Source organism: Pagrus major, chromosome 17, assembly GCF_040436345.1.
Source record: "Pagrus major chromosome 17, Pma_NU_1.0".
In the NCBI taxonomy this organism is placed as follows: domain Eukaryota; kingdom Metazoa; phylum Chordata; class Actinopteri; order Spariformes; family Sparidae; genus Pagrus; species Pagrus major.
Genome location: NC_133231.1, coordinates 12,229,784 through 12,373,962, shown reverse-complemented (window position 1 = coordinate 12,373,962; position 144,179 = coordinate 12,229,784). Strand labels below are relative to the sequence as shown.

Genomic DNA, 144,179 nt, shown 5'->3' with positions numbered 1-144,179 from the left:
ACAAACAGCCTTCTGATGTAGCTGTTCTTATTTTCCAGGTGTGTGAAGACTGAGTGGAGGGCAGTGGATATGGCATCCTCTGTAGCATGCAACCACTAATTTGCAGAATGACTAACTGGTTATGAAAAGTTTTTGGAAAAAGGTTTTGTTTGTTTGTTTGTTGTGTGTTGTTTGCGTTGGCATACTGAACTGAAATCAAATATAGTCTAATGGTAGTTATGGCATCTGAAAAGAAGAAGGGGTCATATTGAGTGCAGCTTTAGTCATCTCTTTATTCATGTAAAACCTCCTATATAGACACATCACAAATGCCCATAGCTTTATTGTACCAGCAGAGGCTGATTCCACAATAATTTGACATAGAGCTTAGTGGTTTATATATTTAGAAAAAGCATTTGTGTTTTAGTTCTGCCCCATCTCATCTTGAGTTGCATCCCATTTTTTTTTTTCCAGAGTAGTGAAACTGTCACATGCAGATGTGTACAGTAGAAGGCATGTTAAAATTCCGAAGAGAAGATGCAGAGGCTTGCTTTTTCTAGCTTTCTCAAAGATATCTGCTTCTCTATTGATTTCTTCCACCCTGGGCCAAGTTAATGCCTTGGCTGTGAAATTAGTAATGCGCATCGTCACGCGTCCCTCACAATCATCAGGAGATTGGGATACGTGCTGGCTGTACCTCGAAGCGTAACGCATTTGCATGAACCCTCATGTGAGTTTAATAAAACGGCAAACTGTAAGATGAACTACTCTGGAAAAGTGCGTCGTGCAATTTGGAGCTTGCCTTCGTAAAAACTGTGATGCACAAAGCCTTGTAACCTAGACCATGTTATGTGGGGGAGGTTTTGTTATGAGATAGTTCTTTGGGATTGCTATGTATGTCTCTGCTGTCGTTCTCTATGCCCACACTTGCTATGAAAAGCTTCAATAATGTGCAGGTTATAAGTCCTTTTGTTGCAGTTTCACGGCACGAAAAAAACAACCATTATGAACAACAAAGTGCCGACTTGGCAGGCTCACAGAAATTAGCCTCTCAGAGATGCGATTATGTCTGTGCAATCTTCACTGGTCCTTAAACCAATACTGAATGACTCAACCTCATTAGGTGTGTGGATGTGTTTGAGATTTTCATGATGAGGCTTTATTGCAATGAGAAAATAATTGGCATTTCAGTTATGATCGGCCTGGAGGCTTACAGTGGGGAGATGGCTTCCAGTCTGATTTACACTTCAAGAAAAGTACATAGACAGAAGAAAAACAAAACACAGCATGTTTCTGTCTTTGATCTGGCTAACTGAAAAGGCTCTGAGAGGGCACAGACGGACAAGAAAGACATTTCATTACATAGGTTTAATCTAAATGAAGTTAAAGCTTAATACAAACTTTAGGAACATGCTTTGTGTATGGAAACGATGAATACAACAACTAAATATATATGCAGTATGTCCAAATATCGGTATATTGGACTAGTTGAGAAATGAGTACATTGCATTTGCACACACATGCATAGATGTACTGTAAGTGCTCAAATTCTCCATCCAGATTTAAAGACAATGTAACACAAATTAATTAAACTTTAAAATTCTAACATTCAAAATGTTGAGAATTCTGGAAATTATAAATCCATATCTTTATTGATGCCAGCGTCCCTTTCAAGTGAAGTTGCCTGTTCCTTCAATCACTGCCATGTGAACAAACTCAAACAGATGCTTTTGTTATTCACAGAGCGTCATTGTTTAATGATTCCTTTTCCCTTAGATCAAATTAGGCCAAGCGCTAATTGATTGTAATGGAAATGAGTTGACCACTATTGTCATAAGCTGCCATTGCCTCGTGGCCCCAATCCCGCTCTCTTTACACTGATGGCTAATTGTTGGTCTGATTGCTTGGCCTTTCAGTGCTGTGGTTTCCATGCTAATAAGCTAATTATTGAACAACAATGTAGTCTCAAATAATTCAATTACTGTAGACACTAATGAACACAGAGTCCAATAACAAGCGCTTGATATTTCAATTCTACTTGCGTCTGTATTTGACAGTTAGGGTCTGTGATCACTGCTCAGTTTGCTGTAGACGTTGCATGGCAAATGGTGAGGTTAAAAAAAGAGCTTGGCTTATGTCACTGAACTGTATTGTATGTACAGGTTGTCACGCTAGCCCCACTTCTTGTTTTATAACTCCATAAGGTTCGAGTACTGTAAGCTGTCCTATCAAAATAAAAGCTAAAAATGGTTCTGAGATTGATCTAAGTACAGTTCTCACATATCGATATGTACATATGCACACTGAAAATTAGATGTTTGCTGTAATCATTCCTCCTCTCCATACTGACTCAAGAAATCACTACTTAAAGTGAATTTTATTTGAGATGGGGACAGAATCCCACAGCTTACTTTATGTGTGAAAATGCATTTGAAGTAGAGCTCAAGATAGTGTGGAATTAGAAGTCTGACTTCAAAATCAAGTGGGTATCTTCCAGAGTTGAACTCTTTTAAGTATGAAATTAACTTCATCAGACAGTGTTTCCATGCTGAGCCACAGCAGAGGGACACAAAGAGGGAATTTGTGCTAAAATGAAGATCTCTCTTTTATTTGTCTAACTAACCTCATAGTTTTAAAAGGGGATCTCTTTGTAGCCGCCATGGATTGGAGAAACAATTACGGAGAACACAATACTTGTAGTACTTTTGGTATAAGTTTACATAATGACATGCAATTATTGTTTTGGGCCAGACTTGAAAAAAAAATGTGAAGCATTATTTTTTAAGTTTTATAATGTGCTCACAGCTTGTAGAAAGACAAGCCTGAGAAACACAGCTCCCTTCATTGTTTAAGTGCACAGCTTTTGTTTTAAGTCTGAATGCCTGTTTAGGTTTACAAATCATCTTTCCCGTATAAACAGTTTTGCCTAAGATGCCCAGTTGGAAGGGAAAAATGTTTACTCAAAGACAGCAAATATGACGAAAATGGCTACAGACTATAACATTTGCGTCTTAGGAGGTTGTATAGTGTGGGACAAACACATACTCAGTATTGGCCATTGATGTGTTAGATCTTACTGACGTACTTTAGATATTTGGTATCGCTGATCTTCATAGAGGCTACACTCTGAAACCGCACACGTCCAGCCCATAATAAGGTAGAAAGGGTCAGACCAGAGTTTAATAGGGATGGAGATTCGGGCCCCATCAAAAAGGAAGCCATCCTCTGATTCCACAAAGCGGAACACTGCGAAGTGAACAAAAAAGTGGATTGGGGATATAGGAATGCAATATAAAAGCTCCTGTTAAAATTAAATAAATTTAGTTCCAATTTTCTGGCACAGAGGGATTTGGTGTCGCAGAAGTTCATTTCATTGGCCTTTTGACATGACTAAATCAAATGCTGAGGGATTCATTTTACTATTATTTGATGGGCCGACAGGATTCACAAGGCTGGGGGCTCCTGGTGAAGGCCAGCCAAAGCTTTATCCCTTTTTTAATGTCTGCAAGTCGATACTAGAGAGAGGGAGAGAAAAAGAAGAGAAAAGAGGAAGGAAGAGAAAAAAGTTTGAAACCAGAGAGCGAAAAAGAACCTCTGCAAAAAAAAAAAAAAAAAAAAGAAATAAGCCAGACCAAAGAACAAGACCAATAGCATGGCATATTTATAATGAAAGCAAAGGAAAGGGAGCAAGAGAGAATCTTCTGCCTCAGATGACGCCCCACCTCGCTGCTGGAAGCCAAATGAACATTCTGATTTTTTTAACCATAAAATGGACGATTCTGAAGCTTTACTCTGACACAGGGAGAATTAAGCTGGTTTGACTGGGCTTAGGCTGAGTTATCACATCCCCCAGCCGGACACTACACACACAGGCTGAGCCCAGCAGAGAGGACAGAGGAAGAGGACTTGAAAGCAGGTGCGGGATTCCTATGGCATAATGCTGAGTTGAAAAAGACTAGCTGTCTGTACTTTAGGCTTTATTGGTCTCCATCATACAAAGCACAGCCAGAGGCGGTGTATCAGAGGTGGGAGCTGGTGGGGGGGGTTGGTAGCGGTACTTACTGTAAGATAGTCTAGAAGTTCTCAGTTGGAATCCATGATCCTGCCTAAACTACAGGCACTTTTTAGTTCAGTCTCGTTACACCTGTGCTATCAAATGTCACCTCTGAGATGTTTCCTCTGTGGTATATTAGAAATTTACTTTGCTGTTTTTTTCCTAATAGCACTACTCAAGACTATTAACTGCTACAGTAACAGTAATTTAAAGCTGTCACATGTAGGAGTGGGTTATTGTTTATTAACTTTAACTATAGCCCCTCATGAAACATTAACTGAGGCTGACAAATCCATTTCCCATCCATTAATTGCTCTATTAGTGGCTCTTTTGGGTCTCACAGCTGAGGTCCCTGGTTTTAGCCAGAGGCCAAACAATATCTCTGTGCTGCAACACCTTCATTTCATACAAAGTTCATTCATTTTTGACTGTTAGTGTTGTGAAAGGTTCCTCAAAAAACAATGCTGAAAGCATGCAGCCACACACACACGCGCGCGTAACAAACACCCAAACTCACATTCATGCACAAACACATGCTCCAGCGGTGGACAGAGGAGGTCAGCGTGTCGGTGATGGCTTGGTTAACAGCTCTGTAAATCATTAGTATCTCTTTTTGATAGCCGCTCAAGGTTATTTTACCTCAGGCCACAATTTGAGCTCTGTATATGAAAAGCTCCAGTGACACACACACACAAACACACACACGTTGTGGCTTGTGAGACACAAGCCATAAACATAATCCATTTAAGTACAACCCTCTCGTCTTTTTTTTTGCTTTTATCTCCGCAGTGCCGAGGCTTGATCCGAGATGAAATTTTCTAAACCTGCAACACCCACATCTCCACGCTCCGCGCTTCATAAATCAAGCCCTCTATCATTCTCACCGGCCCGACACGTTTTTCCTTGGAAATGAAGACATAGTAGAATCAATTAGCTTTGATGGACCTGACGCTGCTGTGGTCTTTCATGTGCGGTGCAGTTTAGATTCTGTTATTGCTGTGAGAGCAAAAAGGAAAGTTTTATTATCACTGGAGTGTTCCATAATGTAGTATTTGAGGAGGCCCAGTACTCCTATGAAGGCCTGCTTCATTGCAGTCAATGTCTTCAAACATCAACTTTACACACGTCAAAAAATAGCCTCGTGAAATGTATGAGAATAGAGTGCACTTTAAATTCCTATTTGGACCAATTTACCTTTTCCCCTTCTTCTCCCTCTGATACTCACATGATTGTGTTTATGTGCGTGGAAAAAAGCACCTTCAGCCAAAAAGAAGTAGATTTGTGTCCTGTGGGAGGGAACGCCACTGTACACTTTTCCCTTTTGCCTGCTGATTCACAGAAATGGAAAGATCAAATTGACCATGGAAATGTACAAGACCACATCCGCATCTTCTATTGTAACTGTGTTTTTTGTTGAAAGCTGCAGAGATTAGGGTTGGTAAATCAGGTGTCATGGACAATCAAAAACATCCCTAAAGGGTTCAAATGTGCCAATGTAGACATCATCTCCTCTGCAGATGTGTGCATGCTCAACAACTGATGTGTACGTATTCGCTGCACTGACGTCTCTGTGGTTTCACTGCGCTGTGGTAAGTATCTACAAGCAACGTTCTTGAAGTTGGACTTCAGATGAATAAAGATATATTTAGATCTGTTTTTCACGTGTCATTGTTTCCAACATGTAGTGTACCACAGAAGGGCACTAAGTAGAGCGCATACCTCTGCCAAGGCCGTGTAATTCAATCAAGCCTAATCCAATATCAAACTGCATCACTCCACATTTTAAACCACCCATAACTGCTTAACCATGATTTAAGCTCACCAGATCCAGGATTTACATAAAATTGCACCTACTCATACATACCAGCCACCTAAGTATACCAGATTTCTTTCATCCAGATTAATTAGAAAATGCCCTATCCCTATGTTACATGCTCCCCCTCTGCTGGCCAGGACGCGCCACTGTGGCTGATGCCAGACCTCCTGTCTTCCCAGGTGAAAGCGGTCTGGCTGATCCGATAAGAGGGGGTAGGGCACTAGGCTCTGTCACTTTCCCTTCATTCCACCTTCTGACCAGAATCAGTCAGCCTGGAGGCTGGCTGTGGTATTATGTTTTGTTTTATGTTCATCTGATGGGTGTGGCAGTCTTGTTTTCGTGGCTTTGTTTCAGTTAGGTTTAGTTGCTTCTTTGTGTTAGGGTAGAGGTTTAGTCCCCAGCTCCAATGGCCCTGGTGGGTTGGTCTGGGAGGCTGCTCTTCTTTTGTTTATTTTGGCCGGCCAGTCAGTTTGTTTGTTTTTTTGTTTACTTTGGGTTTTTTCCTCTGTTTGATTGTGATTCATTTAATAAATGTAGCCTCTTTCTACCTGCAGCTTGACTTGATTATTTATGTTAGACCTCTTTGTGTTCTTTCAGTAGAGGCTCATGACATCCTATGGAAAGAAAGTGAGAGAAATCTGTTTTTACAGCCACAAGAAAACAAGCGATTAGCTCTTGTGACCATACCTGAGTTTAAAAAGGGACATGATTTTTATTTTCCTAATATTACCAAATTCAACCAGTACTGTGGGAGTCTGGAGGCCAAAAAGAACAAACGACTGGGTGCCCAATGCAGTGGTCCCAGAACTTCCCTGCCTAAACTAAGAAAACCACATAAACCAAACCAATAAGCAAAGCAGCGAAAACAAGATCGTCAGAACTCAATCCTCAAAAGAAGGGGGGGGGGGGGGGGGGGTCTCAGACAGCCTTCTCCTTTAACCTGCTTTAAACATGGGACAGGGTTTAATCCATGGGCGTAGGTTTCTATATAGATGGTCGTGACATGTCACAACCAATGTTCGAGGATTGCAAAATAGTCACTACCAATATTTGTCTGCTGCTGAGCCAGTAGTAACGTTAGTGAGTGGTAGTAGTGAGCATCTTCCAAACTGTGTCCGCTACTTGAAATGGATGAGAGGAAGAAACAGCTGAGAAACAGCGATTAAAAAGTTGAAGTCTCTGGAGGTGGAGGCTGCTAAATGTGCGAAGTTGACGGAGCTTTTTGGTGCCGGGACCAGTGACACCGACCCGCCAGCAGCCACAGGTGCTGCTGCGCCGGGAGACGAGGGAGGAGGACCTGACGATGATGAGCGAGTGGAGGCAGACAGGGTCAGTAACGTCAGCCTGGGGCTGGCTCGGCTAAATGTTTGAGACATGTCCAAAACAAAGTAAAAAAACGTTTTTACATTGAATGTGATGCGACCTCACTAACTGCATACTGATGAACGCAGCTGCCGCTAATGCTAACGTAGCTGCCGCTAATGCTAACGTAGCTCCTCAGGGACTGAAGTTGTTATTTTCTAACTTTGACAATCTAACATGTGGCAGCACATCAGCCCAGAGTTAAAGGGCTGTGACTGTTGATAGTTGTGGTTGATTTTGTTCAAATACGCCGAATTGTGATATTATGGGTTATTATTGTTCAGATGATTTAGCTAAGCTAGCTAACAGATGCTAACGTCAGCGGTCTCTTGTTGCCATAGCAACAGTAAACATTCACGTGGCCTGATGAGCTGTAAACAGAGATACAAAACACAAGTAAACCTATAGCAAATAATAAATTTAATTTGCAATATTTACCATTGAATTTATTGTAATCTTTCAATTCATTTATTGTTTACTGAGGTGATAACTATCTAATAGGTATAATTTGTGTGTAAATGTGTTACTTTTACTGTAGTTTTCAAATGGCTGTGTATAGTGTTAGTGTATAGTCTTGAGCATTTTCAGGTCACAAAGATCTGGCTTTTTTGCATTGGGAAACACTAGTAAAGTGTCCTAATGAAAACACGACAAAGCCATTTGACTACCTTGTTCATAAATGATGGTGTCAGGACTTTTTTTTATGACACACACACTTTCATTGATAGGAATACTTGGTTTTGAGGAATGACCTCTATTTTGAGCATGTGACATGCTTTTGCAGGTTATCAACAAGGTTTTGCAGTTTGTACTAATTGTTTTGAGAAATGCACCAACTGTTGTGCAAATGTAAGTAATGATGTGAGAAAAACTCCACCCCGTCTCTGGTTTTGGGTTCTTCCCGTTAGTCTCGTCCCACCCCTGGTCATAACATAACTTCTGTTGTGATTTGACACTATAATGAACAAAGATTGATTGGTTGATTGCTATAGCTGTCAGTTTTAGTCCTTGAGTTCATAGCTACGTGCTTTATTTGTTAACTGCTATCAAGGAATATGACTCTCCTTTGTAGTATGTGTGAGAAAGGACGCCACGAGATTTGTGGACTTCTTCGTGGTGTCCGCTGATAATATAGTGGGCTGGTCTGGACAGAAAATGCCAGAGCTGAATTTTTGTCCCAGTCCACCCCTGGTAATGTCACTACCAAAGCTGAGACCAAACCTACGCCCTTGGTTTAATCACCGGATTAGGAGCACCTGAGAGAGGAGAGACAACACAGAAGATAACAATCTGGACCAAGACCCATCCTCCATTCAAGTTTTGTGGAGATACATACATTGAGTAGTTTTTGAATAATCCTGCTGACAAACCAAACAACCAACCAACAAATGGGCACAGGTGAAAACATAACCCCCTTGGTGGGGGTAATGAGAAACTGATTATTAGTTTGTCAGTGTCAGCTGTTTTCAAACCTTTGACCTATCCTTCTTATAATTCTTGCAACATGTGAAAAGACACTTAACTTTGCTGACAGCACCTGTTACTCTACCAAGCCATCTACATTGTTTAAAACTAGTCGACTTTCCAAACACAATATGTACAAATGTAAATTTAGACAAATACATTTTGTTATAAAATGAAGTTAAAAAAAACAAGCCTATGCCACACAAAATGAACAGCTCTGCCTCATGTATTAAGTGACGATAGCTGCTTTTTAAGTAAGTGTCGTTTCTCACCACTCACAAGAGTCGAGGGATAAATGGTAATTCTGCAGAATATTAATTTAGTGTGAGTAAAAAAGATAATGTGAGTTGTTTCACCTAATGATTCCAGTGTTACCATATTAGCATGTTTGCTTATTAGAAATGAAGCCATCTTTTCAATATTCTCACCCGGTCTCCCCTAAATTATCTGATGATCTACGTGCCAGCTTCAACGCCATAGTCACATAATTCATACACAAACCAGGAATTATGATTCTGAGTGTATGTCTCTCTAATATCATGCACTAGGGAAATTATGAATTTTTATTACAACCACAGTCATATATTTGATTAGGTCATAAACATTACCTCTTTGTGCGTCTAGGTCTAAAAATGATTAACTTCCATAGGAGGGGAATTAATCATACTATTAAAAACAGTAATAAATATTACAGAAGGAACAGCAACTATGACATGAAGTGTGGTGTATAAACTGTTACGAATCGTTTTTTGTTGTTTTTCAGTTGTCGTCTAGATCTAAATGTCAGTCTGACGATATTTGTCAGAGAAATATTTCACAGTTATACCAGAAAAGGTCAACTCATAAGCACTTTAACACACTTGAACACTCTTAGAAAAGTCTGAATTTGCCCAAAACAGTAAAAACATTATAGAATAAACAATGAGGCTCAAAGACTTCCGTTTTGAAGCAGATAAAAAATATCAACCGGCTCAGGACTGTGACAAATCCCAACAAGCAATCCATGTAAATACCACTATGTATTCTCACCACATACCACAGTCACTCTTTTTCATACTCAACCTAAACACGCAGAATGAGTAATACTCTTCCACGTGAGAGAGTCCAGAATATAAATTAAATATTTCCACCGACTCACACCATAGAGATCTATTCAATATCCCATTACCTCTGATTCAAAGAGGCCAGATAATACCTCAATATGCAGGGGTGGCCTATATTTAAAGATAGTCATCCATGTGAGTCCTGCCTATACTTGACAAGCCCCAGAGAGCAAGAGATATGTAAGAAAATGGAAGGTGGTGGTCTGACAGAGAGAAAAAGTGTGTGAAAGGGAAGGAATAGTGCAATAGCACATAGAGAAAGCAAAAAAAGCAAAACAGAATGAGGGAAAGACAGAAAAAAACAAATATTAGAAGGAGAGATCAATAGATAAGCAGCAGACGGGGAATAAAAGAGAAGGAGGAAGAGAGAGAGGGCACCACACACATGACAGATATACTTGGATGAAGAGCTTCCAGCTAAATCCATCATGATGAAACTCTCCTTTGCACCGGGAGGCCTCCACTTCTTTCAGGTCTACGGGCTTTGATGGCTATCATTTTAAAGGTCTAAACATCTTACTCTCAAAATGTGTGTAAAAAATGGGAATGGGATTTTCCCAGGTTTTGATGTTTGGGATGAGATTGGTAAAGTTTATAAATTGAAGAACCTGGCCGCGTTTGTGGGGTGCAGGAAATTGTCAGAATTGATCACATTTACGATAAATGCTCAATTTTAATGTTACATCTCCAGATTTTGCCTGAATGTATCTTTTTGGAAAGATTATAAATGGTTTTCATGCTTGCTTGCTTCAAAATTCCCCCTGAGTCTTGATGAAAATCACTCAAGTTTTATTTTAAACATGAATCTCTAAAGCAATGGCCACATAGGTCCCAGTTTTACAAATAATAATGATATATGGTGTTTAAATTGTCTCAAAAAAACAAAAACATGCTTCCCGCTTGCAGCTGCTCAACACTGAGTCATTCTGCAGGTTGACTTTCAAGACTGTTGGAGGTGTGGATAGAATAGACAATCAATAGACCTCCTTCGATTGGTCACTTTCAACACCCACGGACTCAAACTTTTGCATGGGGATGTTAGCTTTTATAACATCACATAGGGTATTTAGCTGGCTGTAACAGGGCAAGTGTTGAGCAGCTGCACGCGCGTAGGGATGGTCAAGCTCTCACTTGTCACAGCTCTGTGCTCGTGGGACCGCATTTGTACCAGCGAGCAGTAATTCTCCCTTGGGACGCTCGTGGATGCTCTTTTGTGCACTCACACCGTGTGCACCTGCCTGGTTTTTATTTGTGTGGGTTTTGAGACTAATCAAGCACCAAAATGGTGACGATACTGCACAAATGTAGCCCTGTTTCAGAGAAAGGACAGAACTAAAAGTAAAACAAGATCTTTAGTCTAAAAATGTCCCATCATTTAGTTGGTTTTGCAACCTTTTAGACAATAGAGGATAACATGACGTTGGCTATCAAATGCAGTAACATTACCCAAATAGAAACACAGGTTTATAGAGAAGCTATCAAAAGACAAATGAAATTTAAAGTTGTAAAACTGCAAGTGATCTAAAATTCTGGGAGGCTCAAGAATAAGATTGCTGGTTAAATGTTGTTGTTTAATTAATTTAAAAAAATGGGAATTAACTTTGTCATGAATTTTTATCTTATTTTTATATATTAAATGTATGTGTTTAATTATGTCCCTGCTTGTTTTCAGTGGGCATCAGGACACTGTCAAGATCAAGTTCAAACCGTCTCATTTGCTTTGAGGGAGACATGTTCTGCACCTGACTTTGACCTCTGACCCTTTAGGAGAGGAAATGTCCTGCAGGGATCGATAAAGCAATGTATTAGATGCATGCATGAGTGCATGTGCAATTATGTGTTGTGTGTTTGTGTGTGTGTGTGTTGGATATGGATGTGAGTATCACACTGAGAGAAAGAGCATTGTGTGACTCAATACAAGGCTGGAAATTCTGTTATTTGTGGGGTTATTTTGGGTTCTCACATCATCCGCACATAAATATGTATATATTTATCTGATATGCAGTACGCACGCACGCACACGCATGTGCGCACGCACACACACACACACACACACACACATCTGTTATGTTGCTGCTGAGGCCAAATGCCATTATTCTAATTCAAGACTCAAGCAGTTCTGGACCACAAGAGGCAGTTGTTGGATAGCCATACCCTTCAAGCCGGTGACACACAGTCACTCACACACACACACACACACACACACATGTGCACACATGCATGTGAACCCCCATCTCATCCCATCTCATCACGTTGCCCCCCAAAACACCCTGAGACAAAATTTATTCATTCATTTATTCATTCATCCAATCATTTTGGCCTCTTCACTTTTTGAGAGGAGGTGAATAGGCCCATTGTGCTGCAACCTGTGTACCTCTACCCCTCAAGCACTCTGGCCAATTTTTGCTCCCATGCTGTCCCCTTAAGAGGAGAGGGCTGAAATGAAAAGCCTTGTCCTTCTTTCTCCCTCCCGCTCTCCTTCCCCCTCACCATCATCCTCCCATCCTCCTCTCCTCTCCAAAAACAACCCATAATGGGGGACTGGAGGCTGTCTATCTATTTTTCTGCCAAAAGAGGGGAGAGAGAGTAAGCGAGAGAGAGAAAAGTGAGAGAGGGAGACCAACAGTGAGCTCATCATCCTTGATTAGGCCTGTCACCACCAGGTAGGAGGCAGCAATTAGCCTTGGCCAGGCCTTTTCCACTGAGACACACACATGCACACATGCCCACACGTGCTCCCTCGCACACACATGCATAATTACACAGGCACAACAGACACTCACACGGACACACAACGCGTACACTGGGGAGATCGACTGAATGAGCGCGGCATCTGTTAGAGAGTGATTTGGCTGCTGAAGTGAAAGGAAGGATGGATGAATGTGTGGCAAGGAGGAGGAGAGGAGCGGTGGCACACTGGCATGGAGGGATGGAGAACAGGAAGGGAAGTCATGGTGAAGGACGGGAGAGGAGAAAGAGGGAGGGAGGGAGGAAAAGTTTTTTTTTAAAAAAAGATAGGAGAGAGGGGACAGGTGTGAGGAGTGGAGAAAAGTAAGGATGCATGGGTGTGTGAAAACAAGTAGAGGAATGGGTAGGAAGGAGTAGTGGAAGTAAGTAAAGAGGTTAAAGACAGGAGCATCGCTGCTTGGATTGATAGTTTGTGTTGGGACAAAAGAGGAAAGGACGGAGCAAGGCAAAAGGAAAATGAGGAATGAGGAGGTGGAGAAAGAGGGGGAGTGGGGCAGTAGTGCTAGGGGAAGGAGAAAGGAGTGACGGAGGGAGAGGAGAGGAGAGGAGATGAGAGGAGAGGAGGGGAGGACAGATGGAGTGAGGGAAGGGAAAGGAAGGCAGGCATGGAGAGAGGGGAAGGAAGAGTGGGGTGCTGAGATGGACGGGGGGAGAGGAGATTGGCTGTTTGGTTTTGATAGCATGTGCCAAATCGATTGTGGCTGACTAATCCAGTTAGTTATGGCAGAGGCATGCAGAAGAGGCGCTTATGGGGGTGTTAGGTTATAGTGTAGGGGTGTGTGAGTGTGTGAATGTGCTGTCTGAAATGTCTGGTGTACGTTTCCTGCCCTGTGTGTGTCTGCATGTGTGTTTGTGTGAAGCATGTCCAAAGCTGACATGAGGCAAAGCCACTGCCATGCTGTGAGACTTCGCTCTTGGAGGAAAAAAAAAAAAAAGACAACACAACACACACTAGTCAATATTCACTCAGACATGCACAGGATAAGCACTCAAACGTTAAGATAAATTAAATTGCTTTTGCTAGAAATTAAAGGGATGATTATGACAACAGCAAGATAGACTAACTTTAATATGCTGTCGAGATTCTTCTGGCTAAATATCGTATTAATTAGATTCTTTTTAAGTACAAATTTTGAAGCGCACACAGATGAGGACAGATGGAGTCTGCTGGCAAGTAGAAGCAGTTACAAAGGCTTTTCTTCAGCTGAGAGTGGAGCTGTGCATACTTTCAGTTTCTCCACTAACCATTTTCACAGTCCACATCCAAGAAATATGGCACGGGATAAAAATTCCCTTTGTCATATCCCATTTAAAGACATTGTCAGAAATTATTGCTACGGCCACATCTATAACAGCAGCAGCACTATAGGGTGCTTAGCATGCCCCGGCCCTTTAGCCTGCTCTTTACAATGAGCCACTTATGTAGAAAAGGAATGCTGGCATGTTAAATCACTTCATCTATAATTGCCTGCATTTACTTCTCCTTAGAGGGCCAAACATAAGAAATCCTCCCAGGCCCAATAAATGTTGCTGCTGCTGACCGTATTTCTGATTAGGGGCTGGGGGGCGGAGGAAAGGGTTTGACGCTCATTTTTCACAAACAATTTTTCCATTTTTCTTCACAGGCAGACAGTTGGCATTAGATTAGGGCAGGCCTAACAGAGGCAGGGCCGCTAGCAAATTGTGCGTCTTGAAGGGCAAATGCCCCTCTGAATTTATCAACTTATGGCTCCAGTGAGCTGCGAGGGATGGTGATGACCTTAAGATACCCTCCTAAGGATGCCTTTTACCGTCACTCCATGCTACACGCTGAGGCTCTTTACAGGGCCATAGGCTACTAGTCTGAATGAGCACAGCGGTCTGTTTGAAGTTTCCTTTTTTAATAAATCTGTAAGTAAATTGGCTATACATAGCTGTGGTTTTGTTTTTATGTGTTTTTCGCATGAGTGTACATAGCAGTATGCACCATTTTTCCAGTATACATAATGCTTTTACCACCACACAGCACTTGTACAGGACCATCTGGGTTTCATTGTTACCACTGCACTATGATACTGAAGTTCCACTAACTTCAGTCAGTGTGTGAGTTAGATTTTTTACATTCATTTAGGTCCAGAGCTAATATTATGCCTCTTTATTATTATACCAGAGTCTAACTATGGAGGTATAAATATAAATATCGATGATAAAAATGTTTTTGACCGGTTTTGAGTTTTATTTGAAATATTAACAATTTTGGCAAAAACAGATCCACAGAGGATGCCATATCCACTGCCCTCCACTCAGTCTTCATGCACCTGGAGAATGAGAACAGCTACATCAGAATGATGTTTGTTCACTTCAGCTCAGTATTCAATACAATCACACCCATTAAGCTGATTGGAGAACTTAAGACTGGGTGTTTGACTTCCTCACAAGCAGATTCTGGTCAGCTTTTACAGAGGAGCAATAGAAATCATCCTGACTGGAAACATCCCAAACTGGCATGGTTCGTGCACAGCCCATGACAGGAAGACTCAGCAGCAGGTGGTTAGAACTGCCCAGAATATCATTGGTACCCATCTACCAGGCATCAGTGATACTGGTGAAGTGAGATGTCTGCACAGAACCCAGATGATACATAAAGACAACAACCACCCCAGCCACAGTCTGTTCACCCTGCTGCCATCTGGAAAAAGATACAGAAGTCTCCGCTGCCATACCACTAGACTACAGAGCAGCTTCATTCCAAAGGTTGTGAGACTCCTGAACTCATCCTCCACACTCCATGCTATGAAATAGAATAAAACAAAAACCTTGTAACATTGTATTTTGGAAACAAGCATAATACAGTTTGAAAACAGTCACAGATTGCATTATAATAAGTATTTATGCTCTTTTAAGGCCTACTTATGAAACCTGATGAAGTTGGGATACAGACAAGATGACAGAGACGAGTGTGTCTGCCCACAGCATGCACACAGTCATGTGTAAGGGTAAGTGTGTGCACTTGTGTGCAAAGCAAGTGTGTTTTCCCCAAATTCCATCACTCACCTCCTGTGACAACTTCATACAAAGAACTGTTGTTCCATCAGGGTCGTAGCTCAACTCGAAGGACAGATACAGTGGAAACACACATTTCAAAGCTGTTCCAACATACAGTATACTGGATTGTACTGTAAGGACTTAGTGTACGGTTGAATGAAATGCAGTTGAATGACTACATTGTGCCTTAGAAACCATCCAGTAAATTACACATCTGACATGTGGCCATGAAAGGACAGACACACACTTGAGCACAGACGGGGGATCGTTAAAGTAAGCAGGGAAAACGTTTCCTGTAATTCTGTGCAGCTTTAGTACAGGTTGAGGTAAATGCACCTGATTGCTGAACATATTGCAACTGACACACTCTGCTGCAAGGGAAACACTCTAGGACTGTCTATCCTGTTTATCTCATTACGGTCAGTGGTAGCCAATTATCTGACACTTACGAAATAAGTTGTTCCTCTGTATTAATAGCAGAAATCTAGGCTTTGATCATGTCATTTTAACTTACTACCTCCTTGGCACATTTAAGGCACATTTTCCTCACATGACCACAACATCACAGTCCATATATTAATGCAACAAGAACACCATGACTGCTAATGGTGTTATGGGGATAATACATGGATTACCATGGACATATTACAGGGGTATGATTTAATACTCTTATAGAGTCATTTATTCTTACTGTAATTATCATGCAATCTAGATAATCAAAATGCCCGTTAGTAGTTTAGAGTGTAAGGTCACCCTTACTAATGCCTACTTAATGAAAAATGAGGTGTTTCAATATATGCTAATGTCATAAACAGCAGCAGCCAGCCACCAGTGGGAGGCACTGACCATGACCTGCTTCATCATATGATCTTTACTGTCATATTTAACCGGTAGAGAGAGGCTGCAGAGTGAAGGCTGACTAACTTGTTGTTTCCACAGGCAGACTTACATCTGACTAAAGTTATGGAGGTCATCAGGCTGACGATGTGAGTAATATTCTGTAGAGTCTGAATGTAAGACAGGAATAAAATGTTTACAAACAATGTAAAGAGATGAGCAGGGAGAAAGTAATGTGATAAAGAAACAGATTTAGAGCTCATATGGTGAACCTCAATATGACATTCACCACTTAATTTTGATAGCATAGCACTGATAATAACTGAAGATACTAGATCATTATTGAGGAGACTGACCTAGGCTCTGTATTTGTATTTATTCTGACTGTCCCCTGGTTCGGTTTCTGAAGGAGGACTGACGTAAATCATGAAGAAGAAGGACCTTAATCAAAGCAGGAAATAGACTGATTCAACAAACTGTAGTAACTGTGAACTTTTCCTTCACTATAAAAAAAAAACATCTCTCATAATGGTTCAACATTGCAACTTTTTTTTAAAGTGTCAAATCATCATTTCTCAACAAACTAAAGTTACTTTTTAAAGTTGCTTTTCAGAACAGAGTGGGTGTGATTGACATGACGTCTTCCGAACTTGACTTGAGATTTTTAAGATCTCTTTGATAAACAGCACACATTAAATAGCAGGTGTTCTGATTAACATGCAAGAGTCATTAGGTATCCAATTACAATCTGATGTTCAATAATTTACTCTTAGCATCTGATCATTTGTTTCAATTGTCAGATATAGCCTGAGATTTGGAGAAACTAGAAAAATCATTTTGTGTAAGTTGAGGAGAAATATTCATTACTAATTAGCCATTATTTTACTTAATAGGCTGATGCCATGTTTCACAACTCAGGCGCCAATTATCTAGCACCAGCATTTACACTTGAAAATTATTCTCCCCTTTAAATGTTGACATTTTAAAATATCCATAAAAGAATCAACTTCAGCACCCATGCAAACAAATCATAAAGCACCCTGAAGTCTCTCTTTAAAGGTGTGTTCACTTTGATCCATGAGATCTTTTGTTGCCCATGGCAGGTTGCATTATTTTAGCATTTGATGAATGGTGATCTGTCACACATTTGAAAGAGCGAAATGCAGTCATGCATGGTGGGACTCTCACTTTATGTAGGACGAACAGACTAACGGCATTTCCCTCGAACCCTTTCTGAGCCTAATCAATTGAATCCTGGCTCTCAATATAGTTTGAATGATGCCTTTTGAATTAAAAAAGCTTTATTCAAGTCAGAGCCATCAATCAAAAGGTTCGGACATATTCAAGTCTGAGGATATTTTGGTGTTATGACTATATCGCATTGAATCAACTGAATGTGTGGTTGACTGTGTGTGTGCATGTTTTGCAGAGATTCCACTGTATCAGTGTTTTGGGCTCATATTATTAGTTTTCCTTCACATTAAGGGCACAGCATCACCCTTCCCCTCAGTGGAGAATTAATTAATATGGTTGGAAAAATGTCATGATTATTAGTATGCGTTATTATATTATTTTATGATTCATTTATTAAATATTAGAAGAGAGATGAAGATAGCATGTGGTAAAGGTCCACAGCTGAATTAAAACCATGGAGGCTGTGGTTTTTAATGGTAAAGTATGTGACAGAGCCTCATACATCCTCAGCACCAAGGCAACCTGTATAATCTCTTACGTGCGCTCTGGGTCTGCCCTGGAGATTCCTGAAATACCTCCACCGTGCCTCCACCAGAGGCAGACTGATTGCTTAATCAAATGTCTCAGCTTGTCTCTTTAAGTGAGAAGAGGCCTTGAGCCAACTCTGAACTCCTCACCCTAAACCTACAAGGTAAGAACAGCCACTTTGCATTTTGACCACTTACATCTATGGTCTGCTTGTTTCAAATTTTGGTCCCAATCTTTGTGACACAGTTAAGGGTCAGATCATGAAGCACCTCTATTTCAGGCTCCTTTCTCACCAGGTAGCTCCAGTACAATGATAACATGACTGCAATTGCTGTGTTGTTGATCTCACTCTCCTTCTATCAATTAGGAAAAGTCTCATACTAAAGGCATGCTCAACCCAGAATGGATAATACACATTTTCCCTACAAAAGCCTATGATATAAGACCTTGAATAGATTATGCTGACCCTAATGAGCCTCCCTTTCATGAGTACATACCTGAACACTGCCCCTGTGCTCACTTGAGATCATAAATGAAGACAGATAGGTTGCAGAACAATAGCACCTGCAAAAAGCAGGTATGCAATACCTTTTTTTTGTTGACTTTATTTAACCTGGGGAGTACCACAGAGCAGACAAATCCAACACATCATTTTACATAAATGACTAAAAAGATTGCCAATAAGTATGAAATACCATTCCCAAGGCTGTTGCAGCGTACCAGTGTTAAACATAATGAACCTTCATCGAATCGCAGTTTGGGTAGGTTTAGGCAACAATGTTCAAGGAAACTATTGCTTGGGTGACAATGAGTACATTACTTACATAACTTAATTGATGTGCATACAGTCGGTATGTATACATATGTAACATAACTTTATGTACATGACAAAGGTTTACTCACTATTGTCTTTTGGTTATGAACAGAAGTTTCCTGGGTGAAAGTCATGCATTTGTGTGACCTATGTGCCCACCCCATCCTCCTCCCTATGTGGACTTTGTCACTATATATATACTGTCACCTGACTTCCTCCTTTGCTGCCATAATAATTACTACAGCCACCAGAGGTCGCCGACTAACAAGAAACATAAATATGGGTCGTAATAAGCTGCTTTTATGGTCAACCTATGTGGTCGTTTTATGATGAGGACGGGCTGGAAGACTCTGTATTTATGCTACCGCTAAGACAGTCAGCATTAATAAAAACACATAGGGAAATTGCATTTCAGAAAGAGAAATTTTCCTGTTTTTCTAAATTCCATATAAACATTTTGGTCCTGAGATGACAAAGAGTATTTGCCAGCACTTTTCTGCTTGATAAAGATACGTAAAGATAGATAGGTAGTGTAGAGCGGTCCAAGAATTGCCTTATGTAAAGGTGTACCAATGTAAGAGAATACTGGTGGCCAGAGAGGACCATCCTAGTCAGACTTTTACATTTTGTAATAAACCTTCAGGAAGCATTGTAAGCTGTATCCTTTATATTAAGACACTGTGCAAAGGTATTCATATCACTATACCAACCAAGCCAAATTATTATAGTTTTGAAACCCACTTTATAAAAATCACTTACAGCTGCCTAACCAATGGAAGAGCCCAGCACCCACTGAGAATTAGCTTCACCTGACTTAGTTTTTTTTTACCATTGCATCAACAGCAATGTGAACTCTGAATGCTAATTGTAGAATTACTGTTTAGAGTCCAGAGGTGGACTGTTTACTAGGACCCCACAACACGCATTAGCATTGAGATGACCTTCTCACATTGGACAAACTCCAGCACTAGGAGCTCAGCTGGGGCCTCGTGAGTATCCTCACCACCTGCTCATTGCCACTCACTGTGAACAATTCCAGAAAAAGGAGCAGGTCAAACCTTTATCCAAAAATTCAGAGGTGAAGTCCACTACAGAACACATGTAGTTTGTAACATAGATAACATGCGAGAGTCATTCAGCATTTTATTTGTTCATTCTACATGTAAGTAAAATTATAAGCTGCCAATCACAGTCTAAGTACAGATCAGACGTTTGTGTAATGTGTAATAATGACAAATGGCTGGTCCAATTTTGTCCCTAAATGTATTAAATCACATCAAAGCTACCGAGATGTAATAAAGAAAAAATACGATCTTTTAAAAATCAATGCAATTACTGTTATAAACAAAATCAAACTATTGCAATGGACCTCTGGGAACTGAGTGAGCCAAACATATGAGTTCCAACTACATGATTGCCTTTGCTTTTGCTGTTCAAGCTGTTATGGCCACATTAAATTATGAACTCTCTTTCATAACCTCAGGTATTGCAGGGCTTAGCAAAGCCGCGGCTGATTCAATTCACTACAGATAAAAACCTCGGACAGAAACCTGTAATCAATGGATAATTTCCAGCGTACATGTCCTGTGGACTTCTGTGGTGTCGAACACAATCAAAAGTGTCAAAACCTGTAAAACTTGCACTTGTGTGTGCGTGGAGGCGCGTGTGTGCATGGAGGGTGTGTGCGTGTGCACTTTATCTTTATCGCTCGCTGCTCTTTGAACAACAAATGGAACCAACCACTGTGGTGTAAATCCAATTTTCGACACCCAGTAGGTGTCATTGTGCACCTCATGTCAATATCTGTATTTTGCACGTTCAATTCACATCATTTTAATTAAAGCATCACTTTCACTTACACTTATCACAGTTAATATCAGAAATCGGAGTGTTTTAACGGTGCTAGATATTGTCATCTGTCTTAAAAAATTTTATAAGCTCATTTGACTGTTGCCCGCATGTTTCTTCCCATTAGCAACGCAATCCTATATTAAAACAGTGCTACAAATGCTATTTACAGCTGCAGAGCACTTATATCTTCCTGGTTGACAGACTTCTGTTTCATCTTCTATGTATCATTAACATTGTGAGTTTTCTTTGATTTATTATGTTTAAACCTTTGTGAAAATAGTATTCAAAGTCTATTTTTTAGCATATACCAACTATACACATTTAAAACATATGTTACATCAATCAGAGTAAACAATTTCCAGCAGTGTAATCACCAGTCAACACTAGACATAGGGAAATATGGCTAGTTCCAGTGTCTTAACCACTCTACTCTCTTAAGACATGAGAATAAGAGAAATGATTAAATTTCTTCCCTTTTTTTTTTTTTTTTTGCTTGCTAATGGCATTACATCTCTTTGTTATGCCTCGCTGGTGCAGACAGCAGTCCCTCAGTAATTAAGTACAAATGCTAGAGAGAGAAAGAGAGCGAGAGAGGGAGAGGAAGAGAAAGAGGCAGGCTCAGCTGGTTCCCTGAACATAAAAACAGGTCTAATTAACAGCGTTGACTTCACACATGAGATTGACTCAAAGGGGAGTGAATAGCAGGCAATTACTCATACAGCCGAATATCATTTATAGACAATTCATTTGGAAACTTGTGCCAGTTTATTCCTTTTAGTACCAAGCAGATTCCTGACAAAGCAAAGTTTGAATTTCTTGTATTTTAGAAAATGTATCAGGTGTTATAATATTTATTATTGTTGGTGATATTCCTTCTGAAAACATGTCACGATCAGAGCGACTAGCTCTCAAATTGTGTTCGGTTCAGAGCGAGGGTTGTGTAAAATGTGTAAAATTTAAACAAGATCTTTTATGAATGGTCATTTAGAAAGGTAAATACAACATAATTCACTTTCATATCAGTCCCTCATACAACCAAGTGCCTACTGTTGTGAGGACAAAGGAATACATCCATTTCACCTAAAATGTAGGCCAATCACGGCCCCTTATTTTGGCTTTGTATGGAGGTGTTCCAATTCCACAATGGGGAAGTTACCTTGTGTGCGGATAGTGCTTTGTCATCAGGTTTGTCTAACAAGAGATGGAAAAAAAAAAGAAAAAAAAACCCTCCACCGTCCTTCTCCCTTCTTCTTTTCTTTTCACAGTGAGGCGTGATAAATGGCTAGTCAGCGTCCCACCAGAGAATAATATAACTCGCGCCTTTACTGTCTGTCCATGCCTCCTGTCTCTACTTCTGCCAGGATTTTCCATTTTTCTTTCCTATTTTTTTTTTTTTTGCTCTCGCAGACACTCCCCACCTACACACACACACACACACACGCATACACACACCTCCCACCCATCTTAACCCTATCTCTCTCTTCTGTCTGGAACACTCTCCTCTCTCTCTCTCTCTCTCTCACTCTCTCTCTCTCTCTCTCTTTCTCCCTCCCTATCTCCATCATTTCCCCTCACCCCTCCTCTCTCGCCCCCCCACAGAATAGAGAGAGAAGCCAACATTATTCTAGCAGAGGAGCAGGTGAGGGTTAAAAGGCGACCGCGGCCTAGTCTTCCAGGAATTAAAGGGAAAGAGCTCGGGGAAGCAGGGGATAAAGACGGGGCCTGTTTAAAATTCTGACACCTCTCCGCTATAAAGTAGGATTTCTGAGCCACTTGGGGCACAGGGAGGAGGAAAAGAGACTTAAGCAGATGCAGAGGGTAAATGCAAGGCTTTGTTATTTCTGACAAGCCCACAGAATGGAAATGTCATTAACTGACTGTAAATATTCAAACTCCATCTCTCTCGCTTTCACTCTCTGATGGAGGTTTTTACAATGTTGTTTTGTCTTTAGGCACATGCATAGATAATCCACGTTGCGCAGAGAGGAAGAAATTCTCTGAGACTTATATCAATAATTCAGGCATATAGGTAGAAAAAAGAAAGAAAGGCGTAGGTTAAGTCTCCCCACGTAGAATTATTCATTTCCGTGCATTTTGTAAGTGTGGGCCCTTTTTCGAATTATGAAACTTTGAAATGGGAACAATGTCTTGCATAGTATAAAAGCTGCCGTTTATGAAAATGGTCGGTTTTGAGTGTGTAGGCAGCTGTATTACATTATGCTGAAGCTGCTTCATAAGAATTTCATTGAATTTCTGTAGCACACTTTAACTTGACAAAAGTTAAACTTTTTTTCCCCCCAAGTTTATAGTGTGTCCTTTGACTGTATATATTTCATTGTATACTTGCAGATTCTGCAGCACACACAAGTAGATTTAAAGCCTTAGCTGCCGTGTAAGGATTTATTTACATTTGGGGACCTTAAAGTCTTTTATAGAAATGTATTCATGCTTGTTTAGTCTTGCATATCCCTATAATATACAGGGTAATTTGATAGAAAAGAAAGGGAAGGGTGATTAAAAAGGAAAAGGACAGACAATCTCATAATGAGTAAAAGAAGTAAGACTCACAAGTCCAAAACCAAGAGACAAGAGATTTAGAGTAGGTACTGTACACACACAAACTAGGCACAAAACACAACCCAAGCAGATGACAACATTTTCAGCCAACATCTTCAAGGACAAATGGAATAGCGCTGGCAGCCACAGAGCACCTTAGGGCAGCCAGCAGAATCACTCTCTAGCACCAACAACATATATTTGTCATTTAGCCCTTGGCAATTCAGTCCCCTTGAGACATTTGGAATGCCTCATCAAATGATGCCGATGTTCCCTTTCGCTGGTTTTGTGTTGTGTGCCCAAAAGCTGCAAGGCACATTCATCTTTGGAATAACCCAATCCTTTTCTTTCCTTCCCCCCCTTGTGGGTACGTTGAGAGGCCTGCTGATGTGGGTTATTTGTCCCCTCATGCTGAACACATAGAGTTAGTGTATTTGGGTTGATGCTGTTGCAGAGTATTCCATACTATTGCAGCAGAGTGTAAGAAGACTTGAAACCAAGAAGAGAAGCTGGGTTTTCTGTGTTGCTTGCTAATGTTTTTAGGTGTGCTCCTGGCATTTCGGTCAGTCACTTTGGTCCAGACTGAAGATCTTAAAGTAAAATGATAGACTGCCAATAGATTTTTATACAGACATTCATGGTGCCCAGAGAATGAATGCTAATGACTTTGGCAAGCCCCTGACTTTTTCACAATAACTGGTCCAGAGATTTCACTCATCCAGTGAAATACCTCAACATATATAAGATGAATTCGCAGAAATTCATGGTTCCCAGATCCTAATTACTCTGATTGTGCTGTGACTTTTGAGGTTGATATTTGTGGAATTGAGTGAAATGTCCTAACATCAACTTGGTAGATGGCTTTGAAATGTGTTACACACATTCCTGTTCCCCTGAGGATGAAGTGACTTTGGTTATTGCCCCAATGTGCTTCAACTCTTAACTGGTCAACACATGTTTTTGGATGTATCAATGAAATAGTGGAAAGCAACATTGTCATCAACACGCCCAGTCGATAGCTGTGAATTCTCCAGACAATGGCCTGCTCCATTCACATGTTGGCTTAATTGGACTTTGTAGGCGGTAGCTGGCAGGGTAAAGTCCAGTTCAGCAGCTCCTCGGATCGCGCAATGTCACGTATATAATGCCAAGTATATAAGGCAGGTAGCTAATAGGTTGAAAAGGAGATCCACCTGTTATTAATGTTCTAGATATGCACAATAAACAATTGCATCAATAAACAGAGTACAAATCTTTTTGAGGCTGACCCAGGATCATGGTTATACCCTCCTTAATATAAATTGTTTAAAAATGAGATAAACAAGGGTTAAAACAATTATCTATCTATAGCAGAAGACACACAATTGTAATGGAATAGGCACACTCATTATCCATCCATTTAAAGTCACAGATATCCATTCTACACACTGCAGTTCTGTGCAGGCAGCTCGTTATGAAGAATGGAAAAGGTACTGAACATCAATAGCATGCATGACTTCTTTTATGAGCCTTGCACACAGTTAAATTGGTGACATTTGGCCTTTAATGGGCTGGCTGAAAACTCATATCCCTTCTAACTACTGAATGAGGACTTCTAATGAACACCCAACCAGCTAAGAGAGTTAGTGGCCGGTACTCACTGAGCTGAGAAACCAGGGAAGGCAATTATCAAGGTTCCCAAACATTGCTGATAGAGGATTGCTGCCCAGAGCAATGTTTTTAACCTTGGTTTCAGAACCCCGGTTTTGCTGCAGCAGCCTCGCAGCAGTTTTCATTATTAAACAAATGCTACTAGACCCTTTTCAGGGACATGCTGTCCCAAATGTGATATTCAAAAGCAGCTGTAAATCGGAAGTAAAAATGAACCACACACTCACAAAAAAGAGTGAAATTCCAATTGAGGCTTGTCAAAAGTTGACATGCAAGCAGTTTCGAGTCCTTAATCGCAGCATAAGCAACCAAACCTCCAGATCAGCTCGTTCATGATGATCTGAAAGGCCACACGGCACCAACTCACTGACCTCGCCAGCTGTAAACTAGCTGAGGGGGGAACATATACCACATGTTTTATACTTCAGCATCACTTTTCATGCCTTGATTTTTAGCACGGGACTGTGCTATTGATCTACGAGTGAGGTGATTGGACGTTGCGATTAATGACCTCAGATGAAAGAAGTATTCCTCTGAGGTCCATTCCCTGAAATGCCACTAGATTACCTTCCACCTTCCACCAGAGCTTTATCATCAGTGTCAGTGATACAGGGGCAGGAGGACAGAACAAATGACGGCCCCTGAGTCACAAGAGAGCCGTGTAAGCGTGGAGGTAAGGTAATTTTTGTAAAGAGCGGAGTCTCCATCTCTCTCATACTGTCATTTATTCATTCCCTCATTCTCCCTCTTCCTCTCCTCCCTGTCCCGCATCCTAACTCCCTCTCTTTACTCACCCCTCCCTTCGCTCCAGCTCAAGTCCTCAATTATTTTCAGACTGCCAGGCAAGGCACTGTGGGGGCACAGGGGACCATTTGGACTTAGTACATTAAAGAATTCATGATTTGAAACCACCACAGCCCACCCTGACGACTCTATGATATGACTTTTCAGTGCCTGAAGCTCCTTCCTTCCTTCCCCTTTTTCCACCAGACTGGCTTTCATTCCCCCTGACGACTGACATTGATCTATCCTTGAGTCTTTTAGCTCCAGGACTCCCATACCTTAAACTTCTGACTCCTGACCATTAAAAGAAACAGAGCAGCCGATATTTATGAATCTGTCCGTAATGATTTCCTTGTCTGTTTCTCGTGTCGCCATCTGTAAATTGGCCTGTTGGTATCAGGGACATGTAGCGACAGACATGACAGCAGACAGCTGAAAAAGAGATGAAATGTCTCAGTGAAACACATGGGATCAATCTATATAGAAAGTGGGGGAGTTGTTAAGGAGAAAAAGGGACAAGGACACATTATCACATAGTGTGTGTTGGACTTTAAATAGAGTCTAGTGTATTCACAAAAGATCACAAAATGTTGGCCATTAGTTGTATAAAAAGAGATAAATATTGGCTAAAATAACAGTAAATGTGTTCTGCGATTGGCATTTTGCCAGAAAGTCCATTTAGAAAAAAATAGGATGTGTATGTTTTTCTTTATTGTTTTATTTTCTTCTTTGTTTTTATACTCATTGGACTCATTGGACTTGGATTATCTGTTTACTGATTATACTGTTTTTATAGCACAGGATCAAATCAGTCTCAAACAGCAGCAACAGATCATCAATCCACATGTTCTAAGATGATAAGGAAAAACATTTTTTTTTTAAAATGGAAAATTGAAAAACAATGAATAAAATGGACAAAGGGACTATGGGGAGAAAATAGTTACTAGCCCTGATATGATGAATCCAATTCAAACCAGTCATCATCTTAGCAAAAACTAAAAAATATTAAGAACCTACATTACTGATATGTGTTTATTAGGTTACAATTAATTACTGACCCGGCAGATAAAGACACCTTTGAATGTGACAGATTTCCTTTGACAGAAGTATCATCACTGAACTGTAAGTGCAACAGAACGTGCCGAGACTCCACATCCGCGCCTGCACCTGTTTGCTCCTCACAGGAAAAGGATGACATCACCAGTTTCACACATCACAACAACAGAGTTCGTTTCAGTGGGAGAACGAAGGCACTGCAGACATCTACTGTTACTGCTCTACTCGATGTGGCCTCATTCATAAAATTTCCATCAGTCGCACGTGCAAAAAGAAGAAAACAGCAACAACCAAATCTAAAAAATGATGTCAATTATGTCAGGTCTACAAGCCGCTCATGCTTGTGCACTTAAGTGAGCAAAACATAAAATTACAGGTGCACCCTGCTGTGTGTGTTTTTAGCTTTCCAAATAACATTTTCAGTTGGTGACTCAGTGCTCACGAAGTTAAATGAAAGTCTGCAAAAAAAAAATGAAAAGGTAAACATTTTCCTTTCGTTCTCAGATGCAACATCACCATCTCAACTCCAGCAGTCATTTATAAATTGTTTGGACATTTCAAAATGTTTGCATGATCAGAGTGCCAACACTATATAAATGCCAGAATGGTAAAAAGCTTTTAGACAGTCAGTCATTCAACCTCTACCTTTTCATTCAAGCCCCTCTGCACATCTAATCTTGAATGTTTTTTTGTGAAGCATTCTGCTTTTTCTGCAATTACAGTGACAGGCATGGTGTTTGCAATATGATAGGAACATACTGCCATCTCCTGGCCAGCATGGGTACTGTCACTATGACAGGACTTGGATAGAAATTGTCTTGCTGTCTGAGACATGTGGTTGCAGACTTATAACGTTGCTCACTCCCTGGAGTCTTTCCTCAGCTCTTCTGTAGCCCGACCTGTGTTGTTTTTCTATTTGCATGTGTTTGTTTTTTTTGTTTGTTTGTTTGTTTGTTTTTCTTCTTGAACAGCATAGAGAAACTGAGAGTGAGATATTAACAATACTCACTGCCCTTACATGTATTTCCAGAAGCAGGGACATTCTTCCATTCCTTGGCTACAAGACCCGACACCAAACAAGCACTCCTCACTGTGGGCGGCATGCTACTCTCAGTGTGAGTTCCCTAATGGCCATAATGGAGGACAAGACCATTTATTATTACTGGGGGGTGAGGTATGTATACGGCTACAATTAAGGAGAAAAACACCCTGGTGCTTGTAAAGGGCAGTAATGTGACTCTGGGAGTGATGGATGCTGGGGGAATGAGTCTCGCACGCCAGTGGGAGTATCTTATTATCTGAGGCAGGTGGGGGATCCGTCATTGAGGTAAATTAGAGAAGGGCTGATAGGGAAAGGAAGAAATGGAGGAGAAGGGGAGAAGAAAGACAGGTATCATGAAATTGGAGAGAAGGAAGGGGAGAGGCGCCAAAAAGGAAGTAAGAGATGTTAAGACAAGTGAAGACAAGACTGGTCAGTTGCATAGTAACAGCAGGTAAGACAGGTGGAGCTACATTTTAGCACATTTATCTGTTATTAAAGATAATTGCAAATCAAGTTAAAGAATGAGTTTCACCACAATGTGTCCTTAATTGCAATACTTTCTGTTTTCCATCAACTACTCCACTGGGGATTACATCATTGATGAAATAACTGTAGATCATTTCAAATTAGCAACAATGACTTCCCGTTGTTGCCATGGAAGTTGCCATGTTTATATGTGTGCATGTGACAGCAGGTGGAAGTGTTTCTTATGCATTTGCATAAAGTCTGTCAGTGTATATTTGTGTCACAGCGCAGCTATCCAACAGAATTATTAAATTACCAGTCATTATTGTTTCTCTGCGTGTGTGCACAGGTGTGTGTGCGTGTGTGTGTAAATATGTATATTTTTGTTGATGTAATCATGTTTGTATGCCTGCATGTTTTTCTCTGCAACCATCCAGTTACATTATGGTGTCTTTGCAAGATCTGCAGTCATTAATGTGTGCCCGGAAACACATTCATGTATGCACGTACAGAACATGCCTGTATACCCTTTTTTAATAAGTAGCTATCTATTTGAATTACTGTATCTAGCTGCATCCACAATCACTGTTTTGCCCTCGGGACTCAGTCAGACAGACAATATGGGTGGTCAGTAGCAAGCAAATCTCAATTACAGTGACAGGTGACAGTGAACTGAATAAATTATCATTATGCCCTCAGAGTACAGCCAAATCTATTACTGGCTGTATGTGTGTCTATGTATATGTTTGTGTGGGTGCATGTACACGTAAGTCCCCTTTTGGGATGAACAACCATATGCATGAATTCATTCTGTGGGGCAGCAAATGCCAATGAGCTGCCTAATAGCACCATTAGGCTCTGACAAATGAAAATACTAACTTACTCCAAAATGGAGATTCATAGGTTTCAGTGCAGTTGGTTTCTTAACCATCACTCCTGGGTCAATCTTATGATTATGTATGGCTGTGACATTTTGAACTGCCATTGATTCAAATGGAACATTCATGTCCATGGATCACAGTTATTCAGTTTGTACAAGAGGTGAAATTGTGGAATGTGATGTGGGTGGATTTCATTATCATCGGTGATTGGTAATGTCCAGCTCTAATACGGAAAAAGGCTGCTAAAATCAGGCAATCAGGGAAGGTTAACTTTACGCTGACTTCGGCTGTCAAATACCAATATTTTATTAAGCTATGATGGACGTGATCTAATTGAGCTTAAGTCTGACTGACTCACAGGCTAAACATTGTAAAAATGGGCACATTGTTACACAGACACAGTGGAAGTCGGTGCCCTTTGTATCCAAATAAATGTGAGAGACTGCCCCATGTTGTAGTACAGAATCGCTAATTTCTAATGGATTTGCCAGTGATTACTGATTAAATACCGCAAACAAATGATCGAGAGTTTTATCAAAATGTTTTATTTTTAACAAGGAATAATATGTGGTACAATGTCACATGATATAAGATTCAGTGTAAAATCAATGTCGAGCTTTTTAACTTAACATAGAGAAGTTGCATCACATTCACAATGTCAGTTAGGTAGGAACAATGTTCTCCTAAACCTTACCAAGGAGTTTTATTGCCTTAACCTTACCAAATAGTTTTCTGATGAAGGTCCGGTACGTGCTTCATGTTGTTATGGGAGAAGCTGATAATCGCCCTATTCAGTCGTTTAGGTATGGGGATGCATTGGGATAAATGCATGATTTGGATTACAGTATTATTAACATTGTAAAATGTGTATTAATGTGCTTATTTCATTGCAAACTGTCACATTTTTAAAAGCTGTATATTTGTGATTCATTGAAATACAACATGTACACAAAATAAACCATATTGCACCGCTCCATCCACCTGAGAAAAGCAATTGGTATTTTACACATGAAGCTAGGGGACTAAGGAATATCCCATTTAAACCGTGCTGATATGCTGTGTAGACACCATGCAACGTTTTTCCATCTCATCCTTATCTGGATAATCCAAAATTCCAAAAATGGGAATAAAATGTCACGGTCCCCTATCTCATGTACATACCCGTGACATTTCTTGAGCATGGGGTATAAACTTTGTTTATCCCTGTATCTGTGTGTGTTGTGCATGTGTTAGGCATATGCATTTGTGTCTTTGCATGTGTGTAATCGTGTTTGTTGACTGCATATGCGGGCCTATATTTTAGTGAGTGCGCTGTGTGCAGGTGGACTTTGTAAATTCACTTTTTGGTAGGTGTCCTTGATTTGCAGTGTCAGTGGTGTGCATTGAGAGACAGACCAGTTTAGTGCACAAATAGATAATCCCCGGCCTCATGGTGGATGCAATATGATAAGAAATTTATTGTCATGCGAATGTGCTTTCATTGATATCATCGTCTGCCAAACGCAGGGAGGAGGAGGAGGAGGAGGAGTGCGAGGGGAAAATTGGGAGGGAAGTAGAACGGCACTGAGAAACACAGAGAACGACAGACACTAAGACAATTAGTCATAAAATGAGACGGAATGAGCACGGACGAGAATAAAAACCCATTCAGTTGTACAGAAAGACGGGACGACAAAGACAGTCAGACAGCAGGAGCAGGAGATAGAAAGAGGCAGATGGGGGACATTAAGTCAAAGTTAAGTAACCATCGTCTGCTTCTTTATCTCACCCAGATATGCTAATCCAGTGAGCCTCTGCTGATATGAGTTTAACAGCCTGGCTGGTGTGCATGTGTGTGTGTGCGAGCTTGAGAGTGAGAAAAGACCCAGTTGTCCTTTTTCATCATGCTTCCAGTTACACCAGCACTGCTTAGCCAGTACCGGATGACACAGTTATAATCTCATTGCAATGGAAAGTGAGTATAAATTACCTCTAAGGCACTCAGCAAAATGTGTGTGCGCACGTGTGTGTGTGTGTGTTAAGGCAATGACTAAACATGAGTACGGTGCATCTGTTGGGATGGAACATGTGTGTGTGTTTGTGTGTTTGTGTGTTTGTGTGTGTGTGTGTGTGTGTGTGTTTGTGCGTGTGCAGGAAGTTAAAAAAGAGTAGAAGTGCGTTCAAGTCATAGAGGATTAATTTGTGCATGCACACATGCAAATGTGGGGCAGAGGGATGAGAGTATCAGTGCTAACGGGTTTAGGTAATCAGATGTAAAGTGACGATTGGTAAAAATACATATTTAGACCTAGCGGGCGAGGTCATTTATGCTGAAGTATATTTTTATGTCATCATGGCAAAAAGGTGTTGTTTAAACAACACTAACACATTTGGATTAGCTTGTTCCACCATGAAACATTTACCCTTTTGCATGACACAATGGTAGAGACATTTTTTCAAGTATTTTTCATTAAGATGAAATGTACTAATTTTCTTATTTCTAGTTTTGTGAATGTGAGAGTGAGACATATCAATATTGCTCAATGTCTTAAAAGTGATTTTCTCATAACACATTTTTACCTGGCTGGATAAAGTGTGAATACATTGTTTTTGGCTCTTTGCAATCCATGTCCAAGAATGATAAATACAGATTGTTTGTTGAAATGACACATTTCCACCTTAACGTGGCAACCGACCAATCCAGTGTTTCCAAGTGGTGTTATTGTTGGTGCTGCTGTTGCAAAGACAACTGGATCGTTTCCGTTCCTCTCAGAGTCACAAATAACAACGATCCAGGAAAAGCATGAGTTAATTGAATCATTTACATAGCCTGTAATAATAATGGATCACCGGTTAACATTGAATTACATTGTGCAATCAATATTTACTTTATATTGATACATTGGAGCAGAAAAGTTGTCTATTGCCAGTTTAAATTCTTGAGAGTTGCTTAGATATTAGAGGAAAACTCATGGAAGGGTTCATCCTATTTGGAGAACGAATGATGTAAGGGTTATGTGTAGTCTGTTAGATTATGATGTGCCTTGTTTCAAAAGTTGACTGTTTGACAGTTAAGGTGGTGCAAAATTGGATTCATCCTCTGGGGAGCATGATGATGCTAAGTTAATTACAAGACAAACTGCCTTTTAGAGGAGCATTTCTAATAAACAAGGGCAGAATCCTCACAGCTCATCTTCCACAGGTCTCTGACGCCATGTCTCATCTGAGGGAAGCAGATGTCCCAACATCTCTCTCAAGGGTTGGCGCAGGAATCTGCATCATAATCTCCACTGGGATTGAATATAGTCCTCAGGGGAAGGGTGGGGGGCGTCCTGGTGTCTACCATTGGTGATGGTGTTATCATCCTGCTTCCCCTGAGGTTTGGCAGTAACCCACAGAGCCACAGAGTTACACTCCGTTCGACTACTTACAATTATTACTTAATTACAACAATTAATCCATAATTATCTTGTGTGTTTGCTTGCATTTACTCACCCAGTTTAGCTTCCTTCTTATCTCTTTCTGGTCTTCTTCTCTTTCGGACATCTTTTCAGACAACTTGGAAATCAGATAAATGTATTTAAGCAACATCTCTACTGTAATGCCTGTGTTTGCCCATTTTAGGGCCATTGTCAGGATGTCTAACATGTCACAAAAAAATGTTTTATAACAATCAGATGTTTTATGTCGAATATTAACCACAATCTTTGCTAAAATTGCCTGACAGGGTTTCTTACATGTCAGAACCCACAGAAACTGTGATTCCGTATCACACTGCTGGGAGTCTATCTTCCCGTTCTTGTGGCCAATCAATTGGACATGCAGTTTGCTATCTCTGAGACTTGACCTAGTAACACATTTAGATTATCATCTAACAAGTATTTTGTACATGTAAGGACATGTGAGCACTGCGTGTTAGCATGTGTGCAGCGTGACCGATCGGCTGCCACCAAATTTGCACGTCTAATTCAAAAATAAACCTTGTTTTGTTTTGAGTGACGTGTTCGTGGGCATGCCACGCTTAGGTGTGTCCAATCGTTGCACTGCTCCTAACGACTGCAGGAATATAAAACAGTATACTCCCATGTACATGCCCGCGTGCTGTGAAATCCATGGTGCAGCTGCAAGCACAGACATGCACCGAGAGCCATGCATGTTCACTGACATGCGCATGCTATCACACACCAGAGGTTTCAGAACCCTTTTGCTGGTAAAATGACTATTTCAGGCCCCAATGGCTAAAGTGAATAAGGCTCCATTAACTCTCTCTCTCTCTCTCTTTTTCTCTACAATTCTCTCCATTTTTCTCTCTCCTTCTCTGTTTATTTCCTTTCTTCACTCTTTCCTTCTTCCTCTCTCCCTCTTTTCTTCCTCACCACCGCCTTCTATCCATCTAACTCTGCTTCTCAGCCCTCTCTCTCTCTAATATCTCCCCTGCAGCCATTTTCGGGACTCTACAGGGAGGGAAGCAATCTTAGATTTATTCTACCTCCAATTTCCAATTTGAGAGACCCCCGCTGCTGGAGGCGAATCTTCAGAGGGCCTGATGTGAGTCGTCCGGTTAAATTAAAGTCTGTAAAAAATGGCAAAATATTCCCCGTGTTTATAGAGCAACAAGACCAGAAGACTAGCCATGTTCTGTAACACGGAGCAGTGTGCATCACTTATCATCATGGACGCTAGGGTCTCGACTCAGGGCCCATTACTGTTATGACACGAGAGGTAACATGACTCAAATAGGCTAAACCCAGGGTGAGACACAAATGGGCCCAGAGCTAAAAAGCCATGAAAAACCCTGAAACAGAATGGCTCTCATGTGACAAGTAAATGCCTTAAATAGAGATGTTAGGCTAGACTATAAGATTTAGAGTCTGCTCTCTGTATATGCAACGTTATATGCTTGTTAAATGCCTTTTGTGTCGCATTATTTGTTGCACAATGTGTCTGGGACGTACACTGTATATCTTCAGACAAGACATTCAACAGTTGCGGTGGGTATCACTCACAATGCAGTGAAAGCTCTCTCGGTCACCACGTTACTGCTAATCTGACCCCCTGCAAAATAAAACCCCATCTATTCCCAAAATGCCCTTTGATAGTCCATTACCACTGAAAAGAATACAGTCTGCCTTGTAGTCTCCATATGTCCATTCTCAAATCCTCGCACAAAAGAGCCACGCACACAATATTTCTTTTCTGCTCTTGATCTCACAGAAACACTGTCTCCCTCTCTCAAAAAACACACTCACTCCCTACCGCTCCCTGCCGTACACACACTGTACTCATTGCATTCACGCTCACACAGCGCACAGTCCTCTATTCCCAGTATAAAGCCCGGAGACAGGTGTTGGATTAGCTTTCTGGAAGAAAAGAGCTCAGCTCCTTTGATAGGAGTTGAGCTGGCCTGGAGAGCAGGGAGGCAGGTGCACCACGAGAAGAGAGGAGGGGAGGGAGGCGTGTGTGTGTGCGTGCGCACGCGTGTGTGTGTGTCAGAGGATGCAGCCCAGTCATCCCATCTATTGAGAGGAAAAGAGGGGGCTTTTGGCAGAGCTGGATTCTGTAATTGGAGAGCTTGGCGCGGCCAGAAGTGAAGCGTGGTTGGCTGTTGCCACGTGGTGACAGTTGCTTGCCAGCCGGCCTGTCTGCACACATGCACACACACACACACACACACACATTCATGCACACAGACACACACAAACACACACTCAGGCAGACGTCTGAACTTTTGACTAACAAATGTTGGTCAATGGAAGGCTTTCCTAATTCTCCTCCTACCAATTGCTACTTCTACATTAATCTAATGTGATTCTCACCCTCGTCTCTAAAATTGAAAACAGTCTTTTCCTTGTGAAATCTGAAAACCGAGGGGGATTTTTCAGTCCGGATAAGACAGTAAATACTTACATTGCCGACTCGCATACTATCCAAACACACACAAGCTGCCAGCCTGTAACCACGGTAACTGAGAGAGCAAAGGAGGCCTCTTCCAGATGCTTTTGTTCTTAAGGACATCCCTTGGAGACTGTCTGCCATATCACCATGGGACTGTCTCTCTCTCTCTCTCCCTCTCTCACTCACACACAGAGAGAGACCAAGAGAGCGAGAGACATGCACCTCTAATCCCCCAATTTGAGGCTTTTTCATTTAAATGACCAATTACAGACACACAGGGAGAAAGAGAGGGAAAGGGAACCAAAGCAGAGGGGGTTGAGGAGGAGAGTAAACTGAACGGCAGATGGAAGGGCAGAATACAAAAAGAGCAGTGGATGGGAGAGGTACTGAAGTGTGTGTCATGCTCAAATCCAGCTGGACCCGGCCTCGCCCCGCAGACTGTGAGGCAGGTGCAAGGTGGCGTGTACAGTGGCAGGATCACTAGAGCTCTTCTACAGAAACTTTATACAGTGTCTCTGTTAGGAAATACCACTGAAGTAGTGGCTTTTTTTTTTTTTTCCTGGCATTCGGTTTACATGATGAGAGTGAAAACAAGCGCGGGTGTGCCACACTTACTGCACTGCCCTGACTCCACAATTTTGGGACGCTGTGTAAACTGTAAATAAAAACAAAATGCAAATATTAGCAAATTCTGTTTGACCTATGTTCGATTGAATACAGTACAAAGACAAGCTTTTTCATGTTTAAACTGATACTGATATATGAATAGTTTTTTTGTAAATCATACACTTCATTCTGCATTTTGCATTCTGTCTGAAGAGTTTATGTTGCTTCCATCTGGCAGCAGGTACATTTTGTCATTTGACCCTGCTGCCATTGGCCTGATGAATTACTTAATATGAATTTTTTATTTTGTAATTATTGTCGTATTTTTTTTTTTCTTCTTCTTTTTTGGGGGCTTATTGCTGCCTGATTGTCATGTGGTTACTGCTGGCTGTACAACAAATTGCCCCTTGGTGATAATAAAGACACCTTGAACCATTTGATGTCTCCAGAATACTGGGACAAGGACATGTTTACTTCTGTTAAATCACTTTTCCTTTTACCAACATTCACAAAGTGTTGAAGTACTGACTGCAGTAAAGTAAAATTCTTCCCCATTCATGTAAGTCATGAACTAAAAATTGTATGTCCTCTGAAAATGCCACTGTCTTATAATTTCTGCTGTTGATATATGAAGAGATGGACGGAACCCCACATTTCCCATGCAACTAATAAACGAAACCCCCTCCAAACCCAACCATCTATAATCTTAATCTAAAGACAACTATTCTTCAGAAGAGCTGGATATCAGCCTCACCTGTCGAAAAAAGTCTTATTCTGTTGTAGTTTGCCTTGTACTTCTTTTCTATAAAGCACTAACTGGTCTCGGGCATAAATACATGTCTGATTTACTTGTACGTTACGAAGCATCCGGACCCCTCAAGTCATCTGGGACTCAGCATTCACAGCTTTTAGTTTTAATGCTCACCACCTGTGGAACGAGCTTCCTGAACACCTGAGGTCTGCTAAAACTGTTAACTATTTATTGGCTAATTTTGCTTTTTGTTTTTATTGTCTGGTATATGCAATTTTAACATTTCCTTAATGCCTTTTTAATGAATTTATTTGTCTCAGCGAAGCACTGTAATTGCCTCGAGTCTAAATGACACTGTACAAATAAACTTGCCTTGCCTGACTTTTTTGGCAGTACTCACCAAAATGGCTTGAAAAACACAAAAGGTGTGTGTGTTTGTGCGTGTGTGTGAGAGAGAGAATATGAGAGAGAGAATAAGAGAGAGAGAGTGTGTGTCTGTGGGGTGTGATCCAGCATGATTAATTGCTGTTAAGTGTGTCTCTCATAAGTGATGTTGTGCCTGGAGAGCAAAGCAGAGACGATTACAGCTCAGACTCATACATCAACCCCCATAGACCGGTGACTGATGACCACTCAGTGTAAATGTTTGAAATGGTACAATTAAAATATGAGGGGGAGCTGAGGATCGCTGTAGGAACACCAGGCTATCGGTGCAGTGAGGCCTGCAGGTAAAGAGTTGATACAAAGCTTGGACAAATCACTTGCCATTATTTATGAATGGCGTATGATTAGAATTAATATCTGCACACTGACACATATTTCAAATAGAAACATTTTCTGTCTCCTGGACTTTTCTAGAATTATATGATAAAGGAGACTAACAACGAGGTAGAATTGTTTAATTTATATAAACACTTTCTCCCTCTACCCTATAACAGCATTAATGTATGATTTCTTTCCTTATATGTTTTCTTAACCTAATTACTTAATCATGCCTTCCATTATGACTCTTATTTTCTTTAAAAAAAATCACATTAATATAAAATTGGTCCCGGGCAATTGCGTAACAAAACCGATGCAAGTTTAATTTGCATCGGAAGGCAAAGTGGCTAATGTGGTTATTCTTTCATTACAAAGAAAAATATATCTAAAAATTACATTTTGCCCATATAGCTCTACCCCTACTGTAGAATATTTGATGATTGATCCACTTAGAAATCCCCAACTGTGGCCTTACCATCCTAACCTGATTCTCTGTATCCCCCCTGAAGCTTCTCAGATTGTTCATAAATGATTACAGGAAACATAAGCGATGTGTTCTCATAACTAGATTTGTCGAAGGCCGAGTAAAACAGATAGCCTTTGGCCACAGTTTTAATGTGTATGGATATCAGTGGTAATGGGGGGAGCGTATGTTAGGATTACAATAAAATTAGCATAACAGTTGTGTTTTTCTTTTGTAACTTAAAAGAAAACCGAGCCCTTGTTTGCTTTAAAGGACTCTGAATTATTGGCACATTAGAGCACTGGTCCCAGATTTTCTAAGTATCACTGTTAAGAGTTTAATAATTGGGCCATGCTCTCTGGTGTGATGCTTCCAGTATTCTAATACAAGGCACATGACAAAGAAAAAAGACTATTACTGTAGTTTTATAGTCAATTACTGGCTGCAGTAAATTCATAGTGGTATTCTGTAATTATTATACAGCAACTGTAAACTGTGGAAATACAGTATTCTCATGTAAAATGACATTGTGATACTGTAATAAGCATTTGTAGTTATTGTAAATATACACATTTACAGTTATATTATAGCAATATACTGTGTTTTATGTTAACCCAACCATATTGTTTCTTAGCATGTGGACCACTTGTAAGCCTGTTAGCCAGTTGTTAGTATGTTAGCATGATAGCTTTTTAGCTTATTAGTATGTTAGCCTGTTGTTAGCATGCATACCTTGTTGGACCACTTGTAGGTCTGTTAGCCTGTTATTAGCGTGTTCACCTGTTGTTAGCATGTTAGCAGAGTGTACCTTGTTGGACAACTTGTAGGCCTGTAAGCCTTTTGTTAGCATTTTAGCCTGTAAGCATGTGAAAACTACAATATTTTATTGCTCAATTGTTGTGTGGGGCTTTACTTTAACTACAGTGTTTCTGTAATGCACCATTTTTACTTTTTTTTACACTCGCCTCTGCATTCACAGTAGCTGACTGTAATATTCCAAATAATTACCCATCATGCATTGCAAAAGCATGATTACAGTAGCTTACTTTGATAACCTGGTGTTTGTTAACAGTGTATAGAAGAATTTAAAACAATTAATTCCACCTAAGGCAACCTATTATGTCAGTTTTCCCCATTGCACAGAGGTTTTAATCAGTTTTTTCCTCGTATGTGTCACCATTCTTTGAGAATGCATAAATGCTGCCACAGTTAAATGTCTGTGTAGCTCCAACTCTGACAGCTTTGTCCCACTGAGAAAGATCGCTTCCATCAGAGCAGCACTTTTTTGCCCCCTCCAGTCAATGGTTTATGAAATACAACATGGCCCAAGTGGAAAGTCCGAGCTTCCAGCTCTGGTATGGCAGAATGACAGAGAAATCAATAAGATGAAGAATGGACAATAACACCAAGGCTAAGGTTCCTGAGATGGATAGATCAGGTGTCCCTCCCTATCATCTATCATAAAATATATAGTGAGGTGGGTGGGGGCAAATACAAGACAAGTAAAAGCATGTGTACTTGAATAGGAGTATAAAAAAATATTTATTTATTTACTTATTTATGTAGTTGGCCTTTTTAAGAAATTACAAAATAAACCTTTTGTTGATATGGAAGTGCAGATTTAGGTTCAGATAAACAGTTTGAGTATTTTATAACAATAAACTACCATTGCCTCCATGTCTTTCGATTTCATTTTAATGCAAAAGGTGAGAAATTATGTAATTATATCAAAAGTTATTATTAGTTACTGTCTGAGCTGATTTCGTGTCAAACACTCCTCGCACGGAATGTCTGAGTTGAAGTACGAAATCAACATACACCCACCTCTTTTGCAGAGCATTCATCTGGGGTTGATGCAGGACTCATGATGCCCAGTAGATGTCAGCCTTGTTAGCAGGAAGTCATTATTGAATTTATAGTGTGTACATGAATTAAAAGTTCTGTGTTGAGCTGCTTTAATGATCAATCAGTTAATCAAATTAACATCACTACTATCATAATATCATGTCTATTGGATCCATTATTAGAAAACATGTAATCATGATAAGATAGGATTTTTTTTCTTCTTCCTCTCTGTTGTTGAGAGCGAATCAGAGATATGATGAGATATGTCTGTCTGTTTTGGTTTAAAGGTAATCCGATGTAATGGGGTGAAGTCATAGGTCAAGATGAGCTTGAGAGACAAAAAAAATAATCTCACACTTAAAGGAAACATGCCCCCTACTTAATCCTAAAGGTAGCCAACAGAAGACAATAAAAGCAGATTTATGACTAAAAGCTTAGCGATACCTTGCAGTGATGAAACAACATTTTCTGTAACCGATACATGTGGAAACCAAGGTTACTGAGCAAGACTTCTTGTAAGTAATTATTTCAGTGACATAAAGCTGTACTTTTTATCAAGGTGGATGGAGATTACACTGTGAGTCAATGAAATAAGAAGAAGCCATCCTATTTTCTCTCAACTGTGGAGAAAAGGTCTTGATTAGGTCTTGATATTGATTCAAATGATTATTGCCTCTGTAATCAGCTCTTGTCATACCACTGTACATAAGGCATGTCTGATGTCGTGATGTAGTTGTAATGTAGGTCACAACATCCTGCCAGGTAGCACTGCCCTACATGCCACTTACTGCAAGCCCTCTTGTTTCAGTCTAAGTGATCTAACAAACGGACAAATATGACCCACATTACAGACACTTTCAGAGGTACATTTGTCCTTTTTTCATGTCACCAGTTAAAAGTTTGTTGCTTTCTTACATTATCATCATCGACCTGATTAGAGGGGATAGTGGACATGTAATAGCTTTGTTCAAGTCATATCTGCTTTGCTGCTTTACTGTTTCTGGTACAGGTTCATAACCCTTTCTGTATGATTAAGGTGAATGTACTGCAACGCATTAATTGTGTTGCATGTGAGGGTAGCATCTCTGCGAGCCCCACACATGCTCCCATGGCAGAGATATACACACTGTGTAAGTGTAGCATATACCATTAGTATAAATGCTCCATTGTTTCTTTGCTCCATGACTAATAATCTCTCCCAATCCCCCCCCCACCCCCACCCCACCTCCCCATCTCTCTCTTTCCCCCTAATGAGCTGTGGTCTGTTATCAGTCATTACGGGAAGCCTGATTATCCAACTGGCATTCTGCACACGCTCACAGAGAACTTCCTGAAGGTGACCTTTTCACGTCGCCATAGAAACCACCCCTCTCTCTGCTCTGAGATGCTCAGCTTGTACACAGAGCAAGAGAGAGAGAGAGAGAGAGAGAGAGGGAGAGGGAGAGGGATGACAGAACATTTTATTCCAAACAAAAATGCATTTGTACAAGAGAGCACACGCACAAGATGATGTGGCAGCGCAGATTATTTTTGTTAACCAATGATAAATAGATATGAACTTACCTATTATTAAAAAGCTTTCCTTACTGCGTCTAATTTAGCTTTAAAATAGGACTGTAAAGGTGTATTATGTCCTCTGGACTGAAGGCAGACACAAACACACATATGACCATATATTTTTCAAAATACTTTGGAGTGTATTTTATCTTAAAAACACAAATAGCTGTAAAAGGTAAGTTGCAAAAACCTCGGAGAAACAGTTTTTTCCACTTTATGTGTAGTGCACTACTTTGTGTGATTGAAAACAATTTCTATTGTTGCTTACAGGTAGTGACTGCGGTGAGAGGTATTCTGGTATGTCTAAAAATAGACCACTTAAGAAACAACAACACACAAGACCTTTGAAAGATGGTAAAGGCTCGTGTGTATTTTTATTTAGCACCAGTACAAAATGAGAGGTAAAAAGTTTACTTTTAAGAAGGATGTGATCTTATCACCCACAGTATGAGCCATCAGCCACTTATTCTAAATCATGAAAAGCCAAATGATACCATATTTTATACAGAATACAGTAAAATATACACTTACATTAAATTACATTTTCTATATCAACCTTACATCTAAAAAATAATGGCGTATTGAGCAACCATGACATCAAATTCTTATACCTACCTTTAATATACATAACACATCTGTAACACTTTATATTAAGGTCCTCATAATAAGCATTAGTTAATAGACAATAAGGCCTTTGTAAGTCCTTACAAGATACTTATTAACATTAATAAGACTGTATTAGAGTTATTAATAGTATCATACACATGTTTATTTTTCAATAATAAGGCATAAGCACTTATAAGAAATGTGTTAACAGTATATAGACTGTTTTAACAAAACCTGAGTTTCTAAGCTAACTTCCTAGCTAAGCTTTATTTTATGTTGCTTTAGTAAGATTATTATGAACTTGATTATGCATGTATTATCAGTTAATTTTGCTTATTATTTCACTTATTAACATCTGACTATTCTTTTTACAGTTACCGGATCCAAATGGAGAAAAAATGCCTTATTAAGAAACTCATGGCATTTTATTATAAGGTTCTTAAGTAGTAGCATATAGACGTCTGATCATCCAACAATAACCACATTTATTATGCTATTATTAACAATGATTTTATTCATGTTAATAGGCATCTTATAAGGATATGAGGGCCTTTTTACCTCATATCCTAAAATAAAGCATTACCAAAACATCTAATACGTTGTTATTTATAGATTTCCCATTTAATCAGAAATGTAATGTAAACAAAGATTGCTAAAAAGATGCCTCTCCTCATACAAGCCCACTGAAATGCTACTTTGAAGCATGGAGCAAAATGGCCTCTCCTTCGACACATAACAGCTTCTCTTCAACTCACAAATATCCCCAAGATCATTGTCATGGCGACAGCTGCTCCCTACCTTCTCATTTCCCTTTACTGCCTCTAGTTCAGCTGATGTTTTGTGCATACTAACCTCTCCTCATCCGCCTGCTAACAGAGACATGTCATTCACCTTCTGCCAGACAGCTGTCAGTCCTCACCTATTTGCCTCAGCTCATCATCTGGCCCAGTCACCTGTCCAACCGTTCTTAATCAGCCTCAGTGTAGCTGCCAGTCTTTCTCAGTTTTTGCCAATTTGTTGCCTCAGTGATCCTGCTTTTATCCTGTACTGTGTTAGCTCTCTCAGTGTTGTTTGCCTGAGATGACTGCCCTTTCACCGCTGGCTTTATCAAACACATTCTGCCTCCTGAGTCTATATTTTGTGAATCAAAACTGCAGAGTTATAAATATTTCTTCTCTCTGAACAGCCATTGAAAATTAATGAATGTTGAGTGATGTTGCATAAGTGCAAGTAGGAGTCAGTCTAGCTGTCACACAGTCAAAACCTCAGAGAGGGAATAATCAGAGTAGTAATTAATCCCAGCTATATTTGTGTGACTCAAATTAAACTCCAAAGCCAGACACAAAGGAAGCCAACATTTTATTGAGGATATCAAACACTTTGTAACACTCATCTCCTTCTAGTGGATTCCAGTGTGGCATCCCTTTGGCCAACCTGACTAGCATTATGGCTAATGCTAATGGCCTGGTTACTGTCCAAAGCAGAAAACATCCATTCGGCCCAGAAAGCCTGATCTCAGTGCTATGAAAAGGCAGAGTAAAACACTTGGTTGTATTAATAAGTAAAGAGGTTTGGTTACTGATCTAATGGAGGAAGCTGGTTTTGAACCATCTCAAGTCCCTCTGGCAAGAGGAAACATACCCATGCGTGAACAGACTTTCACACAACACCGGAGCACTCTTCATCAAGTGAGCGCCTGTGCCTTCACTATTGTTTTACCTCAGTTTCCACTGTATCACTCTTCCTCTCTGCCTTTGCTGTGCTTTATCTATTGCAGTGTAGAGTTTCAACAGATAGTCCAGTTATTCCACCGTTACCTGGGGATGGAGACCTGGAAAAACAATGCCTCTTCCTGTTTCTGTTTAAGGAATCTAAGAAGAAGGAAGAATCATTACGTCGCCAAATCCTGCTTCGGCGAAAGACTGTGGTGTCAGCTCTATTGGAGTCTATGGGAGATGGATGAAGAAACACACTAAAACCCAATATATCTACGTCATATAGCTTCTGATGAAGAAATGCCTTCAGAAAATATAAAAACACACTTCAGAGAGTTAAAAGAATTACAAATATTTTTATTGACACGTTCGTTCCTCGATTTAGTTTTGGAAAGGATTGCAGTCCCATCAGTGATATTTTGTCATTAACCTACTCTCTGAAGTGTGTTCTTTTATTTTCCTGGAGGTATTTCTTCATTAGAAATCACAGGAAATAGATATGTTGGGTTTTAGTGTGATTCTCCATGCTTCTCCCACAGACTTCAATGGACTGACACCACAGTCTGGCACCAAAGTAGGATTCAGTGACTTAGTGGCCCTTCCTTCCTTGGCAGACTTGCTTCCTTTGTGCCGTTCAAAATCAAGGTTTATAGGGAACCAATCTATACATACAATAGATGGTCGCAAAGCCATCACACTGTGCAATCTGTGTTTTTACTTCAGAATGATGAATAGAGGTAAAAAGTTGTCTATTGCCTGATTTTAATCTGAAATGATACTGAGGCTGACACTTCACCATTTGTCTCAAGCAACCTAACTCACTGTACAGAATGTACAAACTCACAGAGGTAATCAATTCTGCCACCACAACTCTATTAGTCTCTATTAATTTATCAACGGTTGGCTTCAACGTTCTCAAGAAATAGACATGAGAACATGTGGTGGCAGGCTTCGGAGGAAACGCTCATCATCTAATTTCATTACAGTCAGCCCACATGGATGATGATACCAGGTCGGCTTGACCTGTAAAAAAAAAAAAAGTTTCTCTCGCTCACTCACTTGTTTTCTGGCTCTGAATGAATAAGACATGAAAACGAGGTTGACGTAGTGTGTGTCGTGATGCAGCTCGTCTCTTGGGGTCATCATACCTTTTTCAAGAGGGGCGCTGAGATGGTGACTAACACTTCCTTCAACAGTGTACGTCATTGACAGGGCTAAAAATAGACTGCCCGGGAATGTGACTGGAATCCTGTATACAGTGTGTGAGTGAGTGAGTGAGTGAGCGTGTGTGTGTGTTGCATTATTGTGTACCTGTGGATTTGGGAGCACGACTTGAACGCCTTTTCTTTACCTCACTTTGTTTCTCCTCTGACTTTGTTCAGTGTAGGTCTTGATCTATCTATCTATCTAACCATCTATCTATCTATCTATCTATCTATCTATCTAACTAACCATCTATCTATCTAAATATCTATCTATCTATCTATCTATCTATCTATCTATCTATCTATCTATCTATCTATCTATCTATCTATCTATCTATGTCTGTCTGTATGCATTAATTCATTCATCTAGTCATGACTGTTGAGTCTTGAATGGATGTCTTTCTGTTCAGCTATACAGTACCCTCCTGCCTGGTTATTTATATTCGCCATTGAATCATATTTTGTCACGGATGTGACGCATGCGCAGTAGACAGCGTGAGAATCTGAATCATCGACGGAGAGAGAGAGAGAGAGTGAGAGAGAGAGAGAGAGAGAGAGAGAGAGAGAGAGAGAGAGAGAGAGAGGTGACTGTAGAGTGATGGGACCCGGCTGAAGGAACAGCAGCAGAGTGATCACTCTCCGAGCTGCTAATGACAGGTAAATGGCGATTTTAATTATTTTAAATCATGTTTGTGGAGTTGTAGAAGCTCAGATGGATTAGATAACATATCGGGAAATCATATTTCCCTGCATGGATGCCTTCAACAGTGTCAGATCCTTGCGCACGGCATCCTCTTGCACATCTGGACGGAAGCGTTCATCTGGCGGAAAATGTGGAAAACAAATGTTGTTTGTAAACTTTGTGTTGACACCTTTTCCCCAAGTCGCTGGTGTCTATGTTCATTTTCTAAGCGTTTCGGGCGTCGGTGTCATAATTAAATGGGATTAAACTTCTTGTACCTGAAGATGTCATTTTTTTGAAGATGACATTTTGCATCTTCAAACACATGAGACGTCAAAGGAGCTGATTTAGTCCAAATACTCTGATGCAAAGTCAAGCCTTTTCTTGAGTTGAACTGGAAAAAAAGCGTGCTGTGTGTCTATTTGCGTCTCATGGGGGGTTGGGAAGAGGACGAATGGATGAGGTCTGTTTTCAGACAGGCGTCACATATTACGTCTGTGTGTTTTCCTGCTGGGCTGAGAGCTGGATGGTAATAATGGCGCTCAGCACCACGGCCAGCTCCCGGTTCAGCGGTTCACAGAGCATGTTGCAGGCAGGGTTTCTACACCGTCTGTCCATTTACATCTGCATTTTGATGGCTGTCTTGACAGATTGTGATTTTATTTAATTTGAGATTGTTTTAGTTGGATTTCCTTGCGTGTTGTGTGTTTGGAAAACATGACAAAATACAGGAGGATACACCTAGATAAGAAATGAAAATGACCTTATACTGTGAGAGTCATCTGCGAGCTGTCAGCTCATCTGAATGTTCCTTCCTTTTTATATTCCAAGAGCCTGATATGACATCACATGCACTTGGGAAAACAGCCGTTATATTTGTTGGTATATTAACACAACGACATGTCACTAAACACAATCTTTTAAGACAATGTTTTCTGTAATGTTGTGTTCAGTGAAATGTTGTTGTGTTTTGGCATATTTTACCATTTTCACAGTTTGTTTTGGAAGTATTGCTGTAAATTAGCCACAGTTTATGTGTTACATTGCAGCCATCTTCATCAGTCAATTAAATGACCTCATCTTTGTGTCAGATTTGCCCATTTACTGTGTGTTGCTTGTATGTCTGTTTCTGTACGCTTAAATATTGTTTTTGAACCACAGAAGGTCAAGGGCATAACAGTGATATTTGACATTGTGATAAGAAATGATGTTGCCCAGGTAGAGCATGTTTAAATAAAAGAGAATAGGTCCGAGAAGGCTTCCCTGAGGTACACCGCATTCCGCTTCACACAAGTCAGACACAATTTCACAAATACTAACGAAAAATTCCCTTTCTGACAAGTATGAGCGAAACCAGACCGTCCATTTCTCACGCTAATGAATTAAAATATGATCAATCGTATCAATGCAGCAGTCAAGTCTAAGAAAAACAGAACAGCCACATTGTTTGAATCTTGAATGTTTCACACTCAAGTTTGGGGTTTGAATGGAATAAATGAGGCCTCAATTGAGTTCATATCTTGTAAAGTAATAACAATATTCATCAATCTTTCATATTTCCATGTTTTGCATTTCTCTTATTTGGCTGAATGATACACGACTTTCTTAAATTATATGCAGATATGGGTACAGAAAGGCTTCACAGTATCTGGGTAGAGCCAGATGTTCATGAGAGTCATCAGCAGGTACAAATTAAGCAGTAATATGATGAACATGAGGTACCAGGGAACAGTGTGCCTCATGTTAATGTAGCAATTCACTCATCACACTCACATTATCATATCTGACTGAAAGCCTGACATTTCACGTGCACAGCGTGAGTTCATGTTTGGTGATTAATGGACACGAGACAATCTCCAATCTCCTCTACACCTTTCTGAACATCTATCATCTGCGGCTAACAAAGATTGTTAGGACAGAAGTGTCTTGTCAAAATTACCCCCATAAAATGTTGTGCAACAAATCAGAAAAATTGATTTTACCTTTGTGCCGGTTGAGATCTGATAAGTCAGATGAGTAAGTTGACCCTAAATCAAGTGTCGAGGACATTGTAAAGACATTAGAGGCCATAAGGTGATTTGAGACTTTGAGCTACACTAAAAAAAACTGACTCGACTTGACAATGGAATCATACAATACATGTAAATGTGTATGTCAGCTGTCAGTGACAAGCAGAAATAAGAAAGACAATTGAGCTGTACGTATTGGATTCAAGGCTTCAAAAGTGACTCCTTTGTCCACAGCTTTAACACACAAGAGATGTGCAATGACATTTATGGCCAGAGGTTAACGATGCTCTTTCCTGTTTAAGCCCTTCGGATTTTCTCCCACATGACACTAAAAACTTTAATGCAACATCATACATCAGTAATTGCACTATCATGTTTATTCTAACTAATACTCATAGGCATACAATTGCGGAGCTAGTTCCCTGAGCACAAATTTATTCCCTACATTATTAATAAGACAACAACATTTTTGGGATATCATTTGATTTTCTTTTTCCTCAGACGTATGTAATCATTGCTTCTTTATTTTACATTACATCACCAACTTCATCTAGTTGATTTACACACCTATCTTGATGAGCCCATTAAGCCACTGGTTTTGTTTCAAGATTTAATTTGGTGCGTCAGTTACAGTTAAGAGCAGTTTCTACATCAATTTGTCAAGCACAGGATACTGCTTTAGGATCGAAACATATTAAGAAGAAGACTGTGTTACTTGGATGTGCGTCTTCACTTTTTTACTTCTTTTTGCATACACATCAAACACTGCCAACACTGGGATCAGTGTTTTATTCCCGCTGCTGTTCCCCAGTCTATTACTGTTGTGCTGCAACAGAAACAGCAGCTGAGATTTAGCGCTAGCTGGCAAAAACTTGAAACATAGTTATATGTGTTTGTGTAGAGGCACTGAGCTGTGAAATGCCTCTGGAGCTCAAATGGATACTGAGGGAATTGTGCGAGTAAAATAACATTTGCGAGAGTTGATGTTTTATTGGATTTTTCTTCTTTTTTTTTTTATCAGGATGCGAGAGTTACTTTTGTAGCAACAAAACAAAGAAAATGGTATCCAGTGTAATGTGTATACAGATGAACAAAATAGTGAGTTACTGTACATACATGTGAGTTTAGGCAAATGACTTCCTTCCTTTTATATTCAAAGAACCTGATATGACGTCACATGCACTGGGAGTATATTTGGAAAATAGTTGTTATATTCGTTGGTACAGTATGTGGCCCTGAAGGTCAAAACACAACAGCATTTTACAAAACAAAACAAGATTTCGCAAAACACAACAATTCACAAAAGACGGCAGCAGTTTAAGACAATGTTTTCTATAATGCTGTTTTGTGACAAGTTTTGTTTTATGAAATGTTGTTGTGTTTTCAGTAATGTTGGCGTGTTTTGTGAAATGTTGTTGTGTTTTCAGTAATGTTGGCGTGTTTTGTGAAATGTTGTGGTTTGACCTTCAGGGCCACCGTAGAATGGCAAATATGATACATTATCTGTATTGTAGGACAAAAAGCATGGTATACTTTATACAATCTGTCCTTAACTTACATCTTGTATGACACTTTGCAAACTGCAACAGCTCTGACGCACAGCATAAAATATGGGTTTTGATGTTACGATCTTTGAGCAATGCGCTATATGAAAAGAAACAAAGGTTAACTCCGTGCATGTCAGCACTGTCTTTATTCGGCCGACACAATATTAAATCTAACGTGGAGGGCCGATGTAATATTTTATGGCTTATTTCATCACAGCAGACAAGGAGAGACGCATCATTAATCTCAATGTTCTGAGGCAGCCATGCCTCCAGTACAACGTTACATAACCTTCTGGCACTGTGTGTGAGGGCACATGCTCGTGTGTATGAATATATAAATGTACTGCACAAGTGTGTGTACATGTTCATGCATGGATTGTGCACAAATCCTGTGGGTGGATTCTTCAAGCAAGTGTGCAGCCGAGCAGTCATGCATGCGTGTGTGTGTGTGTGTGTGTCTGTGTGTGTGTGTGTGTGCTCTCAAACAGGTAGACAGATGTGAAGGATGACGTCTTGCTCAGAGATCTGTGGGTCGGAGTATGCTGAGCAAGCTCAAGCCAGCGGGAACTGCCAGCAGTATGGAGTCCGCTCCTACCTACACCAGGTACACACACACACACACACGTATATACACACACAAAAGAGGGAGATGAGTGTGGAGCATCCCTGCACAAATATGCGTTCACAAACCCCTCATCTCGACAGTCTCTTATCACTTGCATGTTTCGGTTTGAAACTTTGGCTTTTAGATCTCGATCTCTTGTGGTTTTCCATATTTGGAATGTCTCTCTGATCTCTCATCCAGTTTTACGAGGAGTGCACGGCTTCTATCTGGGAACGCGATGAAGATTTTCAGATTCAGAGATCGCCTAGCAGGTGGAGCTCTTTACTCTGGAAGGTGAGGTCAAACAAAACCATGTCTCCCCTGCTGTTATTTGGATAGTCATGTTGTTTTGTAAGCAATGATCTTCAATTACAAAAAAAAAGACTTGAGTTTTGGTCTAACAGGCTCTTTTTTCCCCACAACTTGTTTTGTTCCTGCCAGGTCTGTCTCGCGTTCGGCACCCTGATCATGTTTGCAGGCCTCATTGTTGTTTTGGTGGGTTATGCCACTCCAGCCAGGATCGAAGCATTTGGCGAGGATGATCTCCTTTTTGTTGACAGGTAGAGGGACCATACTGGGATGGAGTTTTTATATTGTTATACAGCTATTTGGTATGTTAAGCTTGCACCAAAAATTGTATACTACAGATTAAAAGTTTTAAAAGTTTATACCTTGGAGCATCTGATTAAAAGTCATAAAACAAAGTAAAAAAAAAAAAAAAAGAAGAAAAGTTTTCCTCCTGGTGACCTTTTGGCCCCAAACTTTGGTGCTACAATGCTAATGAATGCTTTTAACAAATGTTCTTTTTTCTCGAACAGCCACGCCGTCAGTTTCAACCGCGCACTGGATGTGTGTAAGCTGACCGGTGCCGTGCTGTTCTGTGTGGGAGGCACCTCCATGGCTGTAGGTCTCCTGCTGTCTGCCTTTGCCAAAAGCTACTCCAAAGAAGAATTGTATCTGCAGCAGAAGTTTAAGGAGAGGTTGGCAGATCTGCATGCAACAGTTGGTAAGTTTTCACTTTCTTATAATTAGGGTTGTGTCGATGCCAATGCCAGTATCGTAAAAGGGCCTCCAGCATTGCCTAAAATGCTGGAATTGGTATCGGCGAGTGCACTGATCAGATTAACACATTATTTATTTATGAGGAACGGGGCCCTGCTGCTTCCCAGTAGCGTCCTGTACACCTGTATGCAACTTAACCTTTACTGCCAGAGTAGCCGATATCCATAAAGAGCAATTGGCATCCATGGCATCCATACAGGGTCAGTAGCATCATTAATTGCTGTTTCACTCCAAGATGGAGCACAGGCCATCAATTGTAAAGCAAGGCAGTTTTGACGTGACATGACATCAATGTTGTTATGTCCCTGGCCTTCAATTTTCTCTGTAAGATGGTAAATGCTACTCTGACTTTTCCAATTTTGGTTTGGACATCTTAATCACTACCTCTGCTAGTGCTTACAGTACTTGTAGTATAGAGCTGTTAAGTAAACATAATATCTAAACATACAATATTTTATTGAAACACTGGTATCGGATCAGTACATTTTCTGGTATCAGAATCGCAGGAAGGATAATTGTTATTTGTCATTTCTACCTTATACACATTATGGAGTGAAAATGAAAAAGGCCAGACAGTAAGGAAAGTAAGTGTAACTGGTTGTGACGAGCATTGTGTTTTGATGAAGAGCCACAGACCAGGGTATCTTTAAATGGGATCTCCGTTTATTGTGACACAACAGGTGAATAACAAAATCGTTCAGTCAGTTATGATCACAAACTTGAGCTCCTCTCCCATAGAGTACAATAGCAAAAGGGAAGGTGAGAGACATTATATACAGTATATTGTGGACCCATGAAAGTGAACATAGCGGTACAGAGACTGTGTCTCAAATGTTCCACATACTGACTCTGGGGGCCTAACATGTCTTATCTTAAAACTATGTTAAAAGATTTTGTAATTTGTATTGTTTTGTCACAGGTACCCCCATAATGAGAGCGCCGACCCCTGGAGAGGGAAAAGTTCCAGTCACACTTTCCAAAGTCCAGAACATCCAGCCAACGACCACAAAGTCAGAGACCTGACAGAAGTCCATATGAAGGCGTAAAGTGATGAAGCGTGTGTGATGATTGATTGGTGTGCAGACTGTGCGTGAGTGTCGATCCATGTGTGCATTTTCTCTTCTGAAAGGTCAGCTTACATGACTGATAGTATTGGTTCTTAATCTTTGTTTGCTGTTTGACATTAAAGCTGGATCTTAAGGTTATATAGGCGCTAGGAGTTAATATAGCTGAGCAAAGTTTAAGTCTGCTGTTTGAACACCAGTGGAGCCCTACCCAGAAACTGAACCAGAAAACAAATCAATAATTCACAGCCGCTGAACAACAACATCGTAGTTTCTCTGTTGAGAGGGTTCGCAATTTGTAAAAGGGAGAACGGTGCTCATGCTGGAGGGTGTAGAGCAGCAGATGCAGTGTTTGAAGTCCATGATGATTGACCTCCACCCCAGAAATGATCAAAAGAAGTACAGAACACAACAACCATTATCTTTGCCTTGTGTCTCAAAGGACTTCATGGGATGAGTGTGTCTATGTGCGGAGTACATTGTGTGTACAGTGTGTACATGCATGTGCAACAGTGAGAGCTGTCAATCTAAACTGCACAATATGGCTACACAAGCTTTACTTTATCAATACTTCTTTTATGTACTGTTTACATGCAACAACAGGCCAAGAGCAGTCTCAACTGATACTTGGCTTGGAGTTGAAACATCATCAGAACAGATTAGAGGGAAAAACAGATTAGAAACACACCTTAAGGGGAGATTTCTCACTGACATTTTCTCCTGCCTCATTAGGCCTCTGACCTTGTCTCCTTCAGTGAATCTTCAGACAGGATTGACAGACGACACCAGACAGACTGACGAATGTCTACATGTCTACAGACTGTCAGTTTAAAAAAATCATAACCAAACAGATTTCTGTCTCATCACCTTTTTGTTGTTTTGTTTTCTTTCACACTCCATTACCCCTTTGACTGCCCCTCTCTCTGTCTGTGACGAATGCCAGCATTCCGGCACACGCCTCACCATCCGAGCGTGAAGATTTTTGCAACGTTTCGAATCAAAATGTTGTCGGTTCAGAGTCATTAGCTGGTAAAAATAGGTGCAGGTGCTGCGTGTTAATATGAAGAGGCGCCTCAGGAAAGACAAACAACGTGACAGGAGTGTTACATAACGGGGCGATGAAGCGGGCACACTCTGCTCTTTGCGATGAGCTCCATCGTTTTCAGTCTGTCTGGATCCACAGATGCTTTAGATACAATAACTGCCTTCCTGTGCTAACACATGAAACTTGAAACTAGATTATTTTGATGTAAGCTGAACAGTATACAGTAGCCTACAGTACTTTTTTTTTTTTTAACTGGTTGCATATTCAATTGCATACTACCGTATATGTGAAGAAGAAGTTACATCAAGAAGGTTTTTATTTTGTTTTACTTATTCTCTAAAAGCTTGGCACTCACACTCTGTAACTAACTTACAAGCACAACAAGCTGTTAACAGACACGGCGGTCATTTTCCTCTATAATTTCACTCTCTGGGTGGGAAGCATAAATGCTGGATTCCAGATTGCAAGTCATATAAATTTAGGGAGTCAGTCATTGATCAGCAACTAAAAAGATGATGGATGGGGAAAATCTGGAGGGACATCGTGCCATATTTCAAGGTAAAAAAACAAACATATTTCATGACCCATTAGCTAACGTTAGCATTCAACCACTCCCTAGCTGACATTACCGTTCGATCACATCGATTTTGTTTCTTCCAGGTTTAAAGAAACGCATCCAAGATGTGTGTTGATATTTTAGAATGGATTTCCCATTTCCCACTCATATTGCATAAAACTATCACAACGGTTAAGTCAGCTAGGAAGTAGTTGGATGCTAACGTTAGCTGTTGTCTAATGGAAGCTAGATTGATCATCAAATATGTTGTTTTACCTTGAAATGTGGCCCGATGTCCCTCTGGGTTGTTACTATCCAGTGCTGATCAATGACAAGGTGGTGATCGATTACAATCTGCCAGATTACCTCCATGTATTTGACTTGCAATTCACCACCCTGAGCCTGATGTCAGAGGATGTTGGCCGCCATGTGAATATGGTTGATGGTCATGTTTTGCTGCTTTTTAAAACTTTTCTTCTGTATGTGTTATAAATATATTTTGAAATATCGCCAACTTAAATAGTTGTTTGCTGTTGTTTGTTTATCTTTTGAAATAACTGCATACAAATACAACATGAACTGCATAGATACAGCTTTTTTTACTGTACTTGGTTAGAACAATGTTATAGTGGTAGTCACAGTCCAAGTGCCGCCAAGCTACATGCCTCCTACAGTGCATCAATGCTGCAAGTCCTTCCGAAAAATCCCAGATACTTTCTCCATGAAATTATGAATTTGCTGACTGCCTACTGTGTTTTCATGTAAGTTGACCTTTGAATATTAACCTCCACTTTTCTGTCTTTCTACTTTTACGTTGAACAATTCTGTGATGCCATTTTAACACATGCGGTCGCAGACACAAACAGGTAGCTTTAACGATGAAGAACAATATATTAACGTTTATGACATTTTCAAGGAACTTACTCCACCACTGTTAAGCTGCAAACCTACAGTATCGAGAAGAAGCTGTTAAACAGGCCCTCTAGTGTGGTCAGAGCGTTATCAAGTGATCAATAAATGTGCTGACTTGTAGTTCCACGCTGTGAATTGTGAGTTTATTTTTATCCTTATGTTGACCAAAGTTGAGTTCTGCATTACAATTCCAAATCCACAGTTGATTTTGTTTTTTCTGCTTTTAATCTGACCATCACAAAAGCTGGCCTCCCAGTTTTAAATGTCTCCTGATGTAACAGTGGATTCTCCCAGTAAATGTACCTATTGGAGGTCGGATTGGATAAAGAACAAATATATATATATATATCAATGTCTATATACATGTCTATTTTTCAAAGAACACAATAAAACTGAAATATCTGCAGCTCAAAATGTCTGAAGGTTGTATTTATCCTTTTAATCAAAACATGACAACACATCACTAACATGTTCATTACAAATGAACAGAAAAATGATCTCCTCATCACCACTTACATTCATCGTAAATTGTTAGGATACCTTCATGTCTGATAATACTCTATACCTAACAACACTGAGAATAGTATTTGGTTAATATTTCTCAGATTTATGTCAGCTACTTTTATTCTTGTAAGTCTGTACCGTTAATTTAAACTGGTTTTCTTTGTAAAAGCACTTAATGGTACCAAACATCTGGCACATTTTATTAGGGATGCACAGTGTGACATTTTCTAACAGATACTGATAACTGATAATTACCTCCTTCTTTTGGCCGACGCTGATAAGATAATTTCACATTTTAAGGTGCAGCAGTTTGACATGATGAGCGCGACGTCAGCGTGCTGCGATTGTTTAACTGCATCCAAATGTCCAGACTTCACCACTCTTGCAGACTTGTGGTGGGTTCATGGGGAGAGTGATAGCTGTCACAAGAGGCCTCAAGCAGACTCTCTGCAGACTTCCAGAGACAACGATTGGGGTGCAAACACTCACCGTACTTCACTTCCAACTGCCGACTGACAAAACAAAACAAACTTAATATGAATGTGTAAGAAATTGCTTTATCTAAACATTATTTCTATCATGTATTGGCCAGAAATAATATTCTCCCACATAACAGTACAGTAATGGAAGTATAGGTGTTAGAGGTAATCAAATGCATTTTATTATTGTAGTCTTTAAACCTATCAGTGGCTTGTATTAGTCTCGCTCCCCTGCAGAGTTGAGATAAAAACATGTACGACTGAAGTCAGAGAGGGCTCAGTCTGCCTCCAGAGGGTGGGCATTTGGATTCAGCAAATCCACTTTTTTCTTTTTCTTCTTCTTCTCATTCTCCTTCTTGTTCTCTGTTTTTATTGGCAGATCGTAAAACCAACATTAAAAGTTCCTACCTAATGTATCTGAGTCTGAAGTGCTGCAACTGTTCAGTCAGTGAAAGCCATTTTGCTATGTATCTTCATTTGTAGATATCAGCTATAATTTCATCATCACAACAATACATTATAATACAAATTATGGGGCTGATCATATTTTTGGCCGATACTGTATATCGTGCATCCCTACTTTTTTATCTTCCTTTAAATTTTCAAGTACCTGAGAGACAACTTTAGTTCAGTAGACTGAACATGATTAAGCAAAGTTCTTCTCTGTTTTTATGGAGAAAAACAGAGAAAAAAGGGTAATTAAAGGATTTTGTTAATAAAAGACTCCAAACCGTCAATGGTTCCAACCCACTGAGCCTTTATTACACTGTGTTGAAGCTCTTACTGTAATCAATCAGGAGAGTCATTTAGGTAGGGGAAGCGCAGAAGGGTGTCTGTGCTATTCAGAGCCTTATTAACACACACACACACACACACACACACACAAAAAGAGGCCTACGGAGGAGATAAGACAGAATTGATGGTAACTCCAGAAATAGCACCTTGAGGATCATCACCTCGACCAGCCAGGCCGTATGACTCACCCACACCCCCAGCCCTCGCCTCCCCCGCCTTCCTCCTCTGTGTCTCTTGCTCTTTGCTCTCTCCTTCTGCCTCACCCTCTCTCTCACCCATGTTCTGCTTCTCCTGCGAGATGGTGACTCACAAACACATTGACTGCATGAATCCCAATTTGAACAGCTGCAGGGATGAGAGGGGCGGTGAGGCCATCACAGATGCTGAATTAGATCACAGTTCACACTATAGTTTCCTGCCGGTCGGAGGCGGTTTGTAGTGGATTTATGCAACATCGTTTCATGGGAGACAGAGAGGCACAATGACTGATTAGATTAAAAATAGAGGAGAGGAAGTGTTTGCTACATCACGTTCTAAATCTTATCTGTCGGTCTACCATGACTGAAGCTGTTTAGGACTCAAGACTGTTACTCGATAACCTTTGCATCTTTGTTCCTTAAATAATTGTAAGTGTTCATAATTTATGGTTAATGCACATTATTGTTATATTACACTGAGTAGTGCCAAGTTTTATTGTGAAACTACCTGATGAAAATGTCCACAGGTTGGTATAGAAGAAGGCAGATGCATAAAAAGACTGGCTGATGAGAATACTGGTCAGAAGACAGATGGAAATGTGGTGCTGCTTACAGTGTGGTCCTGCCAGTAATCTTTCTTCTTAACTCCTCTAAGAATCCTTTGGCCTAGCAACATGGCCACCATTGTTTGTGCCAGATATGGAGCTAACTAAGTCTACCTGTTGCAAAGTGCTTACTCCTTTTTAGTCAATATTAGAAACTACAGTATCTATCTATACAAACCAAAAGTGAATTTACATTTACTCAAGTACTTATCTACAGATCTGGGGTACTAACTAATGCTACCTCATAAGTCATACCTTGCAATTTTCCCCACAGGGATCAATAAAGTTTTTCTGATTCTGATTCTGATGAGTTAGAACTTTAAAATGTTGCTTATAACATAACATAACTAGAAATGCACTAAGTAGACAGCATACCTCTGCCAAGGCCCAATGGTCCCCTTGTACTAACTCATAAATACCAGCCACTTTTCATTAAGATCCAAAACTTATTTCTTGAGAAAATAAGAAAAATGCAGTGTTTATTCGCAATGTTAAAGAAAGAGAGAATAAATGATTGGAGCTGTCTATTTATCCAGATCCACACCAAAAGTTAATAGGGTCCATTCTGGACTGGGACTCATCCACCATCAAAGTTTTGTGGAAATCCATTCAGTCATTTTCTTGTAATCCTGATGGCAAACCCACCAACTAACCAACAGCTGGACACAAGTGAAAACATAACCTCCTTGGCAGAGGTAACAAGTAATTTGAATCATACTTTATATTTAGGTAAAATGATGAATGCAAGGCTTGTAATGGAGTATTTTTACTTTATGATATCGCTACTTTTACTGAAATGGTCCAATGACTTCCTCCGCAACAGTAGTATGTAGGCCTACAGAAATGACAGGTTACAAATTTTACTGTCAATGCTAAATTATTTTCTTGTTTCACGACAACTGTCTCACACTTGACCAAAATAAAAGCAAAAGTACACAATCAGAATTATCAAGCTGTAGTGAAAGTACAAGCTTTTGAAATAAAAAGAAAGTTACCACCAGAGAGTCATTATAAAGACTCCTGTAGCAGCAGTGACTGAAGTGAACATATATATCCATTAATTTCACATAGACTGTCAGATTTGACAATCACTGTCTTTATTAAAGTCCATACTGACCCAGCTGCCGCAAAAAGTTTTATCACACTTTTATTTTTATTTTTTGACAGGTTAGATCAGAATCATCATATAATGAAGTGTGCTTAACTGTGATATTATCTTTTTTTTTATTATTCTGGTAGAAGACAGATATGAATAAACAAATAATGATAAAAACATACAGTAGTGACAACATAAAGGATTACGATTGAGAACAGCTGAACAGAAAGAAACTTTCAAACTAAACTCATTACCATTAACTTAGCTGAACATTCAGACACGTACGGTACGCTCACAATATTACACATAGCTTATACTTGAAAAAGTTCATTGGTATCACTTGCTTTGGAAAATAAACAAAAAAACAATACATACAAAAGCCATCTTTAAAAACAAGCAGCTAGGACAATCATACCTTAAAAATAAAAATAAAAATAACCATCTATTTTTCTTAAACATTTAATATATTGTTCTCGCTATTTCTCAGCTTCCCTGCTTCGCTCACCACAGGGCTCACATACTGGAACAATGAAGCAGCTCTGGAGGTAACAGTGTGTTTAAATGAAGAATAATATGAGACTATATTGTTAGCTTTTATATGTTTTAGCTGTTTTAAACATGATACTTATGAATAAATGTTTGATAAATAGCTCTCAAATGCATACCTGAATGTTTGACAGTGTTCCTGTACCTGACATCATTTAAATTGCTTACCATTTTGAATAACTTTGACATTTCCTCTTTTTCTCCTAATCCTTCTCTTTCCTGCTTTTATCTCCGTTGTCTGTATCAGCATCCTCCCCTCTCTCTCCGTTCTCTGCGGCGTCTTTGCGACCGGCTGAGTTTTTCTCCGCCAGGTCGAGCTCTGCTTCACTTTCCACTTCATCATCTCCTCCGCTGACCTCTCCATTCACCTCTCTCTCCTCCTCTTCTCCTGACTCTTTGGTAGCTCCCTCTTTTGTTTTGTTCACTTCTTCTTCCTGGTTACGGTTGCCACTGCTACTTCTGCCTCTATCGCTCTCTTTTGTCTCGTTATCTGACTGAGTCTTCCCCGGTTCATCGCTGTTTTCGCTCTCTTTCTGTTCCTCCCCCGTGTCTACATCATTAACTTGCTCTGCGCTGCTTTTCTCCTCCTTTCCACTGTCTTTATCTTGCTTCTCTTCTTCTTTCATATCTTTGCCTCGCTCACCCTTCTCATCCTCAGAAGATGTATGGCTTCCATCCTCTTTCTCTTTACCGTCCTGGGTCTTATCATTGTTGCTACTGCTGGACCCCTGCTCCTCACCCTTAACCTCCTCCTTGCTCTCATCCGTGACCTCTTCCTTCACTTTTTCTTCTACCACCTCCTCCTTCTCCTCAGATCCTGCCGTTGCCTCGCCCTGTTTTTCATCATTTGTCTGGTCGTTTTCCTTTTTCTCTTCCCCTCCCTCTTTTTCCCCATTTATCTTTTCCTCCTCTCCTTCCTTGCTAGCGGAAGTGTCTTCTTCTGTGGTGTTTGCAGCAGCGGCCTCCTCCTCTCCTGCCTTTTTGCCATTTTCCTCTGCGGCTTTTGTGTCGTCATCTGCAGGTTTCTGTGATGCAATAAAAACAAATTGACAGATCTAAATATTTCCGGTGCGGTACAGTGTAATTGGATTGTTTACACACTTTCCTGAAAGAGAGTGACAGCGCTATTGAGTCAGGGGCACCTACAAATCAAATGGAGCCAAAGCATTTTTCTTTCAAGACCCTTTTTATAGGATGTCAATCAATATGCAACAAGTAGCAGAGAAACAACATGCATTTGTGCTCTGTAATGTAACCTGCTGTATCAAGCAACGGGTATTCTTTAATATGTAATTACTGGGTAATTAAATTATAGGTATTGCATAATTATATAGTTAGAAAATATAAATCAAAGTCAGTCTTCTCATGACACATGGTCGAAAATTATTTGTATTCTGTATCTCAACCATCCCACAAACATGCAACTACCAAGACTCTCAATGCTGACGAAACACAGATACCACGTGATTCCAACGGTGCTACGCTATCAGCTCACAAACCTTGTTAGAAGCTGGAACCGTTGACTGTCAGAATTCATACACGGAGATAAACAAAACAATCATTTTGGACCCGACAAACATTTTAAATGTATTAAATCGCAATCATGATAATGTTTGAAAGGAAAAGAGATACTTTTATTCTGCACCTTTCTACAAGCTCTGTAGATGTATTATTTAAACAATTATTTGTCTACATAAAAATGTTATCAATATGACCTTTGAAGCATTAACGAGTAAAAGTCAGTTGATATTGATGTTTTAGCTTGTTAACATACAGAGAAATCAGACTCGGCCAGTCACTGTTAAGACATGTCATGATGACATATTCTCCAGGTACTATGAGGACAACAACAACAGGCTACAAAGAGCCGAGCCCCATGATATTATGTCAGGAACTGTGCCTGCTGTGTGTCCTAATGAGAAGCCACATCAAACAGAATGTTCATCGACGTCTCCTCACAAAGATGTTATTGTTTGTCCCTGTAACAGACTGTCATGCACACTGTACGTTTACCTCTTCGGCCGGCTGGTCTTTGGGGGTTTTGTCCTCAGTGGTTCCATCGTCAGCCTTTGATTCCAGGTCATCTGGAAACAGAGAAAAACAGAGGTACTTTGAAATGAGCGTAGCAAATATGTGAATGTCAGAGAAGCGTGGGCTGGTTTTACAGAAAAGGCAGCCGGCCCTTTAAAGTCAAGAAAGTGATTTAAAGCATGTGTGATGTTATGACATATACCCATGTGTTTCATCCTGATGTGTGATATTGTGTCCTGAATGGGCTTGTTAGGGGCAGCGTAACATGAAGGTGAGTGATGGGTGTCATCCTGGTGTAAATGCTACATTTATTCCATCTAGCACAGACTTCTCGAGCCCAAATTAGACAAAAAAAGAGACAAAAGTCAGAGAGGTGACAAAATGATAGGAATTACGTGGAAGACATGCAAAGAAAGTAACTCTACATGTTATCACTGTGTACGACTTCAACACAAAACAATCTCAACTACGTGCTGGTAAATACAGGTTCATTTAGAGCCACTCTTGTTATGTAAAATCCTCACGCCATCACTTTGTTTTTCATTCTCTAATTTAATTTTACAGCTTCATTTTTTTTGCCTTTATGTGCTGACTACTTTTCATACCCTGAATCCCTCAGTCAGAGCCCATTACATCATTTCAGAAATCCATAAAGCCTCTCCTATAAATAAGGGAGCTTTTATTTATCCTCCAGTAAGTGACTTGTTGAAATTATACGTCTTTTATACCACAGCTGGTGTTTTCAGGCTTCAACAAACACGGCACAAGAGTGACACCTGGTGACTAAAAGGGGAAAAACACCCCAGGACTGTATCAGGCAAGTAAACAACTTCCCCAGACAATGGACGTGTGCTACGGAGAGACCAGGGAACATTTCACAAGGAACAAATTCAAGGTCGGGAGAAGATTCAGAATACAAATGCCACATTAGACCACCATCATCTTCATCATTACTATCACCACAGCAGTAATCATTTTAATAACCCCACAGGTGTATGAAGGTGGATGTTGTTCTTACCTTAACCATTGTTTTTATGTAATACATACAACATGTAATCCAGTTCCATCAGAGAGATTCCCTCAGGTCTTCACTGCTCATTTTCGTCCCTGACACTGGTTTTCTATGAGGAGGCACTTGGCACTGACTTGAAGAAATGGACCCTGAATGTTCTGCTTGATTTGGAGAAATTGCTGATTTTTTATCTGCTGGAGCATTTTTTTAAACTAAACTAAACTAAACCGCAAGCTGCAGTCAAGATTATTCTACCCAAGAACTGTTGGAGTGTAAGAAAGTACATTTACTTTATCGCTGTACCTAAGTACAACAATGAGGAACTTGTACTTTATTTAAGTATTTCCATTTCTGCTACAGTTCTTCTGTTCCACTTCATTTTAGAAGCAAATAAAGTACATTTTACTCCATCACAGCTATTTGATAACTTCAGTTACTTCTGATTGATAACAACAATACAAAATATAATCAACAAATACAAAATACAAATACATTAGCAATTAATGGATTAAAATTAGCCCCACCTTTACTTGCTTCAACATTAAAGTGATAAATAAGAATACAATAAACCAACACACAAATATAATATATATGACTCTGAAATGAGCCATTCTACATAATTATTACTTATTATCTTATTTTGTGTACTTAAGTATATTTTCTAGTACTTTTGTTCTACAAGTAACTTTAAAATTGTTATGAAACAGTCTCAATGTAATTCCGATGCCTCTATACCTAGAATAACTATATAGGTTTGATTCCAACTTAATCAGGTCGGAAAAGTCATGGTGGTACAGCACTTAAACAATGTTACAGTTATTAATCTTACATAACCTCATCACTGTGAATCCTGCAAACAGCTGCGTTCTTCAACTTGCTTCCAAAACAAATGCACGCGGTAGCCACATGAAGAGCTTTACAATCTTTTCTCTCGTGTTCTTATACGGCTTTTGTTCACAGGAGCCACCAGAATCAACACACAAGTATTTTTACACTGTGTCATTGCTACTTTTACTTAGGCAAAAGTGCTGAGCACTCCTTCCACCACTGTACCCAAGACACAGTGTGTAATACAGACAAAATAACAATAAGAATAATATTAATAGTATGCAAGGCTGCCAGAATATATCCTGCAGAGTTCGCCAGAGGAAACACCTGTCATCATTTACAGCCTAAACAACTGTGATACTCGCGGTCATCACATGAAGACATCACACCACGACTCAATACTCAGCATCACACTCATTTCCACTGAAGCAATCAGCTCAGCGAGGCAGGTTTGTTGGAGTGCAAAATTAATATGAGTTTTTTTCGTTCTTTTTTTTTAAGTTTCCATGTGAACATGTGCATCAAAGGCCTCGGAGTAATTAACCCAAAACATCATAAGAGGAATACAACTATACGCTCTGATAAACAACATAATTACACACTTGTTTTGAAACACTGGATGAGACTGAAATTTCCAATCAGAAATAAGCGGCAAAAGAGTGGTGGGTAGAAAAAAAAAAAAAAACAGAACAGTGTAATTAATGTCTTTAATATTAGTTTCCCTTTCTACACATACCAGTTAAAGAAGAAAAATGACTTGGGTAGAGATTAGAAGAGTTTATGGAGACATTTAATGCATTTCAAATGCAAAACTGATTGAAGTTTAGCTATGGTGGGAGATGAAACGTTATGGTAATAATAACGGACCTCTTTAAGAATATTTTATGGAAATCGCCTGCATTCATTAACAGCGAGGGCCGAACGATCGAGCGTAAGCAGTGAGCGCTGGATGAGCCGCTGCGACTCCAAACATCTTAACGTGATTTAAGGATGAGGCACAGGCTCATGAAAATGCTAAATCAAATTAAACACAATATTTAGAATCTCCCCTTCTTCATTAAATCCAGTAGATTTGTGTTCTGGCATTGCAAGTGGCTAGACAGTTTTGTGTATGTGTGTGTAAAAGTGTCTGTCTGCTTTTTTTCTATCATAATCGGGCACAAACACACACACATATTTCCCTTTCACTTCTACTATTGGCACACAAGCGCAGACAGAGCACACCCACATCTCAGGAGTAATGCTACATGTCATCCATCAGTGTGAGGTAAAACAAGGATGCAAGTGTAAGTGAGCATAATTACTCACATAAATGGCTCTCGCTGCCATTCTTATGAAAGGTAAAGTTATAAATGACTGTTGTTCCGGAGAAAAGTAATAAAACACAACTGAAGATGAAGTGATCGCAGGGATAAACCACAATAATCTCCCGCTCCTCAACAAACTCCATCTCTCTCTCGATATAAAAGCATTGCATTCTGCCTCACTGCTGCAGGATTTCAGTTTGGGGACACATACAGCAACAGTGTGAGGCATTTCTCTGATCTGTGTTTCCATTTGATGCGCTCATCCAATTCTGGTAACCCCGACACACTGGGGGGAATCCAGTGTGCGCTTTACACGAGGTAACATGATGTAAATACTATCCCATGAAATATGTATTGTTTACATTGATCAACTTAATTAATAAAACAACAATGTATCACAGCAGAACCTGAACTACATTGTCAACAACGTCCCAGCACAGTGTGAGCAAACTCGAACATGTTCTCTTTCCTCCTACAGTATATGCAATCTTCTCATATATAGATGTTGTAGCAAGGAGTTTAAACTCAGCAGGGATGAAGCAACATGTGAATAAAGCTGAAGAATAAAAGCGCTACATATTATATCAGTGTACGCCTTCATGAAAAAGCTCTCACTCTATGTTGATGTGCATTACGTCAGTGTTTTCTTCAGTCCTCCACTGCAGCGTTTGAGTGGGCAGCCACATCCAGCAGCAGCGACTTGCAGGGTCTAATATCATGTTTAAAAGCTTTTCCACTCCTCCAGGAAGCATTTCTGAATAAATCCCATACAGTGCAGTGCAATCAAGTTCTCCACTCCAAAGGAAATCTGAAGCAGACCAGGGCGTGAATACATTTCCTTTTTTTTTTCATCGCAAATGGAACCATGAATAGGTTGATAGAGGATGTATGTTGCGTTTAACAGCCGTGAAGTCTCTATGCTGGAGAGACCTGCTGTTTTTAATGTTGTGCAAAACATTCACTCAAGCTTCTCCGGAAGCTTTTATACAATTCTTTCCAGGATAAGATGCGAAATGTTCTCAGTGCTGTGACACCTCTGGGAAAACCAATGAACTGAATCAAGCTTCTGAGACACTGCATGACAATCATATTATTTCAACTCAGTGCTGAAAACAAAACATCGAATAATGCAAAATAATTGGTCTTTTGGTATTTGTGCCACTTACTGCACTGCTTGATGAGAAAATTATCAAAATAATAACCAGCATGTAATGAGCAAACTCATGATGACCACCTAACATCCACATCAGGTCAAGCATAGTTGGTTGTTTAGCCTTAGAAATGAAGGAATGCTGAACAAAATCAAGCCTCCATCACCAAAACTTAAAGGAGCAATATGTCAGAGTTTTAGTTAAAATCATTCAAACATTAACTAAACTTACCAACAGAATTAAAAGAAGGTCCAGGTCCAAAGCCTGCGCTGCAATTTGCACTGCTAACTGAGCTAACTAGCTAACAACAGCTATGGTTAGCAGCATCTAGCAGTTATTCTGGTAACATGATGCCCCTGTTTGTTTTGAGTGAATCATATTGCACCTTTAGGGTTAGGTATATCAGATTTTGAACACTGATAGGCTATAGCAGCAAACAACTACGTATTAGCTCTGTAAAAACATAGTGGAATAACGGCATCCTGAACAAAGAATGACGTCACACTGCCTCTGTGTGTGTGGCAATCTGAACTTGGCCGTTCTTTGTTTTGGTCGCCGGGATGGCCGTGCTCGTATTACAGCTAAATAGTACACTAATATATGTTTCTGAAAACATTAGGTTTGACAGCTGGATCCGAATTACGTGAGCCTGCGTTGCTAAGCAGACACAAAATGGTGGTCACGTGGTTACAATGAGTCTCATATTGCAGCTTAACGGTCCACTAAAATATGTTTCTGAAGACATTGGAGGCAAATCTTGATCCATATTTAACCAGCAGTTTATAGTTTGACAGTTTCTGGTGCTCCAGTGCAATACTGGTGAGAGTGAATGTTGTAAGTTTCACTTTTAAAGCAACAAATACAAATCTCAGGTCTGTAACAATTGACAATTGACAAACTCATTATATCATAACAATATGAGACACCATTCACCCTATTACAAGACACTGTACCATCAACATGATTTTGAAGCTGTTATTTTTAAGGTAAAAAAGTTATATAATGTTGCTTCAATGTAATACACATTTTTTATTGCATCCTTTATGTTGTTGATAGGTGCAAGGAGACACTCTAAAGGCTAACATCTCTACTGGATGTTCTAAGATATGTTTTGAATGCCACGGGCAGCAGTACTGCTGTTTTTCTTCCTTTTTTTTTTTGCCTACATAAGAGCAGAATCTTTATTTTCCCAAAGCCACCTCAGGAAAATCAATCCCTAAATGGCAGAGGTTGTAGTTTTAAATAAATACAAATCACCGTTTTTAAATACGCAGCGTATTTATGCTTATAAACCACACATGGAAAAATCGTTGACATGGCCTCCACAAGCCAATTCCACTTTCAGTGGATTAGCTCTGCTGTGTTAAATAAACACTCAGGTCTTGACGTACTACTTAATGTACCTAAATCACTGCACACAACGCTCCCTGTATATCACCTCACAGCGCAGTATATTGCTTATTTACACCCAGCTGATTTAACCCACTCAGCACATGGCTGAGTTATGGTGGGGTGTAAAACAACACGGGTAGTAACTCGGAATGGTAATTATGAAATGTTGCCACTCAGCAAGTGTGCTCCAGTCACTGACCAGGGCCCTGTTAAAACATTTGATGACTGCGTGGCCGTACGCCATGAGAGCGGCCCAGTTGGTTTCAGTTTATAGTGATGCGACACAGAAAAACAATCCAGCTGCTTTGTGTAAAATCTGATGACTTGACATCTCTCTCTCTCACGCATTCACACAATATATTTCCATGTAATACATATGATTATTACAAAATGTGTTGTTACAGTTTATAAGGCAAAACAGTGTAGGTGTAAAAAGAATTATTAGTTTGACTCAACATTGATTTTACACATGGAATTCCATTTACTTGTCAGAGGGAGCACTTAACATTAAAAGTGGTTGTAAAATGATTTCAAAAAGCTTTTCTGATGACAGATGTTATTAAGTTGGAGCTGTAGGATCCAGTGCTTTTAGAGCTTCAGCCATACGCCGACTAAAAGTCACAATATGTTTTGACCTTTATCTTTAACATCTGTCTCGTGTGAGTCTTCCAACTTCATGGAAGTGCAATGCTCGATCGCTAGAGTGTGTGTTTAAAAAGCTTTCAGTCAGTGAGCTTGGTGGAAACTGTAGGACGAATGCAGCAGTAATGTCCAGTATGACATTATATATTTATAGCTATTGTAAATATTTCTGGAGTGTAACAATCGTTGCATTAAAGGCATATTATGCATGATTTATCGGTTGCTGTTTGTAAACACGCCATTCAAAGTAGCTTGTTGAGTCTCATTAATTTTGAATTTAAAATGAGATCATGGCTAAAATCAACCCAATCCTATATCCATCACACATCAATGCAAACACAGAAATCTGTTAATTGTGGAGTTTAAGGTTCAGAAATCTTGCTGTTGTTGTTGTTGTATAGTGAATATGTATTGTTCAGTTTTTTTATACTATGCGTTAGACGTTACCTCTGTCTCCTGCTCAGGGACTACATATATAAATTAGCTTATAGCTAGCTCTGGTACAGCTAAGAAGCTGTGCACTGTCCCTGTCAAATATATAAACAAAGAAATAAATAAAGGGCAGGCTCTATGCAGATACAGACCACGCTGCACACTTCTTGTCATAATAAACCATGATTGAGAGATTATTTTAGTATAAGTCCATAAAAAAGTCTTGTTTTCAAGATGTCTCTGAAAAAATGAATAGAGTGCATTATCTCTAGAGTGTACTTTTTCAGTAGTGTAGAAAATACCTCTCATCCACAGCAGTGTGCAGCCGAGTGCTTAGATAGCTTTGACATTAAGTCAGAAGAAAGCTCTGCTTAACAGTGTTGCAGTCAGACAGGCGGAGTAATATTTATAAAGGTCATGGCTTCAGTTAAATATTTTTATAATTTATGGACTTTGTTCTCTCTCACTTCTCTCCCAGTTGCTTGAAACCTCGCCACGAAGTGTCCTTTTATTGTACAGTTCTGGTTGCATAATGATAATTAAACTGAATCTGGAATCATCTTGATATGAAGGTTTTATTCCAACCGGCTTCCGTCTAATCAGAATAATTGCAATTAGATGTTTCTTGATTAACATAAAAAACAGAACTGCATGCTTGAAAGGCAGTGATTTTATAGGCAACGTTTGAAAGTTGTACTCATCAATAACTTCAGTGATATTTCCTGTGGTTGGATGTTTGATTATGGGATTACGGAACCCAAGCAAAACTATAATTATGTTTTTAATACAAGTAGAGCCATTTATCATATCATCTCATCTATCATCTGAAATCTACATGATGATGTGATTTATTTATGTTTGGAAACACTTTAAAATAACCACCAATAATAAATGGTACATGTACAGTACATTAAACTTCAGTTAATAGTTATTTGACTGTTAACAAACAATTGAGTGCTTTAAACAAGTTATTAAACAATTGTACTACACGGTATTCATTAACCATTTACAAAGTATTGTAAACATCAGTTGCAACTTAACAATACACAACTGATTACTAAATGGTTTCTAAGGCATTTTATTGTTTGTTAACACTATAAAATAAAGTTTAATTGACTGTAAATTTACCATTTATTAGTTATGGTTATTATAAAGTTTGACCATGCATGTGTTTGCAATGTGCTTCCATGTTCTCTTTGCACCTTAACTGCAATTTAGGGTGCAGTTCGGACTCAAACTGGTAAATAACAGAAATAGTTCAACATTTGAAAATGTATGTGGGACTGCATTAGAGCTGACAGCGGTGAACACAAAGCATTTTCCTCTGGCAAGGCAGCAACTCCAGCTGCCCTCCTAAGCCCGGCTCCAACACATGATGTAAACTTCAGATCTGCACAAATGTCACATATTTACTCGTGCCATTTAGGTTGAATGTCAAAGCTGTTTCAGAGTCTCGGGCTGATACAAACCCCGCAGATGATGATTTTCCTATCACAACTACTCCAGATGTGCGTCTACCAGCTCAAGCTAAAAAAAAAAAAAAAAACACTGAAAAGCGCAAGGCGGCCAAGATTAGACGTGACAGAAATGAAGAAAATTTGTGTCATCCAAAGTGTCACACGTTACCCTAACCCTATACTTCACATGTCACAGCCGGCGCTGTTGTATGTCACAGCTGAAACACTTGTTAACAGATTAATGTGGCAGATTAGTACAGCTACCCTGCTCTTTAATCCAGTAATCCTGCATCAAAGGGTCATGAAGAACCTTTTTCTGCTGCAGTGAAAAGGGAGGGATGAAAGGAGAGGAAGAATGAAGGAAGGAGTGGGAAGGATGGTTGTGTTGCTGGAAATGTGACATACGAGCGTGCGCACTTAAAAACAGGCACATAACACACATAAATATTTTTAACACGGTGCTCACAAACCACACTTTCTAAGAACTTGGCAAGGGGGAAAAAAAAAACTTGCTCTAAATGTTGCCATCTCTCATCCTTCGCCTCTGAGCCTCTCTTTTTTTTTGACATAGGCACACACTTTAAGACTCGCTGCCTCTTTGTGTGCACGTCTCCTGCCTCCCGACGCTGTTTGGAATACTATTTCACTCTGACAGGAATTATAGATACATATGCTAACAGGGCTAATTCCCCGAGGCGGCATCACATTTTATGACACCAGAGGCAGAAGGTTGATCTGGCTGGATGTGCATGTGCAAAAAGGCAGGCACAAACACGCAGACATGCTCACATACGCGGCAGTCTTCATTTCTCCCACATTCAACTCGCAAACAACACCAAGGATGTTTCCGTATTGATTTCTTTGAAATGAGTCTTTCTGAAAAATACCCTAACTTCAAACTCCCTTGACTTCGAATCAAACTCCCTTTAATGAAAATAACAGGAACGGACATAATGTGGAGCCTTCATGTGGAGGCAATTGAATTGGCTCCTGCTACATTAAAAAGATGGGTGCCAAGTGTATGAAAAGAAAGCAGCAGGCTCCTCCGAACAAAGTGGAACAAAGTAAAGTGGATGTCCTTGAGGTTTCAATGCAAACACTGGCAGAGTAAACTGGGTTATTTGGAACTCACCATCTCTAGACTCAGAGATGTGAACAAAAGGCGAGATGAACCTTGCTGAGATATTGCGGCCGCACAAAAAAACTGCTCTGTAGCTGTTTGTGTATGAAAGCTCTTAGGATGTGTGTGTCCAAGGTGTTGCTGTAAAATCTACCATCAAGTGAAGCTGCTTTCAGATTTGTTGATGCAGTTGTTTTTGCCATATTGCTGAGTTTCAGGCTGCTGAGACTGCATGGAATCCATAGAAGATTGCCCATAAAATAACAACACGTATAAAATCTGACGATTAGATCTTGATCAGTCTTGAAGGCATCCACACTCTACTTTCCAGATATATTCAGTGTCCTCTTACTTCTGTTTGGTTGTCGTTTGAATTCTCAGAGTAGCCAATCTCGTTATCCACAGTATCAACAGCCCCTAGTCTGAAGCCAATACATCAGCTCTGCAACCATTACTAAAAAATACATACAATAACATCAGCATAGGCATAAGCAAGGTACAGCATCATGTTTGTCAGGAATCATTGTCTCATCAATCAAATGAATTACAGTAAGCTTACATGTGTCAAAACTGCACTGCTGTCATTTATCAATACTGCAGTTCTTTCATCAGTTTTTAAAGGGATGCAATTTTCTTATTTTGACAGATACCAATCATGTTAAGAATATATCTTCATAACCTGAGAACCTTCATCGTCATCTTCATAACTGTTCATATGATATGGCAGTGTTGTTGGTGTTGTTCCTACTACATTTAAATCAATGTTGCTCCAGGACTGTCATTGCAAATGGCTGGAAAAGCAAAAAGCAAAGTCCACATAGGGAGCAAGTTGTGGTGGTTGAGCACAAGCTTTTCACCCAGGAAATTATTATGTTGTTGATCTAATGTTTTTACACCTAGCTGACTTAATATTTGTAGTTTTTTTACACAACAAAACAACTTGGTTGGGTTTAGCTTATTATCATGGTTGGTTTAAAATGCACTGTTTCACAACGTTAAAGGTGCAATATGTAATAATTTAGGTTAAAACATTCAAAAATCATGTAAACGCAGAATGTAAAGAAATAACAATTTTCACATAATGTAAAAGACAACTATGGTCCCATCGGGCCTGAAAAAGATAACTAACTGAGCTAACTAGCTAACCAGCTAACTAGCTAACGGCGGCTACAGTTAGCAGCAGTTAATGGTTATTCTGGTAATCTTGTTTGGAGGATGATGAACTGGTGGCCAATTTTAACTATGTGTTAGAAAAGGATAACTTCTCCCATGTGCACATTTTTTCTGTGTTTTTCCTCAAGTCGTGACGCTATGACATCACAAGAATTGTACTGGTCAGTTGCAGTGATAGTCCTGGAGCAACATTAATTACAACAACGAGAAGTCAATATCAGATGGTGCTGACAAGGACACACACACATCATTTTGCTAATCAAAGCACCCACAATAGCGTGGCCCCTCACAGAGAGGCCTACACAACTCATGTTAGAGTCCAGTTAATCAGCAGACACAGCGGACCTCCTTCTCCTCCCCCTTCTGTTCTCTCCTCGCCTTCCCTCTCTCTCTCCTCTTATCCATACCTTCCTGTCTGTCCGTCCTTCTTGAATTACAAGGCTCTTTTGTTGATTTTCAGAGCAGCAATTTGGCCCCAGCGAGGGGCAGAGGCAAGTAAAATTCTGCTTTGATGACTCTAAATGGAGAGATTATCCAAATGAAAGGCAATTATCCAAGCCCCACCCATCCCTCTACCCCTCAGTATCTCCGGGCCTTTTTATTCCACCCGGCGCTCATGCTCCACCATCTCGGGCTATTCATCATATTCACTACTTGATTCCACCTGTACTCATTCTTTCCTTCTCGTCTCATTCCTCATAATGTTCTCCTCCCTTCATCATCTCAACCTTTTATTCGCCTTTCTTTAACCTTCGCTTTTATCTCCCCTTCTTTTCCCTCACCTGTCAAAACACATCCTTTCTTAGTATTCTTCTCTTTTCCCATTCCTGCGGCTTCTCTTTTTACTTCTTCTCTCTTCTCAAGGGAGCCATTAAATGAACTGGTCACAAAGGCCCTTTATGAACGAGAACACTGATAAACATCCTATTTCTATTTTGAGGCTAGCAACAGCCTGAACATGGATGTATTTTTGAAGGCAACAGCCAACACTGGACCAATAATTGAGCCAATTTAAAAGAGCTTCCATATAGTATGTTGGCTACACAGAATGCGTCTTGTTGGTTAAGTCTTTTAAGCCAAATGTCTTTGTTATAGCGAGTTCAAATTCATTCCATGACCTTTGCTGCATGAGCTGTCGCGCTGCCTCCCCCTTGTCTTTGCTGTCACTCACCGCTGTGTTCACTCTAATGAAGCAGAAAAGTCAGAAGCTTTACCAGATAGAAACTGCTGGAGTTATCCTCAGTCTGGCTCCCAGCAGCTGATAGACAATGAATAATGGGGACCGGCACAGCGACACACACGGACTCACACAAAAAACCAACCTCCCTGTCACAACAAAGTCAGCGCAGAACAGAGGGAGAATCTCCAGTTACGGGGTCACTCCGTCTCGATTGTTCATTTTCTTCTCTCTCTATCTCTTCATCATTTTCTCCCACTACCTTTCAGTCCTCCTCCTTTCCCTCCATCTCTCTATAACAAATACATTTATAATGACATGACACCTTTATAATAATCTTTTGTTTTCACTCCAACGTTCCAGCACACCGGAGATGTGAAGTGTGGGTTTCATGCTGTGTTCTTTCCACAGCCTCTGCCAGTCAGACAACTTTTTTGGCTGGATTCCTTTTGGCAGCAGAACTGGATGTGTTTACCTCCTAACCAAGCCAGGGCAGGGTTTCCCAAAGGGAGAATAACACCGAAATCACCTCTGTACTGTTGTGAATCACTAAACAAAGGAGAAATGAACACTGTGTTCTTATTGTGAAACGTACAACACATCCATGACACTTAAACTTAGCTGCTAATGGCTGCAGAACTCGTTTGTTCTCGCTGCAGCCGATGAGCAGCTAAGATTCCAGCTCCTGTTTGCTTTTGAGAGGCCAAACAACATTTTAGCATTTTGGGAGAGAAAATGAACAGAGAGAGTCAAGATACCTTTAGGACAGCTCAACTAAAAAGTCTGTTCAGCACCATGGACAGAGACTGCCCTACACCCATCAGCTAAGCCAAGCAAAAAAGGACAACATTAAAGGAGCAGTATGTAAGAATTGGCCACTTGTCGGGTTCACACTCCAAACAAATAGGTGGCAGCATATCATCAGAGTAGCCGCTAACTGCTGCTAACTGTAGCTGCTGTTAGGCAACTCAACGAATGATGCAGGTAGCAGCTGTATTAGCTGATGTTGGTGTTGTTTACTATCGGACCATCACTCTACAAAGTGGCTAGAGGCTAACTTCAACATACTATTTATCTCTGAAACACAACACATGGACGTGTTTTACATGACTTCAAAACTGTTACTTAATTAATACTGATAATTTAAGTTTAAAAAGAAAAAAATCGTACATATTGCACCTTTAATTCTAAACATGACAGCATCTGAAGAAGACACAATAGGTCAAACAGTGTGGGGAACGTGATACGCTCTCTAAGCCGTTCAAACGATCTCATCTAATGCCTGATCTTGTTTTCCGAGCTGTCTGTCTGTTAATTCAATCTCTGGTCAATGTCACCCAAGGGGACCAATAATGCAACATGCTTTTCTCCGTCTGTAAACGCGACATGCCACGCAAGCTGATGTATACGCCGGGATTCTGAGGGTGACATTACAGGTTTCAAAAGCACACACAGACAGGGACAAAGACGCACACACGCATTCCTCATCCCTCTCTTTTGATGCAAAATGCCAGCTCCCCTGAACCACAGACACAATTCTCCACGCTCCTCTGGGCTCCTGCTGTCAACTCTCCTGCCAGACGAGGAAACAGGCAACATCTATCATGAGCCACCGGATGACGTAATGTGGTTCATACCGCAGCAGGCGTTACATTAAGGTCAGGAGCAGCATGTGGAAAATCAAAATCCCTTTTACTGTAAAATTTTTTTAAAATGCTCTCAATTCCCTTTCACATTTATATACACTGTGCAGTAAATAACATTCTTGATAGGTGACTCTTTGTGTTCCAGAGGAACAAAACATCTTAATGTTGAGAGACGCGCCAAGTGCCGATGAGCACAGAAGTAAAGACTAACCTGAGTTTCTTAAGGACATTATAACACACTGGTCTCATGACCAGAAGATGACGTAATGTGTTTCTTGTAAAAGTAGTTAATGTCATCATGCTAGACCTACTTTCAATATTTCTTGCTATATTTGTCTTGCAGGGCAACAGTGCCACTATGTGGACGTTTAAGAGTGCAGCAGGTTACATAAGAATTCAAAGGCCATGCATTACATCATATATCTGTATATCTCACAAGCCAAACTGTGTATAAATCCTGTTTGTGCCAATGTTATGGTAATTATTCATGGAAGAGGACAATTCAGACACTAAAAAGACCAGGACCAGTTAAGAGTATGATGGTGTGACATTGTCTTGAGAGGTGTCCTGGAGAAGGATCTTATCTCTTGAGCCAGACGCCCGTCCTCTTAATTGCAAGAGCACAATCTACAATCCATCTGGATATTCACTTTATCTTGCATTCATCAACATTTTCATGCAAGCACACACACACTCCAACTTTTAATAGCACATGTAGACAAGTATTAACAGAAAATGAAGATTGCGATTGTAATGTTTGGAATAAGACGATACAATATGTTACAGATGACGGATGATGTCAGCCTGCACAGTCAACTGAAAAATACACAATTAATGCATTATTCCACGCTGGAGTCCAAGGAGTCATGCTGATATTCAATAAAGGTGACATATGAAACTTCAACTGTGTTGTGTTATCACGCATGTCAAGCTGCAACTTCTAGCATATTCAAATGTTGATACAATTGATTTTTCTTTGTTTAAATGGTAAAAAATCCACTTTTATAAGTTATTTTGTTCAGTTTTCCGTATTTATCATTTTTCATTCTTCTTTTCTTTTTGTGTTTTTTCCTTTGTGCATTTGTCAACAAAGCTCTTATATTGTACCAAGAAAATCCACTATAGGAGCCACAGTCTCCTGTCTTTAAATTTGGTGCTATTGAAGGTCAAAAGCCACATTAAATGTTTTTCCATGTAAATGTCACACGAATTCGAAGCAAACATTTGAAATGTCGCAGAAAAGGTAAAACAAAAGTGAATCAGCCACATTTATATCAACTGTTTTGGCGCAAATAAACCGGGCTGCACGAATCGCAGTTTCACCAGATGATGGCAGTATATGCTACGTTAGACGTGGCTGTAATAAATTAACTGCCAACAAACCTCAAGGAGGCAGAGTAAGAGACAAAAGAGGTTGCTTTGACAATCAGGAGATGTGGGAAAACCCCAACAGCTTCTTCTCTTCTTTGCTCAGAGTGGAAACAGCCGATCAGTCATTTGAGTCAAATGTTTGCTACGTCAGAACTTACTGAGAAAAGGTGTTTCCATCACCATTATGCACATGAACTCTTTTTTTAAAAAAAAAGCAAAAAGCCACCTAAAGCAAGCGTATCAACATTTTTACTAAAGTTTCATTGACTTTATTGCCTTTTTTTCCAAAGATTTTTCAGATTTTTGCTTTTACATGAAACTTTTCTCATGCTGTATTTCAAAATGTGCATTGATGGAAACACAGATAGTGTATTTGTCAGGTCTGTATAGACATATTTCATTCCTTTCCCTGCTGCATTACCATTGTCTGAGACGCCGAGGGTCATGCTTTGTCCACTCCTCTTCTTCCTGAGGGAGATGAGTCTGGCCTGAGAGATCTCTCTGACGATGGACGACAGGTGCTCCTTGTTGCTGCCATTGTGGCTCGGAGGAGATGCCTTGGAGTCTCCACTGTCGCTGCTGCGGACCAACGACTTACCCTGGAGGAAACAGTAGTATGTACAGAATGGGAATTTAAACACAATGTACAAAATATTATTGAAGACTAACTGGTACTGGTACATCGCTTATCCATCTACCCATCCCGCGATTACTTAACTTAAAGTAACTGAATGATACAGAAAATCAAATACTTTCCTCTATTTCATGTATTTATATATAAAGAGTGCTGTGCTAAGTCCTTCCATGTAAGGACTGTACAGTACGCAAGCTATGAAAATGATTCATTTCCAACTTTGGGATCATAAAACAAGACAATCTAATCAAAATAATTCATGCAAAAGCACATGAAATCCTTACATTTCCATTTTGCTTGGAGAATCTGTAGATAGGTGGCAACGAGTAAGCTTTCATTCTGTAAATGAAACAAAACAACAAACAGAAATAATTATTTTATTGACGTGAATACATGATGCAAGGTTCTTGAGACATTAGCAAATGTCATCTTGTAAACTCCAACAGAACTAAAGTTCATGTGAAAATGAAAGCAGGTTTTGATACTGTTTGATATTTGAGTAATCGGTCATGTCCCAATCTACCAAATACCTACTTTAATATAGAAACACCTGTTTTTAATGTAGTGTACTGTTTTTGAACACTTGAGCACAGCATGTGAAATGCTAAGTATAATGCATTTTTTCCACATATTGTTTGTTTTAAGTGTAAAAAATGGGAAAACACTGCAGTAGGAAAGGCTCCACTTTTAATCATGTGCAGCAGATTATCCATCCAAAATAATATTTGCCGCTGGGGAAAGAAGGTTTCAGGAGGTTTGAAAGCAGATTTCAGCCCTGGAGGAGTAATTAGTTTGCACAGAGGAACACAACACAAGCTGGGCGGTCTCCAAGAACCATCGCCGGTAGCCATAGTATTCCATTTTAAAATTTCCACCACTGATCATGAAGGACACAGGAATCTACATACTGATGGATGGATACTAATAATGTGTGTTATAGGTCAGTGTTACTCATGTTAAATGTATAACTAAGATAGTGTGCTCAGTGTAAAGTGCTTGTTTGAGGAGTTTAGTGGGTATATACGAAGATATAAACACCAAATGCTCCTCTGCACGTTTCATGTAGGATTTACTCAGGTGCAAAATTTCAAACTTATGTTGTACACATGTCAAATCTGTCTTGTCGGACAGATTGCAGATAAAAATGACTAACTTAAAGTCTGCATTTTCTACCAAGTTATCAGACATTATGTTAGTTTAAATTCAGTGCTTACCCATTGACCCTCCTCGTCCCTCTGGGTTTGGTGAAGAGTAGGTCACTGTAGGGCAGCTTCTTAAACCTTTCTCTTCCCACAGCCACGTAAAGCTGACCGCTCTCCAGCTGATTCCCATCAGACACCTGTTGGCCTTCATAGGTGTAGAGACTAGAAAACAGACACGGAGACAAAAGTCCCACATATCCCATCATGTGTTTGTACCAGCCGAGCTTAAGTTGCCGAATATCCTCCTGTGATCATCGTGTGCTCACTGATCGAGACAGTTCAAACATTAACAAGCACATACTGTTTTTATGTGGCAACATGCTGTGCATTTCTGTCCACATACCATGAGAGCAAAGATATTCAAAAGCATCAAAGTTAACACTAGAAGTGTGAAGCAGCTTGAAGAAAACCCTTATTTTTACATTTGTCTGCAAATGTATGCAGCAAGGTGTGAGACTTACCAATGAGATCATCTGCTATCATGGAAGTAAATGTGGTGTAAGTCTGTAACTTATGTCATGAACGTCCCTTCAGTTATTTCGTTGACAGTCCATATGTGAAGTGTGAGCGTGTTTTTAAGCTGTACCTCCGAACGCCCCCCATGACTTTCATCCCCATCCTCTCAGTGATCATCTCTAGTATCCGTTCAAACTGGCCAAGCATCCTCTGGTGGATCAACACTCTCATGGCGGGGTTCAAGACATCGCCATTTGCTACCACACTATGTAAAGAACATACACATGGAAATGCAAAGAGAACAGTGACACAGCTTCCCTTGTCTTTGAGTTTAGTAAAATCATTACTATCCCTTTATTTACAAGTGAGTTCAGGAATAAGCAGTCTATGACATTGTTAGCTACTTGGATACACAGTCAAAATCAGGGTTAAGAGTTACATACATATTATGAATTAAAAGAAAAGGCGCAGTCAAAACAGTGTAACATGGTTCGTGTGAAACAGGAGAAAATTGAACTTACAATATTGTACATGGCTCCTTGATGGGTTTGAGGAATCGCGCCGACACAACGATTCGATTCGGTGGCAGTGGTCTGGCCTGGAAGAGAGAGATTCACGAATAGGGCATTCATGTCTACTGCATTATAGTAGTCATCGACAAATCCCCTGAAGTAGAGATTTATCTTTCATTTTCACCCAAACACAATGATCAATTCTCGGTAAAAAGGTCTGAAATACACCCAGTAAAGGGTTAACTGGAGCAACCTTGGAGTAGATGAAATGGCTCAACTGGAGACACTGTTACTAACTGCAATAACAACACAACTGCTCCCTAGCAACGATGGTGAGAGTCTTTCACTCTCTAAATACCTTAAATTATGTTCATGTAAGATGCGGTTATGTAAAAAAAAGAGTGCTTGAACAAATTTATGTTCAACAACTAAAGTTCTGTCCACCCTCAGTTGTTCGAAGGCCGTCTAACGAGCTGCGAATAACCCGCAATGATGCATTATGATGTATTTTATTACTGCTACATGCTAAAATCCATGTAGTGACATCCTTTATACAATGTGTTTCACAAAGTGTTGAACCTGAGTCTTTCATACCCAATTGCGATACTGTCCCCTGTTGCCAATTTACCTGTGAGATGTTCCAACCAGCTATTCCAGTCTTTTGTTGACCCAACTTGACCTAACTTCAGAGGTATATATCTTCAGTTGGGGTTTAGGGACAGCTTTTGCTTCCCTGTGGAGACTCTATTCTATCTATTAACAGACTTGAATGAACTTCGGGGACTGTTGCTGCTGGGAACACTGGAGTCCAGTTGATGAGGACAACATATAAGCTAACTCAGGCTCCTAAATATAGCTGCCCATGTCAGGAGAGTCAACAGACTAATGCTGTCCATCCTCTAGAGCCAGAGCAGAGAGAGTCGGGGCCACTCAGAGTGGCAACAGTTTGATGCAGCAAAACATGTTTATTGTAGATAATAATACTGTTTGTTCATTTTAAAAGTCCATCCACCTTTTTAAATATCAAACTCACATTTGAAATGTTTATGAAAGCAGCAAAACAGGGTTAGAATTTGGCATTTGCCCCACCTCATCACTCCCTGCAGTTGTGTTTACATAAGGATATTGGAGATATCTGCAGGTGGATGCTAGGGTGGAGGTGGGGCTGAAAAAACATACAGCAACACTGGTGCAGGGCAGCAGTGGCAGTAACAGTCAGGGGGAGAGTTACAAAGTGGTTGCAGTTTAAACAGACCACCAAATTGTGAGGGTGTGTTTGGTACACGACTTTGCAGAGCGGGGCAAGTCGCTAGCTCGCAGGCGCCGCTCTCTTTAAGGATATATAAGAACAAGACTTTGTGACATCAAAAGAATTTACCCCTAAGGGCAAAAAGAAAGAGCTATTGGGAAGACTAAAAGAATCTGTCTCTCATCTCTGTGACAGCAAAAGAATGAGCCCTCGGTAATCCTTTAAGGTTGCGAGGTTGCAAAGAGTGAGCGCTGCAGGTCCTGTCCCATTACACCTGGTAACCCACTGTGACTCTAAGACTAAGATCTGGATCCTGGGAGAGAGAGAGAGAGAGAGATAAGGGAGGAGGTATATTAAAAGTCCTCTGGGGTTAGGGTGAGTGTGCCATGGCAACAGAGGTGTGAAGGCCAAAAACTTACTTCATTAAACAAGGAGAGGGACATATTCAGAAGTACGCCAATAAGCTATGTTGGAGACTACTATATCCGTCAGAGCGAGTAACCAAAGCAAGCCAGGAACAAACAGAAACATGCGAGGCAAGCTTGAGTCAATCACTGGGGAGCTAATAAATGTACTAGATTTTCTTTTTTTGTCAATTGACAGTGATTTTTAGCACATGGCAGGGAAAAAAGTCCCCTCAGCTCATTTTTGTGTCCGTCCATGTTAACAGCATCACTTTGTAATCTCAGTGCTAAGCTTAAACAGATTTAAGAAGCGAAATGATGAAACCACCCATGACCAGGGCTGCAGGGTGCAACTATGTTGGTCGCACATGCACCCAAAAATCTGTCAAACATTTTCATCGGCCTAAAATTTTGCAGATTATTTTTTAAACAATTCAGGTTATCAGGATTACTTAGCCAATCAATCACAGAGGAACAAAAAAGCAAAAAAATGACCATTTCCTTATAGCAGGGAATATTGTCATTATAATAAGCCTCATACTGATTGATAATCTTCCTATAATTAGTCCTTCCTATAATGCTCCAGAATCAATGAGGACAAAACAAACATGGCAGGCATCCAGCCAGCTAAGAGTTCTCATCATTAATCGCCACAATCAGGCAGGTTAAGTGAGGTAGTGATGGGGAAGCAGGGTCCTTGTAAACTAAATTGGCTCGTTTTATGCTTGCCTCGTAATCACAGCAGCAACAACAAGCCCTTGAGGTCATCTGTGATTAACAAGCTTCTTGCTAGCGGGTGATAAGACAAAATCAAGAGCCCAGAGAGTAGCCCCTGATTCTCTTTGGCTTTGGGATTGGCAGCACTTATAGCCAAAGCCTTGCAGGTTCTGGTCAGGGAAAAAATAGTACAGAAGACCCTGACAAAGACCTCGTATGACCCGATGTTTTCTCTGACTAAAACTATCAACACTTTACAAATGTTTTCGGCCATATTGAAAATTGATGGAGTTAATAATGATTAGGATTTGATTTTAGTACACATCTATGCCTTACCTAGAACACATTTTATCATTAAGAGTTAATAACTGTTTTTATGAAACCGGACCTGCTGTTGACTTTCAAAATAGATGAGCCTGCGGGCTACCTGAGTTTAAGCTGACCTTGTTTTGGCCGTGACTTCATAGCTGGTGATTAAAGATGCATTGAAAGGCGGGATGATTATGATCCATAAATCAATAATGCATGGCCATTGAGACGACAACAAAGTGATTCTTCGCTGAGGACAATAGAGAGGAATGCTAAACATAACACCTTGCTTAAATGATCTTTCTAAAACCTTTACTCAGTGGGCGTGGGCAGGAGCGGAGAGGCGACGCTCCCAAATCCTCATGTATCTTGCATTTAGTGGCCGTTTCAGATGTTGAAAAGTTGGATTGAGTAAGGATGATGTAACTGAAACCCTGCCTCCAAAACACAGCTGGTGAAGGTCACAATCATCTCTAAAACTGCATCAAAATAATGCAATAAAATATAATCTATTCAAACAATATGTATGTGATTAGCTTTCTTATTCTCATACTTAACTTCAGGAAAAAAACCCATCTCAAACATGTTCGGTGGGAGTTTTTGTGCTTGGCGGAGACTTAGTGCTGGATTTCTGTCATGCACATACTTGCTCACTAATAAGCACATGTGTTAAAGTCAGCTCGCAAGTGAAGTGAATCGAATCAAGTGATGCTACTCATGCCTCCTACTGCTTGGCCAAGGGAAACAGTTTGGGCACCCCTGGTCTAGATAATTGACAAGATGATGAACGTGTAAACAGGTTCCGTCTCTGCAAACTGATATTTGTTACCAAAGATTGTACAGACTGGGAATTCCAGTTCCATTTTCATCATATTTCCTCTTTTCTCTTTTTTGCTTTTTACCTTTATCTTATAAGACTTAAAAATGTTACCAGGAAAGGCTGCTCCTTAATGAAGATTAAAGCAACATTATGTAGTTTTGGGGAATACATTTTAAACAGAAGAGAAAGATTGTTTATTCAGTTATGGAAAAATACACATTTTAGTCATTAATGTATAAATATTAAAATTCTGAGTTTGAATTTCTTCTCCAAAACTACATAATGCCCCTTTAATACTTGAATGAACTCTAAATGAAATTATCTTCATGGAGCGATGGTCAAGTCTCAAAGCAAATACACACAAGTGAACAAACTATTCCCTGCAGATACTGCACTACTTTACTTTGGACATTTTGCTGCAGTTAAAGCGAACTCACCTTTCTTGACAGACCGGACACATGAATGACCTTCTGACAAAATGAAAGAGGGCTTGCTTAATTTAGCAGCACTTTTGCCTTACCTGCGCTGGAAGAGTCTGCATCATCTTCCTCCGTCTCAAGCCAATATGTTGGTAACTACAGACAAAAGATAAAGTAAAGTAAGATTTTATGTATGAATTTATGCAGGATGTATCATGAAAACAGTTACATACATAAACTTTCAGGTACCTGAAATCCAGCTGAACAGATGCTTAGCAATTCATGTATGAAGAAACTATGATTTTTTTGTCTAAACAAACTAAATAAATAAACTCTGTTTTCATGACTGAATAAACTGAATAAACAAACTGACCTTAAAGGACAACACAGTTTCATACTGTCTTACTTTGTTAATATGTGGCGGACCCTGCCACCTTTCTAGCTTCTAGCTGAGTTTGTATTATCACCTCATTAATATTGTAAATATTAAAATTCTGAGTTTGGATTTCTCCACCAAAACTACATAGTGCCCCTTTATGATTTGTACCCTTGCTTTAAAGTGATAGCAGTAATATCTACCTCTTACTAAAGCTCTAGTCAGTTAAAGATTAGCACCTAGTGTAGCTCCTCACAATGCACGATAAGTACGAACAGTGCATAAATGGTTAGTTGGTGAGTGGTTCATGTTTTCATCATCTCTTGCATCTCTTATTTTCCACACAGTTCCTCTGAGTATTGAAGCAACAATGTGACATATAGTGAGTAATGTACAGTATGTAGTGTAGTGATGACTATCGAAGTGCATTGTATATCTGCAGCAGAGGATATATACCTCTGCTTTGTCAGGGTACGTGGTGTCTTCGTGGCACCAGAATACCTTCCCACTCAGCTGCTTCACAACTGCACTCCAAGAATAACTTGCTGTGCAAATCTCATTATCTGCAGTCCAAGTCCACTTATTTTTAAGCCTTGACAGAGCACTTCTCTGTGTGTGCTGATCTCACTGACATCACACTGTGACTCAGCACTGGTGCAAAACTGTTGAGTCACATACTGTATACTACCACGAGTCAATGAACAGGTATGATGCTCAGTGACTAGTGTTACAGTCATGTAGATGACGGCTGATTATAACACTGACTGTGGAACCCGGTTAGTGTGTGAGCAGTGTAACTCACCTGAGATTTTAATTACTTAGTATTAACGCTAATGAGCCTACAATTGAGCAGCAGCGTGCCTTCCTGCAGGCAGGAGATGTGTTAACCCTGGCCACACAGTTAAATTGGATATAATACATCAGCATTTACGCACATATTCTTTAAGCTGAGCTACTGAAAGGAACCCATTTGTCAGTAGTTATTATTAAAGCAAAGGTTAGTAAAGTCTTACTCCATCTTTTTGAACCTCTCCCTCCCAGCAGCGACGTACTGCTCCCCGCTCTGCAGGCTCTCCATGCAGTCCACCTTGTGTCCTTCTCTCGGCGTGTAGATGTTCCTCACCGCTCCAAACGGGGCTTGTATCCCGCCGGTCACCTCCCTCAGCAAAGTCTCAAAGTTGGACACCCTCTTCTGGTTGATCACGATCCGGCGAGCCTCGTAGTAAGGATCACCGTTTCGGAACATGAAAATGCTCTTCACCACGGGCTGCGACAGAAAGTTTGGCTTCTCCGAGCTCATCGTCGTGCGTAAAGGCAGGCTGGCGCGCGGCGGAGAGAGATCTTTGTTATAATAAACTGGCAACAGGTTGATCCCGATCTCGGGACAAAAGCTTATAGGCCATTATAATGACATTAGTGCTGCTCCATCCCGGCTAAATGTTTAATGGTTGAGTGGTGAGGATCGCGGCAGGCAGATCTTCGAGGAGGTAGGCGGTTTGGACACAAAGTGGTAAAAAAAAAAGAAGAAGAAAAAAGCTGCTCTCAGGTTCAGGAGGAGGTTACTGAGTAAAAATATGACAAAGTGCATGAAAGTGTTGATGTGTCCCGGCGTTATGACTGCCAACTATCCATAAGTTTTGCAGAATGTCAATCCGCTGCAGAGGGAACGGTGCAGAGTCAGCCGCTTGGTGCGCACCGCTATACGCAGCAGGTCGTCTCTGTAATTTCCCTACGATGCAGGCTGGGCATCATGGGAGCTCATCTGTTGGGATGTATCTATGGGAACACGCCGCTGTTCTCTCACCGATCAACAGAGACCTCAAACAGCCCTCATCAGCAGGTAGTTCATCATTAACTGCTGAGAGAGGGAAAAAAATAGATTTTAAAATAAAATGCACAATGTGTAGAAAACATTTAAGCAAACACGCAGGAGGAGCTCTGTGAGCAGAGACAACAGATACACGTGTGGACGGTGTGAAACTCTCCAACAGCCATGTGAGGAAGTTAATTGGGCATCAGGAGACCAATTGGAAAACCCGGTGGCATCCAGAAAGTGGGACAAAAAAACATGTTTGTTTTGTGTACTATGTCCTTGTCGCATGACAACAGACACATCTGTACTCTATGTCCTTTTGCACATTATTGTCAAGTGGCACGTTTCCTGTTGCTGCAATTAAAAAGCCACGTTCATAATATCACTGCATCTGGATTAATACGTTATTTTTCATCCACTTTGCTCGGTGTAAATAAACATATCCCCACTGAATGAAACCATGAAAGAATATTCAGCATATTTATTTATACAATAATAGTAGTGGCGCAGCCTAAAGTTTCATTCCTGTGGATTTCTAGGTGTTGTCAGCTGCTGTATGCCGTCAGAGATCATGATCCAAACCTCTTATTACCTCTTACCCTCATCCTTCACCTGATTGTCGTCATGATCTGTGTCACAAGCAGCAATCAGCTGATTGTGCTCGGGCTTACTGGATGGATGGGTGGGGGTGCCAACAATAAGGTCAGCCAGGGCCGAAAGCCTCAAAAGAACTTCAATATATAACAGTAGATCCAGTATAATAATAAATCATGTGTATGATATAGGCTCCAGTCATTTTTGCTCTGTGTCGAAACTGGACTGCACCCGAACTTCTCCTTTACATGCAGTTCCGCCTTGAGCCCACATGATGGTGCTATAGCAGCTTTATAATGTGCAGGAATAAATGCACACAAAACATGTTTGTCAGGAGAGGAGCTGCAGATAAATAATAATAATAACATTTATAAATGATATCAAGATGGCTTGCATGCTCAAATATTAGAAATAAATGGCCAGCTGGGTGGATACCGGCGTGCATTCAGGCCTCTAATGAATGAATGTTTTTATTATGTGACTCAGATCATAAAGTAGAGACTCATAAAAACACACAGGGAACTATACAGTAAAACCATTCAGAGGCACACAGATAATGTCCTTACATATACAGGCGTAGGGATGCCTCATCACGTTATAAGGGCATCTTATAGGACACATTTCTGAAGTTCTGAAGTTCTCCAGAGGTTAATATGGGCTTGATCTCATACTTTAGACTTTATTCTAATAGTTTATTTCATGTTGCCCTGACCAACACAGACAGTCGTCAGCAGAGAGCTGTGTAACCACTGCACACAGACACTTCTCCTCCAGAAAAGGTGAATGTGCCTATAGTGCTGATAGGACTCACTCGTTTCCATTTATTCATTAAGGGTCAGTCATGGTGCAGCAGGAGGTATGCAGGTTTGTCAGTCAGCAAGAGAATTTAAAATTGGCATATTGTTGAATGGAGTCTGGTGCAAATTTCAGTTTCTAAAAGGTGTCTGAAGGAGTGTAAGATTTAGCTTTCAGATTCTTAGCAGGATAAACTGGGATTATATATCAATGTACAGTACCTAATAATTGAAGTCATGTTATATTTTCACAACTTCAGCTATTTTGAGACAAAAGCTGGTATTCACACAGCAACTGGTGTGATTTTGTAACATTTAATCTGGCTCCATCTCTCTGACAATATTATATCACAATCTTATACACTCTAATCCTTCAAAGGCTCATTTATTATGAATATAAAAATAAATTCTGATTGTTTATTTTATAAGGGAGAAGTCAGGTCATTAATAACTCTGAACTGATTGCTCTGTTATTGCATGCACAGTCACTGTCTTGATACCTGTTTTTTTGTCTTTATTGTTATTCAGTTTTTGACAGCGATAAGCAGCTTCCCGTGTAAATTGATAAGCGTAATGTACCTTAGAAAACAGTTTAAGGAGTCCTCAGTTAACTTGTAACCTATTTCTGAAGTCATAAACTGATAAATGACTGCAATGAAGAAGCAAACAGAATCCTTTACACTGTTTCACACCCACCCACCAACCAACCAACCAAACCACCAACCCACCAACTAACCAATCAATCAACCAAACAACAGCCTAACATTGCCATCCTTAAAGGCATGCCATTATCCTGGTTGAAAAATAAAGTTTAACAGGTATGCAGCAGACCTTTCTCCTTTTTCTTGTTTATTCTGCAGCTGTTATTGCATGCACAGTCACTTTCTTGTTACCTGTTTTTTTGTCTTGATTGTTATTCAGTTTTTGACAGCGATAAGCAGCTTCCCATGTAAATTGATAAGTGTAATGTTCCTTAGAAAACAGTTTAAGGAGCCCTCAGTTAACTTGTAACCTATTTCTGAAGTCATAAACTGATAAATGACTGCAATGAGGAAGCAAACATAATATTAAAGCCACAATCCTTTACAGTGTTTCACACCCACCCACCAACCAACCAACCAACCACCCCACCAACCAATCAACTAACCAACAACCCACCGACCAACCACATACCCACCCACCCGCCCAACAAACAAACCCACCAACCCACCGACCAACCAATCAACAGCCTAACATTGCCATCCTAAAAGGCATGCCATTATCATGGTTTAAAAATAAAGTTTAACAGGTATGCAGGAGTCTTGATACCTGTTTTTATGTCTTGATTGTTTTTCTGTTTTAGACAGCGATAAGCAGCTTCCCGTGTAAACTGATAAGTGTAATGTTCATAAGTCATAAACTGATAAATGACTGGAATGAGGAAGCAAACAGAATATAAAAGCCACAATCCTTTACATTGTTTCACACAACATCCTGACCCAAGATTCAAGGTAAGATCAAGGCATTATATAGTATTATACTTATAGTAAAAATGAGGAACTCAGAATGACTGCATTATATACAAGCATTTGTAATAATTTTTATCTGTATTGTATATTGTACATAGTTGTCCAACTTGAATAACATAACATTTATTTGCATTCTTTCACGCTCTGGTAGTATTCGCAGTGTGCGTTTGCCTTCGTATAAGATGGCGTTGTTGCTTCTACTGGCGTTGCTGACAGTGTGTGCTGCCACTCCTCAAGGTAAAAATATATTCATTGTTTAACAAAATACATTAAAAAATATAGCGTGCAAGAATATCAGGCTCACATGGTTTGCTATTCTTTTATGTGTGCCACCTTTATGCTCAGTCTTTAAAGTATGTAAAAAATATTTTTTCTATCTAATTTAATAGAATTAAACACATATGAGCTTGATATTAATACGTTTTTAGTGATGTGTCTAATGACTAATGTAATGGTTGCACTCCAGAAAAGATTTAGAGATGATAGTAAAATGTAAAAGCTCATAGCCATGGCTCATCCCTACCTCATTGCCCTTCATCCCTTTTTGTTTGCTTCACTTGTTCCTTCTTCACTTCATCACCTTTCTTTCTCTTCTTTTGTTTTCCATCTTACTTTCCTCTTTCCTGTCATGTTTGCCTCTTCCTACTTCAAATACTCTCTTTCCTCAAGGCTATTTGTGGTGACAGTGTGTGAGCCTGCCTGGCATTGGGATATCAATGATTAGTTAATGTTAGTGGCATGCTTGTGTGTTTTTGTGCGCATGCTGTGAAACAATCTGCCTGGGTACAAGGTAGCAGCCTCACTGTGTCTCTTCTCAAAACATCTTTTAGAAAACTCTCAAAACTCTTTTTGATCTCCATTGAATGTCTTTTTGTTATTGTGTGAGTAATTTAGTTAGTATGTAATTTAAATTTCACATTCTGATATTGAAATTCTCTCTTTTTTAAAAAGATCTATCAGGTAAAATGTTCACCTTCCCAGAAGAAACCAACACAGCCCATGTGAAGCTGACTACATCAAGACAGGATTTAAGGGCTGTCACCGTCTGTTTCAGGTAGTGCTGAATATGTAAAATGAATAAAACAACTCCCTGTATCTCTGACAATAAATATCATTATGTGTATTTGTGATGCCTACAGGTCCTTTACAGGTCTCCAGAGAGGCCACACCCTTTTCTCTCTGGCCACACCCTCTGCTACCAATGACTTCCTGATATACAAGAGCCCAACAGATGATGTGTTTTCGATCTGGGCCAGACATAATCAGAGAGTTTTTGGAGGCCCGAAATACGAACTGAACGCGTGGCTCTCAATGTGTACCACATGGGATGCTGCATCTGGACTGGTGCAGGTGTGGGTAGATGGAAAACCCTCTAGTAGGATATTCATCAGCTCTGGATCCAACATCAAGGGGCCCATTATAATTGTTTTAGGACAGGTACGTTGCTTACACACCATAGCTACTTAAAGGCTTGTTCAGCATCAAGGGAAACACACTAATTATCTTTTTCCACAGAGTGTTATATAAAAAGATCAATACCATTCTCATATCTGTCCTGCAAATATGTAGCTACAGTCTGCAGCATGTTAGCTTGGCGCAAAGACTAAAATCATGGAAAAACAGCTGCCCTGGCTCTCTCCAACAGTAACCCAATGAATTAACAGCATTCCTCTAATAGTAAACTTAAAACTGCTAAACTGCTAGAGATTTCTACTTTGGGAATTGTTGTTTGTCCACATAAGATATTAAAAATATATAGCAAAGTACAACATAACTGTTATCTCAACTCTTTACAATCTCTACAGGACCAGGACACCCACGGTGGGGGATTTCAGACAAATCAGTCTTTCGTTGGCATGATGTCTGATGTCCACATGTGGGACTACGTCATTTCACCCCGTGAGATCCAGAACTACGCGCATCTGTTTGTAGGCTTCACTCCAGGGAACGTGCTCAACTGGAGGGCGCTGGAGTTCCAGACCGCAGGAAGGGTGCTGATAGAAGACGAACAGTGGTCGATCACTTAACTTTTGAAACAAAACTTTTCATGTCTTACAAAGTCTTTTATCTGTTTTTGTAAGATGACTGCAAAACAATGATTTTCTTTTTACCTTACTAATGAGTGTCCTTTTGATTACGAGTTGTTAGCACAAGTTGTTTTATGTGTTCACTGATATTCGTAGTGTGAAACAGTTGTTAATCCAGTTAAAACTTTGCTGAGTGAATTTACTAAGTTTGAGTTATCTTCTGATGGTCTCATTTGTGACTGCCTTTAACGGTTGTAGTCGAGGCAAAATCAAGCAAAAACTATTACCAACCGTTAAATTGTGTTGTGTTAAATAAATTCTGCAGCTCAACAACTCGCTAAGCTCAACAATCAAATGTGTAAGTACGAAATTAGTGAATAATAGATTGGATATCATGTAAAGTTTTTGTGTTTGTTTCTGAAACAATAAATAACCAAATAACTTTAAAAGCAGAGTGTGTTTCTGCCACTGGGGGTTTACTCAGTCTAAACAAAAATGAGATGTAAGTAGCTTCGGATCACACAAATTTGTCTTTGACTCAGAAATGTTCAAATGTATTAAAGTTTTATTCACATTTAGTCACGTTTGTCTCCCTTCTTCTTTCATTTAAGCTGCACCAAGTGAAAGTGTTTCTGATAAAGTTGGACAATTTGTTGTTTAGTTGTCACCAAACTTTTGCACCTATTGTTTGGTCCAACAGTCTTTTTTTTGTTCAGAATAACAACCTAATCATCAGCCTCAGTACCTCAGCTTCACATGGATGTCTTTCTAACTCAATAACACATATATGTATATATATATACCCAAAATTCCCAGGGGGATCCTCAAACAGCGCTCATCACCATTATGTTATGAACATAAAATGAAGGCAAGGAAAAATATGAATTCAGACATTTTTTAAATTTAGAATGTTCACATTTACAAATATTAATAACATTAAAAACCATAACAATAAAAAAAAACAAAAAACAAAATAACATCAATGCTGTCAAGATTGTAAATAACGCATTAAAGGTCGGTGCTCATCAACATGTAAAGGTTGATTTCGCAAATGCTGCTTACAGGCCTTGGCCACTGCAAATTCTGCCACTATGTTCTCACATGTTGCACATCTGAACCTGGCGCTGCACTGAAAGGTGGGAAGAACTGAGCTTAGAAAACAAGGAGGAGCGATGGAGCCACTGAAACAACCCACACTGCATCTCTGACAATAAAAATGATCATGTGTCTTTGTCCATACGTCCTTTACAGACCTCTGCAGAGGCCACGTCCTTTTCTCTTTGGCCACATCCTCTGCTGTCAATAGCTTCATGATATTCAAGGATTCAGATGCACTTGATCAGATTAATGTCCATATCAGGAATCACTATGCAAATTTTGCAGGGCAAAACTACAAACTGAACACGTGGCACTCGCTCTGTTCCACGTGGGACTCGTCAGCCATGGATCCAGCATCAATGGGCCCATTATAATTGTTCTAGGACAGGTACAGTTTTCACCCATCATCATCCTGGCTGGGTCTGTCCAGAGGTAACACACTCAGCCTACAAGTACCTTTGAAACTCTGTAAGTTACTTCTTATAACCATGGTAGAAGGGACACGAAGACACGGTAACAGGCTCAGGGGAACATAACAGACAAATTGGCAAAGACAGCAGGGAGCACACAGGCTATATACACAAGGGCTGATTAACTAGCAGTACACAGGTGAATACAGAAAGAGGGGGTGAAATCACACAAAGGGAGGAAATGAAAAGCAAAACATGACACATGAGAGCAGAACTTTGAAATAAAACTAAAAGAAATAACAGAACCGTAAACTCAAACTATGACACAAATCATCGTATTGACACATATTTAATAGTTGCTGGGGGTTTTTTTTACAATCCATCCAGCATGCCCGAGCACAATCAGCTGATTGCTGCTTGTGACACAGATCATGAGTAACTGGGTCATGATTTCTGGAAAGAGAAAATTATGTTCAAATGAATATTTTCGGCGCTTTGAACACCACAAGACAAGTGCCATGCAGTTCCATTATATTCAAGAGACATCTCCTAGACATCTCTACGGCTGATATCTCCAAAACTCTGTAACTTACACCAAAACAATGAAGATAGATAAATCGTTCTACAAGTAAGAGGACATTGTGGAGTGAACTGTCCCTTTAAACTCTGGCACAGAAAAGCTAAAGATGTGGTTTGTTGTTGTCCTCTGGGCTGGACATCTGGGGAGTTGCATGACCTTGTTGACTGTAGTAGTGTGTGTAAACTGTGATTTGCAGAAATATTGGACGTGGAGTGGTATGTGGTGCGGGCGTTTTGTCAGTAGAGGGCAGTGTACAACAAAAAAAACAAGCCACAGACTGGATCATCATACACACACACACACACACACACACACACACACATACACACACACATTTCCACATTTGGAAAGTTTATTTTCAATATTTTATTTATATTTTATTCATAAAGCAAATCATCTATGAACCTATATCATTTACATGTAAAAATGGATATTCTAATCCACACGTGAAATAAGCCAATCACATACAGTATGAATTAGGGCTGGGTGGCATGGCCTTACAATTATATCACAATATTTTTAGGCCATATCATGATGTATGACATATACCTTGATATTTCGAAGTCTTCTCATAAGCACTTCATAAATATTATGACTGGTCTACAAAATCAAATATCACTATATTATCGTAGGGATAACTTTTGGTACTTTCACAAAATAGTAACATAATGAGATTTCTGATCAGTAATCATCAGTATTGTGGATACAATAACTAAGTGGGTCGATCCAAAATCTAAGACGATATATAGTCTCATATCACGATAACGATATATATCGTATATAATATGAATGGATGCAATTTACATGTGAAAATGTGAATGTCCTGTTCCCATGTGACATTATTTTCTCTTAAAATGCTAAAACTATAGTTCACATTTGAAAGTGGCCAATCACATGCAAAAGTATTCAACTCAAATGTGATATTGATTTGACTGATTTCATGAAAACGTCACACGAGACATTTTCACGAGCCTCCTCTTTGACACAATGTGGAGACAAAGCTAATATCATATATTGCAGTGCACGTCTAAATCCCCAAATCCCATTTCCTTCCACCTCTCCTTGAGCATATCCTTTCAGTTTCATCGTCAGCGGCAAGACATGAAATTATACATAATTGCTGTTGTTTATTGGATGTGATAATGGTGCCTTTTAAACCCTGTCCTCGCATTGGCCCAAATTGCTTTGCAATTGTCCTACCTTGACAACATTTGGTAACACCACACAGCTAACATCTGACAGTGCCCTTTATCAAAAAAAAAAAAAAATGGAGGGAAGGTGGCATCAGCAAACACACATTAGATTCAGTCATTCATTATGGCATGCCATAAATAATGTCAGAAGAATGACAGCTGATAGTGTTAGTGACACTGACTGGTTTACAATGGAGTTAGTTGACTACATATGTAACAGAGAACAGTTACAAAGTGAATACTTATGTGTCCTTTCCCTAAGAGAAACACAATCAAAGCTGAAATACAAATATATGGATTTGTTGCATTTCCCTCTACCCAGCTGCGATCTGTTTCCAGCTACTGTAAGTGTATCAAGCTAACTGAGTCACACAGGGACAAATGATGCAGGGATTTTGCGCTTGGTCAGGGATGAAATAGGGTGAAATGACACAGATGACTGTTTTTAGTATTTATTTCTGTCTTTTCCTGAACAACACTGGACACCCACGTGCACAACAGGAGGTTAGTCAGTCCTGCCCTAAATAAATATGACTGGCTCCTTTTGCAAACGTCAATAGTGCATAGATCTTACAAGAAAAACCTAACTCAAGAGAGATGGTCAGCTAACCCCCCCGATTAGAACAGATGTCAATATATCTGAAAGCTTTTAAGACAGTATCTGCTGAGGATATTGGGCCCTCTGTGTGTTTTGACTCTCTGGTTACTGTAATGAACACTGTTGATTCGGGGTCTTGCTGACCAATCTTGGAAACGCTCTCAACAATTAGAGGTGCTCTTAGGGCTGTCCTTATGTTTCGTGCTTTCTCTGGTCGGATGGAAAAGCTTTAATGTAGATCTGTAGTCATCTGGCAAGATGACTGACATCTCATTTTGGAATATCGAACACACCGTTATGATGGATCATTAATGTTTATACGAGCAATTAGACACCTTTTCTACAAATGATGGTAACGTTTTAATTCAAAGGAGGTGATTCTGAACAGAAGGTGATTTGTTGAAGCATGCATTTTATAACTCAGTCAGTGTTAGAATATTAGAAGAGATATGACTTTCAGTATTAACAGTAATTGGTAAAAAGGTTTGCACGTGTACGTTCGGACCAGATGTCAGGGTGTCGAATGGTTCACAATTACTCAGCAGCTTCCATGCTTCTGAAAAAATGTTTAAAAATGTCAGATTTGTTTCATGTCGGGAATCAAGCTTCACACAATTGCTAAACTGTTTCGCTGTCGGAACAAAAAACAAGTGATAATTTTGTCTTGTTGGCTTAATGACTCTGTCAAAATATCAAGGATGCAGTTTTACGTTTGTCCCTGTCTGGCCTTCTATAAAACCACTGCATTGCTAAAGAAAAGGAAAGAAAGAAAAAGGCAGAACAGAGAGGGACATTTTAAATGTAATAATTTAATTAATTAATTATACTATTATTTGACGGTACAAAACAAAGTCATACAGTCAGAAACACCACAAGGCACAGTACAGCAGCACAGGCATACAGTTTGGGACATAATTAACCCTTCAGTGTGTTACATGTACCACATGGGGAAAGCAAGTCTTTGCTGAACCATTTGAAAGAAAATGTCTCATCTCTGATTGAAAAGACAGAAAGAGTTCATGAGAATTAAGTTTATCTGTAATTCTCATCAAGATCCTTAAGGCTAATATGTATCAACTTCACAGTAACAAAGCAATAATCCATATTAGATATATGTATATAAATATATATATATATATATATATATATATATATATATATATATATATATATATATATATATATATATATATATAATCTTGTTGGTCTTGTTATTCAATATCATACAGTACAATACGATACAAGCCCCTCTACATTACATTTACTTACACAGATATATAACTTAAATTACTTTGTATATTACATTACGCACTATTTGTTTGCAGTTCAATAAAAAGCAGCTTTTTAAACAGTCTTGAAACACCGAATGAGATTCTGTAAACGGTAAATTAAAGCTTTATGCTTTCTGGAAATGTGACAGTCATAGCTTTCAAATCACCACCTGAAACTGTGGGAAAAACACACACAAATCAATTGAACAAAAATGAAAAGAAAACGTGCGTTGGCACCAATTTGTTTGAACAGGGAAGAGATTGACCTGGTAGGATAAAGTCAACAATCAAGTGGTCTATTAATTTAAAGAAAGACAATGAGAATCCCTTGGCAAAATCTGCTCATGTGAGAGAGGGATATCTAAATTTCTGAGTTTATTTTAGTCTTTGGTTAATTAAAAAGCAGTTTTGCTGATGATGTTTTTGTCAGTGACAATTATTTGGAAGTTGGCAAGCTTCGAACAACGTGTTTGTTCACTGACGTGGCTGATAGGGCTTTGGGGCAGCCGTTTATGTTTGTTTCTTTTAATTTTAGAATATATTCACCCATGTGATGGAATGACAGTGTTACAATAAACCCACACTTCAAAACACTACCTAACTGCGCTACTGGTCAGACTGTGACTATGACGAAAAGCAGAAACACGGTAAGAGGAAGTGACTTCTATTTTCAGACATTCAGTTCTATTGATTTGTGACCGATGAGTCCTTTCGTCTATGAAAAAATGAACCCTGCCCACAGAAAAAGCTCAGCTGATGTTGACTGAGACACAGACGTAGTTTATTGAACTGATGTTCTTTATGCTCGATGGTGAAGCGACGGTTCGTTCTAGTGAGTTGTTTTGATGTAAACAAAGGTAGGTGTCTTTTTCTCAAAGTCGGCAGGAATTGTGTGTATTGTAACAGTCTTTAAGGAGAGCAAGTAAATACATAATATAAAGAAGATATAGACATGGACTGGGATTCAGTGAAAGGTGTGGCATTCATTACATGTCTGTGCTAAAAAAGTGAAGATTTGGGGGGAAAAATCTTCCGTTTGATGATAATTGACTGAGAAAACATAAAATAAATACAAATCATAAAGACGAAAATCATATCTCAAACGGACATACACTTTCCAGATGTTGTGTGTAACTAAACATCTACATAAATTACATAAACAAAATATTTAATCATTTTTAATTGTACACCTTGCCTCAAAGGAATACCATGCAATGAGTTTTACTCTTTTATTACATGTCGCTATGCACTGGACACAATGTAAAGTGGTAATAAACCATTTTCCATTACATCTGAGCTTCCCACCCTGAGCATGACATCAGAGGAAAATGGCTGCCATGTGAATATGGTCTATGCGAAGAACATTTCTCACACTGTAACAAGTGCAAAGTAAGACTGACGAGCTCATACATGGTGTTCCTTTAGTAAGAGTTTAATATTTACGGAAGAAGCAGCCCGAACACTATAATCACCCGTTTGACTGAATCCCATTCACCAGTGTCAACATATAGGTGGAGACGGTCAATGCACAGCTTCAAACATCCACTGTTGAAATTAGAGAACACTATAATTTCTATGGGTTTTTTGTCGGCACTTTTAAACTGCTCCCACCACCACCACCATCGTGATTGATTGAAATGGCTATTTCGTTCTTCTTCTCAGCTCTTCAGACCTTTGCTGTGCATCCATTCATCCACCCAATGTCCATACTCTCACTCTGTCACTCTCTCTCTCGCTCTCTCTCTGTATTTTTCAGACAACCATCCAGTGATGCAGCTGGAGGTGGAAAAAAGTAAAACACAGAATTGTTTTCATGTAAAAATCCAATTATGTTAAGTTTCAGCTGATAACAACAGTTAACAGTGTTTGTTTGGATGCAGACAGTAAAACTAAATCATAGTAACGTCAGCACTTACTGTGAACTGCCGGACCTCCCCATTGTCTACCAAATGATGCTCTGTCTCTGGGGTGATGGCATAAGCCAGCCTCTGTTCCAGGACAAGAGTGGCAAGAGGAATTAACAATTTTCAAAAAAAGGATACTTCAAAGTGTTTTATTCATACAATAAAATACAATAACTAATTTCCCCTCACTCCATTTTTGACAAGACGCCCAAACTCTGACTTACGTCGCAAAACTTTCCAGGCAGCGTGCAGAGCTTGTAGATGGCGTACAGAGGCACCATGGTCATTGAGGACATGGCTAGACACCATCCGACCATGTTAGCCCATGGAGGAAACATGTAGGAGCCGTAGTTTGGTGGGTTAAACGTGGCGAAGCTCACACACACCATGAACTATGGGAGAAAATGATTTTAATACAACAGACTTGAGAGAACGTCAGTACAAAAGAGAGTTCATTTAAAGCACTCTTAAAGCAAATTAATTCATATCGGATGTTAGCGGTGCGATTACTTGCACTGATGAGTGTACCGGATGCCAAGCCATGTGTTCCAACTAACCTTAAATCATACATCCAGGTGTCCCTGCTAAATGCATTGCAAAAATACCAGCATGAACAGTCACAAACAATCTGACTGACTTTCAAAATTCAGAATCTTTAACTTAAACCCTTTTCTTCAGTCAAAGCGTGGCTATTTCCAACCACTGATAACAAGCATAAACCAATCTAGCTAACTAGCTAACATTACATTGTAATTGCTGATTTGTGCATGACAATCCCACATTTTGACATATTTCAACATTGCATTTGATGACATATGACGCCTGAAATTTCAGCACTGATGTTGGCAAAGAAGTTTATGCTCCTCTAATATCAGTGCACACCGGCAGGGTAGGAGCACAGGTTGCTAATGTTAGCCTATAAAGCACCACTGGTGGCCAGGTAACGAAGCAATGATCCACGTTCCATCTGAGAAATGGCAAATGGCATCGTGATTAAACCAGGATTGCAACAGTAACGCAAGAGGAATCAGCACAGCTGAAGACGGCATGTTGGAATGCGAACTCACGTCTGTTTACGTGGATGCTATTGATGACGTATGAGGGTTTTGGGGGATTGTACCATTTCATAGGGGGAGATTTCAACCGCAAACCCTTGAAATGTTCTAATGAGCAAGGTGGGACTTGAACATGAGGGTAGCGGTAAGAATAAGAAATGGCATTGGCCATACGGAACAGTAGCTCGGTACATGTATTGACCTCAGGACTCACTTGAGGAGGACTCAGGTGGCCTGTAGAAGGAAAAGCTGGGGAAAAAAACAAACTGGAAAACATCTGGGCTTGTCTTTAGGGTGTTTTCTCATTGATAGATTGTTGGAAACAGTACAAATCAATCATTTTATCCAGCTGTCTTTGTTTACCTGGCCTTGATTAGGGTTCCAGTGTACAATACATTTGCGCACGGACTCACCAGGAGGAAGCAGGGGCTGACAAACTTCCAGCACAGCCTCCAGTACATTCCTGGTCGCTGGCCAATCATCTCCTCAATGTCGTCACTGAATCGGTCCACGCCTGAAACACATGGAAGTATTTGATGTTACTTCTAAGACAAGGTTAAATACAGTGTATTATGTTCATGGCAGCTTTCTATTTAAGAATATTTGGATATTATGAAGGCAGTCGGTGCTTTTGTTTATCGTCCGTATGCACAAGTTTAAATCAGAAGTTACCCAAGCAGAAACCCATCACACTTTAGGTTGTTAGTAGAAATACAATCCACATTTTGATCATTTCATTAACCAGAGTCACTCTGCAGAGCTCACTGTAATAACTTGCTGCTCCATTTTTACCTCTGCATGACTGTCTTTCTCTCACAAACCTGGCTGTATCTCTTGCGTTCTTGCCTGGAGGGCATTTCTAATGAAGAACATATCCAGACTGACGACCAGGTATTCAGCACGGCCAAATGTACTGATGTAGTGGACAGCAGAATGAAAGACCACACTGGCCAGGGGTCAAGGGTTCCTGTCAGCAGTTATGAGGATGGAAAAAAAGGCCCACTGAAGCCTTAGGCTTGATTTATCTGACTTGCCAAGGTCAGGACCCACCAAAGTGGGGCAATATGCTGACCTCACCGCCCGGGGCCCAGTTAGTATTTAGCCCTTTATGGACAGGTTCAGTAGACATGAGACAAGGAACTCAATACGGAAGTTCAGGTCAGCCATTTTGCCCAACCTTTAGATTGTTATATAATACTTTGTGCCAGCTGTTGTTTCAAAATGGGGGTTAGTTTGTCACACTCTATGAAAAGTCAGTTTTTAGATTAGATTAGAAAAAAAAAGAAAGGGGGAAAAAAAACAGTACAGAAGGAAAAAGACACAAACCCAAATGGCAAACATTTAATTTAGAGAACCACAAGAGGTCACTGAGCAGCACATCATGGGTTGGGCCCTTATTTACTCCAACAACTAAAGAATTTCCTCCATGTTGTGCTCATAGAGGGCTGTGAACGTGCAGGAAAAAATCCCTCTGGAGAGATATACTTCAAAAACCCATATAGCATTGTTGAGATAATGTCAAAACTGCGCAAAATCGAGTGTCAATAGAATTTGGACATCTGGAAAGACACTGACTTTGTGCCCCCGCACCACTTGCCATCCGCAGCAATCTACAACCCAGCTATTAGACAGCTGATTCCTGTCCATGACAAATGCCTGTTCCCCAGCTGCAATTTTCTTGATGTGGTGGCTCACCACTGCTGAGTGAACACAGAGGTAACACTGGCAGCGGTCAAAAATCGGCTCATTTAAACCTCACCGAGCTCCCATGAGCAGCACAGCTACAGTACCTCCTTGTACCCCAACAATACATACACACACACTGAAGAGGCCAAAACTATTAGTGGGATAGACCCCCCTGCATCCTTATGTCTAATAGAACTATGTTGCATTGAGACACAACACACCTATACCAACAGATTTCTCATCAAACCCTTAATAAAGCATCAGCTTTGCCGACCATGAAAACATGAATCATTTGTTTTTCCGTCCTCTTTTCTCCTTATTTCTCACCATAGAACCATGCGATGCCGATGGCTTCAATAAGCACTCCAAAGAGTATCGATGTTCCTGCGGCAAAGTGGTCGAGCAGGGTGAACACATACATCCCACCCTGGAGAAACACAGTGATGTGTAATAACTGTGTTATTATATTAAGTTTATCATACAGAAGACAGTAGGAACAAATAGAAATAAAACAGAATTCTGATGATTTAGTTCATTGCATTTACAGTTACAATTTGTGGAAATGATCAAATGTCACACAAGACCGACACGCACCAAAGACTGCCCGGTATGACACTTACATTTGTAACACAGAAGAGGGATATGAGGAAGGTCGAAACAACGATGAAGAGGGTGAACAGCTCTCTGTGCTTGTGGAGGAATTTAAACTCATCGATCAGCCCCGTGATCACCGACTCCATCCCGCCCATCTACAACAGGACACACAGGAGTCAGAATAAAACACAAAGTCACAGAGAGTGAGCTGCTAAGGCACTGAAGCTCCAAAACATAAAAACTGCTACATGAATAGTTCATTCCATATTTTGCTCGGTGAAAAACTGCAAAGCATTTCATTATAGTGCATAAAGACACACGTCACCTGGCTGAAATAGTAGGTGTCTATTTGAGGCCGTGTGGATGTGGGTGGGGGTATACTCACAGCACTGTCAATGCCCAGTGTCAACAGCATGATGAAGAAGATAACCGCCCACACTGATGATCCAGGTAATGTTGCAATGGCTTCTGGGTAAATAACAAACACCAAACCAGCACCTAAAGAACAAGGATACGAGAGAGGAGAGTAGAAAACAGCACAAACACAAAGTTGCATTTGGAGCATTTAAAAATGGAAGCGGACAGAAAAACTGTTTGAAGTGGAGAAAAGCTTGTGTGACATGTTTAATTGTAATCGACGAGAAAGCAACCCAGTTCCACTAACTGCAGTGTTGGCATTTGAATCCAGTCATTGGGTTCATGTGGGTTTTCTTCATTGATTACATCTTGGCAACTAAAGACAGCTCATCTTAAATATCGTGGACTCTCGGAATAATTAACGAATGCACATTATCCTGCTTCCACTGCAGCATCATTTAATAGTTAGCCATGTCGCCAGGACAACATGTTGGCAGTTTCTGCAAACCACTGAATCTTTCACATTTGCACGTGTCATAGACCTGTGTACCACACTGACATGTCTACAAAACATGTCATATCACGTTCAGATTAAATGTGAACTTTATGACCTGACTGTCGTAGCAGGTTGGGGTTAGTGGAGGGAATGGCGGTGGACTAGCCGATAAGGCTGCAAAGCGAGTGACTGCAGTTCAAGGCTGCGTTGCTTGTGTGAAAACAATGGAAACTTTTGACGAGGGACCACATTGTTCAACATTAACGTGACGAGACTTGATAGTTTTAGGAGACCTTTGGACAATTTTACGGCCACGTTTGTGCCGACAAAGACAGGTAATTTAAGCCATAACGTGATCTTTTCCTTACGGTAACCAAGTGGTTTTTAAACCTGAACAAGATCTTAAGAACAGCTTTGTCACAACATGAAATAGATAAGTGAACATAAAGAAACAAAGGTGCAACATAAACAAATGTAAAGTTTCAACATGTCCGTAGTTTGCAGACCAACATTTATTCTGGCAATTGGGTCGTTAACTGCACCCATCATGGGCTAATGCCAAAAGAAGCCTCCTGTGAGTTACCTGACATCAACAAAATATCAATATACTGTATTTCTTTCATTCTCTTATTTAATGCACCAAATTGCTGACATGTGTGTGAGAGCCTAAAGCAGTACACCAGGCTCATAAACAACTTTGGCTTCTAGGAACTTTTTTATATTGATTGGATTTGATCCTGCCACCACACACAGTAAGTTCTGCCAAACTTTAACTAACTGACTTACTTCTAGATTTCTCTAAATGTACTCCACATTACAAACACAGACAAATAATACCTTACCGTCTCTGGCAACTTTGTCCAAGGCGACGTTGTGCTTGTGGGACATGTACCCGAGGAAGGAGAAGACCACGAAGCCGGAGAAGAAACTGGTCAAAGAATTGATGGAGCTGGTGATGATGGCGTCTCTGGATTGTTCAAATCAAATGCGATGGAAAAAAAACAAACACTTCAGAATGAGAATGTAAGAATTCAGTCAGTCATCAGCCATCACACAGTCAATATCAATGTAATTGACTAGCCAGCCAATTAAAGAGTGTGTCAGGGCTTTTCTCGGACAGAATGCTAGTTGGCCGTGCTGTTGATAGATTTTATAGATTAGTCAGGTAGTCAATGCTTTGTCACAGATGAGGGAAGGGTAAGTCTTTGGTAGTTGCTATAATTTTACCGCACTTAATTGCATAAATATAGAGAAAACTAATAATAAATAAGAGAACAGAACCCTGGTTTGTGACAGTGTGTGAGGGAAAAGGGTTGAAATGAGGTGTCACGTCTAAATTTACCCGTGCAGTAACACTGTCTTTAGGAAAATGACATTACAATCACAATCAGTTCTTTTCATGGTCGGACATTTGCGGCACGTTTCTGAAATATATTTGCAGGGATTCGGTGTTATGCTCAAGGAGGAATCCTCAAGGTGGACAGTGTCGTGTGTCAGTTATCAGAAACATTAAAAAAGGCAAAAAAAGGAGATAAAAGCCTCCTGCTGGATGCTGATGATTTTCAAAGAGTGCGACAGTTTTGATTGGTGTTACGGCTGTCTGCTGCACAGCATGGTGTCAAAGACATGGCGGGTTTCAAGGAGCTTCAAAGGTTATTGTAATTCACCTGTTTGTGTTGCGTGTGTGTGTGTTTGTAGAAGCAACTCCCCGCCTTCTGTGCGTCTCTGTGAATCCCCTCCTGCCTCTTCCTGTGTGTCTTTACCTGTAGCAGTTGTTGCTGAATTTGTTGTAGCTCGAAAATGCGATTAGCACACCAAACCCCACGCCCAGAGAGAAACAGATTTGTGTCGCTGCCTCGATCCAGACCTGGGGAGCGACAGAACAGGCACACTTGTGTGAAGCGGCAAACAAAAGGCACAGGAGAGGAAAAAAGCCATTATTAGGGATAATTGCAGGAAACTCATTCAACGGCAGTAGATGAAAGACACTAGTGAATACGGGGGGTAATTTTGCAAATTACTGCTCCATGCATCTATCTAATCTAATTCTCCAATTGCAGCCATGCATCTCTCTATCGCTCTCTTCCTTGCTTTCGCTCTCGTTTTCCATAACTGAGTCCTTTAGTCCTGCATGCTTCCTTATTGAGCTCTTAGTGCCTGCTATTATGATAAATAAGTGATTGTTAAATGATGGGATTGTGGGTTTCACAGACACGGAAAATATTTGAAACAGGTTACACGAACAGTTTTTTCTCTCTTATTCTGCCTCGAGGAAATGCCTCTCTAGAGATACTTAAACGGTAGCTCGATCGATTTTACACATTAAAGTGTGTTTACAGGTCTTGAGGAGAGCTACTGCATGCACATTGTGGGTAACGTAGGCACCAGGTTTTGAAAAGTAGAATGTGTTGAATAAAAAAGGCAGTATCTCTGGTTCTGTTTTATCAATTAAAAAAAAATGTTTTTAAACTATCTATAATGAGTCCAACGCAAAAACCCAGTGCCTACATTACCCACAATGCAACTTAGCCAGAGTAACACCACTGGAGGCTTAATCAGATTGCATGCAGCTTCTTCTGGAGACATAACAGGCTTTATATTACGTTATGCTACTTTAATGTCTAAAATTGGTGGAGTTACCCTTTAACATTGTTTACCACAGCATACTGTTTTTTTCTGATATTGTAATTGTGAAGCAAAATCAACATTGAAATGATCTCAATATTGCATTTGTTCCTCCTTAGCAGTAACATCCGGTTGCTAGCAAAGCCCTGACCGCATATTGTTTAAAGGTGCACTGTGTAGTTTTGGGGAGGAAATTTTAATCAGAACAGAAAGATCTTCATTGACTGATTTTTTTATACCTAAGTAAACAAACTATCTTCATTTTTATGACTGAATGACCTGAATAAACACATTGACCTTAAAGGACAACACAATCTGATACGGTTTTACTCTGTTTGTATTTGGACCCAACTTTTTAAAGAAAATAAAACTGAAACTTCAAATGTCGAAGCACTCCATTAAAGTGTCTTTCGGTCAGAGTTGCCGCGCTACGCCTCCCTCTTCTCTTCTTCTGCACCCCCACCACCCTCACCTTACTCCTGTGCCCTCTCTACTGACGACACTCACCTTGGCGTCACAGAGTCTCAGGAAGTCCACAGAGAGGTAGGCCTTAATGCCATCGATGGCTCCGGGCAGAGTGACTCCTCGGAGCAGCAGCACAGTCAAGACCACATAGGGCATCGTGGCTGTGATCCACACAACCTGAGAAGGATCGCACAAGGTACACACACACACACACGCACACTCAGGTAAAAGCATACAAAATACCCACACATTTAAACGGGGAAAAAAAGGCCAACACACACTTCAACTTTGTCAGAGTCACGCATATGGATGAACATCTTAAACTGCTTATTGGATTTAAACTGGATTAGAACATGCAGCATTTCCTGATAACACATATTCTTATCGCTTAAATAGAGTTACCACTCACTTGGAAGATTCTTTGGTATGAGCTGCAGTACTTTTGGTTTTCACATTAAGAAACATGGCCATGGCGTCATTTCCTACCTTGCCAGAGGTCTTGACTCCTTTCCACAGACTGAAGTAGAGCAGAACAATCACTACACCTAGACAGGATGTCAGCTGCCAACGTGGGCGGCCCAGATCATCGATACCGTTACTGTCCTGGATGTGGAGCACCCCTCGTCTAAGGAAAAAGAATGTTTTGGTAAGTACCATAACCACTCGTAAGTCACCATTTACAGTATGTGTAAGGTCTCATATAGCATATTCTCACCCACAAGGAACTCACTTGGCAGAGGCCTGAAGGCAGCAGCTCAGGAATATTGTGAGTGCTGTACCAAACACCAAAGAACTACCCAAAGACCAACTCATAACTAACCGGTTGTTGAGACCAATGCCATTAGTCGGACTGCATTTAACATTGTAAATGCTGTAGCTACAGCGGATGCCCTCGTTGCAGACGTCATCCTCTTGGAACAGGGTTCATGTTTTCAGGTCACAGCTATACAAGTGATGTACACAAGACTAAAGGTAAAGTAAGTACAAGAGAAGATTCACTTTTCCTTCTGTGTGGTGATGCAATGTCGTTCTGTAGAACGTACCTACGTCATTTACATTACTGTAAGTGATGAGACTGAACATAGTTACTTTAAGTAGCTTTTTTGCCTAAACCTAACCAAATCGCAACCATTTGACAACGCTAGTTACAGTCCAAAAGTCATAATATGTCAAAGTCAATGAGATGTTTGTCAGCAAGCTTCATTTCCAAAGTCTGACTGGACATCGCATAGAATGTGTTACTGCTAACCACAGAGAGCCCTTCACGTCCAAAAATGATGCGAGAAGGCGAGGGAGAGCATCATACTGTGAAGCTTCAGTCCACTGAACAAGCTGCTAAGTTGGGAGTGAGAACGTGTTGTTCTGTGGAAAATCTTGTGTAACCGGGTCAGGATTTCTGGAAAAAAGACACTTCTGGTGAGTTTTCCAATTTATAATTATTATTTTTTTGGTGCTTTGAGCACCACAAGCCGAGTGCCACCTAGTTCTATCATATTTGAAAAAAGGCAGACATCTCTGCGGCTGCTATCAAAAAACAATCTAGATGGATAAATAGCACTACAGGTAAGAGGTCAAATGTATTTTTGAGTTGCGGGTGAACTGTTCATTTAAATCACGACATGTTCTCAGACCTGCCAGGCTGGGCAGACGTAGAAGCACTTGACACAGTGACCGAGCCAGAGACAAAAGAACAGTAATGATGTCACTACATCTGAGAGTCCTGAAGAGCTGCCCTTTTCCACGTAACCCTGAATGAACTTATCCTAGATGTTCTGATACTTGGTGCATTTAGGATCCCTATGGCTAAGTTTTAGCAATTGACGATGACCACACACAGAGTTTGCTGCAGCCACCTGAATGTCATTATTATTCACGACATCAGCTAAGCTATACACTTGGACCTGGATCTGGATCTTGATATCCTGCATAAAATTGGCTAAACAATTAACACCTGGCCTTGCTGGAAGCTACCTGAGGTTCATCACTGACAAGGGACATAAGACTCCAGGGAATCTGGCCAGATAGATGCTACATGAAGTGTTGGTACATCTGTTGCAACATTTAGCATTTTGAGAGAAGGTTTTAAGAAACATGAAAGTCACAAAGTAACACAGGAAAACAGCACTGGCAATCACATGTAACAGTTTTGAAAGTGTACTATTTCACTGCATTCTGTAAAGTTGAATTACACATGAAAGACTATAATATCACTCAACATGGCTGACACCTCGATTCAGACCATTTCAGAGACAGCCTAACAGATGAGTCTGAAGATGATGTTCAACTGATGTGGTCAAATTGTCTGCAGGTGGTTCTGTGTAAATAGCACACTGCCATTTCAACGAGCATGGATCAAATGCCTCGACTGTCACAACAGAACAACCCCGCTCTCGCTGGGAAAGGAGACACCTGGTCGTCCTCACAGGGAGGACGGCCAAATGTGGCCAGGCTACGGATCCATTTTGAGAAAAATATACCCGATGCTCATTTTAGAATTTTTGATCATTTCTTTAATTATTCACAATTAGATATAATAAGACGTTACTACATCTAGAAAAAGAGAAGTCTGATAGCAATTAAAGTAACTTCAGTTATGGTGCATTGAGTCAGCTCTGCACCATTACATGGCTTTACTGCATTGCATCAAGCTTTTTGCATTTCCTGTAGTCTTAATGAGTGGTTGAGCCTGAGCTCAGCCAAGACACAAAGTTCTTCTAGTTGGACGTATACATAAAGTACGTTTGATGATGAATAACAAAGAATGTTAGCGTCTTAGGCTCAGTCCAACTTACTCAAAGTACTCCTGAGCGGGGGTGGCCTTGTAAATGTCCCCGACTGAGCTGTTGTCAGCCCAGTCGGAGCAGTTAGGACTGTTCCAAGTGTTGTTGCAGTGGACCCACGGTAGCTCGCTGGTGAACGAGGAGAAGAGGTAGAACAGCGCCCAGGAGATGATGACATTATAGTAGAAACCAACGTAGAGGGAAATGAGGATCACTGTAAAGCCTACACCTGTTAGGGGGACACACATGGTTAATATTTATAGGTATTGAAGACAGAGATAGAAAGAGGGGGAAACTGGCTTTACCAAAATTAGCACCAGAGATATTTAAAATGGGAACCTCAGAGAAATCTAAACACTGTTCCTGCTATTCATGGCTGTCCTGTCAGGTATAGATAGAGAAAGTTATTCTTCAGATTAAGATTTTTCATAAATAAAACGTATGATAAGTGCATAAAATACAATGCATTTTAAAGATTAAACCAGCGGTTCCCAACCCTTTTGGCTCAACCACTTCTGTACTTCACTTTGAATGCAGGTCTTGTACTTTTAATGAAGTGATCATATACCACAGTGATTATAAACAATATACTGAATCGGTACTTTTACTCAAAAAATCTGAATGCTAAATCTAAAAATGTCAACTAAAACAGGATGACCAGGGCTGGCTTCCATACCATTTTTGATGTCACAAATTATGTTTGTAACCCTCTTAAAATCACATGGAGCACTGAGAAAATGGACACTTTCAGCAGCAGTGAAGCTCGAACATTCAGCTGTAGAAAAACTACATTTTTGACTCAAGGGGGACTTTAAAAGCTAATCAAGTTGCGGCCTTAGGTATTTGGTCAGGAAGAATCAACTCACATCTTTCATATACAGTTCAAACTTGGCAGTGCTGTAATGAACATTCTGACAGATTCCACCACCAGAGAGCACATCCCTCGCTCAGTGTGAGCACAGTAGCCTGCGATGCACCACAACTTCTAAAGATCGCCTTTTCATGCCTTAATTATCAACACATCTACCCTTTCTATAAATCTGAAACAATGTCCACTCTTCTCAGGCTGAGTTTAATTGTTAGCCTTTGCTAAGAGGCATGACCACAACTGCGCCTTATTGATTCCTTTGTAACGTGGATGTGATATTTGTCCAGGGAGCGATGCCTCTTATTAGCGCCACATGCAGCCGCCTTATCTCTCCGTCTCTCTCCGTCTCCCTTTCTCGGTCGTTTCTCTTCGGATGCATTGATCCTGAGAGGAAACCAGCTTGTTGATCAGAATAATTACTGTCAATATGGGCATGTGTATGTGTGTGTTTGAATAATTACAGTTATCCCCCCGCTGAGAGCCAGAGAGAGAGTGAAGCGTGTGATTAGAACGTCAACCTACTCAGTGTGGTCCCTGACAGACGGCGCCATGTTCGCACACAGACACACATGACGGAGCACATACACACTGCGGGGCCACCTTCAGACCAGCAAGGACATGATGTGACAAAAGACAGCGGCGCGGCATCATAGTGTGAAGCAACAGATGGTCTGCTGGTAATGATGGTATTTGAGGTTGTATATCTGTTGCATCTTGAGATAGCGAGGTGTTAAAATCTTTAAGTGATGCTGTAACTTTTTTTTTAAATGATCAAAGAAAATGACAAATTGGCATCAGAGCAGCAAACGCAGCGCAAAGACAAAACTCACAGCTTGTAAGCTGCATACAAAGTTGAACCGAGCAAAGTGTGTTATTATATTTTCAACCGACGACTTTGCTCGGAAATTGGTCTTAATGTTTGTGTCTCCATTAGTGCACGTTTGGATGGCATTCTCCTAAACTGCGCTTTTGCTTATCGATGTGTTGAAAAGTACCCCAGCCAGTGGTCCCCGCCACTGTTTGACAGAAGGATTCGGACAATCAGGACAGGAGTCTAAAAGCCCAATTTTCATTTGCTTTCCATCTGAGTGCCAACAGAACCTGAGGGAGGATAAACAATGCCTGTCGCTGCTCGACGCAGAGACGAGCAGACAAAAGAGACTGGCATGTGGACAGACAGGCATGTGGGCAGACAAGCAGACAGAAAGACATGTAGATATTAGAGGAAGAGACGGACAGGCACGTAGGCAGACGGACATGGACAGATCGGTTATACATGTGAAAGCAGTCCTGTGAGAACATGCAGGTGTCAGGAAAGGGTAATTTGCATGTGTGCATCCCCCGGTGTGGGCATGTGTCTGTCTGTCTGTCTGTCCGTCTGTCTGCATACATAACTTGTCACTTCCTACCTTTGAAGATGGGACAGATCTTCCAGACCCCTGCTGCCCCTTCTCTGTTGTACTGTCCCAGAGCCAGCTCCATGTAGAAGAGAGGCATGCCTGCTATCACCATGAAGAACAGGTATGGAACGAGGAACGCACCTGCACAGACAGAGACACGTAAACTTCACTTCTAGATGAAAGATTACAGTCTAAAATGCGATACACATACATTTAATTTGTTTACAATATCAATTTTTAAGTTACCATTTTGTAATTGGACAGCAGATAACCCTAATCCTAAATATTCAATTTCAAGCCAGAAATGTTATTTTTATTTTTGAGAACAAACGTAACGTACAACAAATGAGTGACTGAGTAAAGAGCAACATTCATTTTCTATTGAAAGTTCCTGACAAGATATGGATAATACATCTCATGTGACGTCTTTCCAACCAATCACACTCGATGCAGGCTCTGATGATGAACCGGATACGTGATCACCGTGGTCGTTCTCTCTCCCGCCGCTCAACACTCATTTGAAACGTCTCGGAGGTGGAGCTTGAGCTTTTTAACTAAAAGTATGCTGCCTTCAAGTTGGGTTGTTTATAATGCACCACTCATTTCATGTATTTATTTAATTGAATTAGCTTGCTCATGGCCTTAACTGTTTCCATGCAGCATACAGACGGTATTCCAGTCAAGCTGTCTTTGTATTAGTAGGCTATTACAAAAATGTTCAGACTGACGGACTTATGGACACTTTTCATTGCATTACTACCCTATATCAAACAAAAAAGTCTCTGACACTTTCTATGCAGGTCCTTTAAATGTTAGGTATGCCAGCCTATGTAAGGTTTATGATAATATACCACAACTGATTGGATTACCTAAAACCAGTGCAGTCGCAGATTACATGTATAAAATATAAAGATTAAAAATAGTTTGGTGGCTCATGGGTTAATGAACCACAACATCCTTGTTTTTCTGGCAGGGATTTCTTTGTCGCATGTCATTCCTCATCTCCCTCTCTCCTCTGATTTCTTGTCACCGCTCTACTGTTAGCTACGGCGGAAAATACCCTAAAGTATAACTTAAAAGATAAAAAAAAAATTGTTCAATCACCTTAAGTGAAACTAAGTAATATTTTCCCTAAATACAGTTATGACAACATGCAGGATTTGGGGACACAGTCAGCCTCGGCTATGGCCACAGTATCATTTACAGCTCTTAAACGTAATGAGAGCTCTATGTTAAACAGCCGTAATTAGTGGCAGTGATTGTCAGAGCTAATCTATTCGGAGCAGCTGTGGTGCTTTTTCCCCTATTTTTGATCTCTGTAAAGGCTTGGAAAAAATCTCAAACAACAACATGCGAGCACAAGGAGCTGAAACACACACACAATATCACCCACGTCCATACACACACATCTGTTTCGACATACGTGTGCAGGTTTATATAGTGTACAGCCCGCACTGGTGAAAATATACAAAATGCAAGCGTGTGTGAATAAATTCTATCTTAATTTCCTCTTTTTTCTCACCTTTTTCCCATATTTCACTTATTTCTTTCTCTTTTCAACACAACCATGCAAAAACACTCCACCATCAGCCCCTCGGTTCCTCCCTTTCACTGCTCTCCTTAGAGAGGAAGATGATGGTATTCTTTCACATGAAACTCACCCTGCCTCCCTTCGTCATTCCCTTACCCCCTTCTCTATCCGCCCTCTGGTAGGGGGATCCTTCAGGCACTTACCTCCTCCGTTCTTATAGCAGAGGTAGGGGAATCTCCAGACATTGGCTAGGTCGACGGCGAATCCGATCACAGACAGGAGGAAGTCGATTTTCTTCCCCCAGGTCTCCCTCTCCTCCTCCCCGCTGGGGTGGGTCTGAGTAGGGGTAGGAGCCACTAAGGTGGTGGAGGTGAACTGAACCCCATTCTGCTCCTTCACCAGGATGAGCTCCACCTAAACAGAAATCACAGAGTTAATAACAAGGTACAAAAGACGCCTAAAACATACGACAGGCTGAACTGATTAGTCTCCTGAAGGTCAGACAGTGACATTTTGTCATGTTAACTTAATTTACCGTATATTTTCTCTGTACAATCTTGCACATACAGTAGTCGGGTGCACAGAAAGGCATGACATTTAGTGTATATGTGATTTAATGACTGATCCAACTCTCCTCATTATGTTATTATTCTCTCACTTCCCACACATGACAGGCAGTGACAATCAACTTCATTTAATCGATGCTTCGTGTACCAGCCAAGGCTTTATATTTCATCCCTATGAGTGCTAAAGTGAATCGTAAATGTTTGAAAAAAACTGAATTTCAGCTTCCATAAAACTTTGTCACTGTTATAGCTGTTTTTTCCCACCCAACTCTTTTCAGGGCTGCATAAATTGAGTCAGACAGAACGAGTGAGAAAGAAATGCACTTAATTAAGACGCTTGCACCACGCAGTGATTCAATTAGGTTTTCTTAATCGGACTGAATGGCAATCCACTACAATGGTGTCAGATATGTACTGACCTCTTTAGGGCCCATGGTGTTGGAGGTGGGCTTTTCTGGCGCTACAACTGAGGACATCAGGCCGACGGGGACTGTCTCCGTTAGCATGGAGGGGTGCACAGCCTTTGGGAGCGAAATGCCAGGGGTTGTTGAAGAGGAAGCTGAACGGTCTTGAGAGCAGAGGGAGGAAAAAACACAAGATGAAACTTTTTTTATTTCCTGATTTGGAAATTGGGTTATTATCGCAAACATAACCAGAAAACTGAAGAGATGCAATATGAAAATGTTGGCAGACTGTTTGAGACAGAAATAAATTAATAGTATGGGTCATTAAATATAGTAAATCATTGCAAGCTTGAGAGTTTTTACATGGAGTACAGAGGTAGCAAGAGGAGAGTGGAGAAAAGCAACGTAGTAATGGGATTCCAGGCCGAGGGCAACAAGAGGGCGTGGGGACATCACAGCGTGCTCATTTCATTTCACACTTGTTGATCGCCATTTTGCTCACACATTTGGCCCAGCAGTGTCTACTAACCCCGTCTCACCACAACATGTTGCACAGCAGATTTAGTTGGTCATAACTTTTCACTATAACGATCAAAATCAGGAAAAAAAAGTATCAGTGTGAGGTCTAGTTTATTTCTTAAATATGAGAATGTGGGATTTTTTTTTTGCATTTCTAGAAAATGTGAATTTTTTGAGAGTGCTTGTCTTTATTTTTGAAACTGAGTCTAAATATTTCAAACTGAATATCTGTCTGCTCTTGTGAGCATCACGTAAACATTTTCAACAAATTGTAACTCAAGCTATCAGATCATCATTTAGAGAAAAATGTTGTGAAATTCAATAATTTATTCTGTAAATGTTCTATCACCGTAAGACAAGAGATAAAACCAAAGGTTACAGCCGTATGCTGCACTGTTACAAATACATTTTTTCTTCAAATGTGCACCGTGTTACAAAAGTAGAAACATTTTCTTAGAAATAAAATGCTCACCTTTAAAAATGACGGGCAAAAGCTCCTCCAGTTGTCAGTTTAGACAATATAATTCCAGTTGTGCTGATGTTCTTCGGTGTGCTGCAAACTGATGCTGACCATATTTACGCAGAGCGTCCTTGATAAGTTAAACTCGGATTTAAGCAAAAAAATGTTTAGAGCAACAGGAAGAGATGAGGATAAAGACTGAAAAAGATGACAGGACCTTGCAATCTATGAGTTGTAGAAAGCCCTCCCACTGTCTTCGGCTCCAGTGACAGACGCACAGAGCCCAGAGTACCCTGTGGTCTGGTATGGAGATCTGTCTGCGATACCACTCTTGTATGAGAAACAATCAACAACACCCCCCCACCACCACCACCACACACACACACACACACATCCCCGTCACTCTCCTCCCTCCTCAGCCAAGCTTCATCTGTTCCTCCTCCTCTCTCTCCCATCATTGCATATTTTCTCACCTGATTTAAGCATTTTTTTTTCCAGGACGACTTTTCTTTCTGTACGACTGCAAATCTGTACACACGGGGCAGAAGCTTAACATTAGTTGGTGTGTTAGAGGCTTCAGTGTTATCAATTCTGCATTGGACTGAACTTTTTCATATTCCAGAGAGTGATTTTTTCATATAAAGTCTGTATAATTGGTCTCTTGGGAGATGTGATGTTTTCTTTTATATTTTTTTTTTCTTTAATTAAATAAAGTCTTTCTTTTCTTGATTTTTTTCCCCCCTAAAATTCTAATCATTTTGAAATTATAATCCCAAATCCACAAATGACATTTCATGACTCTGATCAACGAAAATGTGTCTCAAAGCGAGGACGAATCAGTCGACGGTCCAGTGACATGCTGTATATTTAATTTACTTGATTCAATATATATTACATTACATTATAACCACTTTGACAAAATATTAGTTATCTTATTGATTAAACTGAAAAAAACACCTTAATTGTGTCTCTGCAGTTACACACTGTGACAGCTGTGGCAAAATCTTATCTGATAAATCTTATCTTATAAAATATAGGCAGTCAAAATCTCTGCAAAACAACGCCATAGGCCTACGTATGATATCGACATTTCTACAAAACGTGTCATATCACGTTTGTATCATATGTTTATGTTTCTGAGGTGGAGTTACAGGGAAGAAGGCTACAGGGAGACTGTGTTTCAACATTTGTAAGTGTGACACCACTGGATATTTTCAAAGCGACGTCGGAACAATTTCGGGGCCAGGTAAGCCAAAACGTGATCATTTCCGAACCCTTACCAGGTGGTTTTTGTGCCTTAACCCAACCGGACCAATTGCAGTGTTGTCACAACGTAAAATATCAAATTTAACCTAAAGTAACAAAAAGTTTCAGCGTATAACTGGTTATGTCAACAACCATAAAGTCTGCGAGAAAATATTTGAACACTCATTCAAAGTCCCTGACATTTAATTTGACAGCAAAATTTTTCTCATTACTATTAAGTATATACGACTAAATGAGCAGAAATCAAAGTTTTTTTTTTAAGAAAAAAAAAATCTTTGGGAAACTTTCATAGCAAACAACCCAACAACTGTTACCAGATTCATATCCAGATATTGCTAAATCCTGATTGGTTTGTGACAATAAGTGACATGAGCTTTTCCCGAACATGCCCCACCCACTTTGAACCCATGCCGAGAGCATGCAAACACACCAATACAGAAATCTCTCATTTTATGTACCGAACACCGAACGTTGGCAGATTCTTTGCTCTTGTTGGACCTCATCACTCCTAACACAGTAAGTCGCAGATTGCAAGAGTTTCGAGGTGCCTCCCTGCCACTCTTCATGAACCAGTTGCCCTTTTTCTTGCTCCACCCCTCAACGACCCCACCTACCCACCCTGTCAATAAGCAGAAATCTCATTACCTGTAATGTCTGACAGGCCTAAACACAATCAGCTCCGACACCCAGACCTCTCCCATTTCAACTCAACCAAAACAGAAGCGGGGCATCAAATAACACAATCAGCCCGCTCCCCACGGACAGATTTATGATCCTCATGTCCAGAACGACAGCATGTTGTTTGCAAGCCAATCGCAGTGATCAATCGGCCACTAATCCCTAACACCAACAGCGCCGCCACACACACCTCTAAAGTGCAATCATCCATCAAGCCTCGTCTTTCACATCAGAAATTGCTGGGTCGATGTACGCCGCGCTGGATGTATGAGGTTTCCGATGGAGCTCGGACAACGATGAGGTGAACATAATCGAGTGTCTTGTTTTTTTCATAAATGCAACAGCTGAGACCCAGAGAGAAGGAGGGTGAGGAGGAGGAGGTGGAGGTGGGAAGAGGAGGAGGACAGAGAAGACAGGAAAGGGGACGGGTAAAAAGTGGTGTCAAAAAAGGGGGATGAAAATATGAGAGTGCATTGTACAGTATATTGTACAAATGATGTCATCATGGGCCTTCAAGAATCCTCCTTTCTGCTCTGTTCAAGCTGTTAGATCTGGATCTTACTCGGTGGAGAACAACAAGCGTTCCTTCCACCTGTCTTGCTTTGTCTGAGCATGTCTGGGCACTCCTACAGGACGAAAAAAAAGACACAAAAGAAGAATGAGGACAAATTCTTTGCCTATTGAATCATGACCATAACCACTGATTCCAGACAATTAGAACTCCCCCCCGCCAAAAAAAAACAGACTACCACCTCACCTGCTGAGCAACACAGCGGGGACGTCTGATGAAGTCTAACTTAGTAATAAATGACGCAAGCGAGGGAGAATAGTTCTTTGTTAAAAGAATACATTTCATTAGTGAGGACTCGCTTTGAACGTTCACTATATTGTCTGTGGCGTTAATGAGAAAACACCACAAGCATTTTTCAAGCTACACACTGAGACTGACAGCAGCTACGCCCCTGTTACACAAACAGTACTCGTACTGTGGTTGATTTCAGTTGACCAAAAGTCTACAGCCATGCTAGCAGCTCTGTTAGGCTGTACACCGCAGTGCTTTGGGCTAAATGCGGAAGCTAGCATGGGTGGCGCGCTCACAATGACAATGCTGACATGCTGATGTTTAGCAGGTATAATGTTTACCAAGTTCACCATCTTGGTTTAGTGTGTTAGCATGTTAGCATTTGTTAATTTGCCATCACTTTTTTCAAATTAGCTGAGGTTGAAATTGTGGCAAGCTGATGTTCAGCAAGTTTAACTAACATTTACTATCACAGCTTAGTGTGTTAGCATGTTAGCATTCGTTATTTATCACTTAAATCAAATTGACAGAGGTTGAGATTAAAAATGTGTCATAATGACGAAAGCAAAAGTTGCAGGATCAAAGTTCACCCTGAGAGGAGAACATGAATTAACGTACCTTATTTCACAGCAGTCCATCCTGTAGTTGTCAAGCTGTAGCCTCGGCCCACGCCGCAGTGCTTTGGGCTAAATGCTAATGCTAGCATGGCATGCTCACATTGACAACGCTGTTTAGCGGGTATAATGTTTACCAAGTTCACTCTCTTAGTTCACTGTGTTAGCATGTTAGCGTTTGTTAATTTGCTATCACTGGATTCAAATTAGCTGAGGTTGAAATTGTGCCAAGCTGATGTTCAGCAGGTATAACTAACATTTACCAAGTTCACTTTCTCAGTTTAGCACGTTAACATTTGGTAATTATCACTTAATTCAAATTAGCTGAGGTTGAGCATTATAAAAATGTCATATATGATGCTAGAGTAAACGTCACAGGATTTCATTTCATCCTTAGAGGAGGTTATAAACATCTGTATCTAATCTCACAGCAGTTCATCCGGTAGTAGACGAGAGTTGTAGCTTGGATGTAACTGAGAACCGTGACTGTCAGCCACATTTTATCCCACTCTACGCTGTGATATGTCTCAGCACAGGTGAAAATTTCCACCTTCTGGTGACACTAGAGGAAAAGACAGGGGATCTGTCACCACCACCAACCAGCAGAAGGTTGATGATATATTTAAGTCTGCCAAGGAGAGTATTTAAAGTCATTCAACACAACACAAATAGAAATAACACATCAATCTACTCACTGAAGCTCAAGCATTTAACCTTAGGAACAAAAGTCCCCCTTTGTTTGTGACTGAAGGGGGAATTTAGTGACAGCCAGGCAAGGAAAAAAAAAAAACATTCAATGACAAATAACAAACCCGATTGCCAGTAGAAATCCCTCAATCACTGTCATAAAAGTGCCACACAATGGCCTTCTGCCAGTCGGTAAGGGACAGCTCATCTATAAACATCAACATGCAATTAACAAATGAAATGATCTAAATCATAAACATTTAGACATTTCATTAAAACAGTATTGACTGTCATGTTAACAAGCATTGATGATATGGATTCCTGCTGCAGGGTCCCACACAATGGACCTCCTGCATACACACAACACAGTATGAGTACAGCACCTGATGCTCAAGACTGCATGGCCACTATGTGACCTCAAGAGGGAGACATTTATGCAATAAACCAGCAGCATGTCTGATATGGGTTATATGTAGTCGTTTTAGCCCAGAGTACGGGTATAAAGTTAAATACTTGTTTGTATAATGTACAACCTAAGTAGTTGCAATAACAATAAACAGTGACAATGCAATAGAAAACCAATCTTTCATTTTCTTGCACTATTGTAGTTAAACTTCTCACACAACACACTCGTGCTTCCAAACACACACACAATGCGACAACGGCACAAGAGTTTGTTAACTTTTCTTTTTTTAATTCAATCCAAGAGTCACATTAACAAGTTATATCATAGCAGTCCTGAACAGACAAATTCAAAGTAGCTTGCAGTAATGACTCTTCATCATCAAAATGCATTAATAAAATAAAACCTGTTGAGTATAGAAAAAGACAGGAAGTAAAGCCACAGAGAAAACAGAGTTCAGTTTCTTGGTCCACAGACAGTGAGCCATCAGAAAGACACTATCGCTCCTGTCAGAGTACACAAGTCTTTCGTCTTAGGCTCAGCGCCGGACAAACTGTGGTAAGCAGGCAGCAGTAGCATAAATACAAGTTTATCTCTTGCAGGTTTACATGTTCTCAGACTGACAGCAAGTAGAAAAATGAGACCGACCTCTACTGAGGTATTTGAAATAAAAGGGAAACAGGTGTGAAAAAGACCCAGTATGTTCATACAGCCCCAATGCGGAATTGTTCTGAATGTAAAAGTTGAATATATATAAATGTACATATTTGACTTGCTGATGAAATAAAAACATCATCATTTGGACGTTCAATGTAAATTTGTCTAAAATAAATTGACAAGACTGCAGAGGGGGGGTTACTGTGGCTCGATACGTTTCATTCCCGGTCAGGTTTTGAATCTCAATCTGATTTCCCACCTACAGTATGTACAAAAACAGTGTGGTTTCCCTCATACATAACAGAGTGAATTGTATAATTAACCACCTGTTGTAAAATCACATCACTTCAGAGTACATTTAATACTTAATCCATATTCCACGGTGCAAACAGTTTTTAGTCATTCAAATCTGTACGTTGTTGCCAAGTCCTACGAGTTTACAAAGTCATTTCAAGCTACAAAACATCCACAATCCTGAGACAAAGCAGAAGTGTAGGTTTAAAAGGTGGGCTGAAACTAACTGAACTCTTTTCTTACAGTAGAAAAACAAATGTAGGGCAAAGGGTCAGCTTCCTTTAATGTGTGATCCCTAATTTCCTCTGTGCTCCCATTATTGCAGCAAATATATGAATGCAAAAACTATTCATATGAACATACTTGAGCTACAATACTGTAACCTACAAACTTAACATGCTTTACAGCAATGTGATATTTCTTTAAAAAATAAAGAAAATAATCTAAAGTGCAAGCACAAATACATTTAATTTAAAAAGTGGTAAGGGGGAGAAAATACTAAAGATTGTGATTTAACATATAATGTTAGTTTGTGTGCGCGTGCAGTCTGGAGTGTTTGTGCCGTGCGGCCCGTCATGTGGTGGAAGACGTCACCTCGAGGCCCGGCGTACTTAACACACTCGCTATTTTCAACCTGCACGCCTTGGACGTAAAACATAAAAAAGTCAATGGAGAGAGGGTTCAAACGGGATAAAAAGTGTACATTTGAAAACCACGATTTCTTCGGAAAATGTCCACTGGAGATCAGCGCTTTGAGGAGCTTCTGATTGTGACAAGATTGTCTATACATTCTCTTTTTTTTTAGCATAAAAATTCTATAGATTCAAGGCTATCGGTTTCCATAAGAAATCTGCATTTTTGTTTCTAAGCAGTCAACTCAGCGATAATAGTAATAATATAACAACAATAAAACTTTACACTGTGTAGGAGGAATACAGCACAAAAACAATTGCAGTATTATACAAAAGGGAAAACAAAATGTGGCTCATTTTTCACCATCAATACAATCTGCAGAGGAGAGAAGATCACAGATCTTTGTCATGGCAGTGAAAATAAAAATCATTCATATACGTATATCAAAAATTCACAAAATGTCCTGCATTTGGAATATTCAAAATACATATCAGAACTCTTCAAAAGCATAAATCTTGAGAAGGCTTAAGAGATGTGAAATATTGCTTCACTGAAAGCCATAACAGGAGAGGATACATGAACAGTATGCATGGTCGTGAACGTGGCGGGAATGTGAGGCTGATCGACACGATGAACTTACAGAATAAAAAAAAAGGACAAAATTCACAGATCCAAGTACAACTGGCTACAAAAAGATTCTCATGTGTTTCAGAGGTATTCCCTTTAAGAATTACTTGCTCTATAAAATGACATGATGTAAAGCACTGTGCGTTCAGAGGAAAGTTGCAGCAGAATCTAAATTTCATTTTGTGTGGGGTTTTTTGTGTGCTTCCAGACAAAGACGATGAAAACCGGCCAATTCACTGTTGGTAAATGATTGAAATGAGCATCAGTTTGTCAACACATCCAAAAAGTTGATTGTAATTCCAGATAAAGTTAAATTGATTTAAAAAACAGACAAAAAAACAACAGAACAAATTATAAAATAGGTCTTAATAGAACTTTCTAGTATAAATCAAGGTAACCGTCAATAATTTAAAGGCCACTAAAGACCGATGAACATTAGTCTTTAAAATCTTAGAATTTGTGATCTTAAGGTGCAATATGTAAGAACTGGCCACCTGTTGATTTCATACTCAAAACAAATAAGGGGTACAATATCACTAAAGTGACAGCTAACTCCAGTAGATATATCTGCAACACAACACATAGTCGTCATAATGTCTAAAGAGTTATTACTTCACATTAGGTTACTAATTTTGGTTAATTTTTAAATGTTTTTCAACTAAAATCTTACATACTGCACCTATAAATATTCCTTCATTTTAATTCCAATTGGGAAGGACAGGCCCATCCCGCCTGTGATTAGAGACGCATTTTTTTGGCCACAGGCTGCACGTCAGGGTACAAAGAAGTATTAAATCACATTCAGTGCCCAATATTTTTGTGCTAATTCGACCACCTTTTTACTAAAACTTTAAAACAAGGCATAAATATTAGCACAGCTGGATATTTTCCAAATCCAATTCTGGTCCCTCAAATGAGACTTGATGCAGATGTGTTTGGACTGGTGAATAGAAACAGCACAGGGGTTCCTTCCATGCACATCCGAAACATAGTGTGGAGGTAACAATTTACTGGTGGGTCCTTAAAGGGTGACTCCACTCAATTAAAGTGTGTTTACAGGTCTTGGGGAGTATTACTGTATAAGAGGAGAGGAAAAAAAGTTCTCCGAAGCCTTTTGTGGCTCCAGAGGAAGCTGCACATAATCTGTTAAATGCCTCAAATGATATCACTCAGGGGCTAAGTTGCATTGTGGGTAATGTAGGTGCCAGGTTTTGAAAAGGAAGTATGTGTGGAATATGTATAGACTTTGATCATCTGTTTTAAAGCTACTCATAATGAGTCCAACAGTGTTATAGGAGTGCAATGCGAGATCAATGGACTGCTTTTCAAAACCCACAATGCAACTTAACCAATGAGTGACATCAGTGGAGGCAATTTATCAGATATCACGCAGCTTCCTCTGGAGAGACAAAAGGTTGTATACTAGTTTTTGTCACATATGTAGCAGTACTCCCCAACACACTTTAACATGTAAAACTGGAGGAGTTACCCTTCAAAAACATACTGCAACATGAGGAATTTCAGACAGACTAAGGAACAATGTATTGAAAAGGGTAGGAATGATTAAAATGTCGCAGTGTAAGGCAGAGAGGGGAGTAGTATGACCTTGCCTTTAGAATACCGGACATAGCAACCTACCTAAATGTGCTTTCAATGGCCACACATTGTGAATTCCTCTCCCCTTTCAGCCATTACACCACTCACTTAAAAAGGACAGAACAAACGTGACAGGTGACATTATATCACCAAATGCATTTTTGGTCCACATTGTGTAATTTCAACAATAAAAGAAGACACTTGAATTTGCCAACCTGAAACAATTAAAATACGTGAAGCAGTGAATGAGGAATGACTGGGCAGAAGAGTAGTGACGTCCTAAGAAAATAAAGACATGCGCGTAACCCAGTGAGCGTCAAAAATGATGACATCATACAAGGTAAATTTTTCATTTTTGTCACTGAACCCTGAGCTAAATCAAATATATCATTGTATATTTATATATTTATATATATATGTAACAGGCTCACAGAGACCCAAGTTCACCTCAAATGTGGCTACTGTAGCACTATCGTCACCGGTAACCTCAGGTCTCCCTTCTTTAGATGAATAATCCACAGCACTGCTCAAAATAACATGAGCCCATGCATTCTGCACTTTAAGTTAAAAAGGCAGCCAATAAAGAGAGGAAATAGATAACAGTTACAAATAAAAAGAGAACCGAACACTGATTTCACTAAAAATGAGACTTCACTGTCCAGGGCTTGTGTTTTTTTTCCTGCTTCCCTCATGTTAAAAAACATGCACAGTTAGCACTATGTTGGAGGGAAAAGAAAAAAAAAAAAAGAAGAAGAAACATTTGCCCCAGGAATTTTTATAAGTGCTTGCCCTTCAAGTATTCAAGCATTGTATCTGAAACAGCCATTGTTTGGCATTTTGACGATCTTTGCTCTGAAAAATTAAAAAAAAAAAAATTTATAACAAAATAAACTGTTACCAGGCTGAAAATAACCTCAGAATTTTCATGGACACAATACTAATAAAAAAGGGTAAACTTCTTCATTTAATAGTTGTGGTTACTGAAATATAGTCCCTTACTGTTAAAACAAGTAACTATCTCTCTGCCCCCCCCCCACACACACATACACACAACACCCTCTCACCAGGAGAGGTATCTATTTAAAACCGTTCTAGTTGTGTTTCTTGTGGAGTCCATCTTTTGTGCCATGGTCGTTGGGGCTGAAGTCGGGGCAGATACCGTTAGCTGTTTTGGTGGCGGCAGTGCCTTGCAGGTTCTGGGAAGACAGGCTGGGCTTTGTTTGGTGACGGTGGCAGGGCCCGCTGTGCAGACCTGCGTTTTCTGTGTACAGGTAGTCCTCAGCAAAGTCTGGGTGCTGCTCCACAAAGCATCTGAACTTGTCTGTGGAAAGACCACAAGAGGGCGCCAGAGACAACAGGAACATCAGACAATGGCTTCAAAAAAATGCCCAGAGACAGACTGCACTTGAAACTGAAGTGGCCTGGTTGTTGAATCTACTGCACCTCAGGAGAGGGTGGGAAAAAAAGCCAGGAAAAAAATGCTACTATAATGATAAAGCAGAGCTTAAAACAAAGATTTGACTGGACAATATGTAGGTCAACCAGGGAGGGTTGATTTTGTTTGCTTACCAAATGTGATCTTCCCTGTGTCTTCAGCGTCAATGGCAGTAAACAGACGCGACACGCTGAGGTGATTCACTCCTAAAGCCGTCTTTAGGATAACTGCCAACTCCATTTCTGTGATGGCACCGTCCTCCTCTGCCTCAAACATCTGGAGAAGACACAATGGGAAGAAATGCAGATGTCATCTATCTGACTTTGCCTTCAGGCATGCCATTCTAACAAGGTCTGCAAATTAGGAACCAGTTAAACTGTTCTTCAGTGGGGTGACCTTTCTCTGAAGTAATTGGTGGCATTAAAAATAATAAATCTGTGCTCAATGGGTTTCACGAGCCCTGAGGTCACAGAACTTGCTTGACTTTAAGGATTATGAAAGAGACTCAAGTGAAAACACGAAGATGACTCAAACTTGAGCTATTTGGTTTCATGCTGCCACACCGACAGATCGCTAACAATGATAACCAATGAATCCACGTTTTATCTGACGTCATGAAATGCAGATCTAAGCACAGACATGAGGAAACAATTTGTGAAAACATGTGTATACTAATGATGGATCTCATTACTCTGCAATGAGCACATGACAACCTACAGTAAGTGGCATTTGAACAGAGCAAATGTCAAGCTGATCCAAAGCAAGCACAGAAAACTATCGTCTTCTTTGTGGTTAGATAAGCACAGAGCTTGAATCAGAACATACCTTGAAGGCCAATTTCATCGTTTCCAGAGTTTTGGCAGGTCTGCATACGACAGATAAGGCTATCACGTATTCTCTGATATCCATGCAGTTATCGTCATGCTGGAAAAAGGAGAGAAAACAACATGTTGGGAAAGATGAAGAAAGAGGATGTGAGCAAGATTACTTATTTATTTAATACACACAAGTCACTGCAGGGGATTGCTGATTAGGTCATGAATACATTGCTGCAATAAAACCTTTGTTTGTTTTGGTAGTATACTGTAAATTTATCCACGAATGAAAAGAAAGGTGCTGTAATTAGTTTCAATAAAAGCATCTGGTATTCAATCCAGCTTTCAGCCTTAACAGTGTTTTTATAGAGGCACTTTGTCAACTGAGTGCTTGGAGTTTACTCACGCTGGAGCCAAACTGAGGATACATACATATAACAACTCAAGTGATTTATATGGTAACTATATTTTTGTTTGACGGAAGTCTGACATAATGTGAGAGTCATCACCAAGCAAGGAAAGTGATCTAGTAGTTGTCACTGACGAAGACCACAGAGCTATCATGGGTGTGAGGGAAAAAGTCTCCAGTCTTTACCTCATCAAAAAGTGCGAACATGTCTCGCAGCATGTCTGATACTGGCACATCGAGGAACTGGGCAAAGTCGTCCAGGCCCAGCTTCTGTCCCTCCAGCTTCCTGGCTCTGTTCCCGTACTCCTGCAGAACCTTCTCAGTGTTCTTGGGTTTCAACCTGGGACAGCAAGGAGAGGAGACTTTACGTTAATGAATAATTTGGCGGAAGTATCAACAAGGACATTTGGAAAAGACACAACCAAAAAAAGAAAGAACGCAGTTTTTTTTAACCGTAGTTTGTTGAGCTGCATTATATTGACATGTTTGCAGTATATTCTGCAATCTATTTACATTTTTTCCTCCCGTTTTCTACACCCCCCCCCTATTCTGTCCCTGTGCAGTCTCAGTGATCCTCCTCACTGCCAAATTTAGGAGGGAGTAGACAGTCATGCGCCTCCTCCAATATACATGGTGTTGCCAGTTACTTCCCATGCCAGAGAGGACTTTCACCAAGAAACCATACCGTGTGTGGAGGTCACACTATCCCCCATCCAGATCCCCTCCTGTGCAGGCACCTGAGTGGGAGTCACTAGCACAGCAACAAGGACACATTCCCCAACTGGAAGGCAGTAGTGTTAGCTGGAATGCACACCAAAGCCGAAGGTGCCACTGCCAGAAACTGAATCCGGGTCCCTGTGGTGTTTGGTGAGTGTTTTCCCCCTCGTTTCACCCTTATGCCCCTTCCTTGGTTCTCTCATTGATGGGAGCATTGCATTGGAAGGTTCGAGTGACTCACCCCAGTCTCCTGACGAGCTTGGCATACTCCAGCAGACAGGTGTCGACTGGCAGTCTGAGCTGGCCTTCTGCCATGGCCAGCTGGCAGTCTTCAAATGAATAGTCTGTGATGGGTACCCCCAGGGCTCTAGGCAGAGCACAGAAGAGACAGGACATCAGTACGAGCAAATCAATACGAACTCTGCGGAAGGCTTTGAAGGCCAATGTAGTAGCCAATACAGCTACTTGGATGTAGAGACAGCGTATACTTTTTTGGTCTGCCTGCAGAACTTAAGCTCCCCGTCCAAAGCTTAAAGTAGTGAAGCACAGAGTGTGGGAGTGTATGACAACATGGGTAGTAAGTATAGCCTGTGTAACCTGAGCCCTGTGCTGTTTACCAGAGTTTATATTGATGACAATGCTAGGTGGGACAGAATCTGACTAATGACACTTAAAAATATACTCATGCAGAGGAGTATAATATTTATAATAAAGTATAATATCTTCTTATTGACCACACTGAAACAGAGTAGCTCTATGTCCCAGCTAATTTCAGGGACAAACAAAACAAAACTAATGCATGTTGCATTTGTTGATTATATGTGAATAAGGTTAACTCAAGTCAGCTCGAAGGATGAAGTGTCACATAATATATGAACAATACGTTTGAACTTACTTAGCCATGATACGCCTCACATTGATGGCAAAGAGAGCTGGGTTCCTTTTCTCCTCCTCTGAGGGTGTGTAGATAGGAAGGAACTAGAGAGAGAGACGAACATTATTAACGAGCCAAATCTCACACATCGCAAGCAAAGACGTTACACTAAGACCTGGATAAGGTGTTGGAGGCGGAGCCAAAAAAGCTCAAATTCCAGGCTATAAAAATACCCAGGTGCCCTGTTTTACATCAGCTCTTTTACAATGTGAGCTTATGGGAAAAAAGGCATGTGACGATGTATTTACACCATTTGGCCACTACGAAAGTTAGCTTCAAAGCTTGGTGCTCTTCCTGGGGGCGTGATCACAAGAGATTTATTTTAAATCTTTGTACGTTTTCTACATACATATGAGCATTTTAATACAAATATATATATATTCCATTTACTGTGGACAACTATCTATTCCCTACATGAAATTTAGAATCCTTTAGAGGTTTATTTTGCAAAATCAAATTAATAAAAAACAAAAGGAGAAAAATTATGAGTCTGCTGTTGATATAAAAAGAAGGCCGAAGGAGCAGATAAAAAAAATGAAATGCAGGATGGAATCGATGACAGGAGCCTCCTGTCATGTAGCGCACATTTAATAATCGTTGTCACTGTAAGTACAGTGATCATCGTGACTAAACATTGCATGATCTACAGTCACATTAATCCACACAGCATGTGATGAGATACTGTCATGCTTACCTCGATCACAAACTCGTTGTGCAACTGGCAGAGTGTCAGCCACAAGATTTCAAACCTGGATAATAACAGGACAGTGTCAACAACAGGAAACAAATACAGACACAAACAACCTTGATTGCTACAATTCTTAGCACATTACAGGCCTTCAGTGTTTATATGCACCAGTCAGTCTTTTAGGGTTTGCATCTTACAGCTTTGTACACCTGGATCTGGACAGAGATCTCCTGGTTTTTCTTTGTTTTCAATAATTTAAGAACACGATGCATCCAACCTAAATTTAGAGCATCAGAGCAAAGCAACACATATGAATGTTGCATTACTGGTAAACTTCCTAAGACATGTTTGTAAGGAAATATGACATTAATCTATTTTTTTATAAAGAGATTTAGTCAAATATTTGATAGATCTGTTTGGCGGCACTGGGAAGACAGCATTCAGAGATCCACTGTGCTGATGGAGGCTGAACCAAAACAGGACATAGTATTCTGAGGACACGACAGAGACAGATAACAAGGGCAGTCTCTCTCCTCCAGCAATAACTAATCTGCTTCCAGTCTATTTGAGATCACACTGCGGAGATTCTGGTTCAGACCACAATGTTCATTTCAAAAATAGGAGCCTGCACTTGAGCTGTAGGATGTGATCAATGACAACCATTGCTATGATACATGATACTATAGTTTAACAATCATACATTGTGCTTTGGTTAAACAAAATAATACAGAAAAAGAGAAAATATATATAGCTAATTTTCTTGAGAATATCACTAAGCCTACAGAAAACATTTCTTTCCATCTATATTCATTATGTATCTATTGGTCAAGTCAGAGTAATTATCTTGTTGTGCAGTGTGGTAAATAACAGCAAATAGAAACTGAAGTACACCACACACGGAATGAGAAATTGTGTACTTACGCTCCAGGCCCTTGCCACGTCCATGTGATTGAGTCCTGTAAAAAAGGGCAAGACATTATTAGACAAATTGAAATTAAAAACTATTCTTGAATCATCTTTTTTTGTCTCCATCATCTGCTGTTTTTTCACATTTTCTTGTACTACCAAATTCTATGTCAAACTTTTAAGAATAACAGTGATTTTGCTAGGTACGCATCCTGCATATCCAACGCATAAAAATCCAATAGGACGCAGTGAAATCACTATCCAATGTGTCCTGGGGATGCACTGTATTGTATCCCTGATAATGCTACATTGCGAATAACAAATCAGTATTGAGAAATTAGATTAGAAAAAGGAAACTCGCTATCAAGAGAAAAAATCCACTGGTCACCGTTTCCGACCATCTGCGGACTGTGCATTGAATCATCATGATACTCTCTGCTGCAACAAAGACCAATCCTTGACACACAGATTTCAACATTTGAAGCTACAAACAGGGTACTGGTAAATAAACTAACTGGGTCACTGTCAAGAATAATCAGCTCTGATCGATCCATGTCAAGTCGTGTAGATAGTGACTAATGATGCTTTACCTTTCAGAGATGTGCCAGTTTGAAACCGTAAAATAAACCACTATCTTAGTTTTATTTGTAGACAACTGTATCAGGATGATGTGACAGGGCTGTAGGCCGACCCCATTTAGAGTTGTATCAGTTTAATCTGATTTGGCTGTTTAATAAAAAAATGATTAGTCTTTTTTTTTCTTTTCAGTTTAGCACCTCACTAAACATCAGTATGTTTTACTTGTGGCCTCAGACTTGCGTTTAACACCTTTTTTCATCATCTGTCATGTGAAAACATCAGATTTCCACACACTTGTTTGTCCACCAGCCAAATGACTAGTGAATGTTCAAATTTTACCACTCAACACTTGACTTTGACGTATTTTAAGAGCATTTAAATGTGCATGTTATTTTAAATACAAGTGTGGACATTTAAAATCCCAGCTCTGGGATGACATGACCGAGTACTCATGTCTCCTAAACAGACAGCTTGTTCTTTTTCCGTAAACTTGGAAAGAAAACCTGCATTCCCATTTACAAATCACGTTATTGCAAAACGTGGGGAAGTGAACTTGTACTATTGCAGAGCATCCAAGCAATATCTCATTCAGCAGAAGAAGGTACACGCTTGCTGGATTTATAAAGATCCTCAAACAATTCCTCCTCTCAATGTCCAAAGTTAAAGTTGCTTTCCGACAGCCTCACTAACAAGCCTGAGCAATGTCTCGGATGAGCCTTCTGAGTCATATCATGATTAGGCAGATTCCCAGTGAGGCCATCAGAAAGTTGCTCTGCACGCTTCACTGATCTCTTCTCATAACCAGACTTAAACGACTTCAGTCAAATCAGCCTCTTCGGCCTGCCAGTAGGTGTCTCTTGAGTCAGGAGTCTATTATTCTACACAGAATGTCAGACACAAATGAGTTTAGTTGACCAACTCATCTGAGAATCCACAATTTGCGGCTGAAAGCAAGCACAGAGCTGCTGAAACTTGAACAGGGCAAACTCGTGCTTTCTGAATTAAAGCTCTACCTTTATATAATTATTGCCACGGGCTGTTTTCGAAGCACAGTGGGAAGCAAATTTGAATCACAAATTATATAAACAGATGTAAATGATTGATTCATAAATAAAACAAAATAATAACCGTCACTCAAAACTGCTGCTGCGGCGACATGAGTCCCATATGCCCACAGCATGTTGTATCTACATAAATACCATATTTGACTGGATTAAAAAGCCTTTAAACAGACTACAGACCCACACAATATCTGTCGACTGCTGCAGACACAGGCTATCGGTGACCACAGCACCATGCAGCCAGTTATAGTGTGACTTCTGATGGTCTTTTTACAGATACATAAATTGCAATTTAAACCAGAACTGTTGTTGATACTAAAATATTATGGCACTCGTTTTTTTAAGCAAAAGCCTGTATAACAAAGTTGTTTATTGTACCATTTCATACATACAGAAAACCACTCATGCTTGTCCCAGAGGTGTTTCAGTTTCTAACATTATGCAAGGTGCATCCAAACAGTATGGAAATTCTGGGTTATGTCCAAGTGCTCAAAACATCCATATGGATGAAACTGAGGGAACCTCCCATTAAAATCTGTTTTGCAAATTGTTGCTTAATCATAAATCATTATAAGCCCTCAGCACCAGCTTAAAGTTGCCAGTATGCTTCATCAGAACTGCTTGTCAGATTGCCTGAACGACTCCCAAAACCCCTTTCTGATGTTGTAATAAGCAATGTTATCTCCTTATTTAAACAACGATGTGATTCCCCCTCTCTATGACAGTCAGTCTTTGAGTTATCTACTTCTGTTCGAGAATTAAATATAACCTGACCCTCAGAGCTTCCAAAATTACACTATATGACCACGACACCAAGTGTCAACTCCAGGAGGTTCTCGCAATCCGTATGGGATTCTGCTGAGTTTGCTAAATGCTTCAGCGGCAGAACATTTTCTCCTTCATGGATACTATATATATCTGCAATACCTTTCTTCACACCATGTGACCGGCAAGATCTTTACCTACCTACTGGGTGAGACTCTGGTAAGATGCCAAGCAGGCTACAGGGCATGCATAGTATACATACAGACACACACAATGAAGCTAATGCAGTTGCCTCCTAGAATAAATTCAAGGAGCGCATTAACATGTTAGCATTGCTGGTACTAACTTAATCTCCTAGCACGGCCAGAACCAGGTTTTGACTTTATACTTTGCTTTACATATAACCGTTGCATGTTGATACAGTGCTTGATATTAAAATGTAACAATATCAAATATTCTATTTAAATGATTGTGTAAAACAAATGTAGAAATAATTGTGCCTTTAAGCTGCATTTATAACATGGTCATGAACAATCTTACCAGTTTATTAGGGTAACGGATCACCACAGGTTGCACTGGTACAGCTGGGATGAAGGCCCCTGCGAGAGTAAAGAGCACATTAAAGATGAAATTAGATTTAAACATTCACATGAGATTTCAGTTTTCAACCTCCAGGAATGCAACAATATTTTTTGTTCTATTCCTAAGTAATTAAGACCACACACTACACTTCTAAATAATAAGTCAATATTCCCACTAGGTTGAGTATGAATTATCAGTGCATGCTGTGAGTAAACAGCTGGCGGCATGACTTCAAAAGGAAACCAGAGGAAAGCTGAATGAGAAGAAAATGATGATGGAAGAAGCTTTACCTGGCTTAAAGGTGATTAGGCAGGATCTATTGGTGCATGTTCCCTCTGGAAAAATCATGATCTGTAGAAAAGAAGGAATGGTTCACATGCTATAACAAAACAGTGGTCATCTCCGAAACAGTCAGGACAGCATTTTGAAAATCCTACAAAGTGTAAAAATGCATTGGCTTGCATTATATCTAAGTTGCTCTAAGTCAGATGCATAGTTAGTTGTTAGCAATGTTTTCTGCAGCACTGCATTTTACTGGTAAAATGCCAATTTGTCTGTGGTTTGGGTTTAGGCTTTGTCCTTTTCAGGGCTGGTCCAGTTCTTTTTCAAGCATCCACACACACACCTCACTAATGCCATCAGAGAGCAGGGGGTTACAGTTGTAACCTTTAGGGTGTTCTGTATAGATGGCTAATAGAGTATATATGTAGTTTTTACTATAAACTGATGCATTTGTTTTTAAATTTACTTTGTGTCAGAAAAACTAGTCAGCACATCAGACTTAAACACGTCTAAGATAATTGTTGCTTGATTTGGTACGGCATAGATGTTGTTGTGTGGATGTGTTCCCACAACTGCATACACAATTTGGCACAAGAATTTCCATCCATTTACCTGAGGCCATTCCCCTCCAGAGTGAGCTCTGCGTCTGATCTCCTCCACAGTCTTCTTTCTGGAGTCCTGATCTGACCGTGATACAAACACTGGCCTGATGTACTTAATCAAAGCTAGGAGCAAACAGAGAAAGGGTAGAGATATTACAAATAATTCCAGAAACAGTTTTTTTTCTTTTTCTAATTTCTTTTGACAGCTAAGTGGAGTTTGAGGGGGAACTCTGACTCAGACCTTTTCACTGAAGCTAGTATTAAAGATCGTGTCTGTACTGCCTGTTATATTGAATATTTTTCCAATGAGCATTTTAATCATGACATGAAAACTGATACATTCAGTAGGACGAACACTTCACTGTACTTGCTGAGAAAAGCCAGCCAGGGAAGAGAGCATAGCTCCTTTTTTACATCAACCACCACTCTAATGGTGTCCTTAAACAAAGCACTTAAATCCAAATCACTCCAAAACAGAGCTGCACAGTGGTGACGACTGGATGAATGGTTGTACTGAAAGAGTCCTCTGTGTTAGTGTGACATTAATATAAATGTGAAGCACTTTTGAAAAAGGGCTTGTTATCTGAATACATACCAAAAAAACTACCATTGGTAAGAGCAAAACATTAGCCAGAAATTTGTACTGATTAGCATTACTATTACACTTCATGCTGGGTAGTCGAAAGGTAAGATGGGATTCTAAAAGGCAATATTTTGTTTTGGAAATAGTGTATCATACGTTCAAACTGAACATATAATCGGGCCATATTAGACTTTATGACCCTTGCTTACCAGCGATTATATCTTTCACACAGGGTGACAGCAGGGGTAAGAAGCCAACTCAAGCCCATTATATGTGGAAACACAAGTCATAATAAGTCATCAAAACTGTCATATTTAGATGACTTGACCATCTTTAACACATGGTCATGTGTTCCTTGTTGGTGGTTGCATAAAACAGATGATTCTCACATGTCGATTACAAATGAAGAAAGGTCTGGCTTCCCTCCCCGATTACATGCTTGAAATAATGTAGTCCGAGTTTCAATGTGAACAATGTGGTCTGAAATTTGGAGGCCAATGGGGGGAGTCTGGAACTGTTGACTGGGCTGATGATGATCAGTAATTAACATTTTACAACTGTTGTCACCCTCCAATGCCAAAATGGTTGAGCATTAACAGACTAAATATACAGTACATTGATGTGACTTCAATGACTGCAAACCAGTCAGTTAGATTCATATAACACTTAAATATACCGGGACCTGGGTGACTGAGAATATTCACAAACAACAAACCAGAACTGCAGCAATTTCTAACACAGACAGTTTTAAATAACCACAAACAGACAATAGTCCACTCACCACTTTACTATACAACTTCCCTTTTTCTCACAAGCAATGAGACAGCCTGAGTTAAGTTTTGTCACTGGAGTAAAAACACATGTCTATTTCACTTCCAAGAGCATAGCACAGCACCTTCCTGGTTAGCAAGGTCCATAAACTCTGTATAGTTTAGAACAAAGGAGGCAACTGGAAACATCAAAACCTGGGATATGGGATATGTACAGCCAGGACCGGAAGGCTCAGCAGCAGGTGATTAAGACTGCCTAGAGCATCACTAGTACCTATCTACCAAGCATCAGTGATATAGGTGAGGCGAGGTGAGGTGCCTGCACAGAGCCCAAGGGTTAAGCATAGCTGAACTTCAAATGGCAAATAGTACAAGGAAATGAAAAAGGAACTGTAATCACACAAGAACTGGGTTTAAATATTCTGTGTTATATTTGCAGAATTTTTATAGATGCTGGAAGCATTTCCCATATATTCAATTTTTATTAAAATATAGAAAAAGACAGTTAGTCACAAAGCGAAGGAGACATAAAAGTTAGGATAAGAGTGAGGATACCATAAAATACAAAGAGAGAGGAGAGTGCATGAGAAGAAGAATTGAATCCAACTGTGAGCTGTCTGCCGACAGGAAGGGATTAGGGCTCTAGCTAGTACCCTGAGAGACACTCAACACACGTCACTGTGACTGATCAGGTCTTAATGCTTATTCTGGATTCCACTTGCTTGGGAACGCACCAAGGTGCCTGGTTCCTACAGCAAGGCCAACAGGTCTAGTCAAACAGTACAGTACAGACAGGTATTAGCAGATAACCTTTAAAACAGTTTCAGGACAGCCCAGTGTACAGCAACCAGTCCAAAAAAAAAGTTTGATTTGTAGCGAAGATGTATGCAGTGTTTATGCTCCTTAGGTTGCTTCAAAACATAATCTTGGCCACTGGGCAATTAGCCAATGAGCAAATTAGTCTCAATCCTGCAATACAAGCAAGACTGCTGTAACTTGGCATGTGTCACTCAGTCTGGATGTAACAAAGTGGCTAATTACTGACTTAGCAGGCGGAACAGGAGGAAGAGAAAGGGAGCCTAAAATAACACACACCTAGGTCTTTTACTGTGTGTCCTGTTGCCAGGGGCAGAAGACCAAATGCCTAAACTGGCAACTGGAAAGGCAACTGAACAGTTAAGAGGATCTGCTGCTATACTGGCATGTCACTGACTGCAACTGAGCAAGGCCGACTTGACCTCTGCTGTAGCCTTGGGTGGTGGACAGACAATAGCTTCAGTGGTGATACCACAACAACTATTAAAAGCTCTTTGTAAGAAAAGTTGATTTTTGAGTCTCATTCCCAACTCGTCAATATGTACAATTATAGATCTTGTCAGCCACCATCCCAAAGCGTCAGTATTTGACGAGTTTGGAATGAGACTCGAAAATCAACCTTTCTTAATTGTGAGTTTAAAGGACCTTTAAACTGACAATTAAGTCTTCCTTAACCAGTTTAATTGCAACAACAACAAGTGGATGCACTAAAACACTGACTGTTAGGAACTGAGAGATGCAGGGAGAAACTAAATATGCTGTGAGACTGTGATGTTTTCAGTCCCCACGCTCTCAACCTTACAGACATAATGAAACTATCTTTCTTTCTTTCCCACAGACATTTCTGGTTCAGGTTCAAAACTGAGGCTGGTGGGCCAGTATTTTCAGGATGTTGTGAGTTACTATTGAGTTCCCCAGTGTGTGTGTAATCATTTATCTGGAGGTTAACATTTGATTTCTGCTTCCTGGTGTAATGGATGCTTTAAAGAGTTTAATGATGTCATCATGACTCTGTCGCAACACTGCAGAACTGCAGATAGAAAAATGTTTTAACAGAATTGCCAAGTCGAACCCGACAAGTCAAAGGTCTTATTTTTGGAAAGTACTACAGCACTGCATGTGTATTTTGTTTGTGCCTTTACACATTTCCTGGTATTTCCTAAGAAATTACCCAAGCTGTACCATACTTGGCTTGGGCTCATGTAAAAATATTTTGTGTAGTAGATTTGGCAATCCCCTCTCTTTACTGACTCACTGACAGCAGCAAAAGTCAAAGAAACCGTTATGAGCTGCCCTTCACAAAGTGGCTTTGCAACAACTGTGCCTTTGCATAAACACTGCACTTCCTTCTAATAGATTTTGTAATGCTATCATACAGAATCAGAACACTTTTTTCCCAAATTGGAGTCCTCAGGTGAACTGATTTCTCCTTGACAATATACTGTAGGTCATAGTCATAGAGGTAACAATGACAGCAATATATCATGTTTGTTACTTACTCCCCCAGAGAGGTATATCCTTGCTCTCTGCCTTCATGACAATTGAGGCCATTGTCATCGTGACTGGGATGGCATCAAAGTATGAAGAGTGGGGTGCCAGCGTGAGGATGGGTGCTTCTGCAGGCAGTGCCCTTCGCCCTTTCACCGTCATCCAATGGAAACCACCCGCAAACCACATGACCCGCATGATGATCTTCAGAATTATGTCCACCAGTCTGGAAACAAGATGCACGCATGCGTGAGGGACACTTTTCATTTAGACTGCAGATAACTTTTAAGTCGGCAAAACTGCAAACAGATTTTCACTTGGTGTTGTTGATGAGTCGTTTGCACGCTCAAGCCCAATGGGACATATTTGGGGCTTTTCCATACACATGTGCCGGCTCGGCTTGACTCGACATGTCAGCCCGCCTCAGCAGGGATTTGTAGGACCACCTGCTTGAAGATGTGCCTTTAAGTGATGACGCGGTTGTCTTGAGAAGTGTTACAAGGAGCACCTGTAAATACTCTTACTTCCCCCAGTATTATTGAAGAATCGCTGCTTAACAAAGCTCTGCTAAGTCGGTAATAATAAACACATTTCATTTTCAATAACTTCTTCACAATAAATGTCCCCTGGTATCTTAAAGTTAAAAGTTTTTATCATGAAGAACCAAAATCAGTAAATGTATGGCTTTCACCAGCAGTAACTTCACACCACTCCTAAAACAGCTAAAAGCGAACATGATGGAACAATAAAATAAAGTAAATATCTGAAAGTACAAACACTGACGCAGGAGAGAAACTAAACTTCAAAGAGATTCAGTTAGAAGCTACTAAAGTACCGAGAACTCAACACACAGAGACTTTAATAATGCTTTTCTCTCTGGAGTCCTGCACAGACACGAGTTGAGTAATGCAACACACGCTTGTTTGATGGAGAGGCAGGGCCGTTAGCGGTTGGTAGCGGTGACGAGAAGTCACCGCCTGGAGATAGGTTGGGTGTGCCATGGGTCCATGGTAGTGGAAACGCAAATCAACTTTTGGCACTGTTTCACTTTCACTGCCAGTGGAAAAGCCCCTATTGTGAATTGATATCCTCAGCTACCCCTAGTGATATTCATATACCCATATGTGGTTGCTAACCACCTGTGTCTTTCTCTGCAATCCACTGGCTTGTCTATTTTTCCTTTCTTTCTTCACTCAGTGAAAAAAAAAAAAAGTCTTCCCTATAGTCCTCTCTCGCCTACCTACCGACATACTTAAATTACAAGCATCATCTATACCCATGTCTCCTGTCATAATGACATTATTTCACCTGCTTGTTCATTAACCTTTCAGGTGGTATTTTTAGTCTTTTGTTTGAGACAAGTGATCAAGAAGAGGAGACCTGTAGCTGCTGTGGGAGTTTCTTGGACAGATTATTAGACAATCAGGAAGCGTGGAGCACAAGACTGAGACAGAGGGTCAAACAACTTTGCTACCAAAGCTCAATAAATTACTAATAAAATGAGAATGTAAGACCTTATGGCTATTTTTTTTAAAAAAAAACTAAAATTGGAACTTTGGCATGTTAGACCCATCAACTACCTTGTCATAGTTACATTCTTAAGAACAGCCAAAGGTAGGAAAAATGCAAAATCCTACTATATAGTGTTAATGATGAAGTCAGAAAACCTATACATGAAGTAGCATTTTTAAGCCATGTGATTTTCTATTTATATTGAAAGCAGCATTGTTGATTGTGTGGCTAAATGCCCACAGCCTTCTGTAGCTGCTAGTGTCAAGTCCAAATGTGCTGCATGAGTCTTTGCAAGCCAAATGTCGAAATATTACTTGTTTGAAAGAATTATGGTTGTTCCTGTGTGCCAACATTTGCCTTCAAACAAACAAACAGACATAAATATGCATAACAAAGTACCCACCTCCTCCAGAGGCACTGGGGTTCAACAGTGGTCTCCGAGCGCCCTACTGAGGCCAGGAAGGCAAAAGGCCAAGCCAGCAGCATCATGAATGCAGCTATGAGTAGCCGGATGGGGAACAGTGTGACCGTCATTAATGCGATCTGTAAGAGAGAAAAGGAAAAGGGTTAAGGACACAGATCCCACAATACACAGGTTTGGTCATCTTGGTGCCGTTACATTTACAGTTTGACTTTGGTGTGTGAAATATTAAGCCATAGTACAAGCCAACTCAACATTTTTTCATTATCAAAGCATTTGTTTGTGAAGTCTTAAATGTGAAGCCAAAAATCACCAAAGTTACCAATCGTTTACGCTATAAATATACTGACATGTTGGCACTTTTTGTCAGGAAGGAAGATACAAGAACAAATCACACCTGGACTGATCCATCTCATCGTTAACAAAGAAAAATTAAAGAAAGTCTATCACAAAGCTATGTTGCCTTGATCTTATGAAAAGCAATTAAAAACACTAGCAACTGGTTTAAAGAAAGGAAAAAAAAACAGTGCATGCAGTTTAACTTCTGTACAAACTTCCCTGCTCTGCCGTGTACATGACGTCACCGTCACATCCCCGAGCGCCACCGAAGGAAGCCGAACAGTTCCGAGAGTCCAGCTGAACAGCGCAGCAGCAGTTACGTTACCTGTCGAGTGCTGCACACATCTTCGGAAGTTGTGATGGTGTCAATCAGAGCCAGATCGGGACTATCAGTGTCGTCGCTTTGTGCGTGGATGCAGAGTGAGTTGGAACTGGACATTTGTTGCTAGTTATCTGCTGTTTTGTAGAGTTAAGTGAGGTCGGAACGGCCGCCATGTTGCAACGCGTGATCACGTTTTGAGCTTCCTTATGTGAAAATATAACCAAGGGAATGTTAATGTGTTTGTATTTAGCATATACATGTTCTTAACATATAACCCTTTTTGATTTGTGTTTGTAATATTGTGGATGGATTTTACATCTGCTGATATTCGTGCTTACTACAATCAATATGTTTACTCGATAATGATGTGGTCTGGAGCGCCCTCGTGCGGCCTTTAGAGGGTACTGTTTGATCTTACCGTTATTCTCTGCATTTGCTGAATAATAGATTATTATTTAGCTGTTTAGAAATATTGCTTTATTCAGCATTACTTATCATCATCATTATTATTAATATTAACATGTTTATTGCTCATTTGTTTGTGTATTCTAAGGAAACCACAACTCGACACTTCCTGTATGTTCACGTGTGGAATAAAGAAGGATAACAATACACTGGAGTAGCTGCAGTTCTTCTTACCGAGAACTAAGACCAGACCTGTGTACGCCAGCATACATAACAATAATTAACAACTTCCAACATATAAAGTTGATAAAAGAGGCTACAGAGAGCAGCAGGCCTGCAGCAAGGCCTCGGATCACAGTGGCGACTTGCAGCTCAGCAGCAGGAAGAGCTGTGTGATTTGTGTACTCGACTACTGAAATGAGATTGTGTGCCCTGAGGTCACAACATGGCCTTTATCAATATTTATACTGGTCAAATCATTATCACATGAATGTTACGTCTGGCATATGTTCTTCATTCGATGGCTCTGGCACGCCAATGAGCTTGTCGAATACTGACTGTTTACTTTACAGCTTGTTATGGCTCTGAGAGCAGCGCTTATCTCCTGTCAATATTTGTCTTGATAGCAACCACTACTGGGGAGCTTGAAGTCTTTCTGCACTATCTTATCCAGGGAGAGTTCTTGTCTGATAGCATGGTCAATTTAAATTACTGACAAACAAGCAGCAAAGAGAGTAAATGGTCTTACAGTAACACTTTCTACACATTTTCTCAATCCCAAAAACCTACTATTGGTCTGAGGAACAACCATGTCTATATTATGATGGTAAAATCTATATTATAGATGGGTGTCGTTGGGTATGTGGTGAGGAAGTCACAAAATTACACCACACACACACCAACTCTACCACTGTTACCACAGTGACACACCATGCTAGTTTCTGTCTGTCTTCATAGAACTCCAAACTATTTACATTCCCAGGATCCACTTAAGATACATGAATTAATTATACATGCCCACCACACATAGCTCTCTTTTTATACAAATATAAAGTATGCAGTTTTGTGCAAGAGAGAACAAACAATTGAGTAAATACTGGTACTTTCTCCCTATAATAAAAGGGAGCTTGTCGGCAATGCTTTAGAGCCACTGTATAATGCATTTGTTAAAAGATTTATTCAGACCCAAAGCATGAGAATGCATGAATGTCACTTAGAATTAAAATAAAGGCAAGGCTACGAAACAGAAAGGTTATTTAGGAGTTAGAGCAAATTCAGGCATTGTACTAAAAGGCATCTTTAAATTCAAGCAGTAAGGCACAGTTACAACAAAACAAACTAAACATTCATCTGGACTGACGCAACTTGGGAATCATATTGTAGCTGCCAAAGTGGGGCCTAAATTGTACCAATAATGTAAATGCAAAAAAGCTCTGTTAAGACCTCAGGCAAATAATCTGCTTTTCAAATCACATCTTTAAAGACAGGTTGTCTGCACGGTTATTTGCAAGTGTTCAGATCGGATTTGTGTGTCTACACATCACCAGTCTATCTGCATGGGTTGCTGTGGTAACAACGTTGGCATCAGTAAATACGTAAGTTGGTGATGTGACTTTCCAATGTGTAAGCATGTGGAAGGGAGATCCATGATTTCACCCTCCACACAATCAGGCTGTCAAGTCACTATACAGATTTCCTCTGTGACACCAGCCAAACTCAGAGGCAGAGGAGGCTACTATACATTGCAATGTTCTATGCTGCACTTCTAGTAGTAGCATAGATTCTGCTCTGCTGTTCTGATGCACTTTTGTCAATTCGGATTTGACGTCATCGTCGTCTGTCGCATTGCGAGTGACGCAAAAAAAAACCAAAAAGACTTTAAAATACGATTTGAGCAGCCAGAACGTCCGGTCTGAGACGCAACTAGAAAAATCTAATTGGAAACTTATTTAATACCACCTCCAAATGAGGGGTTGAATCCAAATCGAATGTGGTTTCTTGCAGTCCTGACGTTCTAAAAATGTATCTTGATACAATCTGGAAGAGCCAAACTAATGGATGCAGACTGGCAGTCTGAACAAAGCCAAAATGATCTTTGACTTCTTGATATCAAAGGCTAGTCCATAAAAAGGCAGACCTGTGTTGAAGGTTTAGTCATCTGTAGGTATTACTAACAAACTGCAAGCCAAAAGTTGCAGTCATTTGTGAACCAGTCCATTATTTGTCTCTCTCAATAATGAAGAAGTCTCTGCAAGGTCGAAACCATAACCTTTATGTATATGTAACCAAAGGTTGTGTGAATACTCGCTTCTGTTTCAATGGCTGTTTCACACTAACCTCAAAGTAAAATAAATGTGTCTTCACTAATTCTGAAAGCACTGTCATGACTTTGACAGTTATCAAAGCGTGTAGCCCATCACGTAGCTCTTTACCGTAGCACACCACCATGGTCACAAACCATGATGCTTTCTTTCTGGTTTTATTGACTTTTCTTGACTACATCCACACAGAAACAGGAAGCTGTGCTACATAAAGCAAAGAAATTAAACTGACAGTGACCTTTTTAGTAGTGTCACAGACATGTGTCCAACTTCCTGTTTTCAACATACAGATATTTCACTTTTGCAGGTCTGAACAGTTTCCTCGTAGGAAGGTCGGGGCAAAGCTGCAACACAGAGTGCTTCGTTTCTCAAACTCACTGGTAAGATTGTTCTGTGTGGTAGTTGCATCAAAAACAAAATAAATACTTCAAAAATGTTTATACTGTATAGCCATATGTCAGGCTAGGTATCTAAGATCTCACACTGTGATGGATTAAGTTACATGAAGAATAAAAAAAATAAAAAAAAGAAATCTTCTCAACCCATGACCTTAGATTACCAAATGCACCCTAAAAAAATGTGATGAATATGTAGCCTTAATCATATCAATTGTCCAATTCTGCTGCCAATCCACAGAAATACCGATCTATATAACGTGGGAATAAGCTATTGACGCATTGCCGGTTTGGCAGGATTAAAACAGAATCAGGTCTTTGTGGAGGAATGTCAAGGAATTTCAAAGCTATATCTGGAATTAAATTAAATTAAATTAAATTAAAATTAGCATCTTGCTGTCTGACAAAACTTTTAGGGTTTAAGGCTAGATAAGGACTGGAATGTTTGCTGATGCACCTAAATCTAACAAAAATCACAGAAATATGTTCTCATTAGGTCTACACCTATCAGCTCTGTAGATCAATTAATTAGCTCATCAAGGCGCAAAACTGCAAGAGCATCTTGATATGGACTGAAAGGTCAGGCTGCTGGATTATAGTATAGCCTGACAGCCTACTAATGAGTATCCTCAAGTCTCCACACTTTCTGCAAGATCTGGGGCTATTTACTAATGTGGCTATTAGTCAGACATATCAGCCTGATGCCCCCTTGGACCAAAACCCCCTATGTCACCAAAAGAAAGAAGAGAAAGAAAATCACATGTTAGGAAAGAAGTGAAAGGTTTCAAGTTCCTCTATATTGTACAGTCCTCTGTGGAGACTCTTATGAACTGGATTAGAGCAGCAAAAATTAGCGAAATGATCTCTAAATTGATCGAAAGGAAAGTAGTCGCCAATTTTAAAGCAAAAATGTCAAACACATGCTGGTTTCAGCTTCTTAAATGTAAGGATGTGCTGCTCTCCTTTGTCATTTGTGATGGTAAATGAAGAGTCTGAGTTTTGGACTGTGGTTGGACAAAAGAAGATCAATCGATAATAAGGATAATACAGCCTATTGGTTTTCAGGGCCTTAACCTACACATAAAGAAAGAAATTAAGCATTATAGTCTAATACCAAGAAAACTCTCATTGCCTTGGTTAATTAGACAAAACTCATCTGTTTCTATTATTTACCCCTCCTAGGAAGAACTAAGCAGGGATTTTACAAATATAATAAGGCCAACAATGATTTACTTATCAAAATACAATTGGGAGACAATCTATCCCATCCGTGGCATATCAATGCAACACACACACACAAAAAAACTTCAACGCACAGGTTTCATTACAGTAATTGTTACACTGGTGAAACAATCCTCATTTCAGGCCTTTCAGAGTTTCAGTTCACATTGTGCCTTCCCCATGTTGCTGTGGATGCAGAAGCAAGGCCAGTGCAACATGCTGAAAACAGTTGTTCTCCGTTACATCAGAACAACTAGGAAACTCAATTCCATCACCTCATGACCCACTTTGGGATCAGCACTTAGTGTTGACAAGAAACCGGTTTTAAGCGCCAAACCTCAGAGACCTCTTCGATGTTACAACACATGTATGCACGCAAAACCGGAATGGCTGCTGAAAAGAAGACATCTCACAACTGGATCAATTATTCTGCTAATTTCAATGTGCACATGTATTAAGAAGCACAGTAAACAATTCCCTTGGCTTTGGTCCACCTGACATTCTCCCATTTTTCCGTTCAGTCTCTGTCAAAGGAGCCTGAAGGAAAGAAATGTGTGTGAACCTCCCTCGGTCACTATTCTTACCTGTAACAAGATACGCTCTTCTACCAGCCATGCCTGTGTAGCACCATTCATAAAACTGAGTCTCTCCCATTAGACCAAAGACTGTTACTGAAAATAACTCACAGCTGTGTCCCATTTCCACACTGTTTACTAATACTTTACAGTACCGCCTATTGACTAATCTTTATGGTGACCATTTGGCTGGTAATATATGAGAAAATTAATGTGCTTTACTATTTTGTATTGACAGGAAATAATAGAAGATACGCACTACTGGACGTCAATCAAATTGTGGCTTTGGGAAGCTGCTGCCAATTTCAAATTTGGAAGCTTTACAAAGAGAAGGCTAACTGGTTTTCCCAAGATATAACATATATTTGTTTATCTCAGAGCTGTGGGTGATAAGAGTCCACCAACAAGGCATGCTTATCAGGCTATTTTGGAATGCATTCTGGCATTTTTAACTTTATTCTATTATTATTTTTTTGTTTGTTTAGGGGTTTTTTTTCTCCTCAAGAGTAGATGTACTACATATTCAAACATCGTGTTCATCAGGGACACAACTTCTTAAAAGGGGCACCATGTAGTTTTGAAGAAGAAATTCAAACTCAGAATTGTAATATTTACAATAGTAATGAGGTAATAATACAAAGTCTGAAGTATTATTTTTTTCCATAACTGAATAAACAAGCTGTTCTCAGAGAACAATAATATCCCCAGGACACTGTTTGAAGCTTTATTCAATCACGAAAACGAAGTGAGTTTGTTTATTTAGTTTGTTTAAAATCAGTCAATGAAGACTTTCTCTTCTGATTAAAATGTTCTTCTCCAAAACTACACAGTGCACCTTTAAGCTCATGTAGACAGAACAAAAAATCTCTCTCAAACCTTTATGATTCCCTGTGTGACTCTACAATCTACGTTTTATCGAACCAGGTTCGAGTCACTCAATGTACCGATTAATACGAACCCACAGCTCAGGGTAGACACACACACAAACACACTTCACTAACTATTTGAGCTTTCACAGAGATCATATGAGGTGAACTACAAAGGGCCTGCGTGCACCTCCAAAGTTATAAGCAGCCCTAGTTTCAAAGAACAAGGCAATCCAGTGCTCACTTGTATGCATGAGGCGTGCAGGTTTTCTTCCTCTGTGCATCGTGCCACATGTTGCAATCCTTGCCCTAAAGATAACTGTCACATATGCAATGTCTATCAGATAAAGAAGCCTTTAAAATCACCATCACAGATTGGAGTAGCACGCAAGTTAACACCTTTTGCAGAGCAGCCTGAAAGCTCTAAATCTGATTATCAACAGCAATGAGGGATAGCTGGGCTGCATGTGTGCTCCATGCTGCAAAACTGTCAAACTGAATCAGGCAACTGAATCTATTTCCAACGAAAAAAACGTGCTCACTTTAATAGATGGAGAAAATATAAGTAAGATAAGTCCACATGACTGTCAGGTCTCCATCCCCTTCTCCACCCTCCACATCCACACGTGTTGGATGCTGGTTGAGAGGGACTGTACACACTGTGATAAACCACCAAAGCAAGAGGGAAAAAAATACCCAAGGGAAACTAGAAAACGGTGTTGTGTTCAACATAAGTGGCACATGCAAAACATAAATCTTGGTAACAGCTACCAGACAACATGCTCGTTTTGTACTCGCAGTGATAACAGTTAAAGAGCAACAAGCTAGGCCTATCCAGGGCAGGCGGCCATGCTCACATAGCTCTATTTCATTTTAGTGGACTGTTAGCGGACTCCTGAGTGAGAAGGGGTGCTTTTCGTCTTTTTTATACTCATGTGAGGAACACATGCAGTCGCTACAGCTAAAATAAAACATTATTTAGCAATAGAAGACTCCCAGTCGTCCCCAGCATCCTTACAGCAAGGCAGCAAGCCAAGAAGACGGAGAGGAGAGAGCAACATGTATGTAGCTGCCGTTAGCTGGCTAGCTAACACTAGCTCAGCTGACTACATGCATTCAGGAGGGGGGAAAAGCCAAGTTAAATGATGGTGACAGCCTCTCCACTGGGTCGCACTAAGGGGTTAATGTTCTACCATCGTTAAATAACCTAACTGAGACAGACATTAACGTATTTGTTCAAGAATACATCAATTTCCCTGCAAACATCAATTTACCTTTGCCTTTTCCAGAGGGGAGAATTTCAAGACGTGCACAAAAGGGTTCCTGAACGGAAAAGCTTGGTCCATCTTCTTCCCATCTCCTTCCATCGCACACTGTCTGTTGGTCGGCAACCTCATCCTCACAAGAAGTAACGTCAGTCGAGATTGCAGCTATGTTCCTAATAATTCAAAGCAGAGAACTGATTGAGCCTGAAAGGAAGAGTCTTCAAGCAGAACGCAGTTTCCCCCTATCTGTCTTGCACGGTGGCTAATTGAGGTGGCAGTGCAGGGTTATTACTGTTATCTTTCCTACGCGGACAGCATGGAGGGATAATGGTTAGCTCAAGGATTAGCTGGGGATATGTGAAGTCGCCGATATCTTTGTGCCTACAGTGCGCAGGACGCCTTCCTCCACGCACCGTGTTCCCCCAACCAGTCCGTTAGCTCTGGATGCTAACGGAGCCACGATTCCTCTGCTCTGACAGGGCGCATGCGCAGGACATATCCTTCGTATCCTAGCACGATGTGATGCTGCCTTCAAAACTCTCCAGAATATCGTAATTTAAATCACAATATAGGTTTTCAATCCTTTTCTGCTATTGTCATGGACAAAGGGGTTGCGTAAACCAACATTTTGAAACTGTTATTGCTGTGTGAGTTCATTTTTTTCATAACTAATATATATTTATATATGTTAATAAACTCAACTTCAAAAACTTTGGATTTCTTCCAGTGTTAAGTTGTGTTATAGTGAACATATTTTGCTATGTGATTCAAATGTAGTCTGACAGACTACTACAAATCCTACATCAAATAACAACTTGCAAATGCTGGATTTTAATTTTGTGAATTTCTGAGATGTTTAAATAGGCCAGAAGCTACAGTAAATATACGTAAATACAAAACGTATTCCAGTGAATACTTGGAATTTGTAAATTCACATTGCGCAGCTACAATTCATATGACTTGGAAGATGTAGATTAATGACAAACAACTGGAACAACATGCTGTGCAGCTTAGTGTACCTCTGCCATTCATTTCTGAAATATAGGGCAAGGGTGTGTGTGTGGTGTGCGTGTATGTGTGTGTGTGTGTGTGTGTGTGTGTGTGTGTGTGTGTGTGTGTGT

General features: G+C 40.1%; 5 protein-coding genes across 5 annotated transcripts; 2 read left to right on the top strand and 3 right to left on the bottom strand.

The window, feature by feature from the left end:
- The first annotated feature begins 49,334 nt into the window (after window positions 1-49,334).
- On the top strand, window positions 49,335-51,518 carry nrsn1 (neurensin 1). The gene is made up of 5 exons (XM_073484711.1): window positions 49,335-49,433; window positions 49,635-49,727; window positions 49,875-49,993; window positions 50,252-50,439; window positions 51,415-51,518. The coding sequence occupies exons 1-5, from the start codon at window positions 49,335-49,337 to the stop codon at window positions 51,516-51,518; spliced, it is 603 nt and encodes a 200-aa protein (XP_073340812.1).
- A 6,979-nt stretch (window positions 51,519-58,497) lies between these two features.
- LOC141012058 (uncharacterized) lies at window positions 58,498-83,431 on the bottom strand. Its single transcript, XM_073485438.1, has 9 exons — window positions 83,145-83,431; window positions 81,857-81,911; window positions 77,847-77,923; window positions 77,456-77,590; window positions 76,882-77,031; window positions 75,952-76,006; window positions 75,455-75,632; window positions 60,308-60,378; window positions 58,498-59,319 (listed from the first exon to the last, which is right to left on the bottom strand). Exons 1-9 carry the CDS (start codon window positions 83,429-83,431, stop codon window positions 58,498-58,500), a joined length of 1,830 nt encoding a protein of 609 aa, XP_073341539.1.
- Window positions 83,432-87,022: 3,591 nt separating this feature from the next.
- Window positions 87,023-88,948, top strand: LOC141012369 (C-reactive protein-like). The gene is made up of 4 exons (XM_073485829.1): window positions 87,023-87,077; window positions 87,792-87,894; window positions 87,980-88,277; window positions 88,646-88,948. The coding sequence occupies exons 1-4, from the start codon at window positions 87,023-87,025 to the stop codon at window positions 88,865-88,867; spliced, it is 678 nt and encodes a 225-aa protein (XP_073341930.1). The 3' UTR covers window positions 88,868-88,948.
- A 6,821-nt stretch (window positions 88,949-95,769) lies between these two features.
- On the bottom strand, window positions 95,770-110,850 carry slc6a3 (solute carrier family 6 member 3). Its single transcript, XM_073485508.1, has 15 exons — window positions 110,764-110,850; window positions 109,982-110,192; window positions 108,257-108,388; window positions 105,992-106,208; window positions 103,686-103,824; window positions 103,242-103,376; window positions 101,873-101,976; window positions 100,952-101,076; window positions 99,642-99,754; window positions 99,283-99,411; window positions 98,990-99,089; window positions 97,390-97,490; window positions 96,146-96,313; window positions 95,934-96,005; window positions 95,770-95,793 (listed from the first exon to the last, which is right to left on the bottom strand). The coding sequence occupies exons 1-15, from the start codon at window positions 110,848-110,850 to the stop codon at window positions 95,770-95,772; spliced, it is 1,857 nt and encodes a 618-aa protein (XP_073341609.1).
- Window positions 110,851-116,447: 5,597 nt separating this feature from the next.
- Window positions 116,448-143,583, bottom strand: LOC141012646 (lysophosphatidylcholine acyltransferase 1). Its single transcript, XM_073486171.1, has 14 exons — window positions 143,068-143,583; window positions 135,332-135,471; window positions 133,428-133,642; window positions 129,770-129,882; window positions 129,166-129,226; window positions 128,834-128,892; window positions 125,904-125,938; window positions 124,989-125,043; window positions 124,256-124,338; window positions 123,602-123,727; window positions 122,830-122,983; window positions 122,245-122,343; window positions 121,554-121,695; window positions 116,448-121,305 (listed from the first exon to the last, which is right to left on the bottom strand). Exons 1-14 carry the CDS (start codon window positions 143,188-143,190, stop codon window positions 121,076-121,078), a joined length of 1,635 nt encoding a protein of 544 aa, XP_073342272.1. The 5' UTR covers window positions 143,191-143,583; the 3' UTR covers window positions 116,448-121,075.
- Between the last annotated feature and the right edge of the window lie 596 nt (window positions 143,584-144,179).

Excerpts from the sequence above, each read along its gene's own strand:
- nrsn1 (XM_073484711.1), top strand. The coding sequence starts at position 49,335 with ATGACGTCTTGCTCAGAGATCTGTGGGTCGGAGTATGCTGAGCAAGCT. Across the intron at positions 49,728-49,874 it reads GGAGCTCTTTACTCTGGAAG|GTCTGTCTCGCGTTCGGCAC; the intron begins GTGAGGTCAAAC and ends TGTTCCTGCCAG. Across the intron at positions 49,994-50,251 it reads GATCTCCTTTTTGTTGACAG|CCACGCCGTCAGTTTCAACC; the intron begins GTAGAGGGACCA and ends TTTCTCGAACAG.
- LOC141012058 (XM_073485438.1), bottom strand. The coding sequence starts at position 83,431 with ATGAGCTCGGAGAAGCCAAACTTTCTGTCGCAGCCCGTGGTGAAGAGC. Across the intron at positions 77,591-77,846 it reads AAGGAGCCATGTACAATATT|TGTGGTAGCAAATGGCGATG; the intron begins GTAAGTTCAATT and ends TTCTTTACATAG. Across the intron at positions 59,320-60,307 it reads AAGACCAGCCGGCCGAAGAG|AAACCTGCAGATGACGACAC; the intron begins GTAAACGTACAG and ends ATTGCATCACAG.
- LOC141012369 (XM_073485829.1), top strand. The coding sequence starts at position 87,023 with ATGGCGTTGTTGCTTCTACTGGCGTTGCTGACAGTGTGTGCTGCCACT. Across the intron at positions 87,078-87,791 it reads GTGTGCTGCCACTCCTCAAG|ATCTATCAGGTAAAATGTTC; the intron begins GTAAAAATATAT and ends TTTTTTAAAAAG. Across the intron at positions 87,895-87,979 it reads GCTGTCACCGTCTGTTTCAG|GTCCTTTACAGGTCTCCAGA; the intron begins GTAGTGCTGAAT and ends TGATGCCTACAG.
- slc6a3 (XM_073485508.1), bottom strand. The coding sequence starts at position 110,850 with ATGCTAACGGAGACAGTCCCCGTCGGCCTGATGTCCTCAGTTGTAGCG. Across the intron at positions 103,377-103,685 it reads GAGTCAAGACCTCTGGCAAG|GTTGTGTGGATCACAGCCAC; the intron begins GTAGGAAATGAC and ends GATCCTTCTCAG. Across the intron at positions 99,412-99,641 it reads CACTGGGCATTGACAGTGCT|ATGGGCGGGATGGAGTCGGT; the intron begins GTGAGTATACCC and ends GTCCTGTTGTAG.
- LOC141012646 (XM_073486171.1), bottom strand. The coding sequence starts at position 143,190 with ATGAGGTTGCCGACCAACAGACAGTGTGCGATGGAAGGAGATGGGAAG. Across the intron at positions 125,939-128,833 it reads TCCGTTACCCTAATAAACTG|GACTCAATCACATGGACGTG; the intron begins GTAAGATTGTTC and ends CCTTTTTTACAG. Across the intron at positions 121,696-122,244 it reads CGATGAAATTGGCCTTCAAG|ATGTTTGAGGCAGAGGAGGA; the intron begins GTATGTTCTGAT and ends TGTCTTCTCCAG.